This window comes from Xyrauchen texanus, chromosome 18, assembly GCF_025860055.1.
Source record: "Xyrauchen texanus isolate HMW12.3.18 chromosome 18, RBS_HiC_50CHRs, whole genome shotgun sequence".
Taxonomy (NCBI): Eukaryota; Metazoa; Chordata; class Actinopteri; order Cypriniformes; family Catostomidae; genus Xyrauchen; species Xyrauchen texanus.
The window spans coordinates 20239903-20382171 of NC_068293.1; the positions used below are offsets into that span (position 1 = coordinate 20239903).

The 142269-nt window shown below is 43.1% G+C and overlaps 9 protein-coding genes and 1 pseudogene across 14 annotated transcripts; 1 reads left to right on the top strand and 9 right to left on the bottom strand.

Annotated features, from left to right (window-relative positions):
- Positions 1-10432: 10432 nt before the first annotated feature.
- LOC127659113 (gamma-crystallin M2-like) lies at positions 10433-11308 on the bottom strand. The gene is made up of 3 exons (XM_052148768.1): positions 11219-11308; positions 10881-11123; positions 10433-10784 (listed from the first exon to the last, which is right to left on the bottom strand). The coding sequence occupies exons 1-3, from the start codon at positions 11246-11248 to the stop codon at positions 10512-10514; spliced, it is 546 nt and encodes a 181-aa protein (XP_052004728.1). The 5' UTR covers positions 11249-11308; the 3' UTR covers positions 10433-10511.
- Positions 11309-23387: 12079 nt separating this feature from the next.
- On the bottom strand, positions 23388-24353 carry LOC127658762 (gamma-crystallin M2-like). Of its 2 annotated transcripts, XM_052148251.1 has the most exons (3): positions 24219-24353; positions 23834-24076; positions 23388-23693 (listed from the first exon to the last, which is right to left on the bottom strand). In XM_052148251.1, exons 1-3 carry the CDS (start codon positions 24225-24227, stop codon positions 23421-23423), a joined length of 525 nt encoding a protein of 174 aa, XP_052004211.1. In that variant the 5' UTR covers positions 24228-24353; the 3' UTR covers positions 23388-23420. The 2 variants fall into 2 exon arrangements, with proteins under 2 accessions (XP_052004211.1, XP_052004210.1); XM_052148250.1 differs by lacking the exon at positions 24219-24353 and having other exon boundaries at positions 23834-24097.
- Positions 24354-48205: 23852 nt separating this feature from the next.
- LOC127658782 (gamma-crystallin M2-like) lies at positions 48206-49398 on the bottom strand. Its single transcript, XM_052148287.1, has 3 exons — positions 49313-49398; positions 48982-49224; positions 48206-48506 (listed from the first exon to the last, which is right to left on the bottom strand). The coding sequence occupies exons 1-3, from the start codon at positions 49322-49324 to the stop codon at positions 48234-48236; spliced, it is 528 nt and encodes a 175-aa protein (XP_052004247.1). The 5' UTR covers positions 49325-49398; the 3' UTR covers positions 48206-48233.
- A 5359-nt stretch (positions 49399-54757) lies between these two features.
- On the top strand, positions 54758-55620 carry LOC127659213 (gamma-crystallin M2-like; annotated as a pseudogene).
- A 5232-nt stretch (positions 55621-60852) lies between these two features.
- Positions 60853-61811, bottom strand: LOC127658704 (gamma-crystallin M2-like). The gene is made up of 3 exons (XM_052148139.1): positions 61748-61811; positions 61405-61647; positions 60853-61154 (listed from the first exon to the last, which is right to left on the bottom strand). Exons 1-3 carry the CDS (start codon positions 61757-61759, stop codon positions 60882-60884), a joined length of 528 nt encoding a protein of 175 aa, XP_052004099.1. The 5' UTR covers positions 61760-61811; the 3' UTR covers positions 60853-60881.
- A 14003-nt stretch (positions 61812-75814) lies between these two features.
- LOC127658706 (gamma-crystallin M2-like) lies at positions 75815-76879 on the bottom strand. Its single transcript, XM_052148141.1, has 3 exons — positions 76817-76879; positions 76377-76619; positions 75815-76114 (listed from the first exon to the last, which is right to left on the bottom strand). Exons 1-3 carry the CDS (start codon positions 76826-76828, stop codon positions 75842-75844), a joined length of 528 nt encoding a protein of 175 aa, XP_052004101.1. The 5' UTR covers positions 76829-76879; the 3' UTR covers positions 75815-75841.
- Positions 76880-84405: 7526 nt separating this feature from the next.
- LOC127658705 (gamma-crystallin M2-like) lies at positions 84406-85479 on the bottom strand. Its single transcript, XM_052148140.1, has 3 exons — positions 85420-85479; positions 84970-85212; positions 84406-84708 (listed from the first exon to the last, which is right to left on the bottom strand). The coding sequence occupies exons 1-3, from the start codon at positions 85429-85431 to the stop codon at positions 84436-84438; spliced, it is 528 nt and encodes a 175-aa protein (XP_052004100.1). The 5' UTR covers positions 85432-85479; the 3' UTR covers positions 84406-84435.
- Positions 85480-98164: 12685 nt separating this feature from the next.
- LOC127658895 (gamma-crystallin M2-like) lies at positions 98165-99198 on the bottom strand. Its single transcript, XM_052148446.1, has 3 exons — positions 99140-99198; positions 98743-98985; positions 98165-98463 (listed from the first exon to the last, which is right to left on the bottom strand). The coding sequence occupies exons 1-3, from the start codon at positions 99146-99148 to the stop codon at positions 98194-98196; spliced, it is 522 nt and encodes a 173-aa protein (XP_052004406.1). The 5' UTR covers positions 99149-99198; the 3' UTR covers positions 98165-98193.
- Positions 99199-109129: 9931 nt separating this feature from the next.
- On the bottom strand, positions 109130-120351 carry LOC127658561 (gamma-crystallin M3-like). Of its 5 annotated transcripts, none has more exons than XM_052147916.1 (3): positions 120285-120350; positions 109580-109819; positions 109130-109453 (listed from the first exon to the last, which is right to left on the bottom strand). In XM_052147916.1, exons 1-3 carry the CDS (start codon positions 120291-120293, stop codon positions 109178-109180), a joined length of 525 nt encoding a protein of 174 aa, XP_052003876.1. In that variant the 5' UTR covers positions 120294-120350; the 3' UTR covers positions 109130-109177. The 5 variants fall into 5 exon arrangements, with proteins under 5 accessions (XP_052003876.1, XP_052003878.1, XP_052003874.1 ...); XM_052147918.1 differs by having other exon boundaries at positions 120218-120287; XM_052147914.1 differs by lacking the exon at positions 120285-120350 and adding an exon at positions 110077-110142.
- Positions 111673-112703, bottom strand: crygm5 (crystallin, gamma M5). The gene is made up of 3 exons (XM_052147913.1): positions 112683-112703; positions 112160-112402; positions 111673-112052 (listed from the first exon to the last, which is right to left on the bottom strand). The coding sequence occupies exons 1-3, from the start codon at positions 112689-112691 to the stop codon at positions 111777-111779; spliced, it is 528 nt and encodes a 175-aa protein (XP_052003873.1). The 5' UTR covers positions 112692-112703; the 3' UTR covers positions 111673-111776.
- Positions 120352-142269: the final 21918 nt, after the last annotated feature.

The following is a 142269-nucleotide window of genomic DNA, read 5'->3' on the forward strand; positions in this document are numbered from 1 at the left end:
ATCCTAAATCTATAACAAACACAGTGTAACAGAGGTTTCGGCTACATTATGACTAAAAATAGATGGAACACTTAGACTAGGCCTGCTTTTAAATACATAATTCAGCATTCTGAACACATTTATTGGTTTACAAATAACATTATTGTCAGTTTATATAATGGATCTATGTTTTAAAGTGCATCAATATTTAGGTGGGGCTCTGCCCTACCAGCCCATATAGATGAGCTGTGTTTCACAATCCATTGAAATAAAACCTGCAAATGCATTCCATTGGTTGGCAGCATTGAAAAAGGTCTTCATTAAGTGCAAAATATGCATGTGCATCTTGTGAATTACTCACTACTCCAGGTAAAAAATGTGTTGATGATGTGTAAAAAGTATAAAAAACTTACATGAACTGATAGCACAATTATTAAAAGTTAGATATATACAGTACCATGTAAGTACCATTATGTACTTTGAAGTACCTGTAAATATGATGGTACATAATATTGTATTAAGGTAAAGGAATAGTTCACCAAAAAATCACTCTCATGATATGCCAGGTGTATGACTTTCTTTCTTCACCAGAACACATTTGAATACCGGCAGGTGTATCAAAATTATAGTAGATAGCCCGCACGTTATAAAGGGGCCTGGGCTCACTCGCTGAGTGTTGGAACAATTAGCACAGTGAGGATGCACATAGAGAGAGAGGCCAAATCTAAATCTTATCTAGTTATAAAACCTGGCGAATGTCTTTTTTAAAACAAACCTGCTGCTAAACATATCTCCTGCAAGGACACACCGTTTACCCATGCCCATGAAGAGGCCATGCCTCTGGTCGAATGCGCTTTCACACCAATGTGGCATAGCGCACCTTGCGATTCATGGTCAAGGGTCATTGCATCAACGATCCAATGAGAGAGCCTTTGTTTTGGAGAAGGACATGCATTTTGTGCATCCTCTAAAGCAAACAAAGAGCTGATCCAACAGTCTAAACCAGGGGTCGGGAAAATTTTTTCACCGATGAGCCAGTTTATACAAGAGCCAGTCTGACAGCGGGATGTGTCTCTTGCAGTGTGAACACTTGTGAAATGACATCTTTAAAAAGATGCGCTACACACAAGCATAGATTTTAAATACAGTATATGTAGTATTAATAATAATAAAAAAGTATTCAAATGTCTCTGCTGGAACATGGCAGGGGAGCAGGTCAGTCGTCTTGCTGCAGGCGCTGCATTGTCAAGGCGACGTGTCGTCTTGCTTGTGTCTGTAGGCAAAGAACCCGTCTGCTTGTGGAGTGTCTCTCAATGGCAAAGCAGAGATAAGAGATGAGAGATGAAGTCACTGTCTTGAAAGAGAAAAATTCTGAAGAAATTGTGATTTCGCATCCGCTTATATAGGCCAACTGTACGCCTAAAGGGGCAGGTTGGCTCAAATACCATTGTCAAATATAGAATTGCCGTTATTGTAAGGCCCACAAGTAATTCCCATAAAACAGCCCGTCTGGCACCAACAAACATCCATGCAAATTATTTATATTTACATTTATTCATTTGGCAGATGCTTTTATCCAAAAAGATGTAATGTATGAAAAGCACACTCAGGACACAGTGAGGAAAATGATGGGTCTGCCTCCTTCCGGGGCAGCTTCACTTGCAGGTTTACTACTTGTTCCCTAAAGGAGGTTGTAGGAACCTTGGGCACATAGCCCGGTCACATAGCCCAGCTAGCTGACAGAGAACGCTTGCAGGTCCCCAACCGTCTTGATGGAAGCGAGCGCGATCGGGAGGGCCGTCTTCAGGGAGAGGGCCTTGAGCTCGACTGAGTCAAGCGGCTCGAAGGGGGTCTCTGAAGGCCTGAGAGGACCACTGAGAGATCACAGGAGGGGAACCGGCTTGGCTGGGGAGGATTCAACCGGGCGCCTCCAAGGAACCTGATAATCAAGTTGTGCTTGCCCAAGGCGGCTACATACACCTTCAAGATGGAGGGGGACAGCCTACCCTCCAACCTCTCTCACAGGGATGAGAGCACTGACCGAACTACACATCTCTGTGGGTCTTCGGACCGGGAAGAACACCAATTCGTGAACAAGTGCCACTTCAGTGCGGAAAGTTGCTTGGTTGATCGTGTCTACGACCGCAGGTGGTAGGTCAATCAGATCGTCTGCGTCCTGTCCAGGGGCAAGACATGGAGTTTCCAGAGGTCTGGGTGTGGATACCAGAGGGTGCCCCATCCCTGAGAAAGAAGGTCCTTCCTCTAGGGAATTCGCCATGGAGGGGCTGTCGCGAGGAGCATGAGATCCAAGAACCAAGTCCGAGTGGGCCAGTAGGGGGCCACCAGAATGACTTGTTCCTCGTCCTCCCTGACCTTGCACAGCACATGTGCAAGTAGGCTCACAGGGGAAATGCATACTTGCTCAGCCCCCGGGGCCAGCTGTGTGCCAGCGCATCTGTCCCAAGACAGGCCCCCATTAGGGGGTACCAGAGTGGGCAGTGGGAGGTCTCTTGGGAAGCGAACAGGACTACCTGTGCTTTGCCGAACCTTTCCCAAACCAGCTGGACGGACTGGGGGGTAAGTCTCCACTCTCCGCTGAGCATACCTTGTCGCAACAATGCATCTGCTGCCGTATTGAGGTTGCCCAGGATGTGAGTTGCGTGCAGCAATCTGAGTGGCTGCTGACTCCAAAGGAGGAAATGGTGGGCGAGTTGTGACATGTGACGGAAGCGCACGCATGGCATTTATGTATGCTACCATTGTGGTGCTGTCTGAACGGATCAAGACGTGCTTGCCCTGAATTAATGGGAGAAACCTCCGTAGGGCAAGAAATGCAGCCAGCAACTCTAGGCAGTTGATGTGCCAACGCAGCGGGGGCCCTTTCTAGGAGCCTCTGGAAATGTATTAGAGGAACACCGTGCCTGGCTTGAATAAGGTGAGGCATTTCAGCACTGAGTGTGCATGCTCGTTGGTGAGGCGCACTATCATTGAGACCAAGTCTTACTCCATGCCGAGAAAAGAGATGCTCTGGACCGGGGCGAGCTTGCTCTTTTCCCAGTTGACCTGAAGTCCTAGGTGGCTGAGGTGCCTTAGCACCTGGTCCCTGTGGGCGCATAGTAACTCTCGGGAGTGGGCCAGGATGAGCCAGTCGTCGAGGTAGATCCCCACTTCCCTTAGCGGGGCAAGGGCTGTCTCTGCGACCTTCGTGAAGATGCGAGGGGACAGGGACATGCCGAAGGGGAGGACCTTGTACTTATATGCCTGGCAGTCGAACACGTACCGTAAGAAGGGTCGGTGTCGAGGCAAGATGGAGACGTGGAAGTACGCGTCCTTCAGGTCTACCGCTGCGAACCAATCTTGATGTCAGATGCAAGTTAAGATGTGTTAAGGTGGAGCGAATACCGCCAGAACGAGGTGGGAACCGGGCGAACTGAATCGCATAGCCAAGTCGGATGGTCCTGGCCAACCAGCGCAACGGGTTGGGAAGTGAAAGCCACGCATACAAGCTCCATGCGAGGGGCACTAAGGGGACGATCGTTTTTGACGTACCCAGTGGGGCTTCGCAGCGGGGCGGAGTAGGCAATGTGACATCGGGAGGCAAAAGCGCATCCCGAGGCTCTGGTTGACTGAGGTGCAAGCTGTCAGTCACTTAGAAATATATATTGTCCATTAATTAGATCAGCTATAGATCATTGAAGTATGATATACATTTCAGCATCTAATACATGACTGAAAAAGATAGAGGCGATACAATCACAAGCTTTGTGCATATGCTGTGGAGCATTTAAATCATCTGCAGTTTCAGCAATGCAAGTGGAGATGTGGCAGATGCCTTTAGAAATCTGATGGATTAAATTAAGTATGACATGTTGGACTACCTTAAAGGGTCATTTGGAGAGACATCCAGTTAAAATAAGTGTTGGAAGATTGTTGTGAATATGTGTATAGTAAAATAAAAAGATTTGGATGGACAGTCAATAAGGAGGCACAGGGTGTAGGATTAACTGATATTGATATTGCTCCTTCTGTGGCTGTGCCAGTAACACCCCCTTGGCTTTTTCAAATGCCCTCTATTGACTTCCAGATACATGAAGATGTTCATAACCAAGAAAGGTGCCTTCCTATAAGCATATTAGCGCAACAATATTTAAATCAGACATACAACTCCATGACACAGGTTTTTACAGATGGATCAAAAGAACCAGGTTTAGGACATAAAGCGGAAACATCAGTATATATACCACATTTTAAAATCACTATAGCAAAGAAGACAGCAGACCTTATAACAGTATTCTCAACAGAATTTGTAGCCATTCTTCTAGCCCTTCAATTAATAGATTAAATACAACCATTGACAACAGTAATATACACAAATTCTTTATCAGCCCTTACAAGCATATCAAGTGGAATATCAACATCATGACAAGATATCTTGTATGAAATTCTGCAGAGCCATTTTACAGTACGGCAATTAGGCATGGTAGTTTATATGGGTGCCATCTCATGTAGGAGTTGAAGGGAATGAGGAGGTGGACCATCTTGCTAAGCAGGCTCTGAGATGGTCACAAGTTGATATTAAAGTGTCACTAAGTAAATCATAAGTGAAAGAACTAATCAAGGTTGCTGTAATGAAGAAATGACAGGAGATGTGGGATAATTCATCTAAGGGAATAAATAAGTACAGAATTCAGGGACAGGCTGGAGTTGAGATGGTGAGATAGCAACAGACAAAAGGACGTTGTTATGTCCCGATTGTCACGATCCCTTGTTGTCTGCCCCGTGTTTCACTTGTTAATTGTCATGTACTACAATTCCCATGATTCCCGGCCCTCATCACTCTCTCATTGTTTTCACCTGTTTGTCATTTAGTCTCATTACCTTGTGTATTTAAACCCTGTTTTTTTTTCCATTTTCTTGTCGATCGTTGCTTGTTTGTAGATGTCTGGATGCTGTTGTTTTTGCCCATGTTAGGAGTTGTTGTTTTGCCTTGTTTACCCAATTCGTGTACCCTTGATGTTTTCGTGTTTTTGGTTTCTGTTTTCCCATTGTGGATATTTCCTTTGTTCCTGTTTTGTCTGTTTCCACTTTGTTTAATAAAAACCCACGTGTAGATCCTCACTCCTCGTCTGCCTCCTCCTACAATCGTAACACTGATTATGTATTGGACACTCTGGTTTAAATCACAATTTGTATATAGTTGGAAAGAAAGAGTCTGGTGACTGTGAAAACTGTGGTCATTCAGAAACAGTTGAACATGTACTTTTAATGTGTGTTGCTTATGAAAAAGAAAGAAATTAACTTGTTCAAGCACTTGAGTTAATGGGAACCATTAACATATCTGTAAAGCGGACCAAGGAAGGGACGGGAACAGACGTCAGCTTAAGGTATAAGCTTTATTTTTTCAGTTTAATTAATTTAATTTTCACACACACACACACACGTAATCTCTGCCGTGTTGTCAGCCTCCGGATGCTCTGTGGCTGCTGGCTTTTATCCGCTCTCCTCACGCTACTGCAATTAGAGACAGGTGTTAGACATAATTTAGCTCAGGTGTGAGCGCCCTTACCGCTTTTCTCTCCCGGACGGGCGCTTGACCACGCCCCCGCTGCCACATACCCCCACCGCCCGACTCAGGCCGGGGCGTCATCCGGCCTGCCTACCACTCCCCCCCATTTCTGGAGAGGAAGTCAGCGGCAGCCATCTGCACCCCCGGTCTGTGGACCACCTTGAACTTAAAAGGCTGGAGGGCCAGATACCAACGGGTGATCCGGGCGTTAGTATCTTTCATGCGGTGGAGCCACTGCAGTGGGGCATGATCCGAGCAGAGGGTGAAGGCCCGCCCCAGCAGGTAGTATCGGAGGGTGAGGACCGCCCACTTGATGGCCAGACACTCCTTCTCTACGGTACTGTACCTAGTCTCCCTCAAGGAGAGCTTCCGGCTAATGTACAGCACCGGGCGCGCCTCTCCCTCCACCACCTGCGAGAGTACAGCCCCCAGCCCTCTGTCTGAAGTGTCCGTCTGCAATACAAAAGGGAGAGAGAAGTCAGGTGCATGCAAAAGCGGCCCCCCACAAAGTGCAGCTTTAATCTGTGTAAACGCCTGTTGGCACTGCTCCGACCATTGGACCGGATCTGGAGCCCCCTTTTTAGTGAGGTCAGTCAGCGGGCTGGTGATATCCGAATAGTTAGGCACAAATCTTCTGTAATAGCCAGCCAGCCCCAGGAACTGCCTCACCCCCTTTTTGGTCTTGGGTCTAGGGCAAGTCGCAATCGCCGCGGTCTTGTCAATTTGGGGACGCACCTGGCCATGACCCAAGTGGAACCCCAGATACCGTACCTCCACACGCCCAACCGCGCACTTTTTTGGGTTTGCCATGAGCCCCGCCCGCCGCAGCGATCTCAGGACGGCCCTCAGATGTTGCATGTGCCGTTGCCAATCATTACTATAAATAATGATGTCGTCTAGATAGGCAGCGGCGTAAGCAGTATGCGGTCTGAGGATCCTATCCATGAGACGCTGAAACGTGGCCGGTGCCTCGAACAAACCGAAAGGAAGCGTCACGAATTGGTGTAATCCGAACGGCGTGGTGAAGGCCGTTTTTTCACGGGATATTGGTGTCAAGGGGATCTGCCAATAACCCTTCGTTAGATCCAAGGTCGAGTAAAATCGAGCCGTACCTAACCGATCGAGCAGTTCATCAACACGGGGCATTGGGTACGCGTCAAATTTAGACACCGCGTTGACTTTTCTATAATCCACACAGAATCGTACAGACCCGTCGCTCTTGGGAACAAGGACGACCGGGCTGGACCAATCGCTGTGGGATTCTTCTATTACTCCCATCTCAAGCATCGCGTCCAATTCTTCTCGAACTACTTTCTTTTTATATTCGGGCAAGCGATAGGGGTGGCAACGTACCACCACGCCCGGCTCGGTCTCGATACGGTGATGTATGATGTTTGTGCGGCCCGGTAGAGGAGAAAACACGTCCGCAAACTCCTTTTGTAATTCGGAAACCTCTGCGAGTTGGCGCGGTGAGAGGTGGTCTCCACAAGGAACCGGGATGTTGAGATTGCGGGCTTTGTTTACCTCCGGTCCGAGTTCCGCCCTCTCCGGAACTACCGTGGCCAACGTCACAGAGGCCGCCTCTTCTCTCCACAATTTCAGAAGGTTGAGGTGATATATTTGCCACGCGCCCCCTCTATCGGTACGTTTAACCTCATAATCGAGATCCCCTACTCGTCGTGTGACCTCAAAAGGTCCTTGCCACTTGGCGAGTAATTTAGAGCTCGATGTTGGGAGTAATACAAGCACTTTATCCCCCGGTGCAAATTCCCGTAGCTGAGCACCCCTGTCATACAGCCGGCGTTGGCGTTCTTGAGCCTGGAGAAAATTCTCCTGTGTTAATTTCCCCAGTGTGTGGAGTTTTGCTCTAATATCAAGAACGTATTGAATTTCATTTTTACTATTGGAAGGTCCCTCCTCCCAAGCTTCGCGGATGACGTCGAGGACCCCGCGTGGGCGTCACCCGTACAACAGCTCAAATGGGGAGAACCCCGTGGAGGCTTGCGGGACCTCTCGTACTGCGAATAACAGAGGGTCCAGCCACTTATCCCAATTCCTAGCGTCTTCGTGCACGAATTTACGAATCATATTTTTGAGCGTCTTATTAAATCGTTCCACCAGTCCATCTGTCTGAGGATGGTACACGCTAGTGCGAATCGACTTAATGCCCAAAAGTTCGTAAAGTTTGCGAAGTGTTCGTGACATAAAAGTAGTGCCTTGGTCGGTGAGGATTTCTTTCGGAACCCCCACCCGGGAGATTATCTTGAAGAGTGCCCCTGCAACACTACGTGCTGAGATGTTGCTCAAAGGCACTGCTTCCGGATATCGCGTTGCGTAATCCATCAGGACTAACACAAAGCGATGTCCGTGTGCCGTTCGTGCTAATGGCCTGACGAGGTCCATTCCAATTCTTTCGAAGGGAACCTCGATCAATGGAAGGGGGCGCAATGGCGCTTTTGGGGTGGCCGGTGGGTTTATGAGTTGACATTCGCGGCACGCCGCACACCACCTGCGGACGTCGCCGCCAATGCACGGCCAATAGAAACGGGCTATTAGACGGAGAAGTGTCTTTCTTTCCCCTAGGTGACCGGCCATAGGATTATAGTGAGCCGAAAACCATTTCCCGGCGGCTTCGTGGAATCAACAATTGTGTCACTTCCTCCTTTGTTTGAGCGTCCTGCATCACTCTGTACAACCGATCTTTAATAAGCGAAAAATATGGGTATGCAATGGCGATGCCCGGCCGGAGCTGTTGACCATCAATTACTTTCACTTGGTCAAGAGCATGTTTAAGGGTTTCGTCCCGCGACTGCTCTAGAGGGAAGTCCCCCTCAGGGAATTCCCTGAGAGGAGGGGCGGCCACCTCGCCCCTTCCCTCGTCATTCTGAGCAGCCGAGGATGGCCCCGGCTCCACCTCCCCCGCCAAAGCATCGCACACCGCACACCTCTTTATGCAGGACCCATCCGCACAAATACCCTCTAAAATATCTTTGAAATTCGGCCAATCAGTACCCAAGATTAGCGGATGGGTGAGGCGGGAACTAACCGCTGCCTCCACACTATGTTTTTTTTCCCTGAATTTAATCGTCAAAGTCACCATGGGATACTTGTGAACATCCCCATGCACACACCTCACCCTCACCAGTTTAGCTAAACCCAAAGCCCCGGGTTGAACCAAGCGTTGGTGGATGGTGGTCTGGTTACAGCCGGTATCCAACAATGCTTGGTATGTACCCCCTTGGATCCTTACCGGAATACGATACGCTCCAGCCCGATCGGGGGCAGCCTGCGGGAAGTCGGAGACCCGCACCACCTTCCCTATTTCCATCAGCGGACACTGATCTCGGAAGTGGTCCGGGTCTCCGCACCTCCAGCAGACCGGCCCAGGCGCCACGGCCGCACCCGTGCTGGCGGGCGCCCCCACCTGAGGAGGAGAGCGGCTGAGGGACGGGGAAGGGGTAGGCGGTTTCTCCCACGGCCGGGAAGTTGGTCTCACAAATCCTCCACGCCTGCGGGGGGCAGGCACGGACCCTGGGGAGAGAGCAGAGCGAGAGGGAAGAGGGGAGGGGAAAAAAACAGGGGAAGACACAGGGGAAGGGGAGAAAGAGAGAGATGGCTCATCCGCCCTTGGAATCGCCACCATGTGGTCCTCCGCGAGTCGTACGGCTTCCTCCAGCGACGCCGGGCGGTGGCACTGGACCCACTCCGCCGTTCTCCTGGGCAGCCGTTGCGCGAACTGCTCAAGCACCACCTGATCGATGACTTGCTCGACGTCGCGGTCCCCCGCGAGCAGCCACCGCCGGCAGGCGTCCCGGAGCCGTTGCGCAAACGCGAACGGGCGATCGGACTTTTCTAGCTTCATGCTCCGGAAGAGTTGGCGATTCTCTTCCGGGCTCCGACCGACCCGTTGCAGTATGGCCCTCTTCAGGTCAGCATAAGCCAGGAGGTTTGTCGCCGGCAGTTGTTGCGCCGCGAGTTGGGCTTCCCCGGACAGGAGAGGGATTAGGCGGGCTGCCCACTGTTCGGGCGGCCAGCCCCAGATTTCTGACGTCTGTCACACAATATCACTCTGGGTTCTTTTGAGTTGGGGCCTAGGGCAATCACAAATATATAATGAATTACATATTAAAGAGATAGGATTAATTAACAGGAATTAGGTTGTGATTATGTAAATTTGAGCGAACATATTACGCTCCAAAATCCAGTCCAGTTGGTGGTGGAAATGCACCTCTAACGTTGGTTTGCCAACTGCTATACAACTCTAATAGAAGAAGAACAACAACAAACTCAGAATCCCATCTTGCAGAATCCCTTAAAGAACTCACTCAGAGATCCGTCGGTACTGGAGAAACTCACGTGTGAAAAGAATCATATTGTGATTTTAATTTGATTAATTGTCCATTCATGCAATACTTTTATCACAGATACTATATGTCCACTTCCTATAAAACCATGAAATTAGTTTTTTTTATTACTTCCGTTAGACCCTATGAATTTAGCGATTGTTGCAACCTTATTTGAGCAACTCATTTGAATTAAAGCAGCCTTGCAAATGTAATTGAGTTCTATTGATAATTTTAGGTTATAATAATTTACTAATGAAATCTGTTTGATATTGTTTTTTGCACTCATACTTTGATTTACAACATTGAAAACAGAGAATTTGGAAAAGGCTATGTGAAGAGAGAATTTTTCTGCAAAACTTCCATTTGATCAGACCAATCTATAATCTATCGATGGGAAGCCATTGGTAATATTGGTTAATTAAACTGTAGCCTATGTATTAACATATCAATGCTATTTTTGTTTAACTTAAATTATTGGGAAAAGCCATAGGTCATACAATAATAATAAGTGTATCAGAACATATTGATAAATTTAAAAAAGCAAAAAGATTTAGAAGATTTTGTTTAAAAGTGCTTTATTGTAAAGTAACTCCAATTTTGTGACATTAGTAGTTACATTTTTAATAATAGGAATCATTGATACGCCTCATGCTCATGAATCTCATGCCACCCATGTTGCTGAAGCTTCTGTACTCTCCAGGCCTGAAGTAGTGCATCCTTCCTCTGTAGTTGGGCTGATCATACATGAGCCAGTGACCGTCCATCACATGGCAGGAATTGCAGTGAGACATACGGTAGCGGTCCATAATGTTGTCACAGTCATCCATCATCTCGTACATCTGGCCCATGAAGTTCTCTCTCTCGTAGATCCTCATTCTGAAGGGTCCTCTATGCTGTTAAGTATAAAGTTAGAAATGTACAAATTGTGCTAAATTGTTAGAAAAGATTTAAGTGAACAGCAAAGCAAGTTAAGCATATTATGCTCTTACCATAGGGATCATTCGACAGGACCTGATGCAGTCACTCATTCCAAACATAGACATGTAATCAGAATACTCGCCCCTCTTGAAAAAATACTGGTTTCCCATGTAGTTGGGACGGTCATACATCATGAAACATCCACTCTCCACTCTGCAAGAGTGGCAGCGGCTCAGGTAAGGGGACATGTCAGCACAGTCGCTTGTGCACTCATATGAGCGACCCTGGAAGTTCCTGTCCTCGTAGAAGACAGCCTGAAGATGTAAACCAAATAAGGTTATTAAAAATGTAATGTATGCATTTCAGTAAATATTGCATTCTAATATTTTTTTCTTCTCGCTTTTCTTACCCTGCACATGCTCATTCCGGAGGTAGTCATTTTTTGGCGTGTTCTGTTTCTTAAGCTGCTTTGCTGTTTTTGATTTTACTCTGTACTGTCCACCTAAAAGCTTTTGCCCTCACTTTTATACCACTAGCAAGCTTAAAAAAAAAAACAGAAAACAAAAAAAACTATGAGCTTTCTATTTGGATAGACAATCTCCTGACTCAGCAAACCAGTATGGAAGCCTTTAGAGTGCTTTCATTGTTGTCCTGTTTGACTGAACCTATAAGTAGTGTAGGCTTTTCATAATAACTTTTTCAAAGACTTTGAAATACAGTTTTGTTAATTTGTGTTTCTTCGTATGAAATCATATATCATTGCCCATGTAAATTTGCATAGTTGTTTTCAACAATGCTATTCAAAATGTTAAAACAATGGCTATTTACAGTTTATGACTAAAAATGACCATTGACTGTTTAAATCTGCTGTGTGATTCACTAGCTTTTTTATAAACAGTCTAACACATACTGAAATTAAAGGACAAAATATTAAAGCACAAATACAGTTATTTTTTTTTTTTTTGAATCTTTCAAAATAATTTAAATCTCAAAACTACCAGGTTCAAAGAGATTTTGTTTTTCAGTTCTCTTCAATCTAAAATGTAGAAACTTTGAATTCTGATTCAAGGTTCTTCTTTATACCCCCCAAAATAAAACCAAAACCAAAACACAGACTTTTAATGACCTTTCAAAAGGTTAGGTTTACCTTTACTGACCATATACTGTATGTGTGAAATTTGACTGTGCATTGAAGCAGTGGTCTGTTAAAGCTGCTAAGTTTTCCACTATGTGGAATTAGGACAACATTGTACTATGCTCTCTATGTGATTTGTTAAGTTATTTTAAACTACATTCTCCATTAAGTGATTATTTTGGTCTACAATGGATTTATTTATTTTACTGTCAGATTTTATTTCTGTGTTTGGAAAAACCTGCCACATCAACCTGTACATGGTGTTTACAATTGCACTTAGCATCTAAGGTCATGCAGGGTGATTTTACAGCAGTAGTTATTACTATAAAATACAATGTGATAAAAGTTTAACAATATTAATTAGTTCTACTAAAATGAGAAAGAGTGATATGTCTCAGAACAAATATATTTTTTTTCTGTTATACAGCATTTTAATAACCTCAGGAGAAGGATATGTGAATCTTGTCAAATTAATCTACCAACTAATCTACCAAAATTCTTTGTTTTGCAATGAAAAAGATACAATCAATATGTGCAGGAAGAGCAAAGAACTCCACACAGATATAGTTAGTATCCCTTTAGGTTAATTGTTTATTAAAAACTCAAGAAACACCATGCTAGCCAACAACACTAGGTACTCAAGATTTATAAACTGGAAAACATCTCAATCAAACTGACATACTGTGAAAGCATTTCAGTTTTCCATTTATTCCACATTGCTTGTCAAGATTTTTCACAATAGGAGGCATATTTTCTTTAGGTTTAGGCAGATATAAATGTAAGAGTTAATATGAGCAGAATGTCAATGTACCAGTACGAAAGTGCTCTAAAGGACTACTACTACCACCATCATGGGCAGGGTAAGTATAGCTGATAAAATGTGAAATAATAAACAATAGTTAATCTTATTGATATTTATTTTCCTTGAATAAACATTAACCCAAGTGGTTCAATGTTTCTTTTCATGTTCCAAAAAGATAATCTTCTACGAGGACAGGAACATCCAGGGAAGCTCTTATGAGTGCATGAGTGACTGTGCTGACATGTCTGCCTACTTGAGCCACTGCCACTCTTGCAGAACTGAGAGTGGATGCTTCATGATGTATGATCGCCCAAACTTCATGGGAAACTAGTATTTCTTTAGGAGGGGAGAGTATGCAGATTACATGTCTATGTTTGGCATGAATGAGTGCATCATATCTTGCCGTATGATCCCTATGGTAAGAACATAACAATGGACTTTTTTCTGATGTTCAATTTATTATTTTATAATAACAGTACAATTAAAACATTTATTATTTATACCTTGACAGCACAGAGGACCCTTCAGAATGAGGAGTTACGAGAGAGAGAACTTCATGGGCCAGATGTATGAGATGATGGATGACTGTGACAACATCATGGACCACTACCGCAGGTCTCACTGCAATTCCTGTCATGTGATGGACAGTCACTGGCTCATGTATGATCAGCCCAACTACAGAGGCAGGATGCACTACTTCAGGCCTGGAGAGTACAGAAGCTTCAGCAATATGGGTGGCATGAGATTCATGAGTATGAGGCGTATCATTGATTCCTATTATTAAGAAGTAAATTGCACACATTTTCTAAGAACCTTTGGTACTACAATAAATTCTAGAAATCATTTTTAAATGTATGGTTCTCTCATTTTTTATTTATTTATTTACTTATTCATTTGTTTTGCCTAATTAAAAGATTTAACACATTAAGAAATTAATAGCACTTTGGATAATAATTCAGATGATGCACACTCATTTGAGATGAAGACTTTTGACACACTGTACCACCTAGAAAGAGCAATTTAAACATCATGGAGCAGGGCTGACATGTTGTGATCACTTGATCAATCATGCCTTCAATTCAACATACTGTAGTTAGTAATTATAATGTCTCGGTTACTGTTGTAACCTCCGTTCCCTGATGGAGGGAAGGATCTGAAGTTTTGTTGATGTAGTGACACTAGGGGTTGCTCCTGGGAGCCCCAAACACCACCAATCTTTGAGAAAAGGCCAATGAGAATTGGCGAGTGGAATTTGCATGCCACTCTCCCGGACATACGGGTATAAAAGGAGCTGGAATGGGCCACTCATTCAGGTTTTGTGCTGAGGAGCCGAGAGAAGGTCCCGGCCATTTCAACGGATAGTACAGCATTGTGGCAAGAGGCACACAATGTCTCGTTCATCAGGGAACGGAGGATACAACAGTAACTGAGAGGTTCCCCTTCTGTCACTCACTCAAAGTTGTGTCGATGTTATGGTAGTAGGAGTCCCTATAGAAAAAATGCCACAACAGCTGAACCATGTTACGTGAACTGACGATGCAGGTGCATGCAAGCTGCTGCATGCGTAATAACAGGTGCATGTCTAAATGTAACCCCCCCCCCAATTGTTTTGCTGTTATGCTTTACGTCTTGCTTGGGCTGTCCGGTTATGAGCCTCACGTTCGCTGTGCTACATATCAGCTCCTGTTTGTGTAGTTTGTTTCCTCTTTGTGCTTTGCGCTGTGTCTTGTTCTTTTTTTTTTCTTTAGTTGTTGCTATAGTGTCAAGTTATTTTGTGGCTATTGTTTTGTTATTGTTGTTGTTTTAGGTTTAGTATATTTGTTTTGTGACCACATATAGTGTGAGAGGCGGTATGTTAAATCGGTGCATGTCTCTGCCTCAAACCTGTTATTTCAGGTTAGTATTTCCCACACTGTCACTTTATTCTTATGTGGTGTTTGTTGTTGTGTTATTGTATATTGTTATGTCTGTGTAATCCTGGACTAATTTGTATTTCTCTTTTCTCCAGGAGCCAGTGAGGTCTTTGTGGGGAGCAGGGGAGGGTAGCTGCCTTGAGTCAGTGGTGTGCTTCATGAGTGTGTTAAGTGTGCCTACACAACTTTATGGTGTGTGTGGTGTTTGACGATTTGGTGTGAATTTGAGGTGGGTTTGGATGACCTCCCGAGTCGGCTGGCCTGCCTTGTTCCTGCTAAGCCTGGTCCTGGAGAATTGTTTGTTTTCAAATATTTATTGTGCTTCATGGGAAAGAGACAATCTATAATTATATGTTCCCTTTACAAAAAGCTTCACTAGGATGCTGCGCTGAGAAAAGTGCTTTGGGAACAATCCTACATTGTGACCAGCTGTGAATATGTGTGTAACACGTCAATGAACATTGACCGGAATTTATAGCCTCGTCTGGTGAGAACATTGGATGCACCTGTGGCCAGGCTATAAATAGATGCGTCACCAGCGTGTCGTCAGATCTATTTTCTTCAGAGCCATTCTGTGTGTGTGTGTGTCTCACAAGCCTGTCAAACTTTCTTTCCTCTGTTAGGAGTTAGAATTGGTTAGGCAGTGCGCAGTGAACTTTTTCTCCTTTCTCTTCTTTCTTAAAAAAAAAAAAAGAGAGAGAATGACTGAAAGTCGGAGCAAACGATGCATGTTCCTTTGTCCCTTGTCTTCCAGGTTCCCATGGAGGGTGAGGTGTTGCGTCAGACCTTAGATCTTAAAGCTTGAACTGCTCCGTCTGGATGCTGCCTATCAAGACGATCGTGTCACAAGCCTAACATCACGTTTGGCTGGTCACCATGGATCTTATGACGCACTTCTTCACTTAGAAGTTCTGCTACAACACAGGAAGTTCCTGAGGTTCGCTTTCGGGGGCGAAGCCTTCCAGTATAGGGTTCTTCCATTCGGCCTGGCCCTCTTAACCCACACATTCACAAATGCATGATAAAGCGCCGGCTCCTTTGCAACTCCGAGTCATCCACATTCTGAATTATATAAACGACTGCCTGATGCTAGCGCAGTTCCAGCAACTGGCAGTTCAGCACAGGGATACCATCTTAGCTCATCTAGTTTCTCTGGGGTTGAGGCTCAAAGCCAAGAAAAGCATCCTCTCTCCCACTCAGAACACCATCGGGGGACCGTATGGAGTTCGATCACAATGCGGGCACAACTGTCTCCCGCTAGAATCGAGTCCATTCAGAATACCCTGAGCGAAGTCAGGCTAGGTCAAGGTTGTGCTAGGTCTCAGGGCGACTGCGTCCTCGGTGCTCCCTCTGGACCTTCTGCACATGAGACCATCTTTGTTGTGGCTCAAAGCCAGGGGATTTCTTCCAAGGGCCAAATCCCCTAGGCTAATAAGGGTTACGCGCAGCGGGCTTCGTTCCCTTTCTATGTGGTTCAGACCCCGGTTTTCTTACCTTGGGTCCCACTCTAGGTGCGTCTCGTTGTCGCCGGCTGCTAACGACAGACGCCTCCCTGACAGGCTGGGTAGTGGCCTTAAGTGGTCGTCCAGCTTAAAGGGAATAGGAGGGTCGTCAGCTTGGTTGTCACAGTAACTGTCTCGAGTTGATGGCTGTATTTCTGGCCCTGAAATACTTCCTCCAGAGGCTGCCATGTCTTAGTGCGGGTGGACAATACAGCGGTAGTCTCACATAAACCATCAGGGAGATCCATGTTCATGTCAGCTGAATTTCTGGCACGTCAGATTCTCCTTGGGGCCCAGGGTAGCTCCTGTCACTCAGGGCAGTTTGTATCCCTGGATGCCCGTGTATGTGAGCAGATTTACTGTCCAGACAGAAAATACCGATGGGGGAGTGGAAACTCCACCCTGAGGTAGTGGATGAGATTTTTCAGAAGGGGACCTCTTCGCCTCTATGAATAGCGCAATGTCTCCTCTACTTCTCCCCGAGTCACCTGTGAGGGCGTGATCGTGACCATCAGAGGCTGAGAGGTAACGACCGCATTCAGGAACAGCACAGAGATGGAAAGGCTTTTTAAAAAGACATTCAACGTCACTGTGCCTGCTCTAATAGAGGAAACACACACTCATTTAGAGGAAAAGCTCTTTAAACCGCTGTCGAAGCGCCCAGGGGTGTAGTCTGCAGCGTAGTGCAGAGTGGAAAGAGAACTGCTGGAATGCGCCGTATATGAATGAACGGCAGAAGTATTCAGCTTGCTGTTAATACAACCGCTCGGCTCTGAAGAATAAGTCTGAATGAACTTGCCTGCCCTTTATACCCATATGTCGGGGGGAGTGGGATGAAAATTCAACTCGCCAATTCTCATTGGCCTTTTCTCAAAGATCTGAAGGTGAATCGGGCTCCCAAGAGGGACCCCTAGTGTCACTTCATCGACACAACGTCAAGTGAGTGACAGAAAGGGGAACACAACTTATCATGCCCCTGATAAATTCGGTAATAAGGAAAGTTCCTATACCATCAAACCGGTTAAAGCTTGATGTACCACTTTGATATGCCAGTAGAGACAGCTCCAGCTATACAGATAACACGCCTCGACAAACCAACAAGAGCAACATGAAGCACAACCTTACACATACGCTTTTATGCTCAAAAACAGTTGAAATCTAGTAAAACGTTACGCAACCAAAGTGAGATGCTCCAAAAGCGTGTGTCTTATGCATAAGTACATAGACCAACAATTAAAAATAGCTCTGACGGAAGTAGGCCCATAATAGTGTTACTGTATGTTCAATAAAAAAACATTTTGACCTTTGAGCCACATTTTGTATTGTAGAAATGCTTAACTTATCTGCTGCCAAAACATATACTGTATATATAATATCTGAATTATAATAGTTATTTTTAAACGTATAATATGTTAATTATAATACTGAACTGTGCTTATTTGGGGGCATTTTTCAGTAAATATCAGAGGTGGGGGACTCGGGTTACATGACTTGACTCTTGTGACTTGCTTGACTAAATGAAGAAAATTACTTGACTTGACTTTAACTTGAGAACCAGAGACTCGAGACTTGAGTTGATTTGAACTGCATGACTCGACAATGACTTGAATGTTTTTTATTATTATTATTTTTAATAACTTATTATAAACAGTAACGAAATGTGTTTAAAAAAGATTCGCAACATCAATTAATTAATATGCAAAAATATAAACCGGCCAGCACCACTGATTAATGCTGCTTTCACAATGCGGCAAAATGACAGATGATTTTCAAGTTCCCAAAATAATCTCCTTTGGATATAAAGATTTCGAATTGGACCGTGTATATAAAAAAAGTATGAAAATATGCAACGCAAAATTATCCGATAAACACCACAAACTCGAATTTCATTACACATTTAAAAAACCACAAGGAAAGGTAAGTAAATAATTTTGTTATCATTTCATCATACAGAAACATTAATATGTAAAATTACTGTTAAAATGTTTGAGGGTTGTCAGTAAATGAAAATGATTCACGATTAATCTCATCTTTTGTAGTGCGACAAGTTTGACATGACCCGACATTGCCTCGTAATGTGTGTGCCTTTTCTAAACCTCCTCAACAATATACCATAACCATTTGTTGGCAATATAAAAACATTAAAGGCAGATTTGCAGTCACAACACTTTATTTCAAATGTGACAAGTAGTATAAAATATATAGAATGACTTGTGACGAAATCCAAGTGCTCTCATTGCGATTATGACTTCTGAAGACTTTAACTAAAGTCCTTGAATGCAATACCTTTAAGACTATTTTATATAAATGTATCTCTGAAGAGAACTGACTGTCTTCAGAAAAGTTTTGATGGCATTTTATTTTCATCTTACCTCTGTAAAATGCAGGGGTCGGGAACCTTTTTTTACTTAGGAGACAATTTAAAATTTTTGGTTGATGCATTCTTTCGAAAGAGCCTTGCCACAAACGAATAATTAACTTTTTAATAAAATGTTTATATTGCCCATAGACTACTCAAAAACAAACAAATATGCAAAAATTAATAGGTAACATGTTGCGATATGGAATTGAGTACACGCATTTGTGCGGGTCTCCATAAAATTACTTAATTTTACTATTGATTTTTGATAGATTTTTGACATCATCTAAAAAAAGGGATCATATTACACCAATCCTGGCCTCTTTGCACTGGCTTCCTGTTTATTTTAGGATTCAATTTAAAATACTGTTGTTTGTTTTTAAGGCTCTTAATAACCAGGCCCCGTCATATATTAGGGATTTAATACAGCCATACTTTCCAACTAGGTCTTCAAGATCTGAAGACAAAATGTTATTGCATATTCCTCAGTCACGTTGTATATGTAAGGGCGATAGAGCATTTGCAGTTGCTGCCCCTAGGCTATGGAATCAGCTACCACTTGACATTAGACAAGCTTCATCACTGTCTATTTTTAAATGTAGGCTTAAAACACATTTTTATTCTCTAGCGTTTTGCAGTATTAAATGAGATTGTCTTTTTTTTTTATGACATGCTTGTTTTATTAATGTATTGTATATTCATCTGTACTTGGCGTGTTTGTTTTATTTTAATGTATTGTATATTCAACTGTACAGCACTTCGGTCAGCTTTGCTGTGTTTGAGTGTGCTTTAGAAATAAATTTTACTTACTTACTATTGCATTTTAGTAACATTTTATGCTGCCAGAAAAAAATACAATAAAACTCTTTTAGGTTCAAGGTGAATGTGTCTTGTATTACTTTATGATGTAATCATTTTTGTGTTTGTTTCTTTAATACAAAGATACCTGTATATATTACTGAACCTGCAGAGTTGTGTTACATTATTCTTCCAAACAGTTTTCAGTTGAATAAAACAAAGAAAAAGGAGTGATAACTCTTTACATGTGATGGTTTTACAGGTCACCCGCTTGTTGCGGGTAGATGAGCAAAATTACACGCGCATGAAATACATTTTGACAAGGAGCTCGCAAACTGCATTGAGCCTTGCCTCATTTTGCAGGCGGCGGGTGCTACAGTATATCATAAAAAATAAGGAACATTCATAAAATCGCTCATAGAAAATGCTCTTAACCTCTAAGATCAATAGTTATTGGGTAATGAGGGCCAGAACTATGAATGTGTATGTCTTGGAGAAGCGCTTTCATTGCACTCAGAGCTCATTGCGCACACACATCAAATCAGACATGCATCTGCTGCTTTTCTTTGATCTATTCTTCAAAATATAATCATGTTTCATCAAAAACGCAGCTTTGTGTATAATTTCTTGTAATATATAATTACGAGAAGTCTTACTGGTCGCCTTCCACAGTGGCTGGTACATCAGCAAAATACTCTGCATGAAAAATCTGCATTTGACGGGTGTTAATTTCAAACCCATTCACCAGGAGTAGACTGTAGGACAAATTCGGAGAAGAGAAATCAAAACAGTGTCATTGTCAGATTGCTTTGCAATTGCACACACACTTTCTGCTGGATGATCTCTAGAAAGTTTGAAACGATCATGTGTTGGTGAATTGTGAGACGCCCATAGGTTCCCGACCCCTGGTAATGCCTTATAAAGTATTGTTCCCCTTCTGTCGCTCTCTCCACGTTGTGTCAGAGAAGCGACACTAGGGGTCTCTATTGAGCGCCGATATACACCTCTGATCTATGAAAAAAGGACAATGAGAAGTTGGCAGCCGGTATTTGCATATCCCGCCCCCGGACATACGGGTATTTAAGCGGGGCAAATACGGGAGTTCATTCAGAAAATTTCTTCGGAGCCGATGGTCGTGCATGCAGTCTGCTGCGAGTTACACACCAAGTTCCTGTTTAAATCCTCTGACGCTCTGCATGCTGTTGGACTTTATGGCGCACAACAGCAGCTTTCTCCTTCGTGCAAGGCTGTGCATCCTTGCCCCTGGGCGCTTCGACAGTGCAGACAACTCAAAAGAGTTATTCTAAAAGAGCAAAACACAGCGGCATTAAACGTCCTTTTCAGGACGTGTCTTTTTAAAGATGATTTTTCCGCCCCTGTGTAGTTTCTGGATGCGTTGATTCTCCCCACCTCTGACGGTCATAAAAACTGCCTTGCATTTCTGGGTTGCGATCACACGCAGGCAGCATTTTTATGAATGGTCTATGTTTTCAGTACGAGAACATAGCCATGACAGCATTGCGGTCGTAGGCTTTTTCTTGTAGTGAGAGAAAGCCACTTCAGCCGCCCCCTGTGCCTCGCCTCCTTCCTACGGGATTGAGGCAGGCGCCGCGGGCGATGAAAACGATCCGGGGACAATGACGGGTATTTAACCGGGCAAATACGGGAGTTCATTCAGAAAATTTCTTCGGAGCCGATGGTCGTGCATGCAGTCTGCTGCGAGTTACACACCAAGTTCCTGTTTAAATCCTCTGACGCTCTGCACTCCCGTTCAAAATGCTCACCCAGAAACAAATTTTATCTGGCGTCCGGCATCTAGATTGGTTTGCAGCTGTAGACCTGAAGGACGCGTACTTCCACGTCCCAATACTATGCGCACACAGAGACCAGGTGCTCAGGCACCTCAGCCGTTTGGGGCTTCAGGTCAACTGGGAAAAGAGCAAGCTCACCCCGGTTCAGAGCATATCTTTTCACGGTTTGGAGTTAGACTCAGTCTCAATGACAGCACGTCTCTCCAACGAGCGTGCTCAGTCTGTGCTGAAATGCCTCGCTTCCTTCAAGCCAGGTACCGTGGTCCCTCTAAAATGATTCCAACAGCTCCTGGGGCATATGGCATCCTCCCCAATTTGGAGGAGCCGGTTGTGACTAGAACGCGTCGGGACACCTGCTGCAAGGGTACCCCTGCCCGTAAAAAGCAGAGGTCTGTCCAGGGTTTGAAGGTTTGGCGGCAGGCGGTGGTAACTTTTACATTGTGCGTGCCGCGGCGCCATGCTTGTCTCGGGACTCGAGTCTGGAGCCAGTGCTGAAGTGGTCTCATATGCATCAACCCCAGCAGCGCGGCCGCCGCGTTCTAGTCACAACCGGCTCCTCCAAATTGGGTTGGGGCGCCGTGTGCAATGGGCACGCAGCCGCAGGCCGTTGGAACCGGGCCCCGCTGCATTGGCACATCAACTGCCTAGAGCTGCTGGCTGTTTTCTTTGCCCTGAGGAAGATTCTCCCGTTAATTTGAGACAAACATGTCCTAGTCAGGACAAACAGCACCACAGTGGTAGCCTACATAAATCGCCACGGCGGAGTACGCTCCCTCCACATGTCACAGCTGGCCCGTCGTCTCCTCCTTTGGAGTCAGCAGCGACCTAGCAGACATCTGCAGAGCAGCAGGGTGGGCAACACCTAAACACTTTTTCAAGATTTTACAATCTCCGAGTTGAGTCAGTATCATCCCGTGTTTTCTCAGGTCCGAGCCCATAGAACTCGGTAACACGCTGACGATCTGGCCGGGTGAATCGCTTGCGCCTGGCACCCTTTCCCTCAGCCGAGGTAAAATAGTGCGCCTCCGTTCCAAGGAGATCCCATCTTCGGGTCCCTGGATGACTCCTCCCTAGCCCTTTTGGGTCCGCAGTTCAGCGGAGGAACTCGCCGACCCAAGCTACTACGGGTACCCAATCTACCCTGTACTGGAATAGGTGCTCCACGAGCGGACCCCCGTGTCTCCCTTAGGCAGTTACAGCTGCCTCGGTCACCGTGCTGTACGCTTCCCCCCTCTACGAGGCTGGATCTACCACCACACCAACTTTTCCACATAGGTCCTAACAGGCCATGTGATGTATTTGCCACTCTTTGCCTCCCCTGCAGGGTAGGTGTGGCCTCCGCAGGGTCTTCTCCCCCTGAAAGAAGGGCTAAGACCCCCTTCCCTCAATGTGTGTAGAGAGAAAAGAGGCCCAGCCAGGCTGGCCTGTTTCCAGGTTGGCGGCCATCACCTTGTTCCCCCCTCCAGGGTAACCAGAAGGACTCTGATGGCTTGAATGGGGCATTGGGGAAGGGTACGTGCAGTCTGATACAGCTGGTCGCCTTTGCACGTAAGAATACCTGCTCGCTCCTGTAACAACAGTTCACGTACACGGCTCAGCGCATGGCACGTTTATAAGTGGACCCCTAGTGTCGCTTCTCTGACACAACATGGAGAGAGCGACAGAAGGGGAACGTCTAGGTTACGATCGTCAGCGTGTTACATATGTAACCTCCGTTCCCCGATGGAGGGAACGAGACGTTGTGTCTTCCCCGCCATGTCGCTGAGCCGAGCCACTGTTGTGGCCGGACCATTTCCGGCTCCTCAGAAAAATCCTGTACTGGTTAATTCTAAAAATCTAAGCAATTTGGAAAATAAGGTATCTAGAAATATTCACAGTATTTTTACATGCCTACGATAAAATACTGTGCATGATAATTAACGCAATTTATTAATATATACACGTTACTCATATACAATTCATATAAAAATGTGTGTAAATATATGTATATAAGTTCATCTTTTCAGAGCAAAATTTAATATTTATTTCAAAAATTAACGTAATTATTTTAGTACTGTGGCTTGACTCGACTTGACTTGAAACACATCAGGACTCAACTTGCTTGAGGTGAGTCACTGACTTGACTTGACTTGACTTGATTTGTCTGCACTGCACTTGAGACTTTGTTTAGTTTTTTTATGAGAGTTAATCTCATGGGATATTTTTGTGTCATGTAGTCATCCAAATATTAGTGTCATTAATGATTTTTCACACAGTGCTTACTTTTGTGGAGAAATAATTTTATTGAAACACTAATACCAAGAATCCATGATGCGCCTCATGCTCATGAATCTCATGCCACCCATATTGCTGAAGCTTCTGTACTCTCCAGGCCTGAAGTAGTGCATCCTTCCTCTGTAGTGGGGCTGCTCATACATGAGCCAGTGACCATCCATCACATGGCAGGACTGGCAGTGAGACATGCGGTAGCGGTCCATGATGTTGTCACAGTCATCCATCATCTCGTACATCTGACCCATGAAGTTCTCCCTCTCATAGATCCTCATTCTGTAGGATCCCCTGTGCTGTAGTGGAAAGACGTCCATTACATTTTATCAGGCAGAACTAATTTGAGATTAAAAGTATCAATACACTTTATTGTTAAACATTAATCAAACTGTAAATGTAATATTTCTTTTAGATAAAATATACTCAAGGAACTCACCATGGGGATCATACGGCAGGACCTGATGCAGTCACTCATTCCAAACATAGACATGTAATCAGAATACTCGCCCCTCTTAAAGAAATACTGATTTCCCATGTAGTTGGGACGGTCATACATCATGAAACATCCAGTCTCCACTCTGCAAGAGTGACAGCGGCTCAGATAGGAGGACATGTCAGCACAGTCGCTCATACACTCATATGAGTGACCCTGGAAGTTCCTGTCCTCATAGAAGATTACCTGAAAATAAGAAGCAAGCATGAGGTCATTTGTTTGCCACATGTACTGAATGTATATTTAGAATTTGACATTACAATTTATCTTTAGAATGTTATATGTCTGTAGCTAATTCAGTAGTCAAAACAGAATTATAAGAACGCACTTTGCCCATGATGTCTGTCAGCTGTTGAAGTTGATATGTCTCCAATGCTCTGTCTTTGCTCTTGGCTACCTTTATATACCTGTCCGAGTTCAATTACTATGTGTCAACAATTGTATATGAATGCCTGACCTAGCAATACATTGCACTGGCCTTTTAAACAGTGAACTGCTTTCTCCTTCTCCATGTGACTAGATCATGCTTTCCACCTGTACTATTGGTTCATTTTGGATTCCATTGTTTTCAAACAGGATTTAGGGAATGCTTTCTTTTTAAATGTGCCTTGGTCTTTTGTTTAAATGTGTTTAAAATATTTTTGAAGAGAAAAGGATTCTCTTGAATTAAACTAAATTTCATCTTGTAGTATGTTGTGAAAGTGGTAGATTTACATTTTGCTTAGTCATGATATTCAGGATTCAGTCCTAATAAAATAATTATCTTATGTTTGTTATGTATTTTCCTAAATTATTTTGAGCATATTTGAATACAAACATTCAAGACAGGCAAGATATGCTGTGTTCTTTTTCTTTTAATGCAAATACTTGTATTTTTTTTTTATTATTATTACTGTACAGGTGTAGCTTTCGTGTATTTGTCTTAGACATTTTTTCTGGGCAAGCCTGAATTTATTCATCTTTCTTAAAAAATATGTTTTTGAATAATTTACGAATGAAAGCTTTCATTTCTAATAACTTGTGTTAAATTGATACACTTCAAATGAATAAGGCCTAAACTAACTGGAATCCGAAATTACACAGGCCATAAATCCAAGCCCATGACTCATTTGTGTAGCAGGCATGTACGTAAACCACTATTGATCAATATCTTGATTTAAAATATACTTTTTATTTACTTAACAAATTGGGGAAGAGTATTACATAAACGCTATTTTGTGAAAGTTACCTTAAAATACCATTTATTAAGTCACAGTCACAGTGATCAAAAATATTGATTTGTGCTTGATAAAGAGGGATGTTCTCAAATCTTTTATGTGAGGGAATGATTGTGGACTTGTGGAGGAAATGATCAGTTGTTAAACTCTAAGAGAGGTTACTATCAGTAGGGAAGTTTAATAACAGGCTCTAACTCAATGTCACTGTCACTATCACCTGGAACCAAATGTGAAAGAGAAACAACATTGGTATGCTGTGAAAGTGAGCCTTCTTTGTGCTTTGAATAATCTGCATTGTTCCAGAGTTTCTATACCATGTTTCAGTACCACAAAACAATGCAAACACCAACAAAACCATTGTGTCAAAGGCTGTAAAAAGAGGAAAAACTGTGTGTGTGTGTGTGTGTGTGGGGGGTGTTACTGGTGGCAATGATTCATATAATCTCAAAGAAAGCTACATTAATTTTCTAATTCTCAAGAAGAGGACAGAATGAACTGCTGAATTCAAATAAGGGAATTAATCAAATCACATTTGGCGTGATGAATCACATGCTACGGGAATGTAATTCTTTTTTCTGTGATTTCTTGGGTCAAACTTAATGCAGTTGGTGGTTTCAATCTTCGACCAACAAGATTTTCTGACATATTGGATTTAAAAAAAAACATCTCTTACAAATTTTCAAACTTCACCATATTTGCATTAAATTACCAAATAGAGTTTAGATTTTCATCCTCATTCTCCCATTAATCTTTATCAAATATGATGGCGAAGCTAGAAAATAGAAGGTGAGCCTGTATCTCGGCAAAGTTCTCTGGCAATCATGCTTGAAACAAGAAAAAACTATAAGGTTACGACAGTAACCTTGGTTCTATCGGGAAGACATGCAGGCTTGAGTGAGGTTTAAGATGCCATTTATTTGATAAATGTAAAACAGAAGGTAATGTCTCTCTCTTTGGCGTAGGCCCCGTCCGGCGGTCCTAGGGAGTTGTGCCCGGAACCGTCATGTCCTGCCGGAGATAGGAGGCAGGGGCGAGGAGCCTACCCCCGCGCGGGACAGGGCTCAGCTGGTGGTGGTGGGGTGGCGGAGGTTGCCTGCGTTTCAGCGCACTGAAACAGTAATGTGATAGATTGTGAGCAGACTTATGAAGCAATGGCTTACATGCGATTGGCTAGGAATTACCCTGCTAATGAAGTGATGATGTACAGCTGCTAGTCTTCCCGCTAGAACTACGCTGCACTACGTTGCACTTCCATTTCCCTGAAATTAGTGAATTACATTTACATTTTACATTTATTCATTTGGCAGACGCTTTTATCCAAAGCGACTTACAAAAGATGAAAACATGAGCGAATCATCTTAAGGAGACAGTGGTACGAAAATTGCCCTACTACAAAGTTTCATTAGCATAAGAATAGTATTCAAAACAGATTAAAGTTTTTTTTTTAGTGACTGGTTAAGTTTTCCTGGAAAAGATGTGTTTTAAGTCATTTTTTAAAGACAGAGAGTGAGTCAGCTTCACGGATGGAGTTGGGAAGGTCATTCCACCATCGTGTTATGATGAAACAGAAATTCTGAGAAAGTGTTTTGGTGCTTTTTTGTGTTGGTACAACAAGGCGACATTCCTTAGTCGACTGCAGGATTCTGGTGGGCGTGTAGCTATTCAGAAATGATTTTAGGTATGCTGGAGCAGACCCAGTGACTGTTTTGTATGCCAGAATCAGAGCCTTGAAGCTCTGAAGCCCTGTGCTGAGAATGTATTGCTGATGGTTGTAACCTTACTAATAAAAAATGTGGCGAAGATATTTGCTGTCAGTGATATGTAAGGTGGTGGTGGGTGAGGACAGAGAAGTGTGTTGAATGTTCTAAACAAGCTGCGAGTGTCTGTGGTGCAGTTGATCTTGGTCTAGTAATAGGAGTTTTTTTTGCAGCTTTAAAGTTATCTGAGAAAGTTGCAAGCAGAAGCTGATACTTACATAGATCTGCTGGATTTTTAGATTTATGCCAACTCCTCTCAGCTGCCCTGAGGTTAGTCCGATGTTCACGGACTAGGAAGGATATCAGACAGCCAGGGGCTGGGTGGTGTAATACCTGCTGGCCTAGAGGAGAGAGGACAGATATTGTCTAGACAGGCTGTTAAAGTAGAGCTAAGTGTGTCTGTGGCAGTGTTTACATCAAGTGTAGAAAATAAATTTATTGTGGGAAGAGAGGTGGAGACATCAGTGGAAAGGCGAGAGGGTGAAAGAGAACGGAGGTTACGGCGAAAGGAAATCAAATGTGGAGTCTATTTTAATGTAGATGTTAGAGTCATGTTGAATTGAACAAAGTAGTGATCAGAGACATGTAAAGGTGTAACAATAATATTAGAGTTGGTACAGTTACGTGTAAAAATGAGGTCCAGCTGGTGGACCAGCTGATATGTGAGTTGCTGTGGTGTGTAGTCTTTCCAAATCAAATGAGGCCAAAAGTGTATTCAGTTCAGTGGCCTGGGGCTTGTCTTTGTGTATGTTGAAATCACCAAGAACCATAAGTGGCCTACCATCCTCTGGCAAGGAGGACAGCTGGATATCCAACTCCTTAAGAAAGTTTGTCAGCTGACCTGGAGGGCGATAGATGACAGCAACATGTATAGTTGTGGGTTGCATTGTAGTAATGGCATGGAATTCAAAAGATGTATTGTTACATAGTGAAGATTGTGGTGAAAAAGTCCAGATGTTATGAATGAGCAAACCTGTCCCCCCACCCCTACCGGTATGTCGAGGGGTGTGAGAAAAGGAGAAGTTGTTGGAGAGAGCAGCAGGTGTTACTGGTTCCTCTGGACATATCCATGTCTCTGTCAGTGCCAGGATGCTGAGGGTGGACTATGTGGCAAAGGCTGGAATGAAGTCAGCTTTGTTCACAGCAGACTGACAGGTCCAGAGTCCCATTGAGTACGAGAGCGGAGCAGGTGCTGAAGTGCAAAGTGGCCGTAGGTTGTGTGGGTTGTGTTTGGTCTTGCATCTATATTGTGTAAATCTCTTCATTTATCTCTGAAACTCTTTAAAAAGTCTGCTTCCCTTGCACACATAGCGGACATATTTAACAATGGAGCACAGCGCTATCTCTTCAGAATAATCCACTGCAGGGTGCAAACAATACTCAACCCTTGTAGCGAAGATGCTGTAGTGGGGCCAGCTTATGCAGCATTCATTTCCTAATTTCAGGGAACCATGGTTATAGTCATAATCTTATCATTCCCTTTTCAATTCAGTCATGAATGCTGCATCATAGCTGACACTATGGGAAATGTATAAGCTATGCTGCTGATTCACAGGCGTAACGGTGCCTACTAACCAATGGGGTTAGATTGGTTAGTAGGCACCAATAACCAATAGTAATAGATAATGATAATGTAGTAGTATGTTAGTAATAACATAATGTTAGTAATAGATAAAGATAGTTAATGTTAGTAATAGATAATGCATCGCAATAAGAGGGGAGAAGAAGAATGTTGAATGGATGGATATTCATGGCAATGACTCTTACCGGTTTGCTTGCGCAGTCATCGTAGGATGAATTAAATCACTACCATGTGTGAATAAGTATTTACATATAAGGTGACAAACCTCAACTGCCTCGCACTACGTGATAATTTCACAATCAAAGGGTGACTGCCTATTGATAGACCGCCTAGTGGGATATGTCTGGTTGCTATGGCAGCAACATACACTTTGAGCTTAGACATGCTGAGACCCGTGTCTAAACGTTCTTGTAGAAAGTGATGTATTGGCTTGTACAGGGTCCTTGTCCTGAGAGGAACACCGATCAGTGAACACTCATTTCATCTTGCTGAAGTGGCTCTGGCTTATAGTGTGTTGTCGAGCATTGGTTGCGAGAACCCATGCGCATCAGTAGGGCACCTTTCAGTGGCTACACATGAAGTTTCCACAATTCTGGATGTTGATGCCAAAAAGTGCCCCAACCTGTGTGAGCAGGTCCCTGCTTAGTGGATCCTCCACAGGGGGCATTCAAGAGCTCTATTAACTCTGGGAACCATGGGCGGGTTGGCCATTCCAGTGCAACCAGCAGTGCCCCTTTCTCATCCTCCCATATTTTGCACAATACTTGGTGAAGTAAGTGGGCGGAAGGGAATGCATACTTGCATCCCGCAGGCCATTTGTGTGCTAGAGCATTCAGGCACAGCGGGGAATGAGAAAGAGAGTACCACAGGTGATTTGGTGTTGTTTCCGGTGATGCAAACAGATCTATTTTGGCTTCCCCGAATTCATCTCATATCATCAGAACTGTATGAGGATGAAATCTCCATCCTCCTTTTTATAACGGCCTGAAATGAGAGAAAATCTTCACCGTGGTTCAGGTGACCTGGAACATGTGTTGACGTATAGATGCACCAGAGGAGAAGCTGGCGAGCCAGATTCATCAATGGCCATGATCAATTACTCTTGGTAATATTTGTAAGCCACGAACTCCATGTTGTCAGTTCTGATCAGAACATGAAACCTCTGGATGGCTGGTCAGAAAGTCATTAATGCTAGAAATACAGCAAGTAGTTTCAGACAATTTATGTGCCAAGACACTTGTGCACCTGTCTAGGGGCCGAAGGATGGGCACCCATCACAGAGGGCTCCCCAGCCCGTTTCGACACATCTGTTGTGACCACTTTGCATCTGTACAGTTGACCGAGAGCCAAGCCCGTTTGATAGAATGTGGGCATTTTCCAAACGATTAACGCAGCTAGACAGCGGAGTGTCACAACAAGAAGTAAGCTACCGTGTCGCCATGAATGATGGGGTACCTTCAATCTGAACCAGCACTGAAAAGGTCTCATCCACAGCAGTCCAACCAGAGTGACCGCTGTTTTAGAGGCCGTGAGGCCCGGGGCTCGTTGAAAAATCTTTAATGGAAATGTTGACTTTGACCAGTTGACTTTCTGTCCCAAATGCTCCAAAAGTGCAAGTAACAGGTCTCTGTGTTTGCAAGCTTGTTCTTCTGACTGTGCAAAGAGTGAACAATCATTGAGGTTCATTCATAACATTCATAACATGAACGACACTGAGCCTCAGCGAAGTGAGCATCGCATCGACACATTTTGTAAATGTGTGAGGAGCCAGGAATAAGATGAAAGGAAGGACTTTAAACCGGTAAGCAGTCCCCTCGAATGCAAATCTCATGAATTGCCTGTGGTAAGAGGCCATGTGTATGTAAAAGCACCTTTCAGGTCAATTGATACAAACCAGTCCATTAGACAAAAGTGAGATAGAACTTGTTTCGGAGTAATCTAGGGCTGCAATAATCGATAAAATCAATAATTATGGATAATGAAAATTATTGATAACGACTGTCATTATCAATTAGTTGGATATGTGTGGAGAGCAGGGGGAAGCTCCATCAGTGACATCACTTTACAGCCCAGTGAAAAATGTGTTGCAAGATGAAACTCATTTGAAAATTGATGGACAAATTTAACCATAAAAAAACACGACACAAGAGCACTTCAAAGAGTAAAGTATAATAATAACCATACAGTTTGAAGTGGACCGGTTGTTTCTTTAAGTGTGTTAACAGAGTGATTGTGCTGTTTGTTGTTTGCATAACTTAAATTTTACTGCTATTTTCTATGCTTAATAATGTATAATATTATGAAACCGAAATCAGGTAGTGCCTGAACTACCACAAGTAATGCCTCCAACACACTACAAGACTTTCAAAGATGTCGGATCGTGGTAACGTTACTATTACGCATCTGTCTGTCTTGCCATGGCAATAGGGGTGAACACATTACAAAACAGTTCACTATTGACGAATCCCCTATGACTCTGCCTGGACTCCAAATTAAGTTTCACAACAGAGTACACACGAGAAGTGATACGAGATATGAAAACAAATGCATGATCATATGTTATGCATTTCAGAATATGATGTGTATGTTTTTAATCACCTAAAGCCATCATATATTTTATTGGTTACAATATGTAAAAGTTCCTCCTACAGAAAAATCTACCTATTTGCTTGCCTGACTGTCCAAAAGAATTAGCATTTTCTCTTTATCCACCCGGTTGTGGTACAGTTAAAATGAAACATTAAATAGGCACTGGTAATCCTGCCAATATTCCACACATTTTTCCTCCCATTTCTTCGGTCCAATGAGACTTTCTTGATACCGCAGCCATGCTAGTTGATGTTCTGTTGCAGTTGCATGACTCCACCCACTGAAACTTCCCATGCCCCGTTTCTTGCTCTCTCTGTTATGTATGACCTTGTCTTGTTTTACCGTTGCCCCTTTGTTTTCCATTTTTTGTCCCTTTGTTATTCCATAGTTTTCACTTTTGTCCCTTTTGTAGCTCCACAGTCTTGTTTTCCCTCGTGTTCACTGTTCATTGTTTTCACCTGCCCTTGTTAATTTGCCTTTTGGTTTCTGTTAATTACCTTGTCATCTAGTTTGTGTTCTGTTTGTTCATTGGCCCCTTTGTCCAATGTTTTTGTATTTATATCCTGGTTTTTGGTTCAGTCCTTGTCTGTCGTTGAATGTTTGTGAATGTTGTCATGCCTGGTATGTGTTCCCTGCCTGAGTTCTCAGTTTTATGTTTCTTTCCCCATTGAGGGTTTTCCTTTGTGTTTATTGGTTTGTCTGTTTAATAAAAGTCTGCACTTAGATCCGCTCTCCTCGTCTGCCTTCGCTGCCTCCATTCGTAACAGAACGATAGACCACAAATGGATCTAGCGGCTTACTGCAAGGAGCCTGTGCCCACGCCTTCCACGGTCAGCGAGCCTGTGCCCACGCCAGCTACGGTCAGCGAGCCAGAGCCCTCGTCTGCCCCGGTCTGCGAGCCAGAGCCCTCGCCTGCCCCGGTCTGCGAGCCAGAGCCCGCACCTTCCAGGGCCAGCGAGCCAGAGCCCACGCCTGCCGCGGCCAGCAAGCCAGAGCCCACGCCTACCGCGGCCAGCGAGCCAGAGCCCTCGCCTGCCCCGGTCTGCGAGCCAGAGCCCTCGTCAGCTACGGCCAGCGAGCCAGAGCCCACGCCTACCGTGGCCAGCGAGCCAGAGCCCACGCCTGCCACGGCCAGCAAGCCAGAGCCCACGCCAGCTACGGTCAGCGAACCAGAGCCCTCATCTGCCCCGGACAGCGAGCTAGAGCCCTCGTCAGCTAAGGTCAGCGAGCCAGAGCCCTCGCCTGCCCCGGTCTGCGAGCCAGAGCCCTCGTCATCTACGGTCAGTGAGCCAGCGCCTGTAGCCTCGACCGTCCAAGAGCCAGCGCCTGTAGCCTCGACCGTCCCTGAGCCAGCACCTGTAGCCTCGACCGTCCAAGAGCCAGTGCCAGTGGCCATGACCGTCCAAGAGCCAGTACCCCCTGAGCTTTCCAGAGCTCCGCCTCTCGAGCTTTCCAGAGCTCCGCCTCTCGAGCCTCCCAGGGCTCCGCCCTCAAGCCTCTCGAGCCTTCCAGGGCTCCGCCTCCAGAGCCTCTCGAGTCTTCCATGGCCTTTCTCCCCGAGCCTCCTGCGGCTCCCCCTCCAGAGCCTCCTACAGCTCCACCTCCCGGGCCTCCTACGGCTCTGCTCCCAGAGACTCCAGAGCATTCTAGGGCTCCGCCTCTCGAGCCTCCTACGGCTGTAAGGTATGGCGGAGGATCAGTGGCCTCTGCAGATTCATGAATAAGAAACCCCACTTTTAAAACTCCCCTAATTACTGAAATAGCACCAACCAGTCTCCACAAGCACAATAAATGTATTGACAAAGAGACAAGGAACCATTGACAGAGGATCCTCGTGGTGCTTTCTAAAAAACCCCGCACATGTGAGACTCTGTGCTTCACCACGTGAGAAAAGGGCACGTGAAAAGTTGGCAACAGAGAATGTGTGTTTTGAGTTTTAAACTTAGAAATGTATTTTCTAGTGAAATATGTTTTAATCCCTGTATGTTTTGTGTGTCTGATGTTAGATCAAAACTAGTAGAATTGTTTTCATTTGTGTAGAAAGCTCTGAGGCTTGATATTTAATAGCCGAAGAGTGTATATTCCTTCTTGAGTGTACCAAATACACGTTTCTTGGTATCAAATTAAACCTTACGATTTGTCCGAGCTGAATTCGAATATAAGATCTCTATAGAATGATATTACGCTATGTTTTACTATCTTTTGAGTCATTCAGCCCAAAATCTCTTACTGTCATAAACCCGGTCATAAACATGCAAATGAGCCTTGACAAAGGAATCATTCTCCTGTCCCAATGGAAGGAGAATTTTACGACCTCCAAAGGAATGTGCAGAGATGGCCAACTCTCACTTACTGAGAAGGAGAAATGAACCCTTTTTAATCCTGTATATCCTATATATATCCATGTGATAAAAATATTAACATGTATCTAATGTTCCATCTCAGGATTTTCCTAAGTGTTGTTGATCTATGTTTTCTTGCAAACTCTAATGGGTTAATGTTTCAGACTTTGCATACCATGGTTAACCGAAATCATATGTGTGGCATATTTGGTCTCTATAACTTGGTATTTTGAAGATTGAAATGACTGTGTACATGATATGTCGATAACAACAACATATTAGTATTACAAGAAGATTTTCTAGTTTCTTCATCGGCTACCACCCCTCTCAGAACAAAGGGCCATAAACCAAATTCCCGCCTGAAACTTCCACTCTTCTTATTGGTCGAGCCAATGAGAGGTGGGACACGTTTTCTAAGGGCATAAATTGCACCAACAACGGACCTTCACTCTTACATCTCTTCGCTCTCTTATGCTCCTCTTGCTTCCTGCCTCTCTTGCCCTCTGAGCCTTGTGCTCTCTCACTCTCTTGCTGAATGATGCTGAACTAGATGGCCCCAAGGACTCCCAAGCATGCGCCAGGCTACGGCCTTGTCTTTCCATTCACCAAGATCCTCTGACTCTCACTGGTTCTCTCTCATCAAGACAACATCATCAAAGATCAACTGGAGCCTCAACAAATTGCATCAGACAGTTTAATTCAAATGGGACATGCAAGTATCAAACTTAGTCTCATTATTTGATACATTAAGTATCCTTAACCCCTTTCTAAAAAGGGCGTGTCAGAACTAATATGATGGTTTGCTCAGGCTGTTGATCTGCTGAACTTCAAACTATATGCTATAACTTCTTGCCTTCCTGTATTCTGCTTCAGCCCTCTTTCCCTTGGTAAACTGTATGAATGTATGTATATGTATGTTAGAGTAGTTTAAATGTTTAGTCTAGTTAATAAAGTTTTGTTCATGTCACATGTAAAGTTGTCTGTGTCTCAAGCTCATATCTAAAGTCACTAATCATAGATTTTGACTACTTGCTCTTAATACGTAGTAAGAAAGACATTTCCCATGCCCCGGAAATGTACCTTTCTATTAATTAATTAATTAATAACCAATATTGAGTGTTCACGGGATGAACCGAGCATTTGGTTGTAATGTTAATGTAGCTACATCAAGTTAACCCGATTAACTGATCCAAATATTCATGATCGATTATAACAAGTTATGATTGATTAGTAATATTTCATAGAGCTGATTCGCTACAGGCTCCTCTCCCAGAGACTCCCGAGCCTCCTACGGCTCCGCCTCCAGAGCCCCCTAAGCCTCCCACGGCTCCGCCCCCTGAGGCCTCTGAGCCTCCAGAGCCTCCCTCAGCTCCACCTCCAGAGCCTCCCTCAGCTGAGCCTCCTATGGCTCCGCCTTCAGAGCCTCCCTCAGCTGAGCCTCCTACGGCTCCGCCTCCCGAGCCTCCTACAGCTCTGCCTCCCGAGCCTCCTACAGCTCTGCCTCCCAAGCCTCCTACAGCTCTGCCTCCCGAGCCTCCTACAGCTCGGCCTCCCGAGCCTCCTACGGCTCTGCCCTCAGAGCCTCCCGAGCCTCCTACGGCTCCGCCCTCAGAGCCTCCCGAGCCTCCTACGGCTCCGCCTCCCGAGCCTCCTACGGCTCCGCCTCCCGAGCCTTCCAGGTCACCGCCTCTAGGGCCTCCTCCCAGGCCTCCTGACCCGGCCCCTGTCCTGTGGCCTCCTCCCGGGCCCCCTGACCCAGTCCCTGTCCTGTGGCCTCCTCCCAGGGCCCCTGACCCTGTTCCTGACCTGTGGCCTCCTCCCAGGCCTCCTGAACCTATCCTTGCCCTGTGGCCAGCTCCCAGGCCTCCTGAACCTATCCTTGCCCGGTGGCCAGCTCCCAGACCACCTGAACCTGTCCTTGCCCTCTGTGCCCCCCTGGACTGCCTGTCTGCCCCTCGTTGCCCCCTGGACTGCCTGTCAAGTCAAGTCAAGTCAAGTGGTTTTTATTGTCGTTTCAACCATATACAGTTAGTACAGTACACAGCAAAACGAGACAACGTTCCTCCAGGACCATGGTGCTACATAAAAACAACAAAGGACCAACATAGGACCACATGAGACTACACAACGAAATAAAATACCTATATAAAAAAACCTATATATATCTATATAAAGTGCAGTGCAAACATGTGCAAAAAGTACAGGACAGTACAACAAATTACTGACAATGAACAGGACAATAGACACAGTGCAGCGCCGACCAGTACTCAGTAGTGCAAAAAGATGACAGTTTCTAAAAATGTAAACATAACATACTATGAGATAATGTTCTATGCACATAGCAGTTATTGAGGTAGCAGACAGTTATAAAGTGACAGTAATTAAAGTGCAACTCAGGACACGTGTGTGTCAAACCAGTCTCTGAGTATTGAGAAGCCTGATGGCTTGGGGAAGAAGCTGTTACACAGTCTGGCCGTGAGGGCCCGAATGCTTCGGTACCTCTTGCCAGGCGGGAGGAGGGTAAAGAGTTTGTGTGAGGGGTGTGTGGGGTCAGTCCACAATGCTGGTTGCTTTGCGGATACAGTGTTTTTTGAAAATGTCTTTGATGGAGGGAAGAGAGACCCCAATGATCTTCTCAGCTGTCCTCACTATCCTCTGCAGGGCTTTGCGGTCGAAGCGGTGCAAGTCCCAAACCAGGCAGTGATGCAGCTGCTCAGGATGCTCTCAATAGTCCCTCTATAGAATGTAGTGAGGATGGGGGTTGGGAGATGTGCTTTCCTCAGCCTTCGAAGAAAGTAGAGACGCTGCTGGGCTTTCTTGGTGATAGAGCTGGTGTTGAGGGACCAGGTGAGGTTCTCCGCCAGGTGAACACCAAGAAATTTGGTGCTCTTGGCGATCTCCACAGAGGAGCCGTCGATGTTCAGCGGAGTGTGTTCACCTTGTGCTCTCCTAAAGTCAACAACCATCTCTTTTGTTTTGTCGACATTCAGGGACAGGTTGTTGGCTCTACACCAGTTAGATCAGCCGCTGCACATCCTCTCTGTATGCTGACTCGTTGTTCTTGCTGATGAGACCCACCACGGTCGGTGTCATCGGCGAACTTGATGATGTGATTCGAGCTGTGCATTGCTGCACAGTCGGTGAGTCAGCAGAGTGAACAGCAGTGGACTGAGCACACAGCCCTGGGGGCCCCAGTGCTCAGTGTGGTGGTGGTGGAGATGCTGTTCCCGATCCGGACTGACTGAGGTCTCCCAGTCAGGAAGTCCAGGATCCAGTTGCAGAGGGAGGTGTCCAGGCCCAGCAGGTTCAGCTTTCCAATCAGGTGCTGGGGAATGATTGTGTTGAATGCTGAGCTGAAATCTATGAACAGCATTCGAGCGTATGAGTCCTTATTGTCTAGGTGGGTGAGGGCCAGATGGAGGGTTGTGGTGATGGCATCGATCCGTTGAGCGGTTTGAGCGATCACGCAAACTGCAGTGGGTCTAGTGAGGGGGCAGCTGGGTCTTAATCTGCCTCATGGCCGAGCCTCTCGAAGCACTTCATGATGATGGGTGTAAGTCGCGACGGGGCGGTAGTCGTTGAGGCAGGACACTGAAGACTTCTTTGGCATGGGGATGATGGTGGTGGCCTTGAAGCACGTTGGAACAACGGCTGCTCAGAGAGATGTTGAAGATGTCGGTAAGAACATCTGCTAGCTGGTCTGCACATCCTCTGAGCACTCTGCCAGGAATGTTGTCTGGTCCAGCAGCCTTCCGTGGGTTGACTCTACGTAGAGTTTTCCTCACATCTGCCGTGGTAAGACAGAGCACCTGGTGCGTTGGGAGGAGGGGTGGACTTCCTCGCCATCACGTCGTTCTGCACTTCAAACCGGCGTAGAAGTGCGTTCAGCGCATCTGGAAGGGAGGCATCTTTGTCACAGGCAACTGATGTTGTCCTGTAGTTGGTGATGGCCTGGATGCCCTGCCACATGCGCCGCGTGTCACCGCTGTCCTGGAAGTGACTGTGGATTCTCTGGGCGTGTGCGGCGCTTTGCCTCTCTGATTGCCCGTGACAGTTTGGCCCTAGCTGTTCTTAGGGCTGCCTTATCGCCTGCTCTGAAGGCGAGTCTCGGGACCTCAGCAGCGTGCGCACCTCCGCGAGTCATCCACGGCTTCTGGTTGGAGCGTGTGGTGATGGTCTTGGAGAAAGTGACATCATCAATGCACTTGCTGATGTAGCTGGTCACTGATGCTGTGTATTCCTCCAAGTTGGTAGAATACGCCATATGTTGCAGCCTCCCTGAACATGTGCCAGTCAGTACACTCAAAACAGTCCTGAAGAGCAGAGATGGCTCCTGCTGGCCAGGTTTTCACCTGCTTCTGAAGCGGTTTTGTGCGTCTGGCTGGCGGTCTGTATGCTGGAATTAACATAACAGAGATGTGGTCTGAGTAGCGAGGTGGAGGCGGGGCTCCGCCCGGTGCAGCGCCTGGGATGTTTGTGTAAACAAGATCAAGCGCGTTAAGCCCCTCTCGTTGCAAAGTCCACATACTGATGGAATTTAGGGAGCACTGTCTTGAGATTTGCATGGTTGAAATCTCCGGCGACAATAAACAGTCCGTCGGGGTGGCGTTCTGCAGTTAAGCTCATAGCCCCATACAGTTCACAGAGCTTCCTTAGCGTTAGCGCTGGGGAATGTAAACTCGGTTATGCAAACAGTGGTGAATTCCGTGGTAGATAAAAGGTCTGCATCTAACAGTCACAAGCTCCAACAGCGATGAACAGTAACTAGAGACTAGCATAGAGTTCTTGCACCATTCCGTGTTGATGTAAACACACAAGCCACCACCGCTGAGTCTTACGCAGAGAGCTGTATTTCTGTCGACGCGAAGCGAGGCGAGCCCGTCTAGCTGAATGGCGGCATCCGGAACTCTGTCGCTGAGCCGCGTCTCCGTGAAAACAAAGGCGCAGCAGTCTCTAAACTCACGCTGCGTAGCCTGCTGGAGTCGGATATAGTCCAGTTTATTGTCCAGGGAGCAAACATTTGAGAGCAGGATAGGCGGGAGAGCCGGCCGGCTAGGGTTTGTTTTAGCCTAGCATGGACCCCGCCCTCTTTCCGGCTTCCGCTTTCTCGCACACGCTTACGGCGTCCTCTCCCGGCCACCGGCATCGAAGCGACGCCGAGGGCTGGAGGCCTGGTCTCCGCAGCAAGCCGAGTGCGCGTAGCGCCTCCTGCAGGTCATCATGCAGCTTGGTTTTGCATGAGTCTTATATTTGAGTAGTGTCTGGCGATGGTAGACACGAACACTGGTTGCTCCGATGTCCATGTGTTGCAAAAGTCGGGCTTTTTAAACAAAAATAGCACCATTGTGGATCCGGAGTGGCCGCTGCGTGCTACCGCGCCGCCATCCTGTCTGCCCCTCGTTGCCCCCCAGGACTTCCTGCTTGCCCTCTGTGCCCCCTTGGACTTCCTGCTTGCCCTCTGTGCCCCATTGGACTTCCTGCCTGCCCTCTGTGCCCCATTGGACTTCCTGCCTGCCCTCTGTGCCCCCGGTGCCATCATTTTGTTTTCTGTGGGTTCCTTTTTGTTTTTGGTGTTTTTTCTTTTAGGATCGTCTGGGATCCGATCCTTAGAGGGGGGGCTATGTTATGTATGACCTTGTCTTGTTTTACCGTTGCCCCTTTGTTTTCCATTTTTTGTCCCTTTGTTATTCCATAGTTTTCACTTTTGTCCCTTTTGTAGCTCCACAGTCTTATATTTCCCTCGTATTCACTGTTCATTGTTTTCACCTGCCCTTGTTAATTTGCCTTTTGGTTTCTGTTAATTACCTTGTCATCTAGTTTGTGTTCTGTTTGTTCACTGGCCCCTTTGTCCCATGTTTTTGTATTTATGTCCTGGTTTTGGTTCAGTCCTTGTCTGTCGTTGAATGCTTGTGAATGTTGTCATGCCTGGTATGTGTTGCCTGCCCGAGTTCTCAGCTTTATGTTTATTTCCCCATTGAGGGTTTTCCTTTGTGTTTATTGGTTTATCTGTTTAATAAAGTAAGTCTGCACTTAGATCCGCTCTCCTCGTCTGCCTTCGCTGCCTCCATTCGTAACACTCTCATTGGCTGTAGGTCAAAGTTGCAGTTGTCAATGGCTGCAGTTTAGTCAGAACATATTTCACATTGCACGATTTGGAATCACAGACTGTTCCAGATATTTAACATCCTAGATATCTCGCTGACATCAGCAATGCATCGGCGCTTCTCTTAAAGCGATCGTTGCTCACGGGAGAGGGCTCTGATTTGCCTATGATTCCAGGCTTTTGTCGGCGATCTCCACAAAACTAACAGCGAACGAAAATCGAGCTTAAAATCGTGTAGTGCAAAACCCGGCATGAGTCTCCATTAATCTTCACTAAGCAAACAAGCGAGCACATCCATGTCAAAAAAACTGATCGCAATGGAGAAAGGGAGTGCAATTATTTTGATTAAACTGGTGCAACATCATATCACGATTTCAGTATCAGTGTAATCAATCGTGCAGCTTTAATTGATCTCTCAGAGGTCAAAGCATGCCAGTTTTTTAAGTGTTTTAGATCGTTTCTCACCATGTAAGCTCATGTAATATGATCACAAGGATGAGACTTTTCAGCATGAATCTGCACTGTGTTTACAGATGATTGTACTATATTAAACTGTATATAATGCTGAATATAATGTTGTGGCATGGGGGGGCGTGGTCGTGTGTCGGTCTGCGGGAGAGAGAGAGAGCGGTAAGGCTTGTCACCTGGTTTGTAATGATCTCTAACACCTGTGTCTTGTTGTAGTGATAAGGAGAGAGACATTTAAAGGGATGCCAAGTGTCGAGGGAGAGAGAGAGAGAGAGAGAGAGAGAGAGAGTGGATACAGGAAGCTCCACTGACTCAGTGTGCTATTGTTTGGTTATGTTCAATGTATTTACGAGTGATCAAGTAAAAGTCCTAACCTGCTTCACTGTCTCCTGACTCCTCCATTCTCAACGAACCTGTTCACAAATGTGGTCCTGATACTTGATAGTCCTGATAATCATTAATTATCATTAATAAAGTACTTGAAAAATGGCGGCGAGTGTGTTTGTGTAGCCGCACACCTTGAGTCTCACTCCCATGACTTTTTTGTTTGCTATTAATTTGATAAGCTGATTTCACTATGGCTGCTAAAGGAACTAGACTCAATCAGAAGGATCAAAATGCAGGATCGGCTGCTACTGATGAAATTACCAGTGAGCTTAATGTGGCGACTCTTTCTAGCCTCCTGGATGATCTCAGGAAATCAATTGCTGTGGATTTTAAAGCTTCTTTCTCTTCGCTCGAAATTAAACTTGACTGTATGCAAGAGACTTTGTCTGATCATGCTCAGAAAATCTCAGCACTTGAGAACAATGCCAACCTACAAGATGAGCGTATTTCAGTTTTGGAAACTTCCTGTGTTTCACTGCCGGCAAATAACGCAAAATTGCTGGCTAAAGTGGCTGATCTGGAATCACGTAGCCGTCGCAACAATATTAGGCTACTTGGCCTACCTGAATCAATTGAGGGCGGCCAGCCCACTTCCTTCTTCTCGGGGCTTCTGATGGAAGTTTTTGGTGAGGCTGTTCTGGGTTCTCTGCCGGATTGTGACATGGCTCACCGTACTCTCATTGCTAAACCGAGCCCAGGTCAGCGGCCTCGGTCAGTTATTATATGCCTTCTAAGGTTCCAGCAGAAAGTGACTATCATACATGAAGCCAGAGCTAGAAGGGTAAGACTTCAGTACCGTGGAACATCTATCGCGATCTATGAGGATTACACTCCTGAAGTAATGGAACAGAGAGCAAAGCATCGTGAAGTTATGTCAGACCTCTATAAACTTGGACTCAAGCTTGCGCTACTGTTTCCTGCAAGACTTTCTATCAATGCGAAGGAAGGAGGTAGGAAAATGTTTTCCTCAGCTGACGAAGCCAGAGACTATGCAGTATCACTCCTTTCTGCTAACTAGAACTCTCTGGTGTTTTTCCTTACTGTGCGTTGCAGTTTTTGGGCTTTGTTTTTATTTTTATTTTTTATTTAAACTTGTTACTCTTTGCATTGATAGGCCATATTGCTCTTTTGAAGGCTTGCTTGTTTACTGATACTGCTTTGGACAGCAGATGTTCTGTTTTGCCTTTCTGCTTTAATATTTCCTTTTGTCCCTGCCGATGGCTGGTTGTTGTAGTCTGAGACCTGATCGGGTTTGTCCTTTTTGTCCTGCTTGTGTAGCTAATGTGAGTTTTTAGTCTGGCACTCCAGAATATAATAGTCTTTGTCATATGCATTAATCATAATTTGTCTAGTCAATAGCTAATTTATCTGATGCCTTCACTGTGTAATCATTATGAACTGATAAATGATTAAAATAAAGCAAACATATATATATATATATATATATATATATATATATATATATATATATATATATATATATATATATTTTTTTTGGGTTTTGAGACTCAAAACATTTAGTTTAAGTCATTTATTCTTTATCCTGCTCAATTATGGATTTTTTGTTCGGCTTGTTTAGTCTGTTTCGTTTTATATTTGTCTTAGTTTTTGTTTGTCTAAATTTGTTCATACTGCTGTTCTCGCCACCTGCTCCTTCTACCCTATTATTTGTTATATGCCTACTTATTGTGAGTTATTGATTTAATTAAAGGATTAAAAGTAATTAATCTCAACATCAGAAGCCTTGCTATTAAAATGTATCTTCTTAGGGTATGGGTTGCTTTACATAAACCTAATATACTCACTATTTCTGAATCATGGCTTCATAACAAAATCACTAATGATGAGGTGGGAATTGATAATTATGTTTTATATAGAGCTGATAGGACATCAAGAGGAGGAGGTGTGGCTACTTATGTTGATACAAATCTGGTCTCTGAGTGTGTCTCTCCTAGTGTTGAGCCAATTAACTTTGAGTGTCTTTTTACTAATATAATTTTTCATGAAAACAAACTGCTTACTATTGGAAATATTTACAGAACTCCCTCTGCTCCCACTGATTCCTTAAATGGTATCTTGGCTACTATTAATTCTCTGGATAGACACAATGAACTGATCATATTAGGTAACTTTAATAATAACTGGTTGGATCGGTCTTCCTCAGGTGATAGAACTCTTTTAGGTAGTGTAAGCCTTACTCAGTTAATTAAAGAACCCACGAGAGTTGATGGCAGTTCTTCTACCCTGCTTGATTGGATCCTTGTTCCAATCCAGATAGGATTATTAAATCGGGTGTTTTATCAGACTGTTTTAGTGACCATTCTATAATATACTGCATCTGGAAAATTAAAATACAGAGTTCCCCCTATAAATATATCACAATAAGGCAATGTAAAAATATGAATGCTGATTATTACATATGTAATCTATTAGATATTAGATGGGATAGGCTTCAACTAATTCCACTTGTGGAAGAGGCATGGAACTTCTTCCATACTGAAGTAAAAACCATAATTGATAAACATGCTCCTGTTAGAACGATTAAAGTCAAAGGTAGGCATTTACCATGGATAAATTCTAATTTACTTCAACTATTCAAACAATGGGATAAAGCTTGGGTTAAATATCGTTTCTCAAAAGATGAATCGGATGGGACAATATACAGGCAGTTAAGAAATAAATGTAAAACTGAAACTAGGAATGCCAAATCTAATTACTATAGAGACTGTTTCTCTCGTGATTTTAATAACCCTAGGCACTTCTGGAATCACTTAAATAACATTCTTAACAAAAATTATAATGGTCATTTCATTGGAGCTGCTTTCATTGATCTCTCAAAGGCCTTTGATATGGTTGACCATTACCTTTTACTGGATAAGTTTTACTCTACTGGTTTGAATAAACATACTCTGCTCTGGTTCAACTCCTATTTGCATAATAGACGTCAGTGTGTTGTTTACCAAGGATTCCAGTCAGATTATTTAATTGTTGATAAAGGTGTTCCTCAAGGCTCAACTTTAGGCCCCTTACTTTTTTCAATCTTTATCAATGACCTGGCACAAGTTTGTTTTCATTGTGAATTAGAGCTTTATGCTGATGACACTGTCATCTATACCTCTGATCGGGATTTGATGCAAGTTCAAAGAACTCTTCAATCTGACTTTGATAAAGTACAACAGTGGCTGTTCATTAATAAACTTATGTTGAACATGAAGAAGTCCTGCTGCATGGTGTTTTCCACGATACAAAAAAGCCGTTGTACTTCCTGTTTTGAAATAAAATTTTTAGATGGGTCCCTTTTGCAGATTGTAGAGGAATTTAAATATTTGGGCCTTTGGATCGACTCCAACCTTACCTTTAAGATACATATTGATAATATCATTAGGAAAGTATATGGATGTCTTAATACTTTGTACAGATCAATTAATTGTTTTTCAGCTGAAGTCAGAAAAAAAATTATTTCTCAACTGGTAATACCAATTATTGATTATGCAGACATAGTTTACACTAATACCTTTGAGTCCAATCTCAAACCCCTTAATGTTATATTTAATTCTCTTTGCAGATTTATATTGAACTGTCCATTTAAAACTCATCATTGTTTTATGTATGATTCATTAAACTGGTTGCAACCTAAACCACGAAGGGATTATCACTGGATTAAGATTATTTTTAAATGTGTTTATTCTAATTGTCCTGCATATCTTAAACAGCACTTAATACCCTATTGCTCAGCATACTCACTTAGACACCTCCAATGCCCAACATAATTTACGGTTCCAAGGTTACTTTCTGTAGCTGGTAGGAGAGCATTTCAATATAAAGCCCCTCATGACTGGAATAACCTTCCTCTTTTTTTGAGGTCTATTTCTACATTTGGTTTATTTAAATCGTCACTTTTTTCTTTTCTTAAAACTACATGTTCTTGTAATTAGGGACACAATGGTATTAAATGATTTATGTAGAAAATATAGTAGTATGTAGGCTATATAATTATGATTTTTCTTGTAAAATTATCTTGATTTTCTTTGATATTTCTATGTGAGATGTGATGTTATCTTGCATGTTACATTTTGTTATAAGGCATATTGATAAATGATGCATTGGTTGTTTAATGCATTCGGCCGAATATTTGTCATAATACTTTAAAATTTGTGCTATATTTGGGGCAAGGGTAGGTGAGCGGGTTATTGTTTTGTATATATGTTTGTGTTTGTGTCTTTTTTGTACTGTGTGGTTAACCTTTGTGTCTGTACAGATTGGTGCAGGACCCCCTTGAAAATGAGATGTTACATCTCAAGGGGTTATCCTGAAATAAATTCAAATTCAATTCAATAATCAAAATGTAATGTCTGATTTCACCAGTAAAGTTATACTAGAGGAGTCGCGTGGCACCATGCGGGGGTCGGACATGTGAACAGTGAGCTCTGCACACTTTGCTAGTTTTTAATTCTTTTTATGTCATAGACCGGAATGTTTGATACACCCTGCTAAATAACTGTTCTATGAAGTCAACATGTCAAAGAATTCAAACTCCTCTGGCTCTGGAGATATTAATAGACACTTACATGCTCAAGCTGACACCCATGACAGGGCCGCAGACCAGGGTCTCGGTTTGGACAGTGCGGCGGGAGAAATCCAACGCCAACTGTCGAGCATGACTGTAATGTGTATAGACGGACAGCACATGATAAGCAATTGGTCACGTCCACATCAGAAACTTACAGAACTGTTGAGAAATAGCAGTTATTAATATGGATAGATAAAATATAGGAGAAAGTAGCCTACTGCACAGACTGATCAGAGTCCAAATGACGACAGAAAAACATAATGTAAATAACTACGGAAAATTTTGTGGCTTATAGACGTATGGGGCTAATTCAGTGTGACGCATATTAACATACAGACATATTAATATTATTTCTCACTTAAAAAAAAGTGATTCACAAAAACTATAAAACAACAACAAAAACAAAACGTCATGGTTACTGTTGTAACCTCCATTCCCTGATGGAGGGAACGAGAATTTGTGTTGATTGTAGTGTGAATTGACACAAGGGATCTTTCTTGAGAGCCTCGCATATCTCTGAACCTGAGAAAAGGCCAATGTGAAATTGGCAGACAGAATTTGCATGTCCCGCATACTTACCTTGATCTGCGAAACCGGCATAGGGCAGATTAGGGGTCTTTGGCCGTCCTTGAGACTTGTCGCAATCGATGGGCCATAGGTGTGGTGCGGCCAGGCGCACAAAGGCAGGGATGCCGTTTTCGCGGGGCCCTGGCTGCGGGTGCTCGGTGTCCGGTGGCCATGACAATGGTGGCTCTGGACACTGATTACGTGACCCAAGGAGTGAGGAAACCGCTCTTTTTGTGACAATGTGAGTACGGGCTGCGGCAAACAAAAGAGAAAAGGAAACAAAGGATTTACCTCCCTGCCCTCCAGGGGGGGATGGAGTGGTCTGGATACCAGCTCCGTAGTGGACGTCTCGTTCCCTGGGTCGTCCGTCTCAGGGGCGCTTAGGAGCCTCCTGCGTCCTCGTGCTGGCCCAAGAGACGGGGGCTTCAGCTTCCTGTTGGGGGATCTACGCTGGGGCTGAGAACTAGGCTCGGGTTGAGGCTGAGCCGTCTGTGCTTTCGACCGCATCCAGGAATCCCACAAAGATAGAAAGGCATCTTTATAAAGATGCGTCTATAAAAAGACGCTCAACGTCAGTGTGTGTGCTCTAATAGAGAAAATATACTCTTTAGCAGGAATATACACACTTTTAGTGCTGTCGAAGCGCCCAGGGGAGAAATCTGCACACAACGTGCAGAAGGAGAGAAAGTTGCTGGAAATGTGCCGTATATCCAACAGCATACGCTTCTTAAGAGGTGAATGGAACGGCAGTAATATTCAGCTCACTGATAGTACAACCACTCGCCTCCTAAGAAAAAATCAGAATGGAATTGCATTCCAGCTCCTTTTATACCGGTATGTCCGGGCCAATTCTCATTGGCCTTTTCTTGAAGAATGGGAGGTGTTTGGGGCTCTCAAGAGCGACTCCTAATGTCACTACATCGACACAATGTTGAGTTAGTGACAGAAGGGGAACTAAATTTATAAAAAACTGAAATTTGCAAGCAAGCCTTGTTAAAAATCATTAATATACTACATTGTTGAACATGACCTCACTACGTTAGGGTATCCACTTATCTCGAAAATAATTACGGTTCATTTGCATTTCTTATCTAATTTTGTGTCAAATGCATTATTCTTGGTCAGTCCAATCAAATAATGGGTTAAGAAAAAGATTAAAATGATGTTAAAATATTAAAATATTATAGTTGACAACAAACTGCCTTCTGTTTGTCTTCTTCCTTGCATAAAGAAAAACATTAGTGTCCAACTCCACATCAAAATTAAAGAAACTAGCTATTTAGATTCACTTAGATAAGTTAAAAGTGGAGGGGTAGCACTTCAGATAAGATAATAATGATATATAACACTTATTTCCTCCAATTGTGCCTTGCCTTTATAAATATGTATTCTAAAAGAATTCTTGTATTCTGAATATATTACTTTCTATGTTATGTATTCGGAATACTTTACTGAATACATTTAAGAGAGAGTATTTAGCCTAGAATACTTTCTTAAAGAAATCCACCCAACCATGGCTATGATGCAGCATTCATGACTGAATTGAAAAGGAACTGTTTGCCAATGTGGTAAGCAAAAAATGAATCAATCTTGAATTTAGCGTATGTTTCTTACCTCATTGACAAACTGTTTTTTTCTTGTTTCAAGCATGTATGAGTTTAATTCAAGATATGTTCTCTGAAAACAAGTAAAAATATATTTAATAGAAAATTATTACCAAATAAATCAGTCTGCTCATTACTATTGAACCATTCAGCCTAATAGTAGGTTCTCCCACCCTCTGGCTCTTTGGGTCATGCTTAATTTGTTGCATATTCTGGTCTTTAAGTGCTTGGCCTTTAATTTATTTTATTTGCTTTTGATTCATTCATGCTTTTGAAACTTCTTGCACTCAGATTATTTACACTTGTGTGCAAATCAGATTAAATATTATTTTGAACAGACATATTCTAATATAGTAAATAAAGAATATGACATACATCTATGCTCATGAATCTTGTGCCACTCATTCCCCATATCCTTTAAGCTCTTTTTTACTTCCAGCAGAGCCAGCCCATCCTATAGGCCATTTAGGCAATCAGCTAGGGCCCAAGCTGTGCAAAGGGCCCTTGTGTAAAATCAGCTATTTATGACAAATGGAAACAAAGTGAAAAACATCAACATATCAGCTAGTAAAGCAGGCAAAATTGTTTATCAGATGATCATGTTACATAAAGAAGGGAATTATCAGATGTGGTTTGTGAAAGGCTGAAATATGTTACAGGCGGTTTTCTAGTATCTGTCGATACTTTTTGTTGTTGTAAAGAAGTCACATAGAGGTACAGAGAGAAAAGATGTAAATGTGCTCTTTAAAGAAGCCTGTGTATGTTCTTATTGTGTACTGTAACTTTGTCAATCCTAATTTACATCTACTCCGTATTTGTTGGAATATAAATATTGTTGGAGTGATGCCACGCTTCTATGTGTATTTGGTTATTAATATATTTAGTTTCAATTACAGATTACTTATTATGAAAAATATTGAAAATGAGCTTTTTTAACATTGCTGTAACATTAACTGAATGACCCCTTTTCATGTTTGTTATATATCAATCTGTTACTAATGTGCAGTTTCCTACACAGAAAATGTTTGTCTCATATGCAGTGGCTTGCTCGTTCTCGTTTGTGAATTTTTTTTGTTGTGACAATTTTACTTTTTTACATTTATTATGAAGAGACAATGTTATGTGTTGAAGATAATTATTTTTTTATTGAAACAACACTAGTACCAAGAATCCATGATACGCCTCATGCTCATGAATCTCATGCCACCCATATTGCTGAAGCTTCTGTACTCTCCAGGCCTGAAGTAGTGCATCCTGCCTCTGTAGTTGGGCTGCTCATACATGAGCCAGTTACCATCCATCACATGACAAGAATTGCAATGAGACATGCGGTAGCGGTCCATGATGTTGTCACAGTCATCCATCAGCTCGTACATCTGGCCCATGAAGTTCTCCCTCTCGTAGATCCTCATTCTGTAGGATCCCCTGTGCTGTTTTGGAAGAGAAGTTTATTATATTTAAGTCTATCAAGAAGAACCAACATCAAATGTCAACATAAATCTAGAACATCTGGTTCTGCCTGTCACACTCAAAAAAATATTTTTGCCTATTTTCAAGATGTATCCATTTCAATTGAATAACAAATGTCCATTTAATTGAATTGCCTAAACTTTAACTAAATAAAATGAACAAATCTTACAAAATGCAAGTTTTGTTAATTACATTTTATTTAAGACTATTCAATTCAATTAGATGGAAATTTGTTATTCAATTGAAATCTTAAAAATAGGCTAAAATATTATTCTGAGTGCACCCTTCTGAAAGGATCCTCTGTGCCACCCGACAACATATCCAGCTCCCTACTAAAGTACATGTTTTCTAGTAATTATACATTAAATATAATTTTTAACAAAATTGCCTCAAGTTAGTTTATAATCAATAGATCAAAATGTTAATTTAGCTCACCATGGGGATCATACGGCAGGACCTGATGCAGTTGCTCATTCCAAACATAGACATATAATCAGCATACTCGCCCCTCTTAAAGAAATACTGGTTTCCCATGTAGTTGGGATTATCATACATCATGAAACATCCACTCTCCACTCTGCAAGAGTGACAGCGGCTCAGGTAGGAGGACATGTCGGCACAGTCACTCATGCACTCATAAGAGCGGCCCTGGAAGTTCCTGTCCTCGTAGAAGATGACCTGAAAATTCAAAGTTAAACTTATAGGCAGTTAAAGTGAATCATTTGAGTGAAAATTGCATGGAAATGTTAGCTGAATCCAAGTTTACCTTGCCCATCATGGTTGCGCTAGCTGATCCTCAGTAGTTCCACACAGGAGAAGCTGAAGCTGATTCTGCTTGTTGGCTGACTGCTGTCAGCCGTACATTTATACTAGGCCTAGACTAAAGACTGCATAGTCTATTGTTAGTCAATTACTGACTGTGCAAGTTGGAATAGAGGCCATAATATGTAATGCTTTGTATCCGGTATCTCTTTGTATCCTTTGTATCTTAGTACTCCACATTTGTCTGGAATTTCTTAAGTTTAAATTTACCTAAATTTAAGCATTTAAAAGGAAAATTCATCCCAAAATGAAAATTCCTTTCTTCCATGTAACACAAAAGATCAGAATTGCAGAATGTTAACCTCAGTCACCATTCACTTTCTTTCTTTTATTCATACAATGAAAGTGAATGGCAACTGAGGTCAATAAATAATGACATAATGTAATTTTTGGTGAACTGTTCTTTTCAAATGCAATGAAACATTAAAGAGTGTACAGTATGAGCTGTTTCTTGTTTCTGATTCCTGCCTCCTGGCCATGTGGATTTGTTTTGTGTTTTAAATTTAAGCATAAGTTTAGTGTGTACATCCCTGTTAGTCCAACTTAAATGTTATTTGAGCTCTTGTGTTATGTTTTAGTATTTCATCAATTCTTGGGGTTGGTGGTGATCTGACAAATTCTTCAAGATTTTACAATCATCACTCCTTATCAATTACAATGTTACAGATGTCTATGACATTGTAGGATCTCAGCCTGATTGTAGTTGTGCAGCTTGACATGAAGCATGTTCTGATAGACCACTGATATTGCTTGGTCAATCTATTCCCTCATATCCTACCCACATTCAGTGAAAGAATGCAGGGATGACAATCATTGATAGAATTCTTCTTTAACATTTCTAGAGGGTTTCAGGATATTATTCTGAAGAGCAGAAACTAGATGTCTCTGTGATTTTCTGATATGGATATCTGTACACATAACCTCATAATCAATCTCCCTGACCTCAAAGGGCCCTTGCCACTTTGCGAGTAATTTAGAGCTTGGTGTGGGGAGTAATACAAGGACTTTATCTCCCATAATTCCCATAGCCGAGTACCGATATTATACTGCTGGCTTTGACCTGCTTGAGCCTGGATCAAATTCTACAGTGTTAACTGTCCCAATGGTTTGCTCTAAGGTCAAGAACGTATTGAATTTAGTTTTTGCTGTTTGAAGGTCCCTCCTCCCAATTTTCCGTAGGACGTTGAGAACGCGGTCAATGCCCATACAATAATTCAAATGGGAAGCACCCCGTGGAGGATTGCGGGACCTCTCGTACAGCAAATAATAGGGGCTCGAGTCACTTGTCCCAATTTCGACCAAGCCCTCCATTTGAGGGTGGTACACGCTGGTCCGAATCGATTTAATCCCAATAACTTGTACAGTTTGCGTAGTGTACTTGACATAAACTTCATGCCCTGATCTGTGAGGATTTCTTTCAAATTCCCCACTCAGGAGATTATTCTGAAGACTGCCTCCGCAACAATACGTACTAAGATGTTGTGCAGAGGCACTGCTTCCGGATATCGCTTTGCATAGTCCACCAGAACCAACACAAAGTAATGCCCATGTGCCGTCCTCTATCTTCCTTTGTCACTCTCACTTGGTCAAAGGCGTTCCCTGCTGGGAAACCTCTAAGAGCTGGGGAAACTGAGATTTTCCCCTTCCCTGAGCCTTCCCAACATGGAGCTGACATAGATGGCCCTGGCACCGCCTCCCCAGCCAGCAAATTGCACCCCACACACTGTTGCTCTTTATTGCAGGACCCCTCCGCACATATTCCCCTCAATAAGGATTGAAATGCTGGCCAATTCATACCCAAAATCAGTGGATTGGTGAGATGAGGACTAACCGCCACCTCAATTCTATGTTTTTACCCCTGACATTGAATAGAAACAGGCACTTAAGGGTATTTGTGAATGTCCCCATGCACACACCTCACCTTCATCCTACGAGCTGTACCCAAAGCCTCACCTTGAACCAGGCATTGGTGAATCAGATTCTGATTACAACCCGAATCCATTAAGGCCTGGTAGGTACCCCATTGAATATTCACAGGTATCCAGTGCGTCCCTGCTCGGTCAGGAGTGGTATGCGATTCATTGGGAATCCGAACTGACATCCCCACCTCCATCACTGGGCATTGACCCTGGAAGTGGCCCGGCTCCCTGGCCCAGACTTTCCCAACTGCTTCACTCTGCACAGCACTCGGCTATGCCTCTGCCTCCACAACATCATACACCTAAGCACTTAATAAAGTTTTTGCAACCTTCTCTTTAATAAGAATTTGTCAGGGGGTGGAACGGGTGTGTAAACAATGTTTATGATAAATGTCTGTGTAAAGGGATCAATGGAAAGGAGGAGGCGAGAACCGGCTTGACAATATAAATAATAGTTTTAATGACAAACTTAAAAGACAAACACACAAATATGACAGACATGTCTGTTATGCATGGAAGTGAGAGTCAGATGATTCTTTCAGCTGATTTACAATGCGTTGTAGGGTATTGCAGTCTGAGGCGTTGCCTCAGACAGCAATACTGGTTGTACTGGTTGTTAGAATGATTTAGAATGGTGCCTTTAACCTAAAAAGTCTTGTTGATGCCTGTGGAGCCTGCAATATTTTGTGGAATGTTATTTAAATGTCTTTGAAAGATAGACCCACTATCATTTATGTCTTTGAAAGATAGACCCACAGTCATTTAAAAAATAATTAATAAAATAAAACTTGCAAGCTATCATTTTTAATCATAACAAAGCTCCCCAAATATACCAAAGTTCAAGATACTTGTAGCAAATTATAAAATTTAACAAAGTTTGACTGATTAATTTTAATCATTGTATTTGTTTTTGCTTCATTAAAAATAATCTTGACCAGATATTCAGATTTTTTTTAAAAAATGGGCCTTATGCCCCAGCCTGTTGTTTATTGCAAGGGGTATATAAACACAATATGGCAAGTTATTGGTCAGTTACGACTTGATCCACTCATAACAACATTTAATTATGTTTATTTAACAACTGGGGTTCACTAAAACATCTTTTGGCAACATGTGTGTGGTTTATTATTATTATTATTTAATTATGAAAAATTACCCCTTAATATTTATACGAACATCATAAACCTGATCAATTATAATAGTTACTGCAACCATCTCCTCAATAAGCCGTACCATTTGATGCATTATTTATGTCCATAGCACTATACATTTTGTAATGTTCACTTGCCATACTCTCTGCAAAGAAGACAGCTTAACTATTACGCAATTAGCTGATTTATGGTTCTAAACTAAAGTGAAGCTGGTCGACCAGTAAACCTTTTCAGGTAACGCTGTTAAACCAGGTCTTGCTGGGTGAGCTGGTCAAAAGTCTTGTTGGAACAGCAGCATCCTGTGCTGTAGATCAGCATTAAACATTTCCTGGGGACCGCCTATGATTGTTTTTAGCATGGTTAATTTCAGTTAATTCTTGATTTACTGTAAAGACATTACACAGAATGACATAGATAACATGTGTCAGATTTTAGATAGCAATGTGCTCTTTGCAGAGGCCATGTTTATCCAATTGGTGTATGTAAAACTTTGGTAATCCAAAATGATATCCCTTTAATTAGACACGCTACTCACTAGTCATAAACTGTGCATGCTCTTGAGATGTTGTCAGATAAGATGATCAAAATGGACTTGAGTGCAGACCATCAGCACAATGGAACCACGGTTGCAAGAAGAAAAGTTGGCTAGAAGTTAGATGGGGTCCTAAAACTATGAACGTTCTCTTCTGTAAATCTGATGTTAATGGCCTACCTAATTATCACCGTACCTCAGATTATGTTGTCGCTACTCAGGATTGTGAGAACAAGAGTAGCAACATTGGGATCCGATCATACAATTTACGCTTCATGTCAGAAGACGAAATCTATGATGAATGTTTCACATTCATAAAACTACAGCAAATGGAGTGAAAGCTTTTCTCCGTGTAGAAAACGGAATATATAATCAAACAGATTTCTAGGGATAGTAGCATTAAACTGTTGTTATAGTGCAATGAAGCAGTTCATTCCAAGGACAAGGAAGTGGATCTATGAGCAAAATTAAACTAAACAAAGCAAATACAAGAAACACTGGAAACCAAAAACAAGAATAAAAAAACAGGCTCACAACCATCAAAAATATTACAGCCTATAAAGGACAATAACCGACAAAGACAGAGAGCACATGAGGACAATATATACACAGGGACTAACAATGTTAACAAGAAACATCTGGAGAACAATCAGGGGAACAAGAAACAGAGACAAAACCAGGAACTCAAAACATGATTTCAAAATAAGACTCCATACAAAACTAAATTCCAGAGCATATGTTACACATATTAGTAAAAAGGAGATTCATGTGTATAAACATTTTTGCCTACCATTAAGGAAAGAAGTGCATGTCTGTTGATGTGGTGCCCTGGAACTAGTGAACCAAGATATTCATCACTTTATCTTGTTTTTTCACATTCATTCTGATCACAGATCATGCCACATCTGCGAATGGACAGAGCCTAGGATACAAACTCAAAAGTTCCCACTGTATTCTTATCTTTCTGGGTTTTCATGTCATAACTCAATAACAGGTAATAACAGTCAACAGAAATAGAGTTGGTATAACCAAAAGGCTCAGGTGTGTAAGAGTTTGAACCATAATGCTGGTTTTAATTAACTTTTGAAATCTAGGACTGGATGTCACAAGAGAACAAAGACACTAAGTCACAAAACTATAGATGAATGACAAAGACAATCAAACATAAATACACAGAAGGGTTAATGAATAAATAAGTCGCACCTAGAAACAATAGGAATAAAACCTGGAAGAGTGCCAAAACAAGAACATGGCATAAGATCTTCAAATTAAAAGGACTAGAAGAACTAAACCAAAAGTCACATGAAAGCATAACGCAGCATGTCAAATAACATAAAAAATAACAGGGATATACATGCTATAATAAGCACACTTAGATAGTAAAATGAGAATGTAGACATTTTAAAGCATCATACTTAAACTTAAACCCACAAGAGCAAGGATCAAACTAACTTAATATGGCCAGGAAGTAGGAATCAAGGATTTGCCCATAAATTGTTTTTACAATGTTTAGAGTTTCTGTAGTATTTCAAATGCTTTAATTTCAACAACTATAAACTTTAGAAATTATAGAATCCTGACAAATGTGAGTGCTAAGATCTAGAGACTAAGCTTTTGCTCTATTGGACTCTATTACAACTTGCTCAGTCAGGAATTGAGTTACAATAGAGGCTGTGTAGTCTTTAGTCTTGGTTTAGTATAAAGGTACGGTGACAGCAGTCAGTCAATAAGCAGAATCAGCTTCAGCTTCTCCTTTGTGGAACTACTGAGGATCAGCTAGTACAACCATGATGGGCAAGGTAAACTTGGTTTCAGCTCTCATCTCCATGCAATTTTCCTCAAATATTTAACTTTAAATCCCTATAAGATTAACTTTGAATTTTCAGGTCATCTTCTATGAGGACAGGAACTTCCAGGCTCTTATGAGTGCATGAGTGACTGTGCTGACATGTCCTCCTACCTGAGCCACTGTCACTCTTGCAGAATAGAGAGCGGCTGCTTCATGATGTATGATAATCTCAACTACATGGGAAACCAGTATTTCTTTAGGAAGGGCGAGTATGCTGATTGCATGTCTATGTTTGGAATGAGCAACTGCATCAGGTCCTGCCGTATGATCTCCATGGTGAGTTCCATTAACATTTTGATGTATTTGTAATCAAGTCACTTAAGACAATTCTCTTAAAGGAATATTCAGTTTATTATTATTTGACATCATAGTTTTTTTAATTTCTTTAGTTAAAACAAGCCCAGTGCTATCAAAGACTGATGATATAGAATGAGAGGCAGAACAAAGTTTGTTTTATATTTATGTTTTGCATGTGATACTTGACATTCTTCCTGATAAATTAAAATAAAATGGACTCTCACAATACAGCACAGGGGATCCTACAGAATGAGAATCTACGAGAGAGAGAACTTCATGGGCCAGATGTATGAGATGATGGATGATTGTGATAACATCATGGACCGCTATCGCATGTCTCATTGCAATTCCTGCCATGTGATGGATGGTCACTGGCTCATGTATGAGCAGCCCAACTACAGAGGCAGGATGCACTACTTCAGGCCTGGAGAGTACAGAAACTTCAGCAATATGGGTGGCATGAGATTCATGAGTATGAGACGCATCATGGATTCTTGGTACTAGTGTTCTAGTTTAAATAAAATAATTTCTCTAAAACACTTAACACTGTGTCTTGAAAATCCTAAGTGCCACTAGTATTTTTAAGAGTACCCCTCCAAAAACACCTCATAATTAAACAGACTCACAAATATAAGAAAACATAGCTTTTAGGACTAGAAGAAGTGGTTATTTTTGTTTTATTTACATGAATAATAAAATCCTTTTAAAGAACAGTCATAGTAAAATGTTTTTAAATGACTGAAGGAGTAATACAAACAGGATGATGTTTTCCAGATTTGGGAGGCAGGTCTGGCCCTTGGATTTGTTGGGCCTTAGGGAAGATCATGAAAATTACATTTTGCACTTATGCATTTGACTTACAGAGCCCTTATTACAGGGACAATCCCCCCCTGAGCAACCTGGATTTAAGTGCCTTGCTCAAGGACAAAATGGTGGTGGCTATGGGGATCGAACTGACAACCTTCTGCATAACAGTTTAGTGCTTTAGCCCACTATGCCACCACCACTCCAATTGGCTTTATTAAACATTACATTCATATAACCAATGCATACATGTAGGGTTTCTTGGTTCAGGTTTGGGGAATGTACAATTAATATTAATGATTGTAATCAATGATTAATCATATGGTTTGAACTAGATACCAATACATTCTAAATTGCCCCAAAACAGGGGTTATATAGCCCAAAAGTCTGCTTCAGATATATATATAGATAATTAAACACAACGAATTATAATTAATTAGGAATATACATCATATGCAGACAGGCTGTATTAATTTTCAGAACACCTTAATGGAATTAACCCGTACCGCAACCAACCAGTTCGTCCAGCAAACCACTTTGCTCGATACTCTTGATCAATTCTCCAGAAGGTTTATTCTTAGTATAAGCCTACTTAATCAAAGCACGTTAACTTACTTTGATAATATCAGCTCGTAGCTTTAGATCGCACATTAAAGAGGCTTTGCTTTATGACCAACAAACACAGACACTCAAGCGTATAATTGGGTTTAATACAAGGAACTAGGATATATCACAAACTTAACAAACGTAGAACACATTTAACAACAAACATTTAACATAGAACAAACAAAGTAAAACAGGAAGGAAAATAAAGAGATTACAGGGATAGCAAACTTGTTACAACAGTTAAACCTTAAGAGCCAGCAAGGGAATTACACACTCTAACGCATTTGAATTTAGATGGAATAATACTTGCAAAATGGACCTTTGTGTCGCTGAACAAGACTGCCTGTGTGTGTGAATGTCCTCGTTGCGTCCGTGAGATGGAGGATTTCTCTTGGTGCTTCTCGAGCGTGGATCGCTCGCGGGAAGTTCAAAGCATCTTAGGAGTAATGGTTGAAACTGAGAGAGAGTCCTTTCACCCGGAGGATATCAGACTGCTCCAAAAACGTAGTGTTGAGCTTTGTCCGAAGACAAGAAAAAGACTGAGATAAACGCCAAATAAAACAAAAGACATGTCTGACGAGAGTTTGAAGAGAAGTTGAAGAAAACTTGAAGAGGTTCAGAAGACAAAGCAAGAGAGAAGTGTAAGAGAGAGATGTAAGGACAAAGGACAAGAAGAAGAACAAGAGAGAGTGATTCCACACCAGATCCTGACTTTTAAGGTAGGGAGGTCACACCTCCTTTGGGAGGAATGACCCAATGAGGCTCCTCAGTTTTGGCGCGAGATGGTTCCCTTTGTCTTGTCAAGGCTCGACATTTGCCTAATTTACAACAGGGTCCGGATGTGGTTTGAATCACTCAAAAGATGGTAAAACATAGCAGAATACATTTTAATGTAACCTTATATATATATTCAGCTAGGGCGAGTCGTAAGGTTTAATTTGATACCAAGAAACTTGTATTTGGTACACTTAAAAGTGAATATATACTCTTAGACTGTTTATATAAGCCCTCTGAGTTTAACTACACAACTAAACAATCTTAACTAGTTTGATATAACAGCAGAAATACCCAAGCATACGGGAATAAAACATATTTCCTTAAAAATAAGCCATTTCTGGGTTTTAAATGGTAGGAACGTGTGTGTGTATAGATTTTCAGTGTGTAGATGGCGATATCACGAGTGTCTCTTGGGTTGTACTCTTTGGGTTGTAAAAACGTCAAGAAAGCATTCTAACTCCCAGACTCGCTGGCGCTACCTGGTGATTTAGATGGGGAGTCACAGTGTGTGAGGGTTTTAGGATCCTTCGCAAAAATGTGTGCATTGCATTCAGAATTAATGAGTTCATGATTTTCCGTTCATACTCTACATACAATATGTTTTATTAAGAATCTATTATTTTATTATAATCATATTAAGACTTGTTTTAAAAATGTTGTGAGGTTTATGCAATAAACAAGAAAAAAATACAATATGTATCACAAACACGGTGACTGGTGGACAGCGAGGACTGCCCAAGGGAGAAGCGGGACCGCTCGCAAGGGGACCGTACCGTGGAAAATACATGCAGGGGGACAAGTCCACATGGGGGCCCGACCTGTGGAGCACCTATTCCAGTACAGAGTAGTTTGAGTACTCGTAGTGGGTCTGGTGGGGGAATTCCTAGGGAGAAGTCATCCAGGGAGCCGAGTTAGTGGGATCTCCTGAGATAAGAGTGCACGATATTACCTCAGTGGAGGGAAAGGGCGCTAGGTGCAAGCGGTTCACCCGGTCAGTTGTTACCGCGTTACCGAGTTCTACCGGCTCAGACCTGAGAGGACACGAGATGAAACTGATTCAACCCTGAGATTGTAAAATCTCATAAGGTATTGGGTGTTGCCCAACCTGCTGCTCTGCATATGTCAGCCTGGGTGTGATAGACCAATGTTCCCTTTCCGCTCTCCACCAAAGCAGACAAAGAGCTGCTCAGAATGTCTAAAGCTCTGCGTGCAGTCCAAATAGATACACAAAGCATGTACCGGACACAGCAACAAAGGGGATGGGTCTGCATCTTCTCGGGGCAGCGCTTGCAGGTTCACTACCTGGTCTCCGAAGGGAGTCGTAGGAACCTTGGACACGTAGCCCGGTCGCGGTCTTAGGGTGACGTGAGTGTCTGCAGGACCGAACTCCAGGCAGGTGTCTTTGACAGAGAATGGTTGCAGGTCCCCAACCCTCTTGATGGAGGCGAGAGCGATCAGGAGGGCCATCTTCAAGGAGATGGCCTCGAGCTCAACTGAGTCAAGCGGCTCGAATGGGGGTCTCTGAAGGCCCGAGAGGACCACTGAGAGAACCCAGGAGGGGTATCTGTCCCAAGGGAAGCTTCCGTTAGGGAATACCAGAGCAGGCAGTGGGAGGACTTTTGGGAAGCGAACAGGACTACCTGTGCTTTGAGGCTCCGAAGAAAATTTCTGAATGGATAGACGCATTTCCCTCCATTTGTACCCGTATATCCGGGGGCGGGACATGCAAATTCTGTCTGCCAATTTCTCATTGGCCTTTTCTCAAGTTCAGAGATGCGTGAGGCTCTCAAGAGAGACCCCTAATGTCGCTTCTTTGACAAAACATCGAAGTGAGCGATAGATGGGGAACTCAATTTAAATGTCTTTAAAACTAAGGAAATTGTATTTGATTTATGGTGGCGACAAAATGCTGTTTTGCCATAAACCATCAATGGCCAGAATACTGAAAATGTACAAAACTTCAAGTGCATGGGAATTACTCTCTTTGAAATGTTGAAAGGTTGAAATGGGCATTATTAAACAAAGCCCATCAAAGACTTTTCTTTTTAAGTCGGCTTAAATAGTTTGGTGTATCAAAAGATGGTATGTCTTTTGATACACCAAATTTTTATACAGTATTGATAGAAAGCATATTAACTTTCTCTGTCACAGTGTGGTTTGGAAACTCCACTCCTCAGCAGAGAAGGCAGATCTGTGGCATAGTACGATCTGCCTCAAAAATGATTGTTCATGATTCTCCTGCCATTTCTGATATTTATGTGTAATTTATGCAAAGTAAAGGAATACAAATCTTGAAAGATCCCACACATCCTGCTAAGTCCCTGTTAACTCGTCCTCACGCTTCCAAAATAGTACTTACTGTAGGATTGTTCATGTTTTCTTATGTTGTACCTAGTGGTGCGTAATGTTGATTTGCTATTGCACTTATGATGATATTCTTTTTTTTTTTTTTTTTTTTTTTGTTGTTGTTTTGTTATTATTGTTGTGAGCTCACCGTGACAAATTCCATACAAATATGTTGTTTGGCAATAAAAGTAAAAGTATTGATATTTCTATTTCCATTTAAATTGAGCTTTTATTTTGGTGGAAGCCTTTCATTTGGAGTAAGGCCCTTTCCATTTCTTTGTATTTTTGAAGGTTGTGCCTTACCTCTGGAACAGCAGGTTGCTTCATGACTCTTGGTGAGTTCCAATTAGAGGTGATCATCCCTATACTTTATTTCTTTTTAACACTTTACCATCCACTGTGAGAGGTTTGGAGGGCTGAATGGTGTGTGACTCAAAAATAAAATTTATTCGGAACTTAGTTTTTAACAATTTTTTTGGGAAATGCTCTTTTGACATGACCTTACAGCATGACTATCATGAATGTTCTCCCCTTGAAGTGCTCTTCGGAGCTGGATTTATCCCGTTTGGGTTGCAGAGTTTGTGCAATTATTAAACCGCAAAAGGCTGCCTGCTGTTTATTTAAATAAATATGTAGTCTGTATGTGCTGCATGCTTTAAATTAGCACTCTGCTCCCTGTCATCTGCTACAAACAGAGTGTACGATGGTCATGATGATATTTTTTGTAAAGAAATCTATGTTTTTCTGTGTATGAGCGGCTGGCTTCACAGTCAGTTTAAAGCGTGCAGCATATGTGAACTATATATATATATCTCACTAAATCTCACCCTTTGTGGTTTAATAATCACACTAGGACATAACTTGATTTGTATACTGAATGTTTTCAAAATTACATTTGTATGTCAGATGGTTTGGGAAAGGAGCATTTTAATGAGTACAGTATTAGACTCGATTCTGATACCAGTATTGGAATTGGGACATTTCTACTTATTGCCTTCTTAGCCACTTCCTAGCAACCATCCAGAGTACCCTAGTCACCCAAAAGCAACATCACCCAGCTATATCTAGGCACCAGAAGATTGAAGAGACATGGGGATGTACTCTTTACACTCAGGGTAGTTTACTGAGGCCCTTTATGGTTATAGTTAGAGGTAACCCTAACCCAGTCAAGTTATTTTCAGGAGATAATGTTTAGTTGTGCAGAGTAATTATTTTATTAGAACAATATTACACTAGTACGAAGAATCCATGATGCGCCTCATGCTCATGAATCTCATGCCACCCATATTGCTAAAGCTTCTGTACTCTCCAGGCCTGAAGTAGTGCATCCTTCCTCTGTAGTTGGGCTGCTCATACATGAGCCAGTTACCATCCATCACATGGCAGGAATTGCAGTGAGACATGCGGTAGCGGTCCATGATATTGTCACAGTCATCCATCATCTCATACATCTGACCCATGAAGTTCTCCCTCTCGTAGATCCTCATTCTGTAGGATCCCTTGTGCTTTATTGGAATGAAGTCCATAAAATGTAAGATTTCAGGCAGAAATATCACAAGTAAACATACATTTAAAACAATCTATTTCAGCCTCTGTGCTTTTTGAGCTAAAGAATTGTAGTTTTTTTATTATCTGTGCCCAGACAAATGGAACCCAGCCTCCTAGTGAATTTTTCTAAATTAATATAAATGTAATATTCCTTTAAGAAAATTACTTCACGTTCATTAACTACAAATAGATCAAAATTGAGCTCACCATGGAGATCATACGGCAGGACCTGATGCAGTCACTCATTCCAAACATAGACATGTAATCAGAATACTCGCCCCTCTTAAAGAAATACTGATTTCCCATGTAGTTGGGACGGTCATACATCATAAAACATCCACTCTCCACTCTGCAAGAGTGACAGCGGCTAAGGTAGGAGGACATGTCAGCACAGTCGCCCATACTTTCATAAGAGCGACCCTGGAAGTTCCTGTCCTCATAGAAGATGACCTAAAAAATGTTTGATCTTTTAGTGAATTAAAGTAAAACATACAAAATGAAAGTAGTTTCAGTGAAAGTGTGTGAAGATGGGAGCTGAAACCAAGTTTACCTTGCCCATCATGGTTGCGCTATCTGGTCCTCAGTTGTTTTACAAAGGAGAAGCTGAAGCTGATTCTGCTTATTGACTGATGCTGTCACCCGTACCTTTATACTAGACCAAGACTAAAGACTACAAAATGTCTATTGTTAGTCAATTCCTGACTGTGCAGGTTGGAATAGAGGCCATTCTAGTTAAAGCTTAGAGTCTAGTCCTTAGTACTCACATTTGTCAAATTTCTCTAGAATTCTCTAGACTCTAAAATTTCTGAGGTTTATGCTGTATTTGCTGAAATAATCTTGACATTTTAAATGCTAAAACACAAAGATATACTAAAGAGTTTTCATTGTTATCATTTTTTTTTTTTTTTTTTTTAATTCCCACCATTAATTAAATTCATTCCAAAACACCTGGCCATGTGGATTTGGTGTTTTGGAATGATGTTTAAAGGTGTCTGCCTTTTTAGTCCCTTAACTATGTGAAGTACTGCAACACAAGTCTTTGGCCATGGGGATCCATTTCTATTGACTTTTTGTACCTTATATTTTATTTTGACATGGAAGTCTAGTACGGTTAGGAATCTGTGGGTCACATTTGAGTTTGCATCCTTTGCTCTGTCCATTCACAATATGGATGGACAGAGGGGGGCATGATCTGTGACCAGAGAAAATGGGCACAACCAAGATACTGTGATTTCTGTTATCTTTTTATAAATAGTATCTTAGTTCACTTAGTATTTTAGTCTGGTATACAAGTAATCTTATACTGATGTGCAAGTTATGGATGTCCAACTCGAAATTAAATAAGAACTGTTGAAGTTTCTCAAATCTGAAGTATAACATTAGGCTACATGACACAGTATAATCTGCCTCTGGAACTGTTACTGTTAATTTAACGATGACCTATGTCAATCTTGCGGTGATGCCATGCGAGGATGTGTGAGTAGCAAGCTCTGTGCACTTTGCTAATTTTGTACTGGTTCCGCCAGCTGGAGCTTGTTTTGTGGAGAACACACAGACAGTTAAGTGGATTAATCTACATAGTTTTTATTTTGTGTTTATTTCGCTTACTCATCATTATATTGATAAGTAAACATTTACAATTCAAATGTCTCAAACAGATTAAAGATTAATTAGGCAGAGTCATTATTGTTTTAGCAAAAATTCAGGGGCAAAGGTTGATTTCTACTAATATTTACGCACCAAATGTTTATGGTGAGGGCTTTTTATAGATTTTGAAGGGATGTTGCAAACCGCTGGCACACCTCATGATATAATATTGGGAGAAGACTTTAATTTATTGATGGACTTCAGTCCTTGATCACAGTGAAGTGTGCAAGCCTCCTAGAATAGCACTGAAACTTCACAGGACGCATAAAATCTTGGTCTTGCAGATATTTGAAGACATTTGAACCAATCTGGTAGGGACTTTACATTTTTTCATCAGTCCATAAGATTAATTCTAAAATTGATTTTTTAAAATATATCTAAGTCCCCCATTTCATCTGTTGTTGAATGCTCAATTGGAAACATCTTAATCTCAGATCACGCCCTGGTGTGTTTAGAGGTGTTGTCACATACGGAGAAAAATAAATAATATAGTTGGTGCTATAATGTATCCCTTTTGCAAAATCCTGAATTTCAACAAATGCTGAAGGCTGAAAACAATGTTTATAAGGAGATCAACTGGTCCTCAATATCCTCTGTGGGTGTGGCTGTGGAGGCACTTAAGGTGGTTCTTAGGGGTCAGATCATAAAGTATGCCTCATTCATCAAAAATCCAAAAGCCGAAGCTTTTGTTATCGGTTATCGATTTTTTGAATTAACCGGTTAAAATTTATAACACTGCATGTATGCTGTATAAAAATGCGGTCAGATTTTCACATTGATCTAACAAAAACGGTAGATGGGCTGAATGAAAATGCAAATTCACTCTTTGACAGTAGGTGGTGCTTATGCAGCAGAAATATAGTTGTTACACTGGTAACACTTGTACACAAAGCAGTCCTGCGCTTATAAACAATACTTTATTATGCATTATACAAGGAGTCGGGAACCTGTGGCTCTTTGTTAAAAATCAAGTGGCTCGCCATGTGTCTCACCATTCACCAACACATGAACGTTTAAAACTTTGAAGAGATAATTTTCCAACAGAAAGTGTGGGTGTGATTGCAAAGCTTGAAGCCAATGACAGTTTTGATTTCCTTTCTTCTGAATTTGTCATCTCCTACTCCTAGTGAATAGGGTTTGAAATGAACACCCGACAAAGAGTATTTTACTGATGTAACAGCCACTGTGGAAGGCAACCTGTAAGACTTCTCGGAGTGACATATTACAAGAAATTAGACACAAAGATACCTGTTTGATGAAACGTGATTATATTTTGAAAAACAGACAAAAGAAAATCCGCCGATGTACATCTGATTTTATATGGGTTGTTGGAGATGGTAAATGTTTGGATTTAGGGAGGGTGTTATATAGAAGTTTCTTTAGTCACTTCGTTATTTTAATAGCTTTTTTCGTTTTGTTTAAAGTGCAATTTGAATTTAGAAATGTCTTTTAAGTTCCCCTTCTGTCACTAACTCGATGTTGTGTCGAATGTAGAGACACATGGGTTCTTTCTTGAGAGCCTCGCGTACCTCTGAACTTGAGAAAATCCAATGAGAAATTGGCAGACAGAATTTGCATGTCCATATGTGTATTAAGGAAAGCGGGCATACGTCTGTCAGTCAGATTTTTTCTTCGGAGCCGAGCGGTTGTGCAGCACAAAGCTGAAGTTCACTACTGTTTCACTCACCTCTGTTGGCAGAGCACTGCTGTTGGTTCTACGGCGCGTTACTAGCGGCTTTCTCCTTCTCATCACGCTGTGCGGTCCACGCCCCTGGGCGCTTCGACAGCGCTTCTGTCTAAAAGAGTGTTGGAACTGGAACCCTCCGTCCTCCCCACAGCCTTCACGGCTTGACGATTGGTACCTCGGGTCAGGGCACCGCTCCCAGCCAGGCCCCCCTCTGGTACTTTTTTCCCGGAAGTGCATGACGAGCTGACGAGGTCATGGAGGGCACCTTTCACTGCCCAGATCTGACCTCCTCACTCGTCCGCTTTCACAACACTTGACAGAGGGGCGGCCCACGGGTACACGGAGGTCCCTCAGGTGGACAGAGCGGTTGCGATCCACCTGTGCCCGAGAATCCGGATTGCCCGGTACTCCCCACCAAGGCCTGTATAATGACGTTGACACTGACCTCGAAAGCCTACAGCACCACCGGACAGGCAGTCTCCGCCCTGCATGCCATGGCTCTCCTGCAGGTCCACCAAGCCAAGGCACTTAAATAAATGCACCTGGGTAGTCCCGACCCTGATGTGCTGCAGGAACTGCGCACTGCCACCGACGTCGCTATCAGAGGGCAGGTGATGGCCACCCTCGTGGTCCAGGAATGCTACCTTTGGCTGAACATGGTCGAGATGCGCGATTTTGACAAGGTCCACTTTCTCAATGCCCCTATCTCCCAGCTTGGCTCTTCGGTGATACTGTCGACGACTTCGCCAAGCAGTTTTTGGCAGTAAAAAGGCAGAAGGAGGCTATCTCACACATCATGCCACAGCGCCATCCCAGCGCAACCCGCGCCCCATCTTCCCACCGAGGGCATCCCCCTGTGTCCAAAAAACAGGCAGCTCCACCTCAACACTGGCCCAGCTCTCAGCCCCAGCGTCAAGTGCTTCGCAGTTCCTTCTAGGATCCGGAAAGCTCCTAAGCACTCATGAGATGGAAGACCTGGGCAGTCAGATGTTCGCTCCGGAGCTGGAATCAAGACCACTCCGTCACCCGGTGGAGGGCCGGGAGGAAAATCCTTATTTTCATTATTTTCTTTTGCCGCACACCCTTCAGGTCAACTGGGAAAAGAGCAAGCTCGCCCTGGTTCAGAGCATCTCTTTTCTCGACATGGAGTTAGACTCAGTCTCAATGACAGCACGCCTCACGAACAAACACACAGTCGGGTCTCAGGTGCCTCGCTCTCTTCAAGGTTCCTTTAAAACAGTTCCAGAGGCTCCTGGGGCATATGGCATCGTCAGCCACGGTCATGGCACTCGGGTTGATGCATATGAGACCGCTTCAACACTGGCTTCAGACTTGAGTCCAGAGATTGGCATGGCACCAAGGCTAATACATTGTGTTAGCCTTGGTGCCCGCCACTCTGGTCACTGCACGCCATTCATATCCTGGGCAACCTCAACACGACAGCGGACGCACCCAGTGGAGAGTGGAGGCTCCACCCCAAAGTGGTCCAGCTGATTTGGGGCCAGTTCGGCATGGCACAGGTAGATCTCTTTGTCTCCCAAGACAATTCCCACTGCCCGCTCTGGTACTCCCTGACAGAGACCCCTCTCGGGACAGACCCACTGGCACACAGCTGGCCACGGGGGCTGCACAAGTACGCATTTCCCCCTGTGAGCCTTCTTGCACTGGTGCTGTGCAAGATCAGGGAGGACGAGGATCTTAGTGGCTCCTTACAGGCTCCTTTCTCCTTTACTGATCTCACGCTCCTCGTAACAGCACCCGCCAGGCAAATTCTCCTGAGTAAGGACCTTCTTTCACAGGGACGGGGCACCCTCTGGCATCAGCACCCAGACCTCTGGAACCTCCATGTCTAACCCCTGGATGGGACGCGGACGATCTGAGTGACCTACCACCTGCGGTCGTAGACACGATCAACCAAGCCAGAGCTCCGCAGAGATGCACAGTTTGGTCAGTGCTTTCATTTGAGCAAGAGAGGTTGGAGGGGAGGCTGTCCCCCTCCACCTTAAAAGTGTATGTAGCTGCCCACCATGACACAGTGGACGGCAAGTCCTTGGGTAAGCACGACTTGATTGTCAGGTTCCTTAGAGGTGCCCGGAGGCTGAACCCTCCCCGGCCAAGCCTGTTCCCCTCCTGGGATCTCTCTGTGGTCCTCTAGGTCCTTCAAAGAACCCCCTTCAAGCCGCTTGACTCAGTTAAGCTCAAAGCCTTCTCCTTGAAGACAGCCCTCCTGGTAGCACTAGCTTCCATCAAGAGGGTTGGGGACCTGCAAGCGTTCTCTGTCAGCGACACGTGCCTGGAGCTCGGTCCGGCAGATACGTCATCCTAAGACCGCGACCGGGTTACGTGCCCAAGGTTCCCATGACACCCTTCAGGGATCAGGTCATGAACCTGCAAGTGCTGCCCCGGGAGAAGGCAGACCCAGCCTTTTTGTTGCTGTGTCCTGTACGTGCTTTGTGTATCTATTTGGACCTCACGCAGAGCTTTAAATGTTATGAGCAGCTCTTGCTCTTTGAGGGAATGAGACGTTGTTTCCCCCTAGCCGCGACAATAGACATACCACTGTAAACGGCCGTGCCTTATTCTCGGCTCCTCAGTGCAAAAAACTGACTGACAGATGTACGCCCGCTTCCCTTTATACCCGTATGTCCGGGGGCGGGACATGCTAATTCTGTCTGCCAATTTCTCATTGGCCTTTTCTCAAGTTCAGAGGTATGCGAGGCTCTCAAGAAAGACCCCTTTTGTCACTACATTCGACACAACGTCTCATTCCCTCCATCAGGGAACAGAGGTTACAACAGTAACCATGACGTATTTTATGTTTCAATAAGTGTATTTAATTTTTAAAGCAAAAATCAATCAAGCAAAAATATTCACCGTATAATCGGATATCGCGATATTTTAAATGCGATTATCATTATAATTTTTAAATATCACCCTGCCCAAAAGCGAAGTAAAATTTTTCATGAACAATAGTAAAATTAAGTAATTTTATGGAGACCCACACAAACACATGTACTCAATTCCATATTGCAACATGTTACCTATTAATGTTTGTATATTAGTTTTTTTTAGTAGTCTATGGGCAATATAAAAAAAACACTTTTTTTAAAAACATTGTTTTTGAAAATAGTAGATTATTCGTTTGTGGTATGGCCCTTTCGAAAAAATTAATCAACCAAACATGTTTAAAGTGAAAAAAGGTTCCTGACCCCTGCATTATACGGAGGTAAGATGAAAAGAAAATGCCATCGAAACTTTTCTGAAGACAGTCAGTACCCTTCAGAGATACATTTATATAAAATAGTCTTAAAGGTATTGCATTCAAGGGCTTTAGTTAAAGTCTTCAGAAGTCATAATCACAATGAGAGCACTTGGATTTCATTACGAGACATTCTATATATTTTATACTACTTTTCACGTTTTAAATAAAGTGTTGTGACTACAAATCTGCCTGTAATTCTTTTGTATTGGTTGTGGTATATTGGTTATGTTATATTGTTGACTGTTTAGAAGGTTTAGAAAAGGCACACACACATTTAGAGGCAGTGTCGGGTCATTTCATACATGTCGCACTACAAAACATGGGATTAATTGTGAATCATCTGAACAGTTATTTTACATATTCATCTTTCTGGATAATGAAATGATTTACTTACCTTTCCTTGTGTTTTTTTAAATGTTTAATGAAATTTGAGGTTGTGGTGTTTGTATCGGATATTTTTGTGTTGCATATTTTCATACTTTTTTATTCACACGGTCCAATTAGAAATCTTTATATCCAAAGGAGATTATTTGGGGAACTTGATAATCATCTGTCATTTTGGCAAGTTGTGAGCACAGCATTAAATGTCGCAAATATTTTTTAAACACATTTTGTTACTGTTTATAATAAGTTATTAAAAATTATAACTATAAAAAAACATTCAAGTCATTGTCGAGTCATGAAGTTAAGTCAAGTCAAGTCTCGAGTCACTGGTTCTCAAGTCAAAGTCAAGTCAAGTAATTTTCTTCATTTACTCAAGCAAGTCACAAGTCCTTAAACTTGCGTCATGTAAAGTCATGTAACTCGAGCCCCCCACCTCTAGTGATTACTGCTTTTGGAATAGGTCATGAGGCATCAGTGTATTACACCCTGCTAATTCAGAGTCTGGGGGATGGAGCTTTATCTTCTATCATGAGATTATGGGAGAAAGATTTAAACTTGGTATTGGAGGAGGGAGTGTGGACTAGGATTATAAAAGAACATCAAGTCTGCATCTAGAGATGCAAGGTTGTGTCTTTTGCAATTCAAGATTATACATAGATTATATTGAACACCCTCTTTTATTTCTTTTTTTTTATTTCTGTGTGAATATGTTCTTGTGACCACGGGAGTGACTGTTGGGGGGTCAGGGTGGAGTTGGGGATTGGGAGGGGGAACATTTAAATGTTAAATGTTGATTCACACACAGATAAAACAATCACAATTAAGTAAGAAACAGGCATCATTTCTCTGTGCTCATCGTGAATGCCTGATATGATTTAGCTCACTTTAGTTTTATGTGTGATGATATGAGAATGATGGAGAATTAATTGATTTTAGAGGGAACTTTAAATGTACAATCCCACACCAAAACAGTCATTCAAATTCAAAGCTATCATCCTAAAGAAGGCACTTACTGGCCGTAAAAGCAGAATCCATTGTGCCATATGCAAAACTCAAGAATTTTGTTTTCTTTTTTACTTGGACAGAAAACGTATCGGTTACCTAACGTAACCTCGGTTCTCTCTAGATGAGGGAACGAGTATTGCGTAAGCTAACTCACGCTACGGGAAAGATTCATCTTTTCTGAGATATTGAAGCCAAAAAATTATCCTTAATTTTGTATCCATTGTCAACGCAATGCGGCAGCTGCAGACCTTGAGCGGGCTAGCTAGCGAGCTCATTGGTTGCTCTGCGGCAACTGCTGCAGCCTATAGACGAGCTTGGGCGAACTCGCATCCAATGAGAGGCGTCCGCGCGCTCACTGCATCAAAGCCCGCCAAAAAGGCCGTGACTAGAGTGCATATAAGCGTAGTTCGTAGGCTGGAACCCTGGTTTTCATTGACTGAAGCGAAAGGTCGCTCGTGCGCGAGCATGGCCGGCTACGCAATACTCGTTCCCTCATCTAGAGAGAATCCGAGGTTACGTTAGGTAACCGATACGTTCTCTTACTGAGAGGTTCTCTCAGTATTACGTAAGCTAGCTTACGCTACGGGAACCCATTGTCAACGCCGTCGCGCCAAGCATCCACTGTATGAGCCCCAGGGAATTAAGGGGAACCCGGGAGCCCTTATGAGTGAGGAAATAAGATTTGGCCGGCAAGAATGCGGGTCAGTGTTTGTGTAATATATAAGCACATAGTGGGAAGGGAACGACAGAGCGGCGGTGCCGGTCTGTGTGGAATGTGTCCCATCAGTGCAGCTCACCAGGGGAGCTGTAGCGTATTAAACCGCTAGTAGTTTTGCCTGCAGAGCGGGTACTTCCATATTGTAAAATCTGACAAATGTGGCGGGGGAAGTCCATCCCGCTGCCACACATATGTCGTGAATGGGAATCCCGCTGGACCATGCCCACGGGGATGCCATGCCTCTAGTGGAGTGAGCCCTAATGCCCAGCGGGCATGGCAGGTCTTTTGACGCGTATGCAGCAGCAATAGCGTCCACTATCCATCTAGATAGTGTCTGTTTCGAGGTGGCGAGACCTTTGGTGCGCCCTCCGAACGAAACGAAAAGCTTCTCAGAGCGTCTGAAAGCGGCGGAGCGCGCGGTATACAGTCTCAGTGCTCTGACTGGGCAAAGGAGATTGGTGTCGCATTCACTATCGGATGCTGGTAGCGCCGATAGGGAAATGACCTGTGCTCTGAAAGGAGTACCGATCACCTTGGGAACATAGCCGTGTCTAGGTTTTAAAATGACCTTGGAGTCACTTGGTCCAAACTCAAGACACGCAGCGCTGACAGACAGTGCGTGAAGGTCTCCCACACGTTTGACTGATGACAGGGCAGTCAGAAAAACGGTTTTGAGTGAAAGGTATTTCAAATCCACAGATTGAAGTGGTTCGAAAAGGGGGGCTTTCATAGTTTCGAGAACTATAGAAAGATCATGATAGGAACAGATGGGGGACGCGGGGGGTTCATCCTTCTAGCTCCCCTAAGGAAGCGGATGACCAGCTCGTTTTTTTCCCCATGACTGGCCGTGCAGGGGTTCAGCGAACACCGCAACGGCTGCCACATACACTTTGAGCGTGGATGGGGATCTGCCCTTATCCAGCAGCTCTTGTAGAAATACGAGCAGCGACGACACCCCACATGTCCGCGGGTCCAGGTCTCTGTCGGTGCACCATTTTGAGAACACAGACCATTTTGACGCATAGAGTCTTCTTGTGGAAGGGGCTCTAGCGTGTATAATGGTATTTATTACTCCTTCTGGCAGAGCGACGGGTAGTCGTTGATCACCCACGCATGCAGCCCCAGCTCTGGGTGGGGATGCCAGATTGTGCCGCGAGCTTGAGAGAGGAGATCTGCTCTCACTGGGATGGGCCACGGCGCTGTCAGTGACAGCTGCGTAAGCTCCGGGAACCATGTCTGATTCTCCCAACGCGGGCTATGAGGAGCACCGAGTGACGCTGCTTCCTGATCCTCTGCATTACCTGTGGCAATAGCGAGATGGGGGAAGGCGTAAGCGGCGCCTGGGCCAGTCCTGGGCCAGCTGGCCCTCACTTTTCGAGAAAAATATCGGGCAGTGAGAGTTCTCTTCTGACGCAAAGAGGTCTATCTCCACTCTGCCGAATAGGTGCCATAACGTCTGGACTGTTTGAGCGTGCAGGGACCATTCCCCTGGGGGAATATTGTCTCTGGACAGTCTGTCCGGGCCGTCGTTCAGGTGGCCTGGCACGTGCGTCGCCCTCAGCGAGCGCAGGTGGCACTGGGACCAACTCAGTATGCGTTCCGTCAGATGGAAAAGGTTCCTGGATCTGACACCGCCCTGACGGTTTTGAAGCGTAACGCTAGAGGGTGAATGGCCAATTCGCTCTGATTGCCGCACACAGAGCGCTGAACAAAATATGTGAGCGCGTTTAGTGTGTTTATGCATGATTGCTCACAGATAGCATGAACAGGCTGTTTTGTGAGTGACTTCCTGATTGGAATGAATGGGGAAAGAGTCACATCTGTTACGTGATGCGCAAGCATAGTCATGGGCACGGGACTTACACACAGAGGAATGTTTGCTGGCCGTGTAACAGAGCGGGCAGAGAATGGGCGCCGCGACGTATTCGTGGGCGCATTTATTGACTCTAGCGCTCGAGCGGTTCAGTAACCACTTTATGTGAGCGTGCTCTGGTGGGGACACGAGACATGCAGTGCTTGTGTGCAGAAGTGAACACTGGATTGTGGGCACGCTTTCTACACATAGGGCTGGTCGTGTGACAGAGCGGCCAGAGAATGGGCGCCAGACGCATTTGTGGGTGCCTTCATTGACTCTGACGCTCGAGCGGTTCAGTAATCGCTTTATGAGAGCGTGCTCTGATAGGGGCACGGGATGTGTTATGCTTGTGTGTAGGGGCGAACACAGGGTTGTGGGCACTTTTTATACACATAAGACATGTTTGCTCTTTACAAGATTTATTTGGGTCGCCGTGAAAACGGCGTTTGAGTGCAGGCAATCGGGCAGTGTCACCGGCTTGTTGGCTGCTAAATTCACCACTGCAGTAGTCTGAGAGAAGGGGACTGACAGGGGGCGAAGCTTTGACGGTGGTCCGGCCGCGGCGGGACTGAGCCGTCGTTTGTTCAACAAAGCTAGGAGGACTTTGGTTGTTCAGGTTTCAGCGCAATCTTAGGCCGAGGCCCTCGGGGGGGCGGTGGTCTACGGCGGCTGTCTGAGCGCAATCTGGGACAGCCGCCCTGTCGGTGCTGGGAAGTCTGGCTTTGTTGAGCTGGGCGCTGTGAAGATGCTCGTGCAGGAGGCTGCTTACATGGGCAGCCTGCAGAGGAGCTAGCGTGGCGAGGCAGGAAGAGATTCATGGCTTGGGTGGCTTTCTGGACTTCTGAAAAACGGTCAACAATGCCACTTACCGCGGAACCGAAGAGACCGGACGGAGAGAGCGCCGCGTTGAGGAACGTGGAGCACTCAGTTTCTCCCATGTCGGCTAGTGTTAGCCACAGGTGTCTCTCGGTTACAGTCAGCGAGGCCATGCACTTCCCTATAGCTTGGGCTGCAGTTTTGGTGGCACGAAGGGCGAGGTCCGTTGCGCTCCTTAGGTCTGTAACAGCATCTGGGTGCCTGCCTCTCTCATCCCACTCCCGAAGAAGGTCCGCTTGGAGGATCTGCAAGACGGCCATGGAATGCAGAGCAGATGCGGCTTGGCCGGCGGCGGAATAGGCGCGGCCAACACAGGCGGAAGTAGTTCTGCAGGCCTTAGACGGGAGCACTGGTTTAGACCGCCATCTCGCGGAGGGCGGGCAAAGGTGTGCTGCTACCGAATCCTCGACCGGGGGGATGGAAGAGTAGCCCTTCTCGGCGGCGCCGTCCACTGAAGCGAGAGCGGTGGAGACGTGGGATCGAGTCCTGGCCGAGAGAGGCGCGTTCCACGATTTAGAGAGCTCGGCGTGGAGTTCCGGCAGGAAGGGAGGGGGGCGGTGCTCAGGGGGCGGTGACCACTCGAGCCCGAGGCGGTCGACGGCCTGTGTGAGGAGGCGTATCAGTTCCCCTTCGACTCCGGCGCGGGTCCTGCTGGATTCCTGGGCCGTTGAGGAGGCTTGTGACCACTCCTCGCTGTCCGAAGCCATGATGGAACAGCAGCCTTTGTCTTCCGCCTCGCTCTCCGAGGTGGCAGCAGTGCGGCCGCTCGGCGGCAACCGCGCGTCCTGGGGGGGCGGGGAGGGTGAACGCGATGCTCGAGGGAGGGGATCCGGCGAGACAGTCACTTCTAAAACCGGTTCCGGCAGCCTTTGGGAGCGGCGCTTCTTCGGCGCGAGAAACAGAAGGCGCGCGGCAGCTCGGTTTTGCATACTTCGAGTCGAGCCCGCAGGGTCGACATCGGAAGCTCCTCGCAGAGGTCGCATCCGCCGTCAGCGAGGGCGAGCTCTGCATGCCCCAGTCCCAGGCAGAGAGCGCAGATGATGTGTTGGTCTCCGGCGCTGAGAGGAGCGCCGCATGAGCTGCAGGAAGTGCGAGGCATCTTTAAAAAGACGCTCGATACTCTTTTGTGAAGTTCGCTGAGGAACTTAGCTTGCTCTAAAAAAGGATACGTCGCCGGATGGCGTAGCTCGCAGGATGGCTGAAGGTGGCGAAGACGGCCGGCTTCTTCGAGCACTGTCCACGCTTGCTAGATGCCCCTCGAACGGCGACGCGGCTTCCAGTTCAGAGATGCGAAGAGCTTCGCTGAAGAGATGAAAATCAGGGTTCCAGCCTACTGAACTACGCTTATATGCACTCTAGTCACGCCCTTTTGGTGGGCTTTGATGCAGTGAGCGCCGGACGCCTCTCATTGGATGCGAGTTCGCCCAAGCTCGTCTATAGGCTGCAGCAGTTGCCGCAGAGCAACCAATGAGCTCGCTAGCTAGCCCGCTCAAGGTCTGCAGCTGCCGCACTGCGTTGACAATGGATACAAAATTAAGGATAATTTTTGGCTTCAATATCTCAGAAAAGATGAATCTTTCCCGTAGCGTAAGCTAGCTTAAGCAATACGAGAGAACCTCTCGTAAGAGAACATTTGTTCACAAAAAGTATGCTTAATTAAATCTATTATTTTTAAGGGACCTAATATGGAAATCTGCCCTTGCAATCTCCAGAAAATGATAGGAAATAAACATATCTATGCAGTAATCACAAACGACTGTTTTGTTTTGTGACAGCACTGAGAAATGTAACAGCTGACAAGGGACAATGCCATTTATGCGCCGCTTCCAAAGCGGACGGACAACAATTTATACATGAATAAGGAAACTGAGAAACTTAAATAGTAATTAAAATGAAAATAAAAACAGAATAAAGTTCACATTTCTTTTACGAGGTTAAATAGCCCAAATGTTGGTTCTGACACTTCTGAACTCTACCAAAATCTACGCCTTTGATTATGACTTTAATTTCTTGACTGTGTTGAGAGAATGTGGTCATGCAAACAACAGAAAATGTTTTGTCTTTCCTGATGGATGAAAAATTTCATTATGATCTCATGGGAAGTCGACATGTTCCTGTATTGAATATTCCAGTACCCTACATCAACCCCATTCTAACAAACAACATCTCCCATCAGACATTTATGCATCATAATGCAGTTACCTTCGAAAGCTCGTCCGTGTTTAAACCAGGAAGTACCTACAATTGCATAATAAGTGATTAATTTGATTAGGAGATTCAGTTTTTTCCCGTCTAATATTATATTGGACTCCACTGACTGCTATGGTACATTCAAGTCATTGAGAGCACATGAACGCTGCCACAAAGTCATAATTACGAGGGGGAAACTTCACAAAGTTGGGGGTGCGTTGATTTCAGAATCATAGCGAAAGCAAATTGTTATTGGTAATAACTTCATTTTGCTTGTGAGTTTTGAATGTGTAGTTTAGGTTGTATGCAACAAACAGACAGATAAAGCAATAGTTACACATTTATTGTGCAGCTCTCTCTTAAAGTTGTTGCATTGGTGCTAAAAAAGCTTCCTGCCATTGCCAGGATGAGAAAAAGTGAAAAAGAAATATGAAATTTTAAAAAGGGGGTGTGTTCTTTCCAACTAAAATCATTTGAACATGCATCGCATTGAATTTACAATCTCCGACCTCTGAAGTACAAACTTCCCAGGAGGATTTGGCTTTGGGGGTAGGGTTCATGAAATATGCAGTCCTCTTCACTGTATTACATCATTTGCAACTAAATACAACTGTGATAAATAATATCTAATATCCAGTTTTCAACATAGAAAGCCCTCATCTCATTTGCTGCGGTTCTATGAATGTTAATATGACCATTTTGACATAGGTGAAGTCCATTTTCATGACTAACACTTAAGGAAAGCAAAAGACTGGCCTTGCTCTCCAGGCCTAGAATATGTCATCCTGTGTGAATCCTTCAGGTGTTATAGCACTCTACTATGAATATACTGTAAAACTTTTTAGCCTTCAGCTTTGGTTTTGTTGTGTTGCGTTTTGATGTGTTTCCTTTGTCATGCTTTGCTTTTTAACTCATGTGTGCTTTTTGTGCATTACTCATGCAAATATTAGTGGCAATACAAATATTCAGGAGACAATGTTTAGTTGTGTAGAGTAATGATTTTATTAAAACAATATTGCACTAGTACCAAGAATCCATGATACGCCTCATGCTCATGAATCTAATGCCACCCATATTGCTGAAGCTTCTGTACTCTCCAGGCCTGAAGTAGTGCATCCTGCCTCTGTAGTTGGGCTGCTCATACATGAGCCAGTGACCATCCATCACATGGCAGGAATTGCAGTGAGACATGCGGTAGCGGTCCATGATGTTGTCACAGTCATCCATCAGCTCGTACATCTGGCCCATGAAGTTATCTCTCTCATAGATCCTCATTCTGTAGGATCCCCTGTGCTGTTTTGGAAAAGAAGCTCATTATATATGAGTATCATAAAAAAAAACATAAATCTAAAACAATCTAGTTTTGCCTTTAACCTATTACTACGAAAGGATACTCTGTGATTTTTAAGCCATGGTAGGACTTCTTTTTTAAGCAAAGGACTTCTCTTTTCTAAAATCAGAACCAGCTTCCTGCTTGAAGTTTCAAAATTATTATGAATTGAACATTCTTTTGAGTTTAATTGATGTATTACAAATATATGTTCATGGAGCTCACCATGGAGATCATACGACAGGACCTGATGCAGTCACTCATTCCAAACATAGACATGTAATCAGCATATTCGCCCCTCTTAAAGAAATACTGGTTTCCCATGTAGTTGGGACGATCATACATCATGAAGCATCCACTCTCCACTCTGCAAGAGTGGCAGCGGCTCAGGTAGGAGGACATGTCAGCACAGTCGCTCATGCAATCATAAGAGCGACCCTGGAAGTTCCTGTCCTCGTAGAAGGTGACCTAGGAAAACACAGTATGGTACATTTTGACTGGATTACTAGTTATCATCAGTGAGAAGAGCAGCACAATATGAAACATTACTGAAATAAATATCCAATTATCCAAAAAGGTAAGAAAATTAAATGTTGATCTTTTAGTGATTTAAAGTGAAACATACAAATCATTTGAGTGAAAATGGTAGCTTGAACCAAGTTTACCTTGCCCATCATGGTTGCGCTAACTGATCCTCAGTAGTTCCACACAGGAGAAGCTGAAGCTGATTCTGCTTGTTGACTGACGCTGTCACTCGTACCTTTATAGTAGAACAAGACTAAAGACTAAACAGCCTCTATTGTTAGTCAATTCCTGACTGTGCAGGTTGGAATGGAAACCATTATAGCTAAAGCTTGGTATACGTCATAGTACTCAAATTTTTTACTCTAATATTTATGTTAAGTTTATTTGTTATAATGAAAGTTATTTATACAATTTTCTTCTTCTTTCACACAAAAATTCATCTTTATCATTTGACATATACTTATGATAAATACAATTGGGGAGGGGGTGTGGTGAGTTGTGGGAGTTTACATATTTTAAAATTAATATTTTGTTATGTTGCAGCCTTATGCTAAAAAACTTTAAATTATAATTTTTTTCACATCAATCTACACTCCATACCCCATAATGACAAAGCAAAAACAATTTTTTTGATAACGTTGCAAATTTCTTAAAAAGAAAAAACAGAAATATCACATTGACATAAGTATTCTGACCGTTGGTGGACAGCCATTTTTAGGTCTCTCCAGAGATGTTCGATTGGATTCAAGTCCGGGCTCTGGCTGGGCCACTCAAGGACATTTACAGAGTTGTCCCTAAGCCACACTTGCGTTGTCTTGGCTCTGTGCTTAGGGTCATTGTCCTGTTGGAAGATGAACCTTCGGCCCAGTCTGAGGTCCTGAGTGCTCTGGACCAGGTTTTCATTAAAGATATCTCTGTATTTTGCTGTGTTCAGCTTTCCTTTAAACCTGACCAGTCCCTTACTGCTACTAAAAAACATTCCCACAGTATAATGCCATCACTGTGCAGGTGATGAGCGGTGCCTAGTTTCCTCCAGACACAACGCTTGGAATTGAGGCCAAACAGTTCAATCTTCATTTTATTGGACCAGAGAATCTTGTTTCTCACAGTCTTAGAGTCCTTTAGTTGCTTTTTTGCAAATTCCAAGTGGGCTTTCATGTGTCTTGAACTGAGGAGAGGCTTCTGTCTGGCCACTCTGCCATAATGCTTAGATCAGTGGAGTGTTGCAGTGATGGTTGTCCTTCTGCAAGTTTTTCCCATCTCCACACATGATCTCTGGAGCTCAACCAGAGTGACAATCAGGTTCTTGGTCACATCTCTTACCAAGGCCCTTCTCCCCCGATTGCTCAGTTTGGCCGGTTGGCTCTAGGAAGAGTCCTAGTTGTTCCAAAATTATTCCATTTAAGAATTATGGAGGACACTGTGCTCTTGGAAACCTTCAAATGCATCAGAAATTTTTTATAGCCTTCCCCAGATCTCTGCAACGACACAGTCCTGTCTCTGACCTCTGCAGGAAGTTCCTTTGACCTCATGGCTTGGTTTTTGCTCTGATGTACATTTTCAGCTGTGAGACCTTATATAGACAGGTGTGTGCCTTTCCAAATCATGTCCAATCAATTTAATTTTCCACAGGTGGACTCCAATCAAAGTGTAGAAACATCTCAAAGATGATCCAGAGAAATGGGATGCACCTGAGCTAAATTGAGAAAAACACTAAGCAAGTGTCATAGCAAAGGGTCTGGATACTTATGTCAATGAGATATTTCAGTTTTTTTCTTTTTAATAAATTAGCAAATTTATCAAAAATCTGTTTTTTGCTTTGTCATTATGGGGTATGGCGTGTAGATTGATTTGAAAAAAATAATAACAAAGCATTTTAGCATAAGGCTGCAATATAACAAAATGTGAAAAAATTAAGGGGTCTGAATACTTTATGAATGCACTGTGTATATATATATTGACCTATTTCAATGACGTCACATTTTCCTCATAGCCACCATATTTGTGACGATCAGCGGGAGAATACAATTAAATGAATGGAAAAACACCTGTGAAGCGATATCAAGAAAAACATCAAATATTTGCTTTTGATCCATGGCAAGTCCCAGGAAACGTACACAGAGGTCTGCAGACAGCACAAATATAGCCAAATTGAACTTTCGCAGATATTTAATTACATTTTATTCATGATTTATCTCTGTACGCAGCGAGTCTGATGTGTGGCCTGCGAGTACACATGCCCACCGGTACATCACCGTAAAAATCTCTCATTCAGGTGTTCCAAATGTTTCAGGTATGATGATTTAGTCACAATATTACAAAACGTTTGTGGTAATCCTGTCTGTACGAATGTAAGAACTACTTTTTAACTCCTGAAGAAGGCTTTTGTCGCATCCCCACATTGAAGGTACATTGAAGGTATATGGAATTTTGGTCACAAACATGGCGGCGCACATGACTGAAACAGTTCAATATACACTCACCAGCCACTTTATTAGTTACACTTGTACATCTACTTATTCATGCAATTATCTAATCAGCCAATCATGTGGCTGCAGTGTAATGTATACAATTAGATATGGGCCAGGAGCTTCAGTTAACATCACATTAACCATCAGAATGGGGTCAAATGTGATCTCAGTGATTTCGACCATGGCATGATTGTTGGTGCCAGATGGGCTAGTTTGAGTATTTCTACTGATCTCCTGGGAGATTTACACACAACAGACAAGAGTGTATAGAAAATGGTGCGAAAAACAAAAAACATCCAGAGAGCTGCAGTTCTGTGGATAAAAATGCCTTGTTGATGACAGAGGTCAACGGAGAATGGCCAGACTGGTTCGAGCTGACAGAAAGGCTACGGTAACTCAGATAACCCCTCTGTACAATTGTTGTGAGCAGAATAGCATCTCAGAATGCACAACATGTCGAACCTTGAGTGAAGTCCCTGGTTTCCCATGTAGGGTTTAAGTGAAGTTGGGTTTTAACTTGTACTGTTGCTTATCTTTAAACAGTAAGTAAACCTACTTCATATGTGAGGGTAGCACCTGTTTACAAGTGTAAAATTATTATTTTCAAGGATCAGAATTTTTGTCTTTTTAAACACATCAATAAATCAATGCAGTTGAATTAACTTTGGAAAGCCAAAACTATCTATGTGAAACTCCCCCAAATCAACATGAAGCTCCCCAAAAATGTTGTAAATAAAGCAAACAAAGAAAGCATGTCTGTTGAAATCAAGTAATTCATAATTTTATTCTTTATTTATGAAAATGAAAAAAGGTCTGCACTCTAAAAATACTTTTATTTAGCTCAAACAGGAGATGAAAATTGTAAAAAGGTTTTGGCTGTCTGCCTTAGTCAGTGTAACAATTAACTTGTTCCCTTTACAAAAAGCTTCACTAGGATGTTGCGCTGAGTATTAGTGGCAGAGCGGGGTGGGTGCAAGCACTGCGATCTGCTTTCGGGCAAAGTGCTTTGCTTCCGGGAGCCAGCACCCACTCTTCGTTCGTGGGGTTCTCGCATGAATTTGGCGGAGGAGCAAGAGACGGGTTCGTCCCTTTCTCTTGCTCTCTCCCCAGACCCAGCTGGTCCTTCCCATGATCTCGAAGTGCATTCCGGCACCTCTTCGGTTCATAAGGGGGACCTCGAATCTCTACCCGTCTCCGAGCTTTCCGTCCACGATAAAAAATCAGCGGAGGAATTGCTCGATGTGGTTACTCGCGTGGTGGCCAGACTCCAGTTGGACTGGCCATGCCAAAAAGAGACCCCCAAACCCTCCAAGTTGGGGGATATATTTTTATCTAGTGGCCGGGGGAAGGGAACACCTCATCAGTCCCTTCCTTTCTTTGATAACCTCCATGAAGAGCTTTCTCGCTCATGGAAGAACCCCTATTCTTCCCGTGTTCAAGTCTCGGGTGGTAGAGGCTCCCATCAAAAGTTGGGTGTTTTCGCTGCTCCCTTCATTTATTAAGGACACGGAACACTCGACACCCCCTCAACAGGAAGTGTTAAAAAATGAATACCCATCTCAGAGAACCTGGCAGCGTAGAAACTTCTGCCAGATATATATATTTTTGTGTGGGTCCTAAGGACAGTAGGAAAGGGCGACAGAATTTAATTCACTCGTCGCCTTCCGCGTTTCAACGGCATGGTTCCCACTACCGTAAACCGGATCTGTCATGTCTACTGTTAAAAGCAACAAAAAAAAACACAAAAACTGCCCAGTCGGGGTGTTCAAGTCCTAGATGCTGCCTATCAAGACGATCGTGTCACAAGCCCAACGTCCCGTTTGGCTGGTCACCATCGATCTTATAACGCACTTCTTTACTTCTTTATTTAGAAGTTCTGCCGCAACACAGGAAGTTCCTGAGGTTCGCTTTTGGGGGCGAAGCCTTCCTGTATCGGGTTCTTCCATTCGGCCTAGCCCTCTTAACTCGCACATTCACAAATGCATGATACAGCGCTGGCTCCTTTGCGACTCCGAGGCATCTGCATTTTGAATGATATAGACGACTGGCTGATCATAGCGCAGTTCCAGCGACTGGCAGTTCAGCACAGGGATACCATCTTAGCTCATCTGGTTTCTCTGGGGTTGAGGCTCAACGGCAAGAAAATTATCCTCTCTCCCACTCAGAACGTGGTTTGTCGGGTATGGATTCTGATCGCAATGCGGGCACCACTCTCTCCTGCTAGAATCGAGTCCATTCAGAATACCCTGAGGAGAATCAGGCTAGGTCAAGGTTGTACTAGGTCTCAGGGCGACTGCGTCCTCGGTCAACCCTCTGGACCTTCTGCACATGAGACCGTTTTTTTGTTGTGGCTCAAAGCCAGGGGTTTTCTTCCAAGGGCCAAATCCCCTAGGCTGATAAGGGTATGCGCTGCGGGCTTCGTTCCCTTTCTATGTGGTTCAGACCCCGGTTTCTTACCTTGGGTCCCACTCTAGGTGCGTCTCGTTGTCGCAGGCTGCTAATGACAGATGTCTCCCTGACGGGCTGGGTAGCAGCCTTAAGTGGTCGTCCAGCTTCAGGGGAATAGGGGGGTCATCAGCTCGGTTGTAACAAAACTGTCTCGAGCTGATGGCTGTATTTCTGGCCCTGAAATACTTACTCCTGAGCTGCCATGTCTTGGTGCAGGTGGGAAATACAGCAGTAGCCTCTTACATAAACTATCAGGGAGATCCATGTTCATGTCAGCTGAATCTCTGGCACGTCAGATTCTCCTTGGGGCCTAGGGCAGCTCCAGTCACTCAGGGCAGTTTATATCCCTGGTTGCCCATATGTGGGAGCAGCTTTACTGTCCAGACAGAAAATACAGACGGGGAGTGGAAACTCCACCCTGAGGTAGTGGAACAAATCTGGGTGAGATTTTTCAGGGCAGAAGAGGACCTCTTCACCTCTATGAACAGCGCAATGTCTCCTCTACTTCTCCCTGAATCACCCAGCCCCCTTGGGTCTGGACATAATGACACATAAATGACCTGGAATGCGTCTGTATGCATTTTTCCCCCGGTTTCTCTGCTCCCGGGAGTCTTGGCCAAGGTTTGCCAGCAAGGGTCTTGCCTCCTACTGAAAGCACCATGCTGGCCGAACAGGGTATGGTTCTCAGAGCTAAATTCTCCCCTCGACGGCTCGCCTCTGGCGATTCCAAACAGGAAGGACCTTTTTCATGCTTGGCCCCTGTTGGGTACCAACTGAGGTTCACAGGGCTTTCTCCTGAGGTTATCAAGGACAGTTTAAGTGCTAGGACTCCCTCCACTTGGAACTGATCTGGGTAGATTTTACAGGGCAGAAGAGGACCTCTTCGCCTCTGTGAACAGCGCAATGTCTCCTCTACTTCTCCCCGAGTCACTCAGTCTCTAATTACCTGGGTGCCTACAGGCTCTGTCTCTTTTGCCAAAGCATTTTTGCACCCTCACCCTGACTACCTGCTTAAGGTGCCTTTCGTGAACCTATGTCCGGTCACTCTCTAAGCCTTCTGCTCCCTGCCATTTGTAACGCTGGAGCAGCAAAGACTTCACAGACTTTGTCCGGTCTGTACCCTTCAGACTTATGTCCACAGCATTTGCCAGTGGCGTAAAGTCAGGGCAGCAATTCTTCCCTTGGGAGCCGTAGCCAGGTGGCGGTCACCTCCTGGCACACTATGTCACTTTGGGTGAGGGACGCTACTGCCCTGGCCTACAAGGCGTGCGGTCAAGCTTCACCAGTAGTTATTAGGGCTCACTCTTCCAGAGGGCTCGCCTCCTCTAAAGCCTTGGCTAGAGGTTTCCCTCTGCAGCAAGTTTGTGATGCGGCAGGTTATCCCCTCCACACACATTCATTAGATTTTTATTTTGGATGTATTCGCCACTCCGGATTCTTATGTCCTTGAGTCGACAACTCAAGCTCTTGTCTGAGGCCTCTCATGCTATTGTGAACACACTACACAACCGTAAGGGGTCCGGACAGCCACAGTACGGCGGCGTGGGTATTCTCGTACCCATAGCGCTTTGCTCAGCGCAGCATCCTAGTGAAGCTTTTTGTAAAGGGAACGTCTCGGGCTACGTATGTAACCCTTTTTCCCTGAAAAAAGCGGAACGAGATGCTGCGCTTCTTTGCCGCACTGGGATGCCCCAGGACTGCTCTTCAAAAAGAGCAGTCCTCACGCACAACATCTGATCTGACTAGCATATTCGCCAAATTTTGAAATCTTTTGTAAGTTAACATCGGCGGATATTTGAAAACGTATTTATGAAGAATCTGAAGCTAAAATAAACCAATATTGGTTAACAATTGATTTGATCTGATAACTATTTTTCATATAGGTGAGAATATAATTGTGGCAGGGCAGAGGGCGGGGCCAGGTCGTGATTATACGCACCCCGTCCCTTATCAGGCTAATCAAGCCTCCGAGAGGGATAAAGGCCGACTGCGGAGGATTGTGCGGGAGAGAGAGATAGTTTACGGACATGTCCGTCGTGTGTGTGTTTGTCTTTTGGTTTAAGTTTATTATTAAACTATTATTTATATTGAAAAGCCGGTTCTTGCCTCCTCCTTTCCACTGACTTCTTTACACTGGTGCCGAAATCCAGGAAGGAGGAGGGATACGCCGTAGTAGAGTTCTCGCTCTTTCTTAATGTTGTTGCATTGGTGCTAAAAAGCTTCCTGCCATTGCCAGGATGAGAAAAAGTGAAAAAGAAATATGAAATTTAAAAAAGGGGGTGTGTTCTTTCCAACTAAAATCACTTGAACATGCATCACATTGAATTTACAATCTCCAACCTCTTAAGTACAAACTTCCCAGAAGGATTTGGCTTTGGGGGTAGGGTTCATAAAATATGCAGTCCTCTTCACTGTATTACATCATTTGCAACTAAATACAACTGTAATAAATAATATCTAATATCCAGTTTTCATCATAGAAAGAAAGCCCTCATCTCATTTGCTGCGGTTCTATGAATGTTAATATCACAATTTTGACATAGGTGAAGTCCATTTTCATGACTAGCACTTAAGGAAAGCAAAAGACTGGCCTTGCTCTCCAGGCCTAGAATATGTCATCCTGTGTGAATCCTTCAGGTGTTATAGCACTCTACTATGAATATACTGTAAAACTTTTTAGCCTTCAGCTTTGGTTTTGTTGTGTTTCCTTTGTCATGCTTTGCTTTTTAACTCATGTGTGCTTTTTGTGTATTACTCATGCAAATATTAGTGGCAATACAAATATTCAGGAGACAATGTTTAGTTGTGTAGAGTAATGATTTTATTAAAACAATATTGCACTAGTACCAAGAATCCATGATACGCCTCATGCTCATGAATCTCATGCCACCCATATTGCTGAAGCTTCTGTACTCTCCAGGCCTGAAGTAGTGCATCCTGCCTCTGTAGTTGGGCTGCTCATACATGAGCCAGTTACCATCCATCACATGACAAGAATTGCAGTGAGACATGCGGTAGCGGTCCATGATGTTGTCACAGTCATCCATCAGCTCGTACATCTGGCCCATGAAGTTATCTCTCTCATAGATCCTCATTCTGTAGGATCCCCTGTGCTGTTTTGGAAAAGAAGCTCATTATATATGAGTATCATAAAAAAAACATAAATCTAAAACAATCTAGTTTTGCCTTTAACCTATCACTACGAAAGGATACTCTGTGATTTTTAAGCCATGGTAGGACTTCTTTTTTAAGCAAAGGACTTCTCTTTTCTAAAATCAGAACCAGCTTCCTGCTTGAAGTTTCAAAATTATTATGAATTGAACATTCTTTTGAGTTTAAGTGATGTATTACAAATATATGTTCACGGAGCTCACCATGGAGATCATACGACAGGACCTGATGCAGTCACTCATTCCAAACATAGACATGTAATCAGCATATTCGCCCCTCTTAAAGAAATACTGGTTTCCCATGTAGTTGGGACGATCATACATCATGAAGCATCCACTCTCCACTCTGCAAGAGTGGCAGCGGCTCAGGTAGGAGGACATGTCAGCACAGTCGCTCATGCAATCATAAGAGCGACCCTGGAAGTTCCTGTCCTCGTAGAAGGTGACCTAGGAAAACACAGTACGGTACATTTTGACTGGATTACTAGTTATCATCAGTGAGAAGAGCAGCACAATATGAAACATTACCGAAAGAAATATCCAATTATCCAAAAAGGTAAGAAAATTAAATGTTGATCTTTTAGTGATTTAAAGTGAAACATACAAATCATTTGTGTGAAATTGTGTGGAAATGGTAGCTTGAACCAAGTTTACCTTGCCCATCATGTTTGCGCTAACTGATCCTCAGTAGTTCCACACAAGAGAAGTTGAAGCTGATTCTGCTTGTTGACTGATGCTGTCACTCGTACCTTTATAGTAGAACAAGACTAAAGACTAAACAGCCTCTATTGTTAGTCAATTCCTGACTGTGCAGGTTGGAATGGAAACCATTATAGCTAAAGCTTGGTATAGGTCATAGTACTCACATTTTTTACTCTAATATTTATGTTAAGTTTATTTGTTAAAATGAAAGTTAATTATACAATTTCCTTCTTCTTTCACACAAAAAGTAATCTTGATCATTTGACATATACTTATGATAAATAAAATTAATTAAGTTGCTCCAACATCAGAAAATGTATTAAATAAACCTTAGTAAATTGAGTTTGATGAACTTAATAAAGTTGAGTTAAAACTAATCCAACTAAATTATGTTGATTCAGTGAAACTGACTTAATCTTCATGAAAGAGATTGCATTACTTTTCAACAATTCAATTAAGTAAGGGTAATGACTTAATTTTTTTGTGTACAAGAAGACATAACCAAGGATGGTATTTCACCAAGCTAAATATTTTCCACAGTTTCAAATCTTAACTAGACTTGCCAAATAATTTGCTACAGCACATGAAGGTCAACTACCAAAAATACTGGCCACCAGGTGTCTGGATAGCTCTGTGAGTAAAGATGCTGACTACCACCCCTGGAGTCACGAGTTCGAATACAGGGCGTACTGAGTGGGGTAACCTCCTCGTGGTCGCTATAATGTGGTTAAGGGTGGTGAGTTTTGTGAGTTTACATATTTTAAAATTCATATTTTGTTATGTTGCAGCCTTATGCTAAAAAACTTTAAATTCTAATTTTTTTTCACATCAATCTACACTCCATACCCCATAATGACAAAGCAAAAACAATTTTATTGATAACGTTACAAATTTCTTAAAAAGAAAAAAAAACAGAAATATCACATTGACATAAGTATTCTGACCGTTGGTGGACAGCCATTTTCAGGTCTCTCCAGAGATGTTCGATTGGATTCAAGTCCGGGTTCTGGCTGGGCCACTCAAGGACATTTACAGAGTTGTCCCTAAGCCACACTTGCGTTGTCTTGGCTCTGTGCTTAGGGTCATTGTCCTGTTGGAAGATGATCCTTTGGCCCAGTCTGAGGTCCTGAGTGCTCTGGACCAGGTTTTCATTAAAGATATCTCTGTATTTTGCTGTGTTCAGCTTTCCTTTAACCCTGACCAGTCCCTCACTGCCACTAAAAAATATTCCCACAGTATAATGCTACCACCACTGTGCAGGTGATGAGCGGTGCCTAGTTTCCTCCAGACACAACGCTTGGAATTGAGGCCAAACAGTTCAATCTTCATTTTATTGGACCAGAGAATCTTGTTTCTCACAGTCTTAGAGTCCTTTAGTTGCTTTTTTGCAAATTCCAAGTGGGCTTTCATGTGTCTTGAACCGAGGAGAGGCTTCTGTCTGGCCACTCTGCCATAATGCTTAGATCAGTGGAGTGTTGAAGTGATTGTTGTCCTTCTGCAAGTTTTTCCCATCTCCACACATGATCTCTGGAGCTCATCCAGAGTGGCAATCAGGTTCTTGGTCACATCTCTTATCAAGGCCCTTCTCCCCCGATTGCTCAGTTTGGCCGGTCAGCTCTAGGAAGAGTCCTAGTTATTCCAAAATTATTCCATTTAAGAATTATGGAGGACACTGTGCTCTTGGAAACCTTCAAATGCTGCCGGAGTTTTTTATAGCCTTCCCCAGATCTCTGCATCGACACAATCCTGTCTCTGATCTCTGCAGGAAGTTCCTTTGACCTCATGGCTTGGTTTTTGCTCTAATGTACATTTTCAGCTGTGAGACCTTATATAGACAGGTGTGTGCCTTTCCAAATCATGTCCAATCAATGTAATTTTTCACAGGTGGACTCCAATCAAAGTGTAGAAACATCTCAAAGATGATCCAGAGAAATGGGATGCACCTGAGCTAAATTGAGAAAAACACTGAGCAAGTATCATAGCAAAGGGTCTGGATACTTATGTCAGTGTGATATTCAGTTTTTTCTTTTGGCTGCAATATAACAAAATGTGAACAAATTAAGGGGTCTGAATACTTTATGAATGCACTGTGTATATACATTGACCTGTTTCAATGACATCACATTTTCCTCATAGCCACCATATTTGTGACGATCAGCGGGAGGATACAATTAAATGAATGGAAAAACACCTGTGAAGCGATATCAAGAAAATCATCAAATGTTTGGTTTTGATCCATGGCAAGTCCCAGGAAATGTACATAAAGGTCTGCAGACAGCACAAATATAGCCAAATTGAACTTTCGCAGATATTTAATTACATTTTATTCATGATTTATCTCTGTATGTCTCTGAATACAGCCACAACAGTATTCAGAGACATAAATTCCTAATTCCTAATTGTTCTCTCTGGACACTTACTGAGTTTAAATGACTTCAACCTAAGTGTATGTAAACTTCTTACTTCAACTGTTTGTGTGTTTGTTTGTGTTAGTGTGTTTGTTTGTTTGTGCGTGCGAGCGCTCACGTGCGTGCATGTTTATATTAGGGCTGTCGATTTAACGCGTTATATATATATATATATATATATATATATATATATATATATATATATATATATATATATATATATCTGACACAGGTGTACATTGACGGGTCCTTAAACAAACCCTCATAATAAATCTCCAACTGATTGACAAATTCACTTGTGAAATGGATTGCTGTGAACTGTATGCCAATGATCTGTACCTGGCTGCACGTACCCTTCCCCAATGCCCCATAAGAACATCGGAATCCTTCTAGTTACCCTGGGAGGGGAACAAGGCGATGTTTGCCAACATGGGAACGGACCAGCCTGGCTGGGCCTCTTTTCTCTCTATGTTTCTCGCATAGAGCAATCACGGCCGGGGCCCTTACACACATATAGGGAAGGGGTCTTACCCAGACCCTCGTGGAGACCACACCTGCCCTTTTTCTTGGGGAGGAAAAGTGGTAGACACGTCACACGGCCGTCTTAGGGCTCCTGTGGAAAGTATGGTGCGGTGGTAGATCCAGCCTCGAAAGGGGGGAGTTGCTACAGCATGGTGACCGGGGCAGCTGTAACTGCCTAAGGGAGACACGGGGGTCCGCTCGTAAGGGGACAGAACCGTGGAATTACACACAGGGGGAGTCCGCGCAGGAGGCCTTACCTACGGAGCACCTATACCAGTACAGGGTAGCCATCAGGGTACCCCCAGTGGCCTGGGTCGGCGAGTTCCTCCGCTGAACCGCGGACCCGGAGGGCTGGGGAGGAATCGACCAGGGGCCCGACTCGGAGTGGGGCGCCCTGGGAAGAAGGCGCACTACTTTACCTTGGCGTCAGGAAAAGGGCGCTGGGTGCAAGCTATCCACCCGGCCGGTCGGTCTACGTGTTACCGAGTTCTATGGGCTCGGACCCGACAAAACACGAGACGCAACCGACTCAACGCGGAGGTTGTAAAACCTCGCGAAGGTGTTGGGTGTTGCCCAACCCGCGGCTCTACAGATGTCTGCTAGGGAGGTGCCCTTGGCCAGTGCCCACGAGGATGCAACACCCCTTGTTGAGTGAGCTCGGACCCACAAGGGTAGGGGCACGGCCTGGGTGTGATAAGCCAGTGTGATGGCGTCGACAACCCAGTGGGCGAGCCTCTGTTTGGAGACGGCATTCCCTTTCTGCCGTCCCCCAAAGCAGACAAAGAGCTGCTCAGAGCGTCTGGTGCTCTGTGTGCGGTCCAGGTAAATGCGCAGGGCGCGCACTGGACATAGCAACGAAAGGGCTGGGTCTGCCTCCTCCCGGGGCAGCGCTTACAGGTTCACTACCTGATCTCGGAAGGGTGTGGTAGGAACCTTGGGCACATAGCCCGGTTGCGGTCTTAGGATCACAGACGTATCTGCCGGACCGAACTCCAGGCAAGTGTCGCTGACAGAGAACGCTTGCAGGTCCCCGACCCTCTTGATAGATGCGAGCGCAATCAGCAGGGCTGTCTTGAGAGAGAGGGCCCTGAGTCCAATTGATTCAAGTGGCTCGAAGGGAGGTCTCTGGAGTCCTGCCAAGACTACCGAGAGATCCCAGGAGGGAACTAGGCCTGGCCGGGAGGGATTCAACCTCCGAGCCTCTCAGGAACCTGAGGATCAGGTCGTGCTTACCCAAAGACTTGCCGTCTACAGGATCGTGGTGGGCGGCAATGGCGGCAACATACACCTTGAGGGTGGACGGGGACAGCCTCCTGTCCAGCCTCTCCTGTGGGAACAGGAGCACTGACTTGATCGCGCATCTCTGCGGGTCTTCAGTTCAGGAAGAACACCAATCTGCGAACAAAGCGCCACTTTAGAGCGTAAAGGTGCCTGGTAGAGGGGCTCTGGCTTGGTTGATTGTATTCATAGCGGTCGCCGGTAAGCCGGCTAGCTCTTCCGCATCCCGTCCAGGGACCAGGCGTGGAGGTTCCAGAGGTCTGGGCGCGGGTGCCAGAGCGTGCCCGTCCCTGAGAGAGGAGGTCCTTTCTCAGGGGAATTTGCCAGGGAGGAGCTGTCGCGAGAAGTCTGAGTTCCGAGAACCAAGTCCGAGTGGGCCAGTAGGGGGCCACTGGCGTGACTTGCTCCTCGTCCTCCCTGACCTTGCACAGCACCGGTGCAAGAAGGCTCACTGGGGAAATGCGTGCTTGCGCAGCCCGAGGGCCAGCTGTGTGCCAGCGCGTCTGTCCCGAGGGAGCCTCTGTTAGAGGCGTACCAGAGCGGGCAGTGGGAGGTTTCCTGGGAGGCAAACAGGTCTACCTGGGCCTTGCCAAACCGTTCCCAAATCAGCTGGACCGACTGAGGGTGAAGCCTCCACTCCCGCCGGGCAGGCGTAGTCGTGGTAGCGGCGTCCGCTACTGACGTTGAGCTTGCCGGGGATGTGAGTGGCACGCAGCGACTTGAGTCGCTGCTGGCTCCATAGGAGGAGACGGCGGCGAGTTGTGACATGTGGCGGGAGCGTCGCCGCCTTGGCGATTTATGTACGCCACCACCGTGGTGCTGTCCGATCTCACGAGGACATGTTTGTCCCGAACTAACGGGAGGAACTTCCTGAGAGCAAGAAGGACGGTCAGCAACTCCAGGCAATTGATGTGCCAACGCAGCGGGGCCCCTTTCCAATGGCCCGCTGCTGCGTGCCCGCTGCACACGGCACCCCACCCGGAACGGGAGGTGTCGGTTGTGACCAGAACGTGTCGCGGACACCTGCTGCAGGGGCACTCCTGCCCATAAAAAGCAGAGGTCTGTCCAGGGTCGGAGTGTTTTGAGGCAGGCGGGGGTGATCCTTACCCGATGCGTGCCGTGGTGCCATGCTTGTCTCGGGACTCGAGTCTGGAGCCAGTGCTGGAGTGGTCTCATATGCATCAACCCCAGCGGCGCGACCGCCGCGGAGGACACCATATGCCCCAGGAGCCTCTGGAAAAGTTTTAGAGGGACCACTGTGCCTGGCTTGAAGGAAGCGAGGCAGTCCAGCACCGACTGAGCACACTCGCTCGTGAGACGTGCTGTCATTGAGACTGAGTCTAACTCCAACCCGAGAAAAGAGATGCTCTGAACCGGAGTGAGCTTGCTCTTTTCCCAGTTGACCTGAAGCCCCAAACGGCTGAGGTGCCGGAGCACCTGGTCTCTGTGTGTGCCTAGTAACTCTCGAGAGTGTGCTTTTTAGGATGAGCCAGTCGTCGAGGTAGTTGAGAATGCGGATGCCTTCTACTCGTAGCGGGGCAAGGGCCGCCTCTGCGACCTTCGTGAAGACGCGAGGGAACAGAGACAGGCCGAAGGGGAGGACTTTGTACTGAAACGCCTGGCCGTCGAACGCGAACCGTAAGAAGGGTCGTGTCGTGGCAGAATTGAGACGTGGAAGTACGCGTCCTTCAGGTCTACCGCTGTGAACCAATCTAGATGCTGAACACCAGCCAGAATATTCCGTGAGCATCTTGAACGGGAGTTTTAACAAGGCCCGATTGAAAACTTCGCAGGTCCAGGATTGGTCAGTAAGCCGCCGCCTTTCTTGGGTACAATGAAGTAAGGGCTGTAGAAACCCTTCCTCATTTCGGTTGGAGGGACGGGCTCTACCGCACCCTTGGCTAAGAGGGTCGCGATTTCGTCGCGCAGGGAACTGGCATGCTCGCCGTGTACTGCGGAAAGCGGACGCCCTGAAGGGGGTGGGAGCGGGCAAACTGAATTGCGTAACCGAGTCGAATGGTCGGTGCAGCCAGCGTGATGCATTGGGAAGTGAAAGCCACGCTTCCCAGCTCTGCGCTAGAGGCCAAAGGGACGAGTATTTTGGGCGTACCGGCGGGGCCTCGCAGCGGGCGGAACACGTAATGCAGCGTCGGGCGGCTTCGTTGCGGCCTGAGGCTGAGGTGCTGAGAATAGACTCAAAGCACTTACCTTGCTCCAGCGCCCGGCAGGCGGGTTCATGACTGAGGAGGAGGTCTGATGTTGGCGTCCTCTGGACTCGTCTGAACCGGCCGGCCGGGGGACAGTCGTGGGCAGGCGGAAGGCGGGATCGCCGTGTCCGGTGTACTGGGACTGTCGTAATCTGAAAGCACATTGCCGTGAGAACGGCATTTGTGGGCCAGGTGACCCAGAGGCAAAGGAAATAGCTCTTTTATTGAGAATGTGGGTACCACAGCCCCCGTCAGGGGGTGTGGCAAATGAAAAAACAAAGTATTCTCCACCCAGCCCTCCACCGGGGGACGGAACGGTCTTACCACCTCCGGAGCTAACGTCTTCGGCTCTGGGTCGACTGTCTCAGGAACGCTTGGGAGCCTTCCGGGTCCTAGAGGGGGTTCGTGAGACATGGGGCATACGCCGCCTGTGGGGTGCTCGACGCTGGGGCTGAGAGCTGGGACCGGGGGGATGCGAGGCCGCGAATGGCGCGCTGGGACCGGGGGGATGCGAGGCCGCGAACGGCACGCGAACCGTGAAGGCTGTGGGGAGGATGGAGGGTTCCAATCCAACCCCGCGCTCACGGCGGCCTGGGAAAGCATGTCAGACATCTGAGCGTCGGCCTCAGCCTGGGCCTGCTGGCCCAAAGGCGACAGTCCAGGCGAGTCCTCGGCATCAGACATCACACTCTCCGAAGCAGCGGCGAGCTCATCTGCTTCGGGCTCGGGAGGATAGACAGCCGGGCCGTGAGGCGAGCCGCTATCGCCCTTGGCGTGAAGCGGGGACCAGCGGCGTGTCGAGGAGCGGGAGGTTCGCGGGGGCTACCCGGCGAAACTGCACCCGCTGCCGCCCCCAAATCGCCCCCAGCGCCAACCGCATCGTCCTCAATCCTGTGGGAAGAAGGAGCAATGCGGGGTGCAGCTGGGGTGGCTTGCTCTCTGTTGAAAGCAAGCCGCGACCGCAACGTGGTCATGTTCTCGCAGTGAGAACATGAGCCATCCACAAACGCCGCCTCGGTGTGATCGCGGCCCAAACACACGAGACAGCGCCTGTGGCCGTCTGAAGCAGAGAGCACTCTACCGCATCCAGGAACAACACAGGGGCGGAAGGGCATCTTGAAAAAGACGCGTCCTGAAAAGGACGTTCAACGCCGCTGTGTTTTGCTCTTTTAGAGAAATTACTCTTTTAATAGGAATTTACTCTTTTACATACACAATGTGTATGTGTGTCTGCGCTGTCGAAGCTCTCAGGGGCAACAATGCACGCCGTGCAATGTGAAGGAGAAAGCCGCTGTTGTGCGCCGTCAAGATCCAACAGCATGCAGATCGTCAGAGGAAACAGGAACGTTTAAAGTGGTGTGTATTCTCGCAGCAGACTGCAAACAGACCATCGGCTCCGAAGAAATTTTCTGAATGAACTCCCGTATTTGCGTCGCTTAAATACCCGTATGTCCGGGGACGGGACATGCAAATACCGGCTGCCAACTCTCACTGGCCTTTTTTCATAGATCAGAGGTGGATATCGGCACTCAAGAGAGACCCCTAGTGTCGTTTCTCCGACACAACGTGGAGAGAGCGACAGAAGGGGAACAATACATTGTATTCTAAAGATGCTTTTTGAATGGTCTTATCAATGATTAACCCTTCTGCCACAAGAATATAATGCATTTTAATTATCTATATATAATGTTTTTATATTTAAAGATAACTATGTAAAATTATTTAATTATTATATATTTAATTATTGTTATATAAGGGGCTTTCTCAGCAAATATTTGTATATGCGATTAATCGCGATTAATTAATCGGGACACCATGTAATTAATTTGATTAAAAATTGTTATCGATTGGCAGCCCTAGTTTATATATACTAATATAAAAATGTTGCATAGTGAGGATGTCTTCAAAAATAAAACCATAAATATATTTTATTTACCAATTACAAGTCCAGTAAACATAAAAAAGCTAAATCAATATTTGGTGTGACCATCTTTGCATTTAAAACAGCCCCAATTCTCCTAGGTACACCTGATACAATTTTTCTTGGTTGTTGGCAGATCAGATGTACCAAGCATCTTCAGCAATATGGGTGGCATGGGAGAATTCACCACAGTTATTCTATCTATTTAGGCTGTCTTAATTGCTTCTGTCAGGGACGGATTACTGACCGGGCCAATGGGGCCAGCGTCCAAGGGCCCTTAAGGGCCCCCTGGTAGTTGACTGCCCGGGGGTGCCCTGGGCTTCAAGTAGTAGTTTCTAGTTTGTGATCCCCTCCCACTTGAAAACACTTTTGGCATGAACAATGAACACCCCCCACGCTCGACAACTTTTGGATGGAGGGGGCCCCAGGGCCTTTGCAAGTCATAATCCGTCCCTGGCTTCTGTTTCTTCATGTAATCCCAGACTGACTTGATGATCAGTTAGAGGCTCTGTTGGGCAATACCATCTCTTGCAGAGCACCCAGTTCTTCTATTCTAATCTTTTCTATTTGCAAAAGTAATGTTTGGGAGTCTAAAATGTATTTTTCCTATTGGCACACTAAAGCTGAATATATAAATGTCCATCTTAAAACAAATTTTATTGTGAAACATCTTAAGTGCCTGAAACTTTTGCACAGTACTGTATTGTTTTTAAATTAATAAAAACTAATTTGACATTTTCAATCAGGTTCAACCAGGCCTTGTAAATGTATAGGCCCCCAAAAAGTATTCAGAACATCTAACACTGAAAAGAAAAATTAGTAACAGAAAAATATGCATCTGAGATGGAATTTGAAATGATGTCTCAAGTTTTACATCTAAAAAAAAACAAAAAAAAAACACCAAAACATGACATATCTCTGAGCAAAAGTAAAAAAAATGGGTAACACTTTATAATAATAGTCCGTCATTAATAGGTAACTATGCAGGAATTAATGCAGGACAAATGAGTATTATCATACTAAATTGACAGTAATATACTAATACTATTAACTAATATAGAAATATGATTAACCAATCTGTTAGTAGTAGCGAACTGATGACTGAGGTAGTTCACTCTTAGGTAATCAATAATTACTGAATTATTGACACCTTTAGCCTTGATTTAGCGGCCTGTTACATTCATAAAATAATTCCCACAAAGAACCTGTGCATGATCATGTTCACAATAAAAACGTAATCATTCACATTTTAGACACATGTCATTGTTTTGATTAATAATTAATTAGTAGTTATTTTAAAACAGCCACAGTTAGTTCATAGTTCTCAATTTGGAAAATTGTATTCAGTAATTATTGATTAACAACGAGAGAACTACCTCAGTCATCAGTTCCATATTACTAACTGATTGGTTAATTGTGTTTCCATATTTGTTAATAGTAGTATCTAAAGTGTTAATGTAGTACTATTCATTAATCCTGCACTAATTCCTGCAAAGTTACCTATTAATGAATATATGGACTCTGGAACTGCCAGTCCGCTGTGAAAAAAAAGCTGATATATTTCCAGCCTTCGCAACACAGTCCAACCTCTGCATCCTTGCACTGACAGAAACATGGATACATCCCTCAGAGCAGCTGAGAGGAGATGGCGGAAATCTAAATATCCAGCATCTGGTTAAGTATCAGTCTCAGCTTGCAACTTTTTCAGATAATGTTAAATCTGCTAAAACCTATTACCAGAACAAAATCAACACCACCACAGACACTTGCAGCTTGTTTAGAACATTCAACACACTTCTCTGTCCTCCCACTCCACTGCCTGACACATCACTGACAACAGATATCTTCGCCAATTTTTTACTAATAAGGTTACAGCTCTTAAGTCTCTATGTTCTCTCCTCTGACTGACACTGAGGTCTCTAAACTCCTCCTCTCCAACCACCCCACCACATGTTCCCTTGATCCCAGTCCTACTCTCCGCCCTCTCTACTCTGGACATCACAGGAACTGTGCTTGACTGGTTTAATTTGTATCTCTCAGGTAGGCCCTTCAAGGTAGTCTGGAGAGTTTAGGTGTCCAAGTCGCATAAGCTACTTTCTGGGGTACCTCATGGCTCAGTGCTTGGGCCACTTCTCTTCTCTATATACACAACATCACTGGGACCCATCATTCAGGCACATGGTTTCTCTTACCACTGCTACACCGATTTCACACAGCTCTACTTGTCTTTCCAGCACAACAACACCACATTGACTGCTCGAATCTCTGTCTGTTTGGCCGACATCTCGGCCTGGATGAAGGAACACCACCTGCAACTTAACCCAGCCAAGACTGAACTCCTTGTGTTTCCAGCCTACCCTGTTGTTGAACACAACTTCACCATGCAACTGGGTTCAACTACAGTAATGCCTTCCAAAACAGTCATAAATCTAGGGTTAACCAACTAAATTTCTCAGATCACATCTCAAAGACCACGTGATCATGTAGATTTACACTACAATATCAGGAAGATAAGACCCTTCCTCTCTGAATATGCCACACAACTTCTTGTTCAGTCACTTGTTGTAACAAGACTGTACTACTGTGGCACTCTCATTGCAGACCTCCTGATCAAGAATGCAGCAGCACTGGCTGCCGGTTGATGCACTTATCAAATTCAAGGCTCTGATGCTGGCATACAGAAGAGTCACTCGGTCTGCTCCAGCACACCTAAAATCAATTCTGCAGAGCTATATTCCCACCAGAAGCCTGCGGTCGGCTAAGGAATTGCATCTTGTTGTACAAACAAAAAGAGGCACCAAAATACATTCCTGAACATTCGGTTTCATCGTACTACTTTGGTGGAATGACTTTCCTAACTCAATCCATGAAGATGACTTGGTTTATTTCTTCAAAAAATGGCTAAAACACATATTTTCCTTGAGCACTTAACCAGTTACAAAAAAATTACTACTAATAAATAAATCTTGTTGCACTTTAATTTGTCTTAAATACTACTATTCTGATGCTAGTGAAACTTTGTAATACAGCACTTTTCATATCACTGTCCATAATGTATTCCTCTTTTGTAATTGTCTTTGGATAAAAGTGTTTCCCAAATGAATAAATGTAAATGTAATGATGGTTCGTTATTATAGTGTTGCCAAAAAATTTAATACACTAGGGATTCAAATGGCCCATGAAGATTACATGTTCTAAATATTTATGGAGACAGAATCATTTGAGCTAATTCTGTATGACAATAAATTCTTAATTTTTGTAATATTTTATTAAAGATAGCACATTTACAATAATGTATACACATACACATAAACACACACACACTTAAATAATTGTGTTATTTGTTAGAACATTCTGAACAAATTAACACCAAACAACCACCATCCCAACACACCCACACCCGAGTACCTTTTCCAGAAGACAAAAATAAATAAAAATAACTAGAAAGAACAATAGCAAGTAGATAAAAACATAAATTCTTCAATTTGACTGAGGAGACTGAGAAACTCAAATCCATTGAAGATAAACACACACATTAAAAAAAATATTGGAATATAAATTGCACTGAGAAGTAAAGTGAAATTTGAGAAGTCAAACCCAAGGTGGGCTTCCCAGACCGAGTCTGGGTTTTTTCCTCATCTACTTTCCTGCCATTATTGTCGCATTTGACTTTCGCTCTGGGGTATTTTATAGCACTGTTCTTTTGAGCTGAAGCGTTGAAGTATTTATTTAATTTTTTCTCGTATTTTGTTAAAAATAATAATAATTAAAAAAGTTACATTTATATATTAAGATTTTTTATATTAGGAAGTGTGTGGGTTTATAGATTTGCAACAAGGAATCAGTATTTTCTGTCCCCTGTCCTGCAATAATGGAGATATAGCTACATTTTCACAATAACAAATGTGTCAGACCTTAACAAATTTCTGTTCAACTATACTATATATAACTATACTGAGCTCCATTTTACAACAAAAAAAAAATGCATGAATTGTTTAAACTTATTAGTGTCATCCATATATCATCCATAAAATGCTCATTTTGCTCATAGTTTCAAAGGTTTGAGCCCTAAACAAAACCCTATGCTTTTTTTTTTTTTTTTTACGTTTGAAGTCATAAATAAATATATATCTGTTCTTAACTGTGCATAGAATACTGAATTTCCAAAACAAGAAAACAAGTATAAAATGTGTAAATAGAAAGAATGTGAGCATTCACACTTGTCTCACAAACCTAATTACCTTTTCAAATGAACTTTTTCAAATGTATTTAATTGATGAACATTTTGGTGTGTGTTCTAGAAAGATTAATCATTTCAATATTTGCTGAGTAAATGGTTTATATACACAGAGTCAAAAATTAATAAAAATTTTATTGAAATGTTAGAACACTAATAACAGGAATCCATAATGCGCCTCATGCTCATGAATCTCATTCCCATATTGCTGAAGCTTCTGTACTCTCCAGGCCTGAAGTAGTGCATCCTGCCTCTGTAGTTGGGCTGATCATACATGAGCCAGTGACCATCCATCACGTTGCAAGACTGGCAGTTGGACATGCGGTAGCGGTCCATGATGTTGTCACAGTCATCCATCAGCTCATACATCTGACCCATGAAGTTCTCCCTCTCATAGATCCTCATTCTGTAGGATCCCTTGTGCTGTATTTGAAAATAAGTTGTGTTTAATAATTTTTTTTATTTATCTGGCAGAACCAGTTAAGTTCAAATGTAAGCATAAATCTGTCTCTCTTTGTCATATAAATCCTCATTTTATAAGATCCTCTATAGGTTGCACTTTTAGGGATGAAAATGAAAGGTAAGGAACATTTCATGACATATGTTTGCACTTTTATATTAGATCTAAACTGTTAATGTTCTGATAACATTTGCACATACATAAAATACATATTAAACACATAAAATGTTAATGGAACTCACCATAGGGATCATACGGCAGGACTTGATGCAGTCACTCATTCCAAACATAGACATGTAATCAGCATACTCGCCCCTCTTAAAGAAATACTGGTTTCCCATGTAGTTGGGACAGTCATACATCATGAAGCAGCCACTCTCTATTCTGCAAGAGTGACAGCGGCTCAGATAGGAGGACATGTCGGCACAGTCACTCATGCACTCATAAGAGCGGCCCAGGAAGTTCCTATCCTCGTAGAAGATGACCTGAATTATTTTTAGGAAGGAATAAAGGAAATCGGTGTCATTGGTGCCTCTTGTGTCATTTGACGTGTAGTTACCAGGCACTTATTTGCTACAAAATCAATCTCATATTATGTACACATTTAGGATGAGATGTTGTAACTATACTGTAACTTACTCTGCCCATGGTCACAATCGTGGTAGTGGTCCTCAGAACTGAATGGCTGCCACATGTACACTGATGCTGCCTGTTTGAAGCGCTTACTTTTATAACAAAGAATATGTGCCCTGCATTGTGTGGAAGCTCCTGATCCAGCAAAACTACAAATTTGAATGTACCATTCAGTTTCCTTTTTACACTGTACACAGAGATAATATTAGTCAGGATAATTGTCAGAACTTTTATCATTTTAAGATGACAAATTGCATAATCCTAAAATATAATATTATATTTAGCAAAGATAAGTACTAACATCCATGGGAGTAGAATATGCGGTGGATGCGAGGGACAACCCCCCTCAATTTTTCACAGGGCAAATGCGTTTACGCTGTGTCTTTCATACAGCAAATGTATAAATGCAAAATTTAAATTCACTGGATTGAGAGCCTTAAAAATAATGGAATAATGTAAAGATTTTGCTGTTTCAGAAGTAAATTGGTACTTTAATTCACCAAAGTGGCATTCATCTGATCACAAATATAGTCAGGACATTTCTGATGTAAAAAACAACACCATCACTATTTGAAAAAAGTCATTTTTGATCAACTCTAGACAGGCCCCATTTCCAGCAGCCATCACTCCAACACCTTCTAGATGCCAGTAATCATGTTAAATTGCTAATTTGGTACTAGAAGATCACTTACCATTATATCAAACAGAGTTTAAAGCTGTTTGGTTCGTTAAATGAAGCTTAACATTTTAGACTCCTTGTTACTTTTCAATAACCAGATCAGTGCAGTTGACAATGGTAGCTTTTTCCACCAGAGATCTATCGCTAAAATAAACATTTTCTTTCCAATAAAGACTTGGAAATTGTAATCCACTCACTTATTACATCAATGTTAGATTATTGTAACTCACTGTACATCAGTCTCCTGCAAACTGGGCTTGCCTGCCCATAGCTAGTTCAAAACATGGCAGCTAGACTTTTTACAGGGTCAAGAAAGAAAGATCACATTTCCCCGGTTTTAGCATCTGTACACTGGCTTCCTGTGAAATTCAGGGTAGATTTTAACATTCTGATTTATTTGTACAAGGCACTATCTGGTCTTGCACCCCAATATATCAGTGACCTTCTCTTCCCTTACTCCCCTACCAGAGCACTCAGGACTTCTGATCAACTTTTGTTCCTTGTTGCCACTATAGATCTAAGGGTGATTGTGTCTTTTCTGTGATAGGTCCTAATCTATGGAATTGTCTCCCTTTCCATGTGATGTCAGCTTCATCACTAGCCATTTTTAAATCTTCTTTAAAAACATTTTTTTTATTCTGTAGCTTTTGAATAGATCATTGAATAATTTGAAATGGATAAATACATAATGCTGTATTTAAAGGTTTTTATTTTATTCTGTTTTATATTTACCTTTAAATCAATCAGTTTTTATATCACTCTGTCATTATTTATTTGTTTGATCTGTAAAGCACTTTGGGTAAACTTCTGTTGTTTTTAAATGTTCTCTATAAATAAAGGTTGACTTGACTGAACATTGTCTTTGTGTTTGTTTTTGAGTTGCAACAGTATGCAATAGACTGGCATGTCTTAAGGTCAATATTAGGTCAAAAATGGCAAAAAAGAAAATTTCTTTAGAAACCCATCAGTCAATCATTGTTTTGAGGAATGAAGGCTATACAATGCTTGAAATTGCAAAATAATTGAAGAATTCATATAAAGGTGAACACTACAGTCTTAAAAGTCAAAGGACAACTGGCTCTAACAAGGACAGAAAGAGATGTGGAAGACCAGATGTTCAACTAAACAAGAGGATAAGTACATCAGAGTCTCTAGTTTGAGAAATAGACACCTCACGTGTCCTCAGCTGACAGCTTCATTGAATTCTACCTGCTCAATACCAGATTCATGTACAACAGTAAATAGAAGACTCAGGGGTGCATGCCTTATGGGAAGAATTGCAAAGAAAAATACACTTTTGAAAGGTTAAAGATGGCAAAGAAACACAGACATTGGACAACAGATAATTGGAAAAGAGTGTTATGGATCTTAAACCCATTGAGCATTTGTGGGATCAGCTAGACTGTAAGGTGCGTGAGAAGTGCCCAACAAGACAGCCACATCTATGGCAAGTGCTACAGGAAGCGTGGGGTGAAATGTCACCTGAGTATTTGGACAAACTGACAGCTACAGCTAGAATACCAAGGATCTGCAAAGCTGTCATTACTGCATGTGGAGGATTTTTTGATGAGAACACTTTGAAATAGTTTAAGTAAAGAATTTTTTTTTCAAGTTGTAATAGTAATTTTTCACTTTGTTAATGTCCTGACTATACACTGTGATCAGCTGAATGCCAATAAGTACCACTACCAATACTTTAATTAAAGTACCAATTTCATTCAAAAAATCTGTACATTATTCCAAACTTTTGGCCACCAGTGTTTGTTCGTCTTGCACTAATCATTCTGTCCCCCTCACTTTTGAAATGATTGCTACGCCCTTGCTAACATCCATGATCATCTTTTCAGTTAACGTCAAACTTATAAAGCTGTGATACAGCTCTTAACTTGACGAGCAATGTGGGGAAGACCTCCACCATCCACCAAAAACGCAGCGGGGTGTTCCGTCCGCCAGGAGCTGGAGGACTGCCTCCGATCCACCCGGGGAGGTGCGGCTGTCGTCTGCTGGAGGATGGAGGAGTAGCCGAGGACTAAGCAATGACGTACCAGAGAACCGGCGAGTAAGTGTTTTTTTTCCTTCTCTCTCCTCTCTCTCTCCCGCTGCTGATATGCATTGGCCTTTCCCTCTCTTTTAAATTTTACTTCGGTTTTGAAGGGGTACTGCACTGTTACAGGGAGTACCCCCTGTGTTTTTAATTATTGTTGTTTCTCTCTTTTAAATTTTTGTTTGGTTTATAGCGGGTTCTGCACTGTTACAGGGAGTACCCCCATGTTTTTAATTATTGTTGTTTCCCTCCCCCTATCCCCTCCTAGATTCAGAAATGCAGGGATGACCTGGTTCAGGGTGGTTTTCCCCATGGAAAGGGGGGGGCAGGGTGGGGCCAGGTCGTGATACTGCAAACCCTGCCCCTAATCAGGCTAATCAAGCCTCCGAGGGGGATAAAGGCCTACCGAGGACGGCAGTGCAAGAGAGAGATTTACGACAGTTGTCTGACACCTCTATGTGTGTGTGTTTGTTTTTTGGTTAATTTTATAATTAAAATATTATTTATATTGTCAAGCCGGTTCTTGCCTCCTCTTTTTCATTAATCCCTTTACACTATGAATTACAGAAATAGCAGCTCTCAGCAGAGAAGCGAAACAAATTACTAATCTGTAAAACTGTGAACTTTCAAAGGCGTTAGTAATTACGCAAAGACAAAAGGCGATTTCAGTCTTAAATCGCAACCTTATTGGATACAATGCTGATGTCTCAGAGGTCAAAGTCTGCAAGTTTTAAAGTGTTTTGGATGGTTTTCCCTCTTTGTGAACAGTAAGTGTCACTTTTACAACTCACTTCTGTAACATAGAGGTGTCACGTCGTCACGAACCCCGCTCCTCTGCCCCATCCCCGCTTCGTCGCACACACACTCACTCCTCAAGCTCGCACGCTCGTACCGCCCCCACGAGCTCGCACGCTCGTTCCTCCCCCTCGAGCTCACGCTTGTTTTGCTCCCTCGAGCTCTCCTGCTCGTTAGCAGGTCTCTCTCCTCAGGCTCACATGCCCGCTCCCAATGGCCAGAACATTATGACCACCTGCACTCATCTCAATCACCCCTTTAATCGTTTCACCTGCACTCGTCTCATCACCTTTCATTGTTTACACCTGCACCTTCCCCTATAAATACCACAGCACATCCATTTCACGGGGGTTGGTTATTGTATTTAGTTTCCCGTGTCTTTGCCCCCCCCCCCAGTCTCGTCTAGTTTTGCTCTCCTCTTGTTTACCCCTTAGCTTGCCAGCCCCCCTTGTTCCCCTGTCTTTACCTCTCGCTTGTCTTGCTTGTATATTGATTCCCCGGCTTCGACCTCACGCTCCCTTTGACTACTCTCTCCCGGATTTGCCCCCTTGTTTATATCTTGATTCCCCGGATTTTGACCTAACGCTCACCCTGACCATTCTTCTCTGGACTTGCCCTTGTTTTGTACTGTTGCCTGCTTTTATTTTAATAAAGCAGTTTTTACACCGACATTGTGACTGTCTCAACTTGTATTCGCTACAGAATAACCAACCTCACCGTAGACAGTCACAATGGAAACCGCTGAGGATTTCCGCAGCTCATTAGAGCGGATCTACAAGGCACTTTCCGCCCAGGGATCTACCGTCGGCCAACGCGATCAAACAATCGCGGCTCAGGGACAGCAGATACAGGAGATCCTGCAGACGGTACGTGCGATTTCCAATCAGTTTTTACCTGTTCCGCCTGCGCCTGTCCCTGTGTCCGTTGATGTTCCCACTGTATTTCCCAGCGCCGCGAGCTTTCAAACCCCCGAGCGGTTTGACGGTTCATCGGACGCTCGCCTAGGGGTTTTGATGCAGGACAGCGTATATAGTACGAGAGACCCTACCCTTCATGTTATGGACCCAGTGGCCCAGCTCTTGGTTCTTCGTCAGGGGAACCAACCCATTGAGGCTTTTGTTGTTGATTTTTGTGCCCTGGCTAACCAGGTGAATTTTGATGAGGTGGCTCTAAAAGACATTTTTCAATTTGGACTGAATGAGCCAGCCTCATCATTCATGCCTGGTGGTCGCTGCTCTCTCAACCTGGCTCAGTTTATTGACCTCGCCCTACTGTACGCTGGTTCCTCGTTTACTGTGGGGGAGGCAGACACTGAACCAGCGGTCCATACCACGGCCCCGTCTTGAAGCCTACCACGGCCCCCGTCTCGAAGCCTACCACGGCCCCCGTCTCGAAGCCTACCACGGCCCCCGTCTTGAAGCCTGACACAGCCCCCGTCTTGAAGCCTGACACGGCCCCAGTCCCGAGGCCTGTCACGGCCCCAGTCCCGAAGCCTGTCACGGCCCCAGTCCCGAAGCCTGTCACGGCCCCAGCCCCGAAGCCTGACACGGCCCCAGCCCCGAAGCCTGACACGGCCCTAGCCCGAAGCCTGACACGGCCCTAGCCCCGAAGCCTGTCACGGCCCCAGTCCCGAAGCCTGTCACGGCCAGCGAGTCAACGGCCATGCCCGCCACGGCCAGAGAGCCAGCGCCCATGCCCGCCACGGCCAACGAGCCAGCGCCCATGCCCGCCACGGCCAACGAGCCAGCGCCCATGCCCGCCATGGCCGGCGAGCCAGCACCCATGTCCGCCATGGTCAGCGAGCCAGCGCCTGTAGCCTCGACCGCCCCAGAGCCAGCGCCTGTAGCCTCGACCGTCCCCATGGCCACGTCCCCTGTTGGCCGAAGACGTAAGAGAAGGAAGAGGGCCCCTTCTCCCCAGTCTCGTCTTGTGCTCAAGACCGCAGAGGTTCCCTCAGAGTCTTCCACAGCTCTACCGACCTCTGCTCCACCCTCGGAGTCTTCCACGGCTCTGCCGGGTTCTGCTCTGCCCTCGGAGTCTTCCACGGCTCTGCCGGGTTCTGCTCTGCCCCGGAGTCTTCCACGGCTCTGCCGGGTTCTGCTCCGCCCCCGGAGTCTTCCACGGCTCTGCCGGGTTCTGCTCCGCCCCAGAGTCTTCCACGGCTCTGCCGGGTTCTGCTCCGCCCTCAGAGTCTTCCACGACTCTGCCAGCCTCTGCTTCCGCTCTCAGCCTCTGCTCGCCCCTCAGAGCCCTCGCGGCCTCCGCCTCACGAGCCTCCCAAGGCTCCTCCTCCCAAGCCTCTTCCTCTCGAACCTCCTAAGGCTCCTCCTCTCGAGCCTCCCAGAGCTCTACCTCCCAAGCCCCCCAGGGTTCTGCCTTTCAAGTCTATCGAGCCTCCTAGAGCTCCGCCTCTCAAGCCTCTCAGGGCTTCTCCTCCCGAGTCTTTCAAGGCTCCTCCTCCCAAGCCTCCCAGGGCTCCTCTTCTCGAGCCTCCCAAGGCTCCTCCTCCCAAGCCTCCCAGGGCTCCTCCTCTCGAGCCTCTCAGGGCTTCTCCTCTCGAGTCGTTCAGGGCTCCCCCTCCCAAGCCTCTCAGGGCTTCTCCTCTCGAGTCTTTCAGGGCTCCACCCCTCAAGCCTCTCACGGCTGCCTCTCAGTCTCTCAGGGCTCCTCCCCCAAGCCTCTCAGGGCTTCCCCTCAGTCTTTCAGGGCTCCTCCCCCAAGCCTCTCAGGGCTTCCCTCTCGAGTCTTTCAGGGCTCCTCCTCCCCTCGAGCCTCTCAGGGCTCCGTCCCTCGAGTCTTTCATGGCTCCACCCTCAAGCCTCTCACGGCTGCCTCGAGTCTCTCAGGGCTCCTCCTCCCTCGAGCCTCTCAGGGCTCCGTCCCTCAGTCGTTCATGGCTCCACCCCTCAAGCCTCTCACGGCTTCGCCTCTCGAGTCTCTCAGGGCTCCTCCCCTCTCAAGCCTCTCAGGGCTTCCCTCTCGAGTCTCTCAGGGCTTCTCCTCTCGAGTCTTTCAGGGCTCCACCCCTTCCAAGCCTCTCAGGGCTTCGTCTCTTGAGTCTTTCATGGCTCCCCCCCTCGAGCCTCTCGAGCCTTCCAGGGCCCCACCTCTATAGCCTCTCGGGTCTTCCACAACCTTTTTCCCCGAGCCTCTCACGGCTCTACTCCCAGAGACTCCAGAGCTTCCTAGGGCTCCACCTCCCGAGCCTCCTAGGGCTCCGCCTCCCGAGCCTCCTAAGGCTCCACCTCCCGAGCCTCCTACGGCTCCCCCTCCAGAGCCTCCCACGGCTCCATCTCCCGAGCCCCTCACGGCTCTGCTCCCAAAGACTCCAGAGCTTTCTATGGCTCCGCCTCTCGGGCCTCCTACGGCTCTGCTCCCAAAGACTCCAGAGCTTTCTATGGCTCCGCCTCTCGGGCCTCCTACGGCTCTACCCCCCGAGACTACAGAGCCTGCCAGGTCGTCGCCTCGGGGACCTCCCACGGCGCCACCTCCTGAGCCTTCCAGGCCTTCCCCCCTAAAGCCTCCTTCGGCTCCACCTCCAGAGCCTTTCAGGCCTTCGCCCCTAAAGCCTCCTTCAGCTCCACCTCCAGAGCCTTCCAGAACCCCACCTCCAGAGCCGCCTCTGACGGCACCGCCTTTCACGGCTCAGCCCGGACTTCCTGACCCTCTCCCTGTCCTGTGGCCTCTTCCCTGGCCTCCGGACCCTATTCCTGTCCGGTGGTCACCTTCCAGACCCCCGGACCCAGTCCCTGTCCTTCAGTCGCCTTCCAGACCCCCTGACCCTGTCTCTGCCCCACGGCTGCCCCCTAGATCTCCCGACCACCCACCTGTCCGCTATGTTCCCCCTGACCTTGCCTTGAAACTGCCCATTGACCCCATGGACTGTCTCATTTCCCTCTGTGCCCCTTGGACTGCCCTCAATTTTGTTTGTGTGTTTTGTGGGTTGTCTGTTCAGGGTTTTTTGTTTGTTGGGATTGTCCAGCACCACTTCCTCGCAACCGACGCGGCCGTCAGGAGCCGTCCGTTTTAGAGGGGAGTACTGTCACGAACCCCGCTCCTCTGCCCCATCCCGGCCGTCGCACACACACTCACTCCTCAAGCTCGCACGCTCGTTCCGCCCCTCGAGCTCGCGCGCTCATTCCGCCCCCCTCGAGCTCACGCTCGTTTTGCTCCCTCGAGCTCTCACGCTCGTTTTGCTCCCTCGAGATCTCCTGCTCGTTAGCAGGTCTCTCTCCTCGGGCTCACATGCCCACTCCCAATGGCCAGAACATTATGACCACCTGCACTCGTCTCAGTCACCCCTTTAATCGTTTCACCTGCACTCGTCTCATCACCTTTCATTGTTTACACCTGCACCTTCCCCTATAAATACCACAGCACATCCGTTTCACGGGGGTTGGTTATTGTATTTAGTTTCCCGTGTCTTTGCCCCCTAGTCTCGTCTAGTTTTGCTCTCCTCTTGTTTACCCCTTAGCTTGCCAGCCCCCTTGTTCCCCTGTCTTTACCTCTCGCTTGTCTTGCTTGTATATTGATTCCCGGCTTCGACCTCACGCTCCTTTGACTACTCTCTCCGGATTTGCCCCCTTGTTTATATCTTGATTCCCGGCTTTTGACCTAATGCTCACCCTGACCATTCTTCTCTGGACTTGCCCTTGTTTTGTACTGTTGCCTGCTTTTATTTTAATAAAGCAGTTTTTACACCGACATTGTGACTGTCTCAACTTGTATTCGCTACACACGTCCATAACAATGTTTTTTCCTCCTTAATGACAAATGACAAATGACAAAGAATAGGAATTAAATATTAAATATTTTAGGAGTGCCAACCCTTCTACATTCTGTGGCTATCAATCAATCTGGATTTAGCATTCAAATTCACAGAGTTTTTGCAGAGTGTGTGGTCTCCAAATGTCAATTTTTTCAATTATTCGTAAAGCTTTTTATTTAATTAATTCTAAAAAATTTAATTTTATTACAAACCTTTATCTCAGTATCTGATTTAAAATGGGCAGAAATCTAAATCTAATGACCCATAGATAAAGATAACCGTTATTTTTATTATTTTAAGTGGAATTTGCTCTGCAAAAATCAAGGACATCTATACTGTGACTTTTCAACACTGGCTTATAAGAGCTTCGCGTCGGGTGGTTCTTTGCCTTAGCATCGTGCATTAAAATTGTTTAATGTACACCTCACCAGGGACTATCCCTTATTTTAAGTCTATTCACAAATAGACAATGATATAAAAATGGATAAGGGATAATCCATGGCTAGGTGTGCATTTAACTATTTTAATTTACAATGTGGAGGCAAAGAACCACACTACATTAAGTGCTTATATCGTATATATATATATATATATATATATATATATATATATATATATATATATATATATATATATATATATATATATATATATATATATATTTGTATATGCGATTAATCGCGATTAATTAATCGGACACCATATTATTAATTCGAATACAAATTTTAATCGATTGACAGCCATATATATATATATATATATATATATATATAAACGTATAATTATATATATTTATAAAAAAAAATCTAATTAATTACATGGTGTCCCGATTAATTAATCGCGATTAATCGCATATACAAATATTTGCTGAGAAAGCCCCTCATATAACAATAATTCAATATATAAAGATTATACATATTTATATCAATATATAATTATACATAATTACCTTCTTGTAGCAGAAGAGTTAATCATAGATATGACGATACAAAAAGCGGCTTTAGAATACAATGTATTGTTTACTACCATATTATTGATCATAAGTCAATCACTGGCATACAGTTCACAGCAATCCATTTCACAAGTGAATTTGTCAATCAGTTGGGGATTTATTATGAGGGTTTGGATAAGGACTCGTCAGTGTACACCTGTGTCAGATGTCTCGGGTGCATTGTGTCATAAACAGAAAATGTTTAGTTCACTGTGTCAAGTTAAATATAGTTTAATACTCAATATTTAAACACATCTCGAGATACCTTAGTTTGCATTTGCGCTCCTTGAAGTGTTTTGAACGCAAGAATGTAACGCAAGTTTGCGTTGTTCTGCCTACTGAAGTCTTTTCTTCACTGTATAAACAGCTGCAATTTCACTTACTGCCCTCTGGAGTAAACAGATGGTACTACAAGATGCATTTCTCAAGAATCTTCCTTATTATTGTGTGGTTAATTGCGTAAATAGTTTTAACACGTTATTTTTTGTCAAATTAATCGCACTGAATTAACACGTTAAATCGACAGCCCTAGTATATATATATATAGGGCTGTCGATTTATCGAATTATATATAATTTGGACATCCAGATATGTTTAAAATGTTTATGATTGATTTTTGATAATCATAATTGATTTGCTTATTGGTGGCACACTGACCCTTTTGATGAAAATCAAAGTGTTGATTGATATCAGGCCAAAACAACAAATAATTGCAAGAATTTTATCTGTTAATGCTCATTTTATTATTTGTGTTTCAGACTGTGAATTTAACACAAGTCCATGATTCTTCTAACAGAGGTGAATCTGACGTTGCTGTATCCCATATCCCTGAAGCTTCTGAATTCTCCGGGCCTAAAGTAAATCATCCTGCCTCTGAAATGGGGTTGCTCATACATGAGCCAGTGACCTTCCATCACATGGCAGGACTGGCAGTCAGACATGCAGAAATGGTCAATGAAGGAATCACAGTCATCTGTCAGCTCGTGCATCTGACCTCCAAAGTTCTCCCTCTCATAGATCCTCATTCTATAGGGTCCTCTGTACTGTAAAACAAACAAAGAAAATGTAATCAATACCTTCAGTACGATATTAAAAAAATGAACTGGCTCATTTAGCTTCATGACTGACTGTTATTATTTCTATCATTATTGTTACGTTTTTTTTCTTACTTGAGGAACCATGCGGCAAGACCTGATGCCATCACTTATTCCCATGCGCATGTAATCAGCGTACTCGCCCCTCTTCATGAAGAACTGGTTTCCCATGAAATTAGGACTATCATAGACCACAAAGCAGCCGCTCTCCACTCTGCAGGAGTTGCAGCGGCTGAGGTAGGTAGACATGTCAGAGCAGTCACTGCTGCACTCATAGGAGCGACCCTGGAAGTTCCTGTCTTCGTAAAAGATTATCTAGCAAAAAAAAAAAAAAAAAAAGAGGAAGACTGGCTTTCTAAATATTTTTGCTTGCATTAAATACCAGATTATTATAACTGAACGTATGTATGAATGGAATATTAAATATGCTTATGTTAAACAAATACTTAGCAAGATATTCATGAATCACAATCTATTATCAAGATTTCCACACTTAAAATGTTACCATTCATTTGAGGTTGTTGCTGTTTTGGCAGCTCTACTCTGTTGGATTAAGCCCACCCAATACATACCTTGCCCATGTTTGCTAGTCTTTGTGGGATTCTGTCCAGCTACTATCTGTCTGACTGCCGGCTTTTATACTTTATAGGCTGATAATGTTTTTTGTCATTCAAATACCCTGAAACCTGATGAATAAGCAGGTCTGTGATTTCTATTAATTGAAATTGTGCAATCACAGCTTACAATGAGAGAGAGAGAGAGAGAGAGAGAGAGAGAGAGGGAGGTTAAACAAGATCTTTATTGAAACATTTATCTTTTAAAACAATATCTTATTTATCTCAGTAATAATTCTTAAACAGGCAATAAATAATCAATCAACTAAAACAATACTGTAAAGATGCCCATGTTGATAAAATTACATTGAAATTGTATAAGTTTAAAATCAACTTATCATTCTCCCCAATCTGACAAAAAAATTCCTTCACAGACCAGATATCAGAAAACATTGCAATATCATTAACCAATTTATAATAGGTATGCTCAATTTTAATTTGAGCAGTTACAATTCCCTTCATCACCTTCTTTACATCCACTTAACCCATACCTAACATTTTATTTGTTCTGGATGGACACTCTCTCTGCTGGATTCAGGTGTGCCATGTGTCTGTTTGTAGCCATAGCCCGATACATCTCCACTGTAAGTCGGCTGTACGCTTCTCAGTAAGATATTTGTACAGACACCTCCAGCATCCCTTAAAGCCTGTTCCAAACACCTCTGACCACCTTTAAAAATCTTCATTTGTGTTCTGCTGAAGAAAGAATTTCATACATCTGGGATGGCATGATGGTGAGTAAATGATGAGAGAATCTTTTATTTTTGGGTGAACTAACCCTATAATTCCCAATGGGTTCTCACTCCCAAGGCATCAAATACTGATGCTTGTGCAAAAGCTGTCACTATATAGATGTCGAAAGCACCCTCTAACGTCCAGCAGAGAATTACAGTATGTACTCTGATAATGTTCTTTGCCTGAAATTAATTCTGATCCAGTCTTGGTATGCAATAAAAAAGCAATAATGCAGAGCCATGGCATAAATGTTTAAGTAATATTTAAATTAGACATAACTGCTATTAATTAGATGCTTGTAAATAATAATTTGGTGGTGTAGCAAACTTTGTGTGTGTGTGTGTGTGTGTGTGTGTGTGTGTGTGTGTGTGTGTGTGTGTGTGTGTGTGTGTGTGTGTGTGTGTGTGTGTGTTTGTGTGAGCGTGTATTTATCACATTGTGGGGACCAAATGTCCCCATAAGGATAGTAAAACCCAAAATGTTTGACCTTGTGGGGACATTTTGTCGGTCCCCATGAGGAAAACAGCTTATAAATCATACTAAATTATGTTTTTTGAAAATGTAAAAATGCAGAAAGTTTTCTGTGAGGGTTAGGTTTAGGGGTAGGGTTAGGTTTAGGGGATAGAATATAAAGTTTGTACAGTATAAAAACCATTATGTCTATGGAAAGTCCCCATAAAACATGGAAACACAACGTGTGTGTGTGTGTGTGTGTGTGTGTGTGTGTGTGTGTGTGTGTGTGTGTGTGTGTGTGTGTGTGTGTGTGTGTGTGTGTGTGATTAAATAACAACACAGAATGAGCAATCGAGAAATATCTAGATGTTTATTCAAGTTTTAATTTCTCACTACACGCTTTGTTGAGAACTACATGGAAATCAAATGAGAATGAATTCTTTCAACTAATGAAGCAAGTGTAAATTCCTTTAACAGGACTCCACGATGCGTCTGATAGAACCAACTGTAATTGGGCCCAGGCCCATTTCCCTAAAGCTGCTATACTCCCCTGGCCGGATGTACATCATTCTGCCTTCAAAATTGGGCAGTTCATACATAAGCCAGTGGCCATGTGTGATATTGCACGACTGGCAGTCGGATATGTGAAAACGTTCCTGGATAGATTCACAGTCATCCATCAGCTCGAACTTTTGTCCAACAAAATTCTCTTTTTCAAAGATTCTCATTCTAAATGTTCCTATATGCTGTAAGGATGAGAAAAAAAAGTATTAAAACTTATAGTCTTATTATACTGGTTCGATATGTTCTATCAATTTACATGGAGAAAAAAAAACATTTAATTTAGAATTACCATAGGGATCATTCTGCAAGATCTGATGAAGTCACTCATACCCATGATCTGCAGGTTATCAGGATACACTCCTCTTCTAACCAGCATTTGGAAACCCATGAAGTTGGAGTGCTCATAGACCATGAAGCAGCCGCCTTCTACCTTACAGGAGCAGCAGCGACTCAGGTATGAGGTCACGTCAGGGCAGTCACCACTGACTTCATAGTTACGACCATGGAAGTTTCTGTCCTCATAGAATATTATCTGAAAGGCATAGCAACAAAAAGCCATTCTGACTATATAATCTGTATCTCTTTGTTCAATACTTTTCTTTGTTTACATTGAATGACAGTGGACAGATCCAGATAATCAAAACATTATTACTGTTAATCCTTTTGAAAGTAAAATGTGCTTTTATTCCTCCATTTAGAGATGATAGAAAATCAATGTAGAGTTTATTCAGAATCGAATCTGACTGTAGTAATAATAATACCACTAAAAACAAACAATAAGATCTGTCTTCTTTGGCATAGAAAGCTACTACCTTTCCCATGATTTTGCTCTTTTTCTATATTGTCAGTGTTTAAAAGCCATACTGTGTTGCTTTTATACTCGACTTGATTGCTTAAAATCTATAGGCCATTGTTAGAATGCCTGACTCAGCAATCCTTTTTTACAAGTCTACAAGTGGTTACCAGAATTCGCACCAGGGCTCATGCCAGCTGATGCTTTTCTTGGCTCTAGGGCAGGTGGAGGTGGACAGTGAATCCACTGGTATCTTGAATAAGCTTAAGCCTTATTCACTGTATGACTGGCTATGTCAGTCATTTATTCTGGACTCTCAAAAATTACTTGTGCCACAAAGGATTATGTTTCCAGATTGCCTCAACAGACAGTAGCATTGGTGTAACATTCAGGTCATTGCAGACAAGAAAATGAAACTAAAAGAACAGCTTTAATCTTAATGTTCTATACACAGCTAAAATTACAACATAAAAGTATGACATACAAAGAGCATCTGGGAACCATATCTGTTTTTCTCCATCAGTCTACCAACACTTTTATTGAGTCTTTTTACAGTTGACAAAATGTCTTTCATTAAAGTAGACACATAAATGGATCCAGTTTTTTATATTGCTCAGTTTTGTGTTGCATATGAAAAGATGAGTACTCGCAAGTGTGTATCACAGTGTGTTACATGTAAATAATGTTATATATGACTAGTCTGCTTTGTCTGCGTCTGGATTGCCAACATGGTCTTTCTCCATTTAAGTAGATGGGAGATGTACTTTTATACCCATGGAAAACAGCTGCCCAGTAACAATTCCAAGATGGCTACAGAGTGGACTGACATCCCTTGGAAGTCTCTTGGCTCTTCTCCGTAATGAAACATGGTGAGAGTTCTATGCCTATGTACAAACTCTGGACACAAATATAGATTAGCAAGTCTGATGAGTATCAGAGCTGGGATTAACCATCACATCACAAAACACAACATCATAACTCATGCAATGCCATCTTTTAATCAATATCAAAGCATTACAGGAACTGAATATACACAGCCCCGTATCAATGAGTCTGACCTGGAGAAAATTGCAAAAGCACCTGCACTTTCCTCATACTTAGCCATAGGGCTTGTAAATCAAAGTATGGTATAACATTTAGCTAAGGTTTGCACAAAAGGAGAGTGATGGAAACTGTGACCTTTCAAAGGTGTTTAGTAATTGCACAAGACCATATGGCAATTTCAGTCTTAAAAATTGCAACCTTAACGGATACCATGCCGATGCCTCATAGGTCAAAGTCTGCAGGTTGTAAAGTGTTTTGGATTGTTTTCCCTCTTTGTGATCAGTAAGTGTCACTTTTACATCTCACGTCCGTAACAGAGAGGTGTCACATCGTCAACAGAGTTTTTTCCTCATTAATGTTAAAATTACAAAGAATAGGAATTAAATATTACATATTTTAGGAGTGCCAACCCTTCTATATTCTGTGGCTATTAATATATCTAGATTGTGCATTCTAATTCACAGAATACATTTTTGCAGAGTGTGTGGCCTCCAAAAAATTTATGTCCATTTTTCCCATATTTGTGCAGCTTTTTATTTAATTAATTGAAATAAATGTAATCTTATTCCACAACTTTATTCTCAACTCAACTCTTTCAAAAACCACACTGGGTACCAAAGTGCTGTACATGGAGTAATAAAAAATAAATAAAATCACATTAATACAGCTTAAGAATGCAAAAAAAACATTTAAAACCTATAAAGCAAGAATAAGATAAAATCTACCTAGTACAAATTATAATGCAATTAATTAAAAGCTAGGGAATATAAATACGATTTTAAGGCACCCTGGAAAGAGAATAGAGACGGAGATGATTTTATGACCAATGGAAGCTCATTCCAAAGTCTAGGGGCTGCCACGGCAAAAGCTCTATCACCTTTAGTTTTTAGGCGAGATCGAGGAACTGACAGACACAGCTGATCACTAGAGCGGAGAGACCTTGAAGGTTGATTCAAACTTATTAAGGCAGAGATGTACTCAGGTGCAAGACCATGAAGAGCCTTAAACACATACATCAACACTTTGTACTTGATTCTGTATTGGATCGGTAACCAATGTAGTGAAATCAAAACTGGGGTGATATGGTCTCTTTTCCTGGTTCCAGTTAAAAGCCTAGCAGCTGAATTTTTTACCAGCTGCAGGCGAGAGAGAGAGGCCTGACTCACACCCAGATACAAAGCATTACAATAGTCCAATCGAGAGGACACAAAGGCATGCACAACCTTCTCCAAATCATCAAAAGAAAGGATGGGCTTCAACCTTGCCATAGTTCTAAGATGGAAAAAACTATTTTTAACCACAGCATTTATTTGTCGATCAAACCTGAGCTCAGAGTCGAATATAACACCCAGGTTTTTTACATAGGGAAGTTTTTTCCTGGAAGCAGTGACAAATTTCTTTCTAAATTTAAGTCACATCCCTTTGACCAAAAACAATAAACTCTGACTTATCCTCATTTAATTGAAGAAAGTTGTTTGCCAGCCAACACTTCACATCGGCCATGCATTTATGCAGAGACTCAAAAGAGTGGTGATTCCCATGTTTAATAGGAAAGTAAATTTGAGAGTCATCAGCATACAGATGATAGTGTATGCCATGCCTCTCAAAGATCTTTTCCTAACGGAAGCATGTAGAGGGAGAATAAAACGGGTCCCAAAATGGAGCCCTGAGGAACCCCACATGTTAAAGGAACAACTGATGAATAACAGTTCTCTAAACAGACTGAAATCGTTCTACCCTTGAGATATGAGGAGACCCAATCCAAGGCTAACCCCTGAATACCAACCTGGTCTCTTAGGCGATTGATAAGTATGTCATGATCAACCGTATCGAAAGCGGCACTAAGATCCAGCAGCAGAAGACCAACAGGACTACCAGAATCCACACCTAATAAAATATCATTTAAAACTCTCAACAGAGCTGACTCAGTGTTATGACCAGCTCTGAAGCCTGACTGAAATTGATCGAGCAAATTATTGATGGCTAAAAAATCATTTAATTGTGCAAGCACCGTCTTCTCTAATATTTTTGACATAAAGGATAATTTTGATATAGGTCTAAAGCTGTTCATATCAGATGAATCAAGGTTTGCTTTCTTAAGAAGAGGCTGAATAACAGCATGCTTAAAGCAGTTGGGAACAATACCAGTGGTCAGGCTACTGTTAATAATCGATAACACACTTGGACCAATTGATTCCACCACCTCTTTAAACAAAGTGGATGGAATAACATCACACATAGAACCAGTAGGCTTCATATGTGCAATTATATGTTTGAGTTGAGACAGGGACACAGGTACAAAACAGGTCAATAGATTTTATGGAACAGGATAGGTAACAGGATCATTACTAGTAGGTAAGATCTGTGAGCGTATACCAGAAATTTTAACAGTAAAAAATGTTAAAAACTGCTCACATGTGTCCACCGAAGGGGAGATGGGAGTAAGGGCAACTGGATAAAGAAATGATGTAATAGTAGAAAAGAGAACTTTAGCATTATGACAGTTCTTTGAAATGATATTAGAAAAATAGCTTGATCTGGCTAATTTAACTGCTCTTTGAAATTTAGTCAAACAGTCTCTCAAAATTTCATAGGACACTTGTAGTTTATCTTTAAGCCACTTTCGCTCAGCCTTCCTGCACTCCTGCCTAAGAGCTCGGGTATTACTATTCAACCAGGGCTGAGCCTTGACTTTTTTCTTCCTAATTTTTAATGGAGCCACAGTGTTTAAGATGCCAGAACATGACAAGTTGAACTGGGAGACCAAATCCTCAGGCCCCATATCAGAAAAAGGAGACTCCAGCAGTGATTTCAGTGGAGAAACATTAAAAGCAGCTGAAAAACTACTAGCAGTAGAGGGAGTGATAAAACGAGATGTGACAGCAACAGGGCCATCATTAACTTGATCACTGCATGAAAAATGTGGGTTAAAAATAACAGTCTTGTGGTCTGAGAACACAGTGTCAGCAATTTGCACATTGCTGATAGAAAACCCAGAGATAAAACCAGATCAAGGGTATGACCACATATGTGTAGGGCCAGCAACACTCTGAAATAAACCAAAAGAATCTAATAAATTAACAAACTCTTTGACCAGTGGTCTCGAAGGACAACACACGTGAATATTAAAATCCCCAAAATTAAAATGTTATCTGAGCAAGGAATAATAGCAGATAAAAAATCTGAGAACTCATTTATAAAATCTTTGTTATATGACGGTGGTCTGTAGATGAGGGCACATAACACAGATTTAAATGAATTCAGCATAACAAGCTGAGCTTCAAATGTAAAAAACGCCTCAGTGGACAGAAGCCTGCATTTGAACTTGTTTTTAAAAATAACTGCAAGGCCCCCACCCCTACCGACTGCCCTAGGTGAGCTAAAATAACTACAGTCGGGAGGTAAAAGTTCTGAAATAGGAGCCATGTCGCTGTTGCTGAGCCAAGACTCCGTAACAAATAAAAAAATCCAATTTCTGAGAGAGAAAAAGATCGTTCAGTATAAAAGACTTGTTAGAGAGAGATCTTGCATTGATCAAAGCCATTGTCACAGAGATAGAGTCAGACGAAAGATGAGAAGTCACATATGTATTTCCCGACCTACTGCTACCCAGGGTACGTAGGTTGTTTAGGTTAGCACCGCGGCCTTCATGCCGCCACCTCGAAACCACGGTCCGCGATGGTCGCCACCCTGATCCAGATGAAGTTGGATATACAGGCACCAAATATGAACCCCTCAGAGTCGGCAGCACTTCAACACCATCCCGCACTGAGGCCACAGATGAGAAGAAAGTAATCCTTTGCGACTTCTTCGACCTCACTAATCGTCCAGCCCGCTTTCGACGCCTCCTTCGCCGTTTCCTCCGCAAGCACATACACCCAGGCAGGTGGCAGACTTGCGTCAGCGTGACCGGCGCAGCATGAGAAGGGAACCACCAGTTGACACTGGGATCGCGTATCAAAAAGTCAGTTACCTCCGTTCGTAAATTTAAAAGATCCAAGCGATCATAGACCAGAACACAGCAAACCGTGCGAGAAATAAAGCCAATGATAAAGATAAAAAATAGCGTTAAAATAGATAAGTCACGTTGGCCATGACTGCAAGCCGGTAAACAACCTGGCGCCATCATGTCCTCCGATTATCATTCAATATCTCTGTGTCTGATTTAAAATGGGCAGAACTCTAGATCTAATGACCCATAGATAACGATAACGTCTAGGTTACGGATGTAACCTCCGTTCCCTGAAGTCCTCATTCAGCCGCGATGGCTGTGGGGAGGATGGAGGGTTCCAGTCCAGCCCCATGCTTGCGGCGGCACGGGCAAACATGTCGGATATCTGGCCGTCGGCCTCAGCCTGGGCGTGCTGGCCCGAAGGCGGCAGCCCAGAGGAGTCACCCGCATCAGATGCCGGACCGCTCTCCGGTGCAGTGGCGAGCACATCCAGCTCGGGGGCTCCAGAGGATAGGCAGGCAGGCTGTGAGGCGAGCCGCTGTTGCTTTGAACCTGGACGGGAGTCAACGAGCATGCTGGGGGCGGGTGGTTCGCAGGGGCATACTTGTTGAAACCGAGCCCACTGCCATCCCCAGATCGCCTCCATCGCCAGCCACGTCTTCCTCAATCCCGTGGGAAGAAGGAGCGACGCGGGGGGCAGCTGGAGTGCCGTTCCATCGGTTGAAGGAAAGCCGCGACTGCAACGTTGCCATGGTCATGTACTCGCAGTGAGAACATGAACCATCCACAAATGCTGCCTCGGTGTGATCGCAGCCCAGACACACGAGACAGCGCCTGGGGCCGTCTGAAGCAGAGAGCACTCTACCGCATCCAGGAACTACACAGGGGCGGAAAGGCATCTTTATAAAGACGCGTCCTGAAAAGGACGTTCAATGCCGCTGTGTATTGCTCTATTAGAGAAAATCCCTATTTTAACAAAACACTCTTTTAAGTTTTGCACATTCGAAGCACCAAGGGGCAAACTGCACTGCACTGCCACAAAGGAAGCTGCTGAAGTGCGCTGTAGATCCAACAGCAGTATCGCTCAGAGGTAAAGCAACAGGTGTGTGACAATGAAACAGACGCATTTCCCCACCTTTATACCCCTATGTCCGGGGGAGGGACATGCAAATTCTTCTCATTGGCCTTTTTTCATAGATCAGAGGTATACACAACGTCGAAGTGAGCGACAGACGGGGAACTGTAAATTTTATTCTTCCAACTGAAATTTGCTATCATCTATTCTGAAACGTTTAAATGCTGGCCTATGAGAACTTCCCGTCGGGTGGTTCTTTGTCTCAATGCTGTGCATTAAAATTGTTTAATGTACACCTCACCAGGGACTATCCCTTATTTGAGTCTATTCACAAATAGACAATGATTTAAAATAGATGAGGGATAATCCATGGCTAGGTGTTCATTAAAATATTTGAATGCACAACATGGAGGCAAAGAACCACACAACATCAAGCGCTTATATGTATATATATATAGAGAGAGAGAGAGAGAGAGAGAGATTTGGACATCCAGGTATGTTTATAATGTTTATGATTGATTTATGGGTGGCACACTGACCCTTTTGATGAAAATCAAAGTGTTGATTGATATCAGGCCAAAACAACAAATAATTGCAAGAATTTTATTTGTTAATGCTCATTTTATTATTTGTGTTTCAGACTGTGAATTTAACACAAGTCCATGATTCTTCTAACAGAGGTGAATCTGACGTTGCTGTATCCCATATTCCTGAAGCTTCTGTATTCTCCGGGCCTAAAGTACATCATCCTTCCACTGAAATGGGGTTGCTCAGACATGAGCCAGTGACCTTCCATCACATGGCAGGACTGGCAGTCAGACATGCGGAAACGGTCAATGAAGGAATCACAGTCATCTGTCAGCTCGTGCATCTGACCTCCAAAGTTCTCCCTCTCATAGATCCTCATTCTATAGGGTCCTCTGTACTGTAAAACGAACAAAGAAAATGTAATCAATACCTTCAGTACGATATTAAAAAAATGAACTGGCTCATTTAGCTTCATGACTGACTGTTATTATTTCTATCATTATTGCTAAGTTTTTTTTCTTACTTGAGGAACCATGCGGCAAGACCTGATGCCATCACTTATTCCCATGCGCATGTAATCAGCGTACTCGCCCCTCTTCATGAAGAACTGGTTTCCCATGAAGTTAGGACGATCATAGACCACAAAGCAGCCGCTCTCCACTCTGCAGGAGTTGCAGCGGCTGAGGTAGGTAGACATGTCAGAGCAGTCACTGCTGCACTCATAGGAGCGACCCTGGAAGTTCCTGTCTTCGTAAAAAATTATCTAGCAAAAAAATAAATAAAGTTGATTAAGTGATGTTTACACATCTACCCTCTGCAACTTGCTTGCATTAAATACCAAATTATTATAACTGAACATATGTATGCATGAAATCTTAAATATTTTTATGTTAAACAAATATGTTGCAAGATATTCATGAACCACAAACCAAGATTTCCACACTTAAAATGTTACCATTCATTTGAGGTTGTTGCTGTTTTGGCAGCTCTACTCTGTTGGATTAAGCCCACCCAATACATACCTTGCCCATGTTTGCTAGTCTTTGTGGGATTCTGTCCAGCTACTATCTGTCTGACTGCCGGCTTTTATACTTTATAGGCTGATAATGTTTTTTGTCATTCAAATACCATGGAACCTGATGAATAAGCAGGTCTGTGATTTCTATTAATTTAAATTGTGCAATCACAGCTTACAATGAGAGAGAGAGAGAGAGAGAGAGAGAGAGAGAGAGAGAGAGAGAGAGATTTAACAAGATCTTTATAAAATGGTTTATCTTTTACATCAACATCTTGTATATTTCAGTAATAGTTCCTAAATAGGCAATAAATAATCAGTCAACTAAAACAATACTGCAAACACACCCATGTCGATAAAATTAAAATTGTACAAGTTTAAAAATCAACTTATCATCCTCCCCAATCTCCCCAAAAGACACAAAACAGACCAGACATCAGAAAACATTGCAATATCATTAACCAATTTATAATAGGTATGCCAAGTTTTAATTTGAGCTATACCATTCCCTTCATAACATTCTTTACATCCACTGAACCCATATGTAACATAAAAATTTAAAAGACAGATTTCTGAAAGTCTTCCAGAAATTTAAAAGACATATTTTTCTCCTCTCTTGAAATGTATAATTTGGACCACTTATAAAACATTGATAAGAAAAAAATAATATAAACCTTTCAAAACATCTTGTTAGAAACAACAAACAATAAATAAATAAATGGATAACAGTTTCTTCAGCCCACCAAAATGGACATTATCTCCCAACTGCTGGAGTCATGTGTGCCATGTGTCTGTTTGTAGCTACAAACGTATGTAGTTCAACCATCGGGGAGTTAGCTCAGTGGTAAAACACCATACACTTGAGCACTACAGACCAGGGTTTGATCCCCACCTACGGCAGTCTCGCCACAGCAAGACTGAACCATGGAAGTGAACCCCTGCGGAAGAGTCTTCAGTTAACAGATTCTGTCAGCCCTCTCAGACCAAGTTGTGACTAGTCAAAGGCATGACCAGACTCTGTCAGAGATCCTTCACCTACTGAGTTGCCAGTCCCAAGACCCTTCCCAATGATTCACCAGGATCTATGCCTTCTTTACCATCAGAACCCAGACTACCATCTCCTGAATGATTTGACAGCAGTCCTGAGAGCTGTAGAGGTTTCATCACTCAGTGTACCCTGGCCTTCCAGCAGCAGCTTTCCCACCGAGAGTAGTAAGTTGGCTTATGTCATAACCCTTCTCACAGGCACTGGACTAGGCCTCAGCCTTATGGGACCAGAGATCTCCACTTACTACCAACAGCCAAGACTTCATTTCTGAGATGAGGAGAGTTTTCCTTTACCCAGCTAGCAGATCGTCGCCTGCTTCACCTCTCTCAAGGCACACAAAGTGTAGCGGAGTATGTCATCAAGTTCTGCACCCTTGCCATGGAAAGTGGATGGAACCATTGAGCCCTGAGAGCCACCTTTCACCATGCCTCGTCTCCTGAGCTCAAGGACGAGCTGGCTTTCCGAGATCCCACACCTGATCTTGAATCCCTCATTGACTTGGCTATTCGGGTGGACCATCGCCAGAGAATCAGAATCAGAATCAGAATCAGCTTTATTGCCAAGTATGCTTACACATACAAGGAATTTGTCTAGGTGACAGGAGCTTCCTGTCTACAACAATACAAACAATACCAAAAACAGCAGCAAGACATAGGTAATTAAAAACAGAAAAGAACAAAAAATAAATAATTATACATATACGTACATACACTCACCTTCATACATACCCACATACACACACGTAGTGCAAATCTAATACAATCTGTTATATATTATTCATTAGATGGATGGCCTGAGGGAAAAACCTGTTCCTGTGCCTGACGGTTCTGGTGTTCAGAGCTCTGAAGCGCCGGCCAGAAGGCAACAGTTCAAAAAGGTAGTGGGCTGGGTGAGTGGTGTCCAGAGTGATTTTACCAGCCTTTTTCCTCACTCTGGAAGTGTATAGTTCTTGAAGGGGGGGCAGGGGGCAACCAATAATCCTCTCAGCAGACCGAACTGTCCTTTGTAGTCTTCTGATGTCTGATTTCGTAGCTGCACCAAACCAGACAGTTATTGAAGTGCAGAGGACAGACTCAATGACTGCTGAGTAGAACTGTTTCAGCAGCACTGGTGGCAGGTTGAACTTCCTCAGCTGGCGAAGGAAGTACAACCTCTGCTGGGCCTTTTTCACAATGGAGTTGATGTGTATCTCCCACTTCATGTCCTTTGAGATGGTAGTGCCCAGGAACCTGAATGACTCCACTGCTGCCACAGTGCTGTTTAGAATGGTGAGGGGGGACAATGTTGGGGTGTTCCTCCTAAAGTCCACAATCATCTCCACTGTTTTGAGCGTGTTCAGCTCCAGGTTGTTTTGACTGCACCAGAAAGCCAGTCGTTCATCATCTCGGATGAGGCCGATGACAGTGGTGTCATCTGCAAACTTCAGGAGCCTGACAGAGGGGTCCTTGGTGGTGCAGTCATTGGTGTACAGGGAGAAGAGTAGTGGGGAGAGCACACATCCCTGGGGGGCACCAGTGCTGATGGTACAGGTGGTGGAAGTTAATTTTCCCTGCCTCACAAGCTGCTGCCTGTCTGTCAGAAAGCTGGTAATCCACTGACAGGTAGAGGTGGGAACAGGGAGTTGGTTTAACTTAGTCCGGAGTATATCTGGTATGATTGTGTTGAAAGCCGAGCTGAAGTCCACAAAAAGGATCCTTACGTATGTCCCTGGTCTGTCTAGATGTTGCAGGACATGATGCAAACCCATGTTGACTGCATCATCCACAGACCTGTTTGCTCGATAAGCAAATTGAAGGGGGTCCAGAAAGGGTCCAGTGATGTCCTTCAGGTGGGCCAACACCAGTCTCTCAAATGACTTCATGACCACAGATGTCAGGGCGACAGGTCTGTAGTCATTAAGTCCTGTGATTTTAGGTTTCTTAGGGATGGGGATAATAACAGAGCGTTTGAAGCAGCATGGGACTTCACACTGCTCCAGTGATCTGTTGAAGATCTGAGTGAAGATGGGGGCCAGTTGGTTAGCACAGGAACGAAGGCAAGCTGGTGAGATGCCATCTGGTCCTGGAGCCTTCCTTGACCTTTGCTTCCGAAAGACACGGCACACATCGTTCTCACAGATCTTGAGTGCAGGTAGTGTAGCAGGAGGAGGGAGGAGGGGGGTTGCAGGAGGTGTTAATGGTTGTGTGAAATGAAGGTCCGAGTGCATGTGGGGTGTGAACACATTCAGGTCGTCAGCCAGTCGTTGGTCTGCCACAGGGTTGGGGGTAGGAGTCCTGTAATTAGTAAGTTGTTTCAGGCCACTGCACACTGATGCAGGGTCGTTAGCTGAAAACTTGCTTTTCAGCTTCTCAGAGTAGCTTCTTTTAGCCACTCTGATTTCCTTATTCAGTGTGTTCCTAGCCTGATTATACAAGACTCTATCCCCACCCCTGTAAGCCTCCTCTTTGGCATGACGAAGCTGTCTGAGTTTTCCTGTGAACCATATGCCAACAGGAATGACAGCAGGAGGTCAGATTGCTGGAGTCTGCGAAACCTATCAAACTGCCTTCATCTCCTAGCAATCCCGAGGAACCCATGCAGCTGGGTAGAACCAGGATTTCCCTAGCGGAGCACAACCGATGGGTGAGGGAGAGATGCTGTCTCTATTGTGGCAGGTCAGGCCATTTTCGCTCCTCATGCCCTGAGTTGGCGGGAAGAGCCAGGATGAGAATAGGAACCCTCCCCTGCTCTGCGACTGCTGGTTTGACTTTTCATGCCACCCTTATCCACGGCAGTCAGCATCATCAGGTTGGTGCCTTTGTAGACTCTGGGGCTGCCAGGAGCTTTATGGATTTCAAATTGGCCAGGAGCCCCTCTCTATTCAGCCTGTTACCCTACCCATACCTCTCAATATTACAGAATTGGATTGCAGTCCTCTGTAGTATCCTAATTACCAATTCTCTGCGCTGGCACATCAACTGCATAGAGTTGTTGGCTGTACTTTTTGCCCTGCGGAGGTTTCTCCCGCTAATTCCGGGCAAACGTGTCTTTATCTGATCAGACAGCACCACCACGGTAGCGTACAAAAATCGCAAAGGCAGTGTACGCTCCCATCCCATGTCACAGCTCGCCAGTCGTCTCCTCCTTTGGAGCCAGCAGCGACTCAAGTCAGTACCAAAATAAAAAAGGCAATTTTTTTAGGATCTCTCAAATTTCGCAAAGTTGCAAACTTATGAGCACCATATATACATGTAACAATGTTTGCACAATCAACAATGGTCAGTTTTTAATACACTGAATTTTCAGAACTGTCACTAAAATAATACAGGTGGTCCAGATTGTAAATCATTTTTTTTGCTCTGTGAAAACACATTTGGTATTTTTTTTTTTTAAATCAGTGTAATGAAATGTATGTGATTCTTGAAAATATCATTGCTAATTTATTAATATTGGCATCCTTCACAGTAAAAAAAAAAACATCTGTCATATTCTTTTTTCTTGTGATGACAGCAGCAAAGCTCTGTTGACATTTTGACCACGGCTCCTTCTTCGTAGCAGAGACAGACTTCATGGCAGCTTGACTACTTTAGGGCTTACCTTTGTAAAGCAGAATAAAAGAGCCTCACCTGTCAGGGTAGAGACCAGGAGATCGGAGGTAAGTGATTCAAATATAGTTTTATTCAAGTATAGAAGGTGAAAGGTAAGTATCAGGTGACTTTTCAGGTGCTGGTTTAGTGAAGATAGTTCGTTGCACGGAGAACAACTGGAAATCCAAATGACTTGGATCGTAGAACATTCACTCTGTATCAGTTCGTTAACTCCTTCTCTTTTCTAGGAGCAATCGGGCCGGTTTGATCAGATCTCAGACAAGGGTTCAGGAATCGGATAAGTGATCTGGAGATGGCAGAACAACAGTGCATAGGGTTAGTATGAATCAGGTAAGAAAACGGAATACTCAGGTTTTCAGGATCGACGGAGATATCAGGACTCAGGGAGAAATGGTCTGTTCCTGTTGGAGGCTTGACAAAGACTGGATACAAGGTGAGTGTTTTTATGAGTTGGCTGATGAGGTGATAAGTGATGACCAGGTGTTTGTGATTTAGAATTCTGGGGAGAGTGATCTTTGAGTGGTGGACTGCAATGAACTTGACTGATCTCTGACATTACCCCCCCTCCAGAGTCCGCGCCAGCAGACCTAGTACCTTGACGTCGTGGGGGTCTACCTCGGGGTCGCGGAGCAGGCCTTTCAGGATGAAGTTCGTGGAATTCTGTGAGTAACATGGGGTCGAGGATGTCCCTTCGAGGTACCCAACACCTCTCTTCTGGGCCATAGTCTTCCCAGTCTACCAGATATTCGAGTAGACCCCTACGATGTCGGGAGTCCAGGATTTCTCTAACAGTATAGATGGGGTCGGCTTCAATGGGAGGTACTGGGGGGTTGTCATCGTGCACTAGGTCTGTGGAGGGAACAGGAACAAGTGGATGATGGGGTTTCAAGAGTGAGACGTGGAATGAGGGGTGGATGTGATATTGGGCTGGTAAGCGGAGCTGGTAGGTGACTGGGTTAAGTTGTCTTACAACGGGGAATGGACCAATGTATCTTGGACTTAGTTTACGACAAGGGAGTCTTAGACGGATGTCTCTGGTCGAAAGCCAGACCAGTTGCCCAGGCTGATATTCGGGAGTGTTACTGCGGTGAATGTCTGCGAAGTGTTGTTGACGGTTCAAGGCTTGTTGGAGATGATGAGTTTGGTTTCATACCCTCTCACTGTTTTGGAACCAAGTGTTAACTGCGGGGACTTCAGATGACTCACCGGACCATGGAAACAATGGTGGTTGATAACCCAGTACACATTGAAATGGTGTTAGATTCGTGGAGGTTTGTCGAAGGAAGTTTTGAGCATACTCTGCCCATACGAGATATCGGCTCCAGAGATGTTGATTCGAATGGCAGAAAGTACGAAAGAAACGACTGACATCTTGTATTTTTCGCTCCGCTTGACCATTTGCTTGTGGGTGGTACCCTGATGTTAAACTCACTGTAACATTCATTAGTGCAAAGAAGGCTCGCCACACCTTGGAGATAAATTGTGGCCCTCTGTCTGATACAATATCCTCCGGGATGCCAAAATTCCGGAAGACGTGTTCCATCAATAGCTCTGCAGTCCCGAAGGCTGTGGGTAAGTTCTTGAGGGGAATTAATTTGCAGGCTTTGGAAAAACGATCAATAGTTACCAGGATACATGTATTCTCGTCTGAGGGAGGAAGGTCAGTGACGAAGTCGACTCCAATGTGCGACCAAGGTCGTTGCGGGACTGGCAGAGGCATGAGTTTTCCAGTGGGTAAGTGACGAGGGTTCTTGTTCATGGCACAGAGAATGCATCCTTGGATGAAAGTCTTGATATCCTGTAACATGTTGGACCACCAGTATCGAGTTTGAAGAGTGGAATAGGTCTTATTAACTCCAGGATGACCTGTGCCGACAGACGAGGGTGCGGAGGAGATTAGAGAGGTACTGAAATTCTTCGAGTACGTATATCTTTCCGATAGGACATTCTGGAGGACTGGGTTGGTGTTGAGACATTTCAAGCAGTTGTTCATTTAGGTCCCACTGAATGGGATTGACAAACATTTTTTCAGGGAGTATACTCTCAGGATCTTCGTGGGAAATTTCGGGGGCATGGAGACGGGACAAGGCGTCTGCTCGGACGTTCTTCGAACCCGGACGATAGGAGATCTGGAAATGGAAGCGAGTAAAGAAGAGTGCCCATCTGGCCTGGCGTGGGTTAAGTCTCCTTGCCTCTTTCAAGTACTGCAGATTCTTGTGGTCTGTGAGAACTAGGAATGGATGTTTGGCTCCTTCTAGCCAGTGTCTCGGTTTTCCTTTGAGTAGAGAGGTCAGAGGAGCTGTAAGCAGGCTGTATTGATAAATAAATCTTCGATAGAAATTCGCAAATCCAAGAAATCGTTGTAACTCTTTGACAGACTGCGGAGTGGTCCAGGAAGTAATGGCTTTGGTTTTACGATCATCCATCTCTACTCCTCTTTCACTGAGGTGGTAACCGAGAAATTCGACTGAGGTTTGATGGAAGGAGCACTTCTCTGCTTTCAGGAACAGGGAGAATTCACGTAGCCGTTGGAGTACCTGAGAGACATGTTGCTGATGCTCCACCAAGTTTCTGGAGTAGATTAGGATATCGTCTATGTAGATAATGACAAATTGATTCAGGTAGTCTCGGAAAACTTCATCCATGAAACTTTGGAAAACATTGACCAGACCATACGGCATGACGAGATATTCGTAGTGTCCTGCTGGAGTGATGAATGCAGTCTTCCACTCGTCGCCCTTTCGGATTCGAATGACATTGTATGCACTTCTCAAATCCAGCTTGGTGAATATCTTGGCTTCTCGAAGTTGTTCAAGTGAAGAGGGAACCAAAGGGAGTGGGTAACTGAACTTGACGGTTATCTTGTTTAAAGCTCTATAATCTATACAGCTCTATCTCTATCACAGCTTCATATCACAATTTTATTACTCTGTGGCATAATACACTTGCATTATATTATCATGGTTTAAAAATTTTATAATTCTTTTTTGCAATGCATTGCAACTTACAGCACAAATACTTTCAAGTGCAGAATCATAACAAATCTTCTGTCCAATTGATTAGAGTGGGGCATACAAACAGAAGCGCATCAGTTCATTCAATAGCAGGTGTTACACCTCATAGAAAATGAGCTTGTGGCTAGAAGCCAATGCTGCATTAACTATGCCAGTACCAGTGACTGGAAAATAAGTATATTGGCCCAATAAATATTTTACAGAATCAGCCATTGCAGGACCAAAAGGTCAGAGTTCCATTTAATGGCTACTGCATAAATCTGCAAGAACAATCTAGAAACTATCTCAGTATCAGCTGTTGCTGATGTAATTGCTGCGGCCATTCATATAACAATGATTTGTCTGAGTAATTCAGTGTGAACATATAAATCTTGCTCATTGTCCTTTCAGAACCTGATATTTTAGTATTTATTTATTTGATTAAAGGGACCATACAACTTGCTTTTGCTTTATAACAGATAGTTACATATATTCCACAAGACAAAATAAATATGGAAGTAACAAAATATCTTTTTTTTTATATTGTGTATTGCCATCTCCGGCATCAACTACTGTCTTCAGGCTTTTGTGATAGTTGCGCATGAGTCCTTGGTTTGATCTTGGAAGTACAGCTGAACAATCTAGAAACAATCGCAGTATCAGCTGTTGCTGATGTAATTGCTGAGGCCATTCAAGTTGAGAGTGGGGCCTGGGTTTTGTGTGAGCGCCCAAACTTCATGGGCTGCCATTATATCCTAACCAGGGGAGAGTATCCTAATTACCAATGCCTGATGGGCTACAGTGACTCTATAAGGACCTGTCATTTGGTGTGAAATGTAAGTAATTCCTGTTTGGAGAAACATAAGTGGGCTGTTTGTCTGTCTTCCTCATTTCCTAACTACAGTTTGTGCCACACCAAACATTCAGGAAGAGTTTTCTTGGACCCAAAATCTACCAGAATCTGTATTGCAGTTTCACATATTGTTTTGTTTTTGGAGCAGTTTTTTGCTGCTCATTTAGATGAAAAATTAATAATTAAATATTAAATAGATTGCAAATAATGATGCTGTTTCAAATTGGTTAAACATGGGTACACAGGAAGGTCATGTGATGCCATGCGAGGTTCGGACATGTGAACGGGGAGCTCTGTGCACTTTGCTAGTTTTAATACTTTTCATGTCATAAACCAGTGAGATTTGATACACCCTGATCCTTAACTGTTCTAGGAAGACAATATGTCAAAGAATTCAAAATCCACAGGCTCTGGAGACTTTTAAAGACACTTATGTGCTCAAGCTGAGGCCCCCCCTCAGAGGACCAGGGAGTCAGCTTGGCCGGAGAACTGAAGGAGATTCTGCGCAAATTGCTGAACATGTCGGAGGTCGTTGCTTACTTGGAGGATCTTGCTGTTATATGTAGATCAATCACTGCCATGGAGACTAAATTCACTGATATGGTTACAAGAGAGGTGGATGTCGAGAAATGGATTGATTATCTGGAGTCATCAGAGAGGGGATTAGCTGCTAATCCGCTAGCGACCAAGGTAGATTTGGACAACGTCTGGGAAAAGTAACCGGTGAAATAATGTCTGAATTTTGGAATTCCTGAAGACAAAGAAGGTCGAGACATGGTGAAATTTCTGGATGGACTCTTTCCGAGCCTACTCGACATAACAGTACATAAGCTGGAAATCGAGCGAGCTCATAGGGTTCTGCCGGGAGATCCGCGGAGGGAGACAGGCCCCGATCAATTCTGTCCAAATTTCTGAGATCATCCGATAAAGATCTCGTGTTAAACGAGGCAAGTAGTTAAGGAAGGCTTTCTTGGAATAACCACAGCATTTTCTTGAGACTTTCCCAGACTTTGTGAATTCGACAACTTAGAAACATGATCGATTCAAGGAATGCAAGAAACTCTTACATCAGACTTACATTTTGGCAATTATTTGATCCATTGTACGTATTATGTCCACTATGACTAGTGGAGTCATACTTTGAGTCAGGGGAAAAAGCAGTGTAGCTTTTGGCTAGATATATAAAGCAGAGAAAGTCCATTAGACCATTTCCTCAGTGAAATCTGCTGGTGGTGAAATTTTGACCTCAGCCATTGATATTAATAATGCTTTTAAAGAATTCAATCTTGATCTCTATTGCTCCACTTCTCCGTCTACTGATGAAGATATTAGAAATTTTGTGGAACCATTAGTACTCCTTAAACTGACAGCTGAGCAAAACAATTATCTTGCTCCGGAGCCAGATGGCTTTGGAGGTAAAAAAAAACCTGCCCTGGAACCATTAGCAGCTGCGATAAGAAAGGAAGATGATTTTCCAGGGGTGGTGGCAGGAGAAATGGCGCATAAGCTTTTGCTTTATGCAGATGTTATTTTGTTATTCATTTCTGACCCCACTAGACCTATGCCTTGCCTCCACAGAATTATTCATTCCTTTTCTAAGTTTTCAAGATACGAAATCAACTGGTCTAAATCTGAAGCTTTGGCTCTGACACCGTACTGCCCAGTAATGGCATTTCAGCCGTTTGCCTTCCAGATAATTTTGACCCCTTAATAAAAAGGGTTTTGAGCGATCTGGGCAGGTGGGCCTCATTACATTTATCTATGATTGGGAAGGTTAATGTTTTTAAAAATAATTGTATTCCAGAATTCAGTTACCTGCTACAATCACTCCCTATAGATGTCCCCCTCTCATATTTAAAGCAATTTGATAGCATAGCGAAGTCCTTCATTTGGAATGGTAAGCATCCCAGATTACGTTTCTATAAGTTACATAGGCCGATTGACAATTTGGGCTAGGCCTACTGTTATGATTGCAGGATGAGGCAGACAAGGAGTTTGGATCTACATGCGGTTTATTGAACAGAGTGAAAATAAACAGACAGGAACAAATTAAACTACCACGATGGGCAAACAGAAACTAAAATACGAAAACACTGGAACTGGGAATACACGGCAGGAAAGAACACGGGAAGACAGGCATGGGAGCGAACATGAGAACACGGGTAACATCAGCGACATCAAAACAGTAGAAACAACAAACGACAGGGTAATGGAGGAACAAACAGGGCTTAAATATACCGACACATGATTATACAAATGACAGACAGGTGCGAACAATGACATAGTGATGAAGACCGGAAAACGTGGTGACGGTGACACGAAAAACACGGGGAAGACAACCAGGGATCGTAACACCTACCCAAGATTTTGTTTTATTATTATGCATTCTCATAATTTGGCTCATTAGTCACTTCTATTGGTTGCTTTTGTATTGAACAGGAAGTTCTTGCCCCTATTTTCCCATTGCAAAGCCTTTCTATTAAACTAACTGGAGAAGTTACGTTACACCAACATTATCTCTCATGTGCATGCGGTATGGATAAAGGTGTTCAGAGTGTTTAATTCAGATTTATTTTAATGTTGCATCAAGCATATGGCTGAACCCAAAATGCTGTATTAATAAGTCCCCTTTCTGCTGGTCAGAGTGGATTGTGAGAGAGGTTATTATGCTTGGTGACCTACATGAGAGTGAAGTGTTGAGATCCTTTGAAAATTTGGTTCAACCTTTTAGGATTCCCCGATCTCATTTATTTAGGTATTTACAGCTGCTCCACATGCTCTGTACTACTTTTGGGAGTAGCACACACCCCCCTAAAGCAGCAGATACTCTGGAAGTGGTGATAACTGCTTTCTAAAAAGGTCATGAGCCATCAGTGTATTTACTCCTTGTTAATTCAGAGTCTGGGGACGGAGCTTCAACTTCTCTTAAGAGATTATGGGAGAAAGATTTAAACTTGGTATTGGAGGAGGGAGTGTGAACTAGGATTCTAAAAAAACATCAATTCTACAGCTTGAGATGCAAGCGTGCGTCTGATGCAATTTATGATTTTACATTGAGTCTATTGGATCCCCTCTAGATTATATAGGCTTGGTCTTCAAAACACAACCACCAGCTGGCGATGCAGGGTCATAGTACATGTTTTTTGGGGGGGGTGTTAAGATCAAAGAATTGTGGTTGAGGTTTACAGCTTTATGTGCGATGTATTGGACACTCAATTTTCATTTTGCCCCATACTCTGTATCTTATATTGGAGATAGTCATTTAAAAAGTTGGAAGTCACTTAAAAAGTAATTTAAAGGAGTTATGATCGGCAGACAAATTATCCTAAGGTGGTGGATGTCGGCTGGGGCACCCTCGTTTCAGGAGTGGTGTGGGGAGATTGGTGGCAGCATTTGAGGAGGTGATTGTTAAAGGCTGGGAAAAAAAAGAATTTGTTTGACAGGAAGTGGGGTGGATATTTTTATTTTTTGGAGGGTTCTCGGGGAGGGGCAGTGGAGAGGGATTTCTAGTTTAGACGTGTATGTGCATTCTTTTTAAGTATATTTTTTTATGTTTTTGTACGTTGTAATTGTTTGTGACCATTGTAGTGTGTGTTTGTGTCAGGTGGGGGGCGATGTTCGGGGGAGGGGTTTAAAGTATATAATTGATTCCGTATTTTATGTTGTGTTTGTTTTCTTATGAATGGAATCAATAAAAATGATTAATAACAACAACAACAAAAACATGGGTACACAGCAGAGTAAGATAAATTAATAGCATTTGAAGTCATTAAAAAGAATTTAACATATATACATATATATATAAAAAAAGCTTCTGGTAAATTAAATACATTTTTTATTTTAATAATGATGATTATATATATTATATATATAAACTGTAATATAACTAACACAAAGAGTAGCCTATAATTGTGTTAAATGTTGATCAGAAAATCTGTGGCAGCCTATTTATTCATTTTCAACTCAAAGCTTCAACATCTGCTTTTGATATCACTCAATACTTTCACTCAAATCACTCTGTTTGTTTATTGTTTGTTTATTGTTTTATTTCTGAAAAATGTCTGGTATTATCAAAGTTTTAAAATTCATACCTCTGTTATATGGAAAACAAAAACCCCTCATTTCATATTTCGAATACTAGCACTGGGCAAACATGTAGTTAATAATACATTTAAAGAAATTATTAAAATACATTGGATGCAAAATTTGTATATTAGTGAATTAATAGTGTGCACGACAGATTAAGAATTATGTCAATATAAATGGCCTAAATAAACTGTCTTCTCTTGATTTTTAATATACAGTACTGATACGTGAATACATACATATGTGTTTGCTTAACCATTTCTATGTTAAAACGAATGGGTGCTTGTGTGCTTGTATGGGTATAGAGCATGAGCTGCCGGCATGTTGGGTGAGCAGGTGCTTGTCAATAGACCCTGTAAAATCTCCCCATACAATAGTTGAGGCCATGTTGATGACTCAGGACCTTTGCCTGTGAGAGTCCAGCATATACCACATTGTTAATGCAGGCCAGAGAGTGGCAAGGGTATGCTGAAACAACATAGTCTTTTCTGCACAAAGGCCCCATCAAGCATTTTTTTCAAACCATTGGCCCACAGGGCAGCACGTCTCTGCTGATCCAGATTCCTCCATAGCAATCCAGCACTAATTGAAAGGATAGTTCACAAAGTTCATTTACCGGTAGCTGGGCAAGTGGTGTTTTGGCAAAGCCTGATAGCACCCTCTTCTGGCAGTCATGTTTATAATGCTTGTGTTTCTTTTGTGTGTGTGTGTGTGTGTGTGTGTGTGTGTGTGTGCGTGTGTGTGTGTGTGCGTGCGTGTGTGCGTGCGTGCGTGCTTGTGTTTTTTTGTGTGTGTGTCAAGACGCTCAACTGTCCTGTAATCATAAATAGGCATTCTCTCCAGACTGCTTGTGAAATATTTAAAGGGTACCCCGATTAGTGCAGCATGTTGGCCTTATAAGATTAAATTGGGGGTCAGCTATAAAAAGGTGATACAAAAAAACTCCAAATGTTTTTGTTTTTATTAAAAAAAGCCAATGCCAAAATCCGTTCACTCGTAGGCCGCCATATTTATTTACGTCTCAGTGCATTCTGGGTAGTGACGTGTATAGGTTGTTGCCTGGTTGTAGCCTAGCCGCTCTAGCAGCTTCGGTTATTCGTTTTCCAACGTACCGGCTAGCTAGCTATGTTTTGACAGGTAGCGAGATGAACACGTCTGCCGTTCAGCCTTTTCAGTTTGAACCCGAGCGCACCGTAGGCTTAAATCAGGAGAATAACACGGAAGACGATAGGCCCACTCAAGATTATCAGAGAGTTGAGGAAGCGCGAGTAGGGCAAAACAGATGGTGTCTGTGCGGCTACTGCTTGCCCATGCCAAGCAAGAACGAGAGCGTTTGCTGTAAAGAGCTCCACTTTTTGTCAGCAGCTGTCCTGGGTAGGCTAAGTATAGAGCAGACGATCGTACTATCAGTATAAATAATTTAATAAGTCATCTACCGCCATCGTTTGCTTTATTTTCACCAAGCAGTCACTACGCACAGAAATACCCCCGCCCCCCGAACCAAGTCAACACTGTTCTGCTCATCTACCTGTACATTTTTAGTCTTACAATTACAAAATTGTTATTAATAATGAACTGCAGTTATTCATTAATAATTTAATTGCCTTGAACTACATATTTAAAATCTTAAATCTCAGATAATTCTGATTTGCAATATTTTTTCCCTTTCCAATTGTTAGTGTATATTTCTTTTGCCCATCTCAATTTCATGTTTACCTGTGTAACTATGGTCCTTTTTTTACCGGGTAGTCCACATCAGCTGGCCACTGTACCACTGCATCCGACTGGTTAACATCCGTCTGCGTTGCTGCATCAACCATACTAGGAGAACACTGTAGGCCTAACGTTACAGTGGATTCATTAACAGCATCTGGTGGATTGTCGGTTACCTCCATGATCGGCGTAGTGTCCGATGATTCGTCTTCCGCGACTGCAGGAGCGGGTTGTTTACATCCTAGCAGTAGAGTGTCCAGAGTAGCTTGCCTTTGTCGTTTGTTAGCGCGGCTTTCACTCGCTATGCGCGGACGCTTGCTATGCTTCTTGAGGGGGAAAATTGAAGGCACGGCATTTGGTTTTAGTCTTCGCTTGTAACTAGCTGCACCTGTGAGCTCTTTTAGCCGACTAAATGCCTCAAATGCATCAGGGCTGAAGTGACGGGAACACAGCCGTGGGTCTTTAGGGAGTTGTACTCGCAAGCAACTTCCCACTCTTTTCTTATTTTCTTCTCCTTTGGAAAGGAGTGGAGGCTTACATCACTCCCCCTGTTGCCTTTGGACTGGAAATTACAACCAAACGCTGCACAATGTGGCATTATATTCACTTTTCGGATGTAGCTACAGTTAAACTTAGCGCCATTAGCTCACCTCTCTCTGTTCTGAACACAACCGACACAACCGATATGCGTCATCGACCCAGAATGCATTGCGTGCGCAAAAATAATGGCTGCCTTCATAGTTCAAATTCTGTAAACACTTTGAGGATTTTTTAAATAACGAAAATATTTTATGTATTTCTAACTATATATTTTTGTAGGAGAGAACAGTTGTAGCATATTTAGGGCTTTGTGTCTTAATAATCGGGGTTCCTTTTAAGAAAATTGGACAAAATATATGTATTTTATTATCATTGCAAAAACTATAGTAATGTACAAAATGTTATGAAATTATCTTGTATTTTAAGCAATCATCATTTAAATATATGGATAAGTCATATTTAGAAGTGTGGTCCATGGTAAAATATCCCATCATATTTTATTACAGTGTATGGGAAGAGTTATGTTTCCTCTTATTTTTTATATCAGTTGTACATTGGGGTGTTCTGTATGATATCTGATGTGGTTTAGTTCATGTTTATTGCATTACTTTAGTCAAATGTGTTACCCTGATGGTGTTTTGTGTTTGTGTGAGTGACACTGTACACTGTTTCTACATGTATATTGGACAATACTCCTGAAAGGGCCTTCTAGATGAAACGTGTGGCATCATATGCACTTCGGTTATGACTATGGTTATTAAAATACATTTTAAAGTGTAAAGCAGATTCCAGAATATTAATGTATCAAGTTGATATTGTTTATTTATTTATTTATTTATTTATTAACCTGTTGTTTACAGTGTACAGCAATAAAGGAGTTACATTTTGGTCTGTTCTCACCCAAAACCAACTGGATCACTTCAGGAGACATTGATTGAACAACTGGAGTCAAATCTGCTTTTGGAACTTCAAAGTTCTGACCACCATTCACTTGCATTGAAATGACCTACATAGCTCAAATATTCTTCTAAAATTCTTTGATCGTGTACTACAGAAGAAAGAAAGTCATACACATCTGGAATGGCATGAGGGTCAGTGATAAGCATAAGATAACATTTTTGGGTGAACTATCCCTTTAATAGGTTAATCCTATGAAAGGAATGTAAAAATGTCTTTCCAGACATGGCAATTGCCTTGTAGGGCAATGACAACAGAGTTTGAGGGGAAAGAGGTGGAAAATAGCACTGCAATTTTTGTCTATTCAAATGCCAAATCTATAATCTACAGTCGGTTAAAGGTTTTTACAATGTTGCCTTGGGCTCTGTAAAATACAACAATGCTGTACATTGGTAATAAAAAGATGCTTAGATTCAGAAATGATAATAAGGTTTGAAGAGAAATTGCGTGCTTATTAAATGTAGATTCTATCAAATTAAGTTGGTAATACAACCTGGAAAATGATGCTCCCAGAATAGCTACAGGCTAATAAAAGTTCTGTAGACTAATCGCTTGTACCTTTCCTTTTTCTCTTCAATATGAGTTTATTCATTATTAAACTGTCCTCTAACTCTCTTTTGCTTTGCCAGCATTCCATTGAGATGCTCAAGATAAGATTTAAAAGCAATAGGTTTGTAATGTAGATTCAGTCCTTTGTACACTAGCACTGCACTGTACGCTCCAAATCTCCAAAGTATTATCCAAACTATACAAATTAATTATGTTATCTTCAATAATTATATAGGCTATATCAAGCATCATTATGTGTATCAAGATTCAATTTAGAATTTGAATTATTTATTACATGGGGAGGTTGGCAATCTCACTCCTTTCTGGTGATGACTGACAGACTGATGGTATATCTGGCTTAAAACGACATGCAGGGACATTAATTATGGGCCTCGGCCTGAGGTAGATGACCCACCTAGTGCTGCAATGGAGGCCTCTGAATCCAACACCCCTCCTTTTCACACTCTCCCCCTTCTACTGTGGAGTGATCAGCAGGGATTGGGAATAAAGATGATTAAAAACTGTTATTTCAAATTTAACAGATAAATAATTATGTTATGATCAGTTTATACTTTGAAAATAAGACTTCCATTAAATAAGTTAATTTGTTCTTTTTATTGTCACCATAGAGGGGCAGCATTGTACTTAGAAAATGAGGCCAAATATTGCCAACAAAACATTATTGTTCCCTTTAATGTACTGTTGTTGTTGTTGTTGTTATTATTATTAGGCTATGGTCATTGCAAACAGTTTTCACATAATACTGCAGTATAACAAATGAACAGCATAGCCAACGGCAACATTGAAAACAGGAGAGTGTGTGTAGTTTAATGGCCAAGTAAACAGACCACTTCAGATCTATTTTAGACTTTAGTTTGTTTTTCAAATCCTATTTAGATTTGTAAGTATACATTTGTAAAATGGGTCTGTGTTATAGCTCTTAATAAACAATAACCTTGGAGTAAAGGATTCACCAGAGTGGTTCCATGATGACATCAGCATGAGAAAATATTACCATGGTAACCAATATTCTTGTCTCCTGCACCCTGACAGCAACATGTATGTCACGAGATCTGACACCCAACAGCCACTTATCAAATATATATATTTATAGGCAATCCTTGAACTGTAAATAAATTGACAAAAAGACTGACTAATATATTGAAATACAATTTCAAAAATTAAATTGTTAAATTAAAATTTAATAACATAATGATAATAATAATTGCCATACTACACACGGTTGTAGCGTTCGTACGGAGAAAAACTAAACAAATAACAATGAAACGCTGATTTTTCTGATGATTTGTCTGTCATGCTGCCTCAAGGTATTGTGACTAAGTAACCACTGTGATATATATATTTTAGCTAAATTGCTGTGCATTAAAGTACAATTAACCAATTAACTAACAGGTGTTATTCATGGAGTTTAATCATTTAAACGCCATAAGATTTAATGAGGCTAGTTTTAATGCAAAGCTGTGTAATTCCTGCCACAGGTAAGCAGTTTCAAGTGGGACCAAAAGTAAAGTTTTTTACATTTTAACAACAAGCTTTATTCTTTATGTTCTCTAAGAAAATCAAGAAATGTATTCAAGAAAATATACATCTTCACTTGCAGCGGATTAGTCTCTAAACGAAGTGAGCCTAGACAGCATTTGGTGCATTATTGTCAGAAGCTGCATTTTTGGCATCATAAACACTTTCCTTGTCAGTTGTTGAGTGTGTTTTTGACCTAAGGTGACTCGGAATGATACCATATGATGCCCCAAAATAGGTCTACTGTATGCGCCTATGGTGCCTAAAATTGCAACATGCTGTCTAGTTAGTCAGGTCACTAGATTTTGAGACACAGACGGAGTAACTCAGATATCAGAAAGATGAGGGCACACTGAATTCTGCTTTGGGTGGGTTGACTGTTGCCTTTATTAATTACCGAAGATAAACAATTCCTATGGATAAATAGTTGTTGCTGATGGACTCATACTGTATGGTGATATAATTTATGAAACAGAAAGATCATAATGTTACAGGCATTAACTCATTATATCTCATGATGTCTCATGACAGGATTTCATGTTGTGTTTGTGTCATTTTGGAATTGTTTATTGGTAAGGTGCTTAGTATTGGGCCTTGATATTAATTTTCATAATATTATGGATTTTGAAAAATTAGATTTCTCTGTTTTCTACTTACATTTGTAATCTTGGCATGAGATTCATAATTTTAGAATGTAAATAACAAATATTCTTACTCATTTGGCTACCCATGGACAGCACATCCTTATAATGGCTTTACATCTCTGTGCTGTCCACTCAAGTGGCCAAATATTTATGTATTTTTTAAATTGTATTGTGGGTTTTGTTTTTAGCAATGCCTGCAGTGTGCATGTAAAAGCACACTAGTTTTTTTTAAAGGCTTTCAGATGCAGTACTTCTGTAGGACTGTCTCGAGAATGAGGTGTTTACAGTGCTGGGCATAGGGGGATCCTGGGAGGTTGCTATTTTTAGCTTTTATTTCATCATTCCTCGGTACAGAGCAGTAAGCTGCTCGCTACATCACATTGATTGAGGATTGGAACATGATGCCGAATCTAAATAAATGGTCCCTTCTCTTTAATACATCCACAGTTTTAAAATAATAATAATAATCCAGGAGCAGGAAAGGATGAAGGATCATACTTTTTTTCCATCTCCCTCTTTTTGTTGTTGCTCCTCTGCGTAGATTCTGATGCTGTTACGTAGTGCAGTATTTTGCTCTTTACACGTGCAGCATTAAGATATTCATTCATAGCCATTCAGTAATGTTTGACAGAAGGATGTCTCGTGATACTAAACACAATATATACAGGCACTGATGCTTTCACAGTGTTTCTTCCAAGGTTGTCATAACAGCTTGAGCCAGACTGGTATCTAACAGCATGAGGCTGACCTTAATATTTACATTTACATTTATATTTATGCATCTGGCAGACACTTTTATCCAAAGCGACTTACAGAGCCCTTCTTACAGGGACAATCCCCCCAGAGCAACCTGGAGTTAAGTGCCTTGCTCAAGGACACAATGGTGGTGGCTGTGGGGTTCGAACCAACGACCTTCTGATTACCAGTTTACCAGTACTGTGGTTTAGACCACTACACCACCACCACTCCAATTTGACATTATATACAGCAACTTAACTGAAATTATTACAAAAAAGGTCTTTAACTTTGAAATAATATAGTTATTTTGTTTATCCTATTCACCTGCGGTGTCTTGTCTACTGTATGCAAATTAACACATTTTAATTAGTTAATCTGAGCTCGACAACATCTCATCTCCCGAACTGATATTTAGATTTTTTATTCAATACATTTAATTTTTTTTGACAGGGAAGCTGTGCTCAAACAGGAATATGTATATATATCATCCTTTTTAGGAACGCCAACCACATTGATCCCGCTCTGTTTCTGAGCTTTTTTAATAATGATTTTATCTCAGACAGAATGGGACAAAGGTTTCCTCTGTTCCGTGTGCTGCATCAAAGTGAAAGCAAATAAAGCTAACTTAATTACTCCAGCAATCAGAAGAAGTTCTCTTAAATTAAAGATTTATGTTTTAACTGATTGACAAAAGGGTGTATGTGACAGAGTATAGTGCAGGCTGAATGTAATGATGTAGCTAGTAGCATACATTAACTAGTGTGTTGTTTCAGGACATTTGGAAATTTTGGCATATGACTTATACAAATGTAAAGCATGCAATTGTATATTGTATACATACAATTCTATATAAATGTATATATAAATAAAAAAATGTTGCATGCAATGTTAAGCATGAATTCACACCCACAACACCAGACTGAGCACTAAACCACATTGCCAATATTATTTTGGTGTTTTTATTGATTCATGGTAACTGGAAAATATACACTGAAACCGCTCTTCTCTAGTGTTTACTTGATGTAGCATTTTCCCTATCTTGCATATTAAATGTAAATTAGATAATATCTCCTCCCTGTTAGAATGTCACATAAAGTCTAAATTTGTTAAAAGATACATGCATATTAAAATCGATGTCATAAAGTGGTTTGGCAGGGAAAAAAATCTACACACTTTATAGTGCTATAGTGCTATGCTACAGACAAAAATGTATCTCTGCTGACAGAGAGGACAAGGTTATGCTTTTGTCGATTGAGATGTTTACTAACATTCCAGGTCCCTTCATTCTCTGTAGCATTCCCTGGGAGGTTTCCATTGCTATGGTGACAAGAAGCTGCTGATGCCATCCAGGCCATGTCTTTGGGGTTGGATGAAGGTGGGTTTTGTTCTTTCCCTCCTTTCCTCTCCTCTTTTTTTTACACCAAAACCTGAGCATCAGATCGGTAACAACATGATTATAGTGTTGATAAGTGTGTTGTTTTTCCTATAAGAAATGTATAGCATGGAAAATAATGCTAATATGGTATTCTGAAAACAGGTTAGATCTTTTAGAGGGATGTTCCCTTTTATTCTTGTTAATTATATCCTCTGTAATGAGCCCTAGAGGCATTCTAATCACATTAGTACTGTACAGAGAGGAGAGGTGTCCAAGGTGCTTTTACTCAGGGGCAGCTGGAATACCTCAATAACAGCGATAGGAAAACGAAGGAAATGTTTTTAGGAAATGTTGTATATAGATATATTTATGTCATGATCATTAGTTTGTTAACTGTGAACATGAACTTTCAGTGCCTTATTACACATTGCTTTAGTCTGTTCCAGCCAGGACTTCTTTATACTCCTAATGGCATAGTAACTATATTTTTCTGCAATGACATAAACCAAAATGGTAGTTAAAGATCACTATGACTTGATCTGTTGCTATACTGATTGTTCCATGATTAATTAGTTCCATTTGTCTGGAATTTGTGCACAAAATATGGTTCCAAACCCTTAAGTATAGTAATAGTAGTATAATATAATAATAGTATAATATTAAAACAATTTTTACCTTAAAGGGTTAGTTCACCCAAAAATGAAAATTCTCTCATCATTTTCTCACCCTCCTGCCACCCTTACAAGATCTGTATGACTTTCTCTCATCTGCTGTACATAAATTATGATTTTTTAGAAGAATATCTCTTTTGGTCCATACAATGCAAGTGAATAGTTGCCAAAATGTTGAAGCTCCAAAATCAACATACGGGTACTCCAGATGACTCTGGTGGTTATATCCATTTCTTCTGAAGCGATATAATAGGTGTTGTCAGAAACAGATCTATATTTACGTACTTTTTTACTATAAATTCTCATCCCAGCTCAGTCAATCTCCACTTCACATTCACTTTCACATTCTCCTTCTGTTTTTGGTGAATCGCAATCATCATATTGCCCCCTACTGGTGAGGGAGGAGAATTATGATAACAAATTACTTATATGTATCTGTTTCTCACCCACACCTATCACATGATTTAACCATTGGAGTCATATGGATTAAGTTTATGCTCCCTTTATGTATATTTTGGTGCTTCAAAATGTTGCATTCCACTTGCATTGTGCAGACCAACAGAATTAAATATTTTTCTAAAAATCTCAATTTGTGTTCTGCAGAAGAAAGAAAATCATACACTTCTTGCATAGCATGAGGGTGAGCAAATGATAAGATAATTTTAATTTTTCTTTTGAACCAAACAATAGATATTGGTT

Excerpts from the sequence above, each read along its gene's own strand:
- LOC127659113 (XM_052148768.1), bottom strand. The coding sequence starts at position 11,248 with ATGACTACCTCCGGAATGAGCATGTGCAGG. Across the intron at positions 11,124-11,218 it reads CCGGAATGAGCATGTGCAGG|GCTGTCTTCTACGAGGACAG; the intron begins GTAAGAAAAGCG and ends TTACATCTTCAG. Across the intron at positions 10,785-10,880 it reads CCTGTCGAATGATCCCTATG|CATAGAGGACCCTTCAGAAT; the intron begins GTAAGAGCATAA and ends TATACTTAACAG.
- LOC127658762 (XM_052148250.1), bottom strand. The coding sequence starts at position 24,097 with ATGCTTGCTTCTTATTTTCAGGTAATCTTCTATGAGGACAGGAACTTC. Across the intron at positions 23,694-23,833 it reads CCTGCCGTATGATCCCCATG|CACAGGGGATCCTACAGAAT; the intron begins GTGAGTTCCTTG and ends TTTCCACTACAG.
- LOC127658782 (XM_052148287.1), bottom strand. Across the intron at positions 48,507-48,981 it reads CCTGCCGTATGATCCCCATG|CACAGGGGATCCTACAGAAT; the intron begins GTGAGCTAAATT and ends CTTCCAAAACAG.
- LOC127658704 (XM_052148139.1), bottom strand. Across the intron at positions 61,155-61,404 it reads CCTGCCGTATGATCTCCATG|CACAAGGGATCCTACAGAAT; the intron begins GTGAGCTCAATT and ends ATTCCAATAAAG.
- LOC127658706 (XM_052148141.1), bottom strand. Across the intron at positions 76,115-76,376 it reads CCTGTCGTATGATCTCCATG|CACAGGGGATCCTACAGAAT; the intron begins GTGAGCTCCATG and ends TTTCCAAAACAG.
- LOC127658705 (XM_052148140.1), bottom strand. Across the intron at positions 84,709-84,969 it reads CCTGTCGTATGATCTCCATG|CACAGGGGATCCTACAGAAT; the intron begins GTGAGCTCCGTG and ends TTTCCAAAACAG.
- LOC127658895 (XM_052148446.1), bottom strand. Across the intron at positions 98,464-98,742 it reads CCTGCCGTATGATCCCTATG|CACAAGGGATCCTACAGAAT; the intron begins GTGAGTTCCATT and ends TTTCAAATACAG.
- crygm5 (XM_052147913.1), bottom strand. Across the intron at positions 112,053-112,159 it reads CTTGCAGAATGATCCCTATG|CATATAGGAACATTTAGAAT; the intron begins GTAATTCTAAAT and ends TCATCCTTACAG.
- LOC127658561 (XM_052147916.1), bottom strand. Across the intron at positions 109,454-109,579 it reads CTTGCCGCATGGTTCCTCAA|TACAGAGGACCCTATAGAAT; the intron begins GTAAGAAAAAAA and ends TTTGTTTTACAG.